The sequence below is a fragment of the Capricornis sumatraensis genome, chromosome 6, assembly GCF_032405125.1.
Source record: "Capricornis sumatraensis isolate serow.1 chromosome 6, serow.2, whole genome shotgun sequence".
Classification (NCBI taxonomy): Eukaryota; Metazoa; Chordata; class Mammalia; order Artiodactyla; family Bovidae; genus Capricornis; species Capricornis sumatraensis.
The window spans coordinates 37,338,086-37,482,264 of record NC_091074.1 but is presented as its reverse complement, the minus strand read 5'-3'; the positions used below and the strand labels follow the sequence as shown (position 1 = coordinate 37,482,264).

Below are 144,179 nucleotides of genomic sequence, written 5' to 3'. Positions count from 1 at the left end.
GGAATGTAGATTTCAAGGACAGGGGAGGGGATGAGGAGCCTCTGCTTTTGCAGGTCCCATGCTCTGGACAACCAGCGACCACACCCTGTCTTTACCTCCCCCAAAAATAGTTGATGTGACTTTTTTGACAGAGCCACGCCCCAGAAATACATCAATTCTAGACAGACCAGGCACATTCTGCTATACCAACAACATTCCGCAACTGTAAGACTCCCATCAGTGAATGCTATTAGTGTAATTACCAAGAGATCATATGTTCATAAGGAGAATATATTAATGACATTTTCCCCATCAAATCTCTCAGTAAAAGGAAGAGAATGGATTGCAGGCATGATGCAACTACCAAGGGGGAAATTATTCCTTTTCACTTGCTTCTTTTATTGTTTTAAAATTGGAGTACGATTGTTTTCCAGTATATGTTGACTTCTGCCATAGAACAACGTGAATCAGCCATAGTACACATATATCCCCTTCTTCTTGAGCTCCTTCCCACCCACCTCATCCTACCCTTCTAGGTCATCACAGAGCACCGAGCTGAGCTCCACGTGCTACATAGCAGCTTCCTACTAAGATTTCACTAAAAGCTTTCTTCTCCTTTCAAAAAAAAGTTTGAGGCAAAAATTACACATAAACAAAATAAGAATATTTAAATCAATATAATTTTTCATCCAGTGAGGGAAGTCGCTCAGTCTTGTCCGACTCTTTGTGACCCCACGGACAATAGCCTACCAGGCTCCTCTGTCCATGGGATTTTCCAGGCACGAGTACTGGAGTGGGCTTCCATTTCCTTCTCCCGGGGATCTTCCCAATCCAGGGATCTAACCCGGGTCTCCTGCATTGCAGACAGATGCTTTACCATCTGAGCCATAGAGATTAATATTAATGGGTGACTGCACATGTTTTCCATCTTTTTAATAAATGTGTAGTCTTAATGAAATGACTACAGACTTTTGGTCCTTGAGACACATAAATTATAAACAAGAAGGGGAATAAATTTCTAGAATGGCAATAAGAGGAGCTCCACAAACCACCCCAGCAAAGCAATCATAACTAGTAAAGATTATTTTTTGAAAAATTGTTTTACATTTCTGGAAATTTTCCTAAGGGCATATAACCCTGAGAGAACCTTTAGAGAAGTATTTATTCAAGAAAAACTACTAAATCTCAATAAGAACAACAAGCAAAGTGTTATTCGCTCAGTCGCATCCAACTCTTTGCCAGTCCACGGACTGTAGCCCACCAGGCTCCTCTGTCCTTGGAATTCTCCAGGCAAGAATACTGGAGTGGGTAGCTATTCCCTTCTCCAGGGGATCTTCTCTACCCAGGGATTGAACCCAGGGTTCCTGCATTGCATGCAGATTCTTTACTGTCTGAGTCACCAAGGAAGCCCCAAGAACAAAAAGAATTGGTGGCATTCCCGCCACCCCAGCTCAGCATGATGGAAGCACCAACCCAGGCTGCTAGAGCCAAGAACATAGGCCCCCTCCTCCCCCAGCTCTGGGTCTGGAACTGCATTATCTCCCCAGGAGGACCAGGTCACCAGCATTGTTCATCCTCTCAGCTTCAGGTTGCAAATGCTCTATTCAGGCATAACAGGCTGAGAATATTGGGGCTAAACCCCCTTGATCCCAGCTCACTTGTGGGCAGAGATTCCATGCCAGGAGAAGTAAGTTGAAAAGACCCCAGGCTATTCCCCGACTCAGCACACTGATTGTCAAGCAAGGGTATCATCCTGAGAAAAATAGACCAATGTCCCTAAGCTCTGGAGCAGTGGCGCACAGGTTCTGCCCAGGGAGAGAGACAAGCTATAAGAGCAGAGAGCTTTTAATCACTCAAAGAAATGATTTTATTCAGAGAAAGATGTGGGGAAATTTAAGCCCAAGGGCGCTGCTGAGAACAGTGGGCGTTTAGGCGGTTTCCATGCAGGTTATTGTCAATAGTGCTGCAGTGAACACTGGGGTATGTGTGTCCTTTTGAGTTAGGTTTTCTCAGGATATACGCCCAATAGTGGGATTTCTGGATTATATGGTAGTTCTATTTTTAGTTTTTTAAGGAACCTCCATACCGTTCTCCACAGTGGCTGTATCAATTTACATTCCTGCTAAGAGTGCATGAGGGTAAAGAAGGTGTATGACACATACACAATGGAATATTACTCAGTCTATAGGGGAACGGAATTGGGTTATTTGCAGAGATGTGGATGAACCTAGAGTGTGTACACTGAGAGAAGAAGTCAGAAAGAGAAAAGCAAGTATCATATATGAACACATATGTGTGAAATGTAGAAAAGCGGTACAGATTAACCTATTTCCAGGGCAGGAATAGAGACACAGACATAGAGAACAGACTTGGGACACAGTGGGGGAGAGGGAGGGTGGGACGAACAGAGAGAGAAGCATTGATACAGATCCATTACCGTGTGTAAAATAGCTGGTGAGAGCCTTCCAAAAAGCACAGCGAGCTCAGCTCAGTGCTCTGTGGTGTCTTAGATGGGTGGGATGGTGGGGTAGGGTGGGAGGGAGGTCCCAGAGGAGGGGGTGTATGTATACACACAGCTGATTCACTTCATTGTACAGCAGAGACTAACACAGCATTGTAATGTTACTATACTCCAATAAAATACATAAAAGAGAAAACAGTGGAGATGTTGATGTAAGCAAGTAAGAGGAGGCTGGTAGCCTTCTAAGACTGATAAGCTAAACTGTAGACCAGCGGAGGCTTAAAAGGGAGAACTATGGGGAAGATGGCTAAGAACAACCGCCCCTGGGGTCAAAACAAATCTCAAAGACTGGCCTCAAATGTTTTACTCCTCCAAAAGGATCGAAATTTAATTAGATAAAACGATAGAGCAATTTATATCCCAGAATATTGTTAAAAGCAATAGAACAAACAGCTGGAAATTTGTAGAGCCTGAAACCTGGGTGTGATACCCCCAGAGGTGAATAGCCTGATAGAACAGTTGGGGAAAAGACAATAAAAGCAAGCTCTGCAGAAGCCACAGTCATCACAGGGTGGTGTGGGCATGGCTGAAGGCTGCATGAGGCAGGCTGGTGGTACTTCCATTCAAGTTACTAAACAAATATAAAGGAGATGACATATATACAAATGACTCAGTAATTTGAATCTGCAAGGACCAAAAAAAAAAAAAATCAAAACAGAAAGAATAAATAAAGGTTAATATAATAAACACTATAAGTACAGGTAAAGCGTTAAAGGTCCTTCTCTATGAACACTGGCCCTTCAGTTAACAATTTAGCTCTGTCTTCTGGAGACCTGATAAAGGCGGCAAGGACACCTCTAATTTCTCTTTTTTATTACTATCCCAGTCAGTAAATCAGAGAAGGTGATGGCACCCCACTCCAGTACTCTTGCCTGGGAAACCCCATGGACAGAGGAGCCTGGTAGGCTGCAGTCCATGGGGTCACTAAGAGTCGGGCACGACTGAGCGACTTCACTTTCACTGTTCACTTTCATGCATTGGAGAAGGAAATGGCAACCCACTCCAGTATTCTTGCCTGGAGAATCCCAGGGACGGAGCCTGCTGGGCTGCCGCCTATGGGGTCGCACAGAGTCGGACATGACTGAAGCGACTTAGCAGCAGCAGCAGCAGCAGTCAGTAAATAAAGCCTGTTGTCTTAAACTGACCACCTAAACACCTGATTGCTCAACAAGGGTAATGTTAACTCTTGACAGTAAATGTCAGTCCATTCCGCTCTAACAAAGATACCATAGACTGAGCAGGTTATAAATAATAAAGACTTATTCCTCACAGTCCTGAAGGCTGGAAAGTCCAAGATCAAGCCTTTGGCGGAGTCGGTGTTGGGTGAGGGCTTGGTCCTAAACTACTCGCTGCTGTAACCTCATATGGAGGAAAGGGCAACAAACTTTCTCAGTCTTCTATTAATAGCACAAATTCCATGATTGACAGCTCTGGTTTCATGACCTAATCACCTTCTAAAGGCTCCGTCCTTTAATGCTATGACCTTGGGATTTATGACTGAATATTCAGTCTATAGCACTAAGCTATATTGCTTACTGATGAAGATGACTCTTGGTTGGTAAATTGCTTCTGGATTGGAAGAGACTGTAAAGGAGCTCCAGACACCAGCCCTGAGTGTGGTGACTCTTGTAACTGGATTTCCTTTTGGAGACCGTGGAAACAGATTGAGTTGTTTTAAGAAATATTTAGCTGCCATGAGGTCTGGGGCTTCCAAGCCATGGCAGATCTTGCCCTGCCTGGTGTGTTTCTCCTGTCCATGTGCCAGAGTTGTATTGCTGCAAAGACACCCGCTGAAAAGGAATGCCTGGTCCTGCCCCTGTGTGGCACCCTCACTGCAGCCTGGGCTCAGTGCATCCTCTGACGTGTTAGTCACTTCAGCCATGTCTGACTCTTTGTGACCCCGTGGACTGTGACCTGCCAAGCTCCTCTGTCCATGGGATTTTCCAGGCAAGAATACTGGAGCGGGTTGCCATGCCCTGCTCTGGGGAATCTTTCAGACCCAGGGATCGAACCCACTTCTCTTACATCTCCTGCATTGTGGTGGGTTCTTTACCGCCAGCACCACTTGGGAAGCCCCTAATAGCCTTGAGTCTTACTGTCCATTTGGCTCTAAGACTACGGGCAGACATTGCAGTCACACAAATGCATTTTTCTATTAGTTTACAAAATGCAAATCGTACCGTGAAGACTGCTTGGAAATTCATTTTTATCACTTAAAATAGACAGCCATCTTTCTGGTATTAAACATTCTGTATTATTTGTAATAACTGCATAAAGTCCATTGAATGAACTAAACCTGGTGTTGGACATAAAGATTTTTCCCAATTTTTTGCCATTTCAAACCTCACTTTAAGAAATATGTGTGATAGTAATAGTTTAATCTAGCCATGATTATTCTAAGAATATACACCCCAAGATGAGAAAGTCCAATATATTTTCCCTGGATTCAGGCTAGTTTTGAAATTTCTACAAAAACCTTTTATGACTATATTCATTGAAATGAGTGCTTTCTCAGCTTCTCAATTCACTAGGTAAAAGCCTTAGCCATACCCATTTTTCTCTTATCTAGTACCATACTTGCAATATTAAGTGGGTAATAAATACTATTTTCCAGAATTTTTCCACAGAATAAACCCACTTGATCAAGGCAAAGAAACTGCTTAATAGCTTTATAAATCTAACAGTCGTGGCTTTTTGGACAGAGTTAAGGAATAAAATGAGCTTATTGCCTATGCATTCCTTTTTTTCTTGCCAGTGGAACTGAAACAAGGAGAGGTTTCTTTGGTTCCTGAAGCATGTTTATAAACCTCTTCTAAAACTGGAAGTAATTTATGACTGAGTGTTCTGTACAATACAGCTATGTATCCATCTGGCCCCGGTGCTTTATTACCTGATATGTCTTATAGGGTACTTTTCTAAAAATTTCTTTTCATCCACAAAACTTATTTAATTTCTCTATGTGTCTGGCCTCAATAATTCTAAAACTCTATTTCATCCTCCTGGCAAACACACAAGATAAATCCCATAATCCTGCATGCTATCTTCCAAGGGTCATATTTATAAAGTCCATAAATCAAGGAGAAGCTTTGAAAAGGATTTTTCTTAAATTCTATTTAGAATTTATTCATCCTGTACACGAGCTAAGCTTTAACTGATATGGAACTTGGCTTTTGTCCCAAGTGGGATTATGCCTTTTTAGAATCACAGATCTATCTAGAAGGAAGTTGCTAACATCCCACAAAAATTTCTCCTCAAAGAGGAAACAGTTTCTAAAGAGTTACTCACAATATTTCAAGGAGCAAAATGTATAGGTCAATTCAATAAGCATTCATCAGGCTTTCTCTGACATTAGACCTAATGAAAGTAAACGTGTTAGTAACTCAGTCATGTCTGACTCTTTTTGACCCCATGGACTGTAGCTCACCAGGCTCCTCTGTCCATGGAATTCTCCAGGCAAGAATACTGGAGTGGGTGGCCATTCCCTTCTCCAGCAGATCTTCCCAACCCAGGGATCAAACTCGAGTCTCTCACATTGCAGGCAGATTCTTTAGTGTGTGAGCCACCAAGGAACAATAGGAAGAAAATAGTGATTGCCATTGGCTCCGATATGGCTAATATGGAGAGTCGTCTCCTGGAAAGACCAGGACTCATGAACCCTAGTTTCCAGGTGTGTGCTGTGGTTCATTAGCAGAGTGGACCAGTGTGGGAACCTTGATTCAGGCCCCTGGAAATTGTCTTTGGGGGCTTCACCCCCACACTGCTCTGTGTCTGAGACTTGAGAGCACAACCCTGAGAGAGGCAAGGGAGTGAAATTATTCTGAATGGCTTGTCTAAGTCGAAATGGAGAGAACCCCACATCTGCTATGAAGGTAAAAAGGCAGGATACTTGTGAAATGCCAGAACCCGGACATTGAACTCAGGCAAAACCGAAGAAAATAAGACTGAATGCCTTGGAGAGGTGGTGGACCCAAGTGGGAGAGTGAGAGAGTCTGTGATCTGGTTGGGTCACCTTACTGTCCATATCCCCCAAAGTGCAACCAAACCTCCTGATACATGGCAAATGAGTGGTCACTGTGATCTCCCCAAAAGCAGGCACATCGCCAGGGTTTAGGGAAGACGGGGTGAGGGTTAAGGAGTACTCCCTACAGCTGTGGAGCTCAATGTTGCATATTCAAGAGAATGTTGACTATAAGGTTGCTGTGGGCTAAGTCATTTCAGTGGTATCTGACTCTTTGTGACCCCATGGACTGTAGCCCACCAGGCTCCTCTGTCCATGGGATTCTCCTGGCAAGAATCTTGGAGTGGGTGTTCCTCCAGGGGATCCTCCCAATGCAGGAATCAAAACAGCATCTCTTATGTCCCCTACACTGGCAGGCAGGTTCTTTACGGCTAACACCACCTGGGAAGCTCCATTGAAAGTGAAAGTCAGTCAGTCGTATCTGATCATTGTGACCCCCATAGTCTGTAGTCTGTGGAATTCTCCAGGCCAGAATACTGGGGTCGGTAGCCTTTCCCTTCTCCAGGGAATCTTCCCAACTCAGGAACTGAACCCAGATCTCCTGCATTGCAGGCAGATTCTTTACCAGCTGAGCCACAAGTGAAGCCCCATTAGAAGCCACTTATTTGAAATTTGTTTTTAACTTTCTTATGCGATAAGGTAAAAAGACGTTTGAAAGGTCTAGATGAACTACGGTATTCTCTTTAACTCAAAACATTTAACCAAATAGCTAATAATGCCTACCATGATTAACCCAAGGTATACTCTATTCTAGGCATAGGCATCAGACATAGCAGAGTATGAAAAGAAAAAGACTATACAATTTGCTCACAGTTTTCCTTTGGAACAAGACTCATGTCTAATTTTTTTGCATCCTCTGGACAGCTCTGGGAATACAGGGGGCACCCAATAAATATTAAACTATATGATTTAAAGCTATAGATAATTCAAGAAGCAAAAATAAAAAAAGTAAGTCTTACAGATGTATCAGTAATTTAGTATTTATTTTTAGAAATGTAACTGACATCATAGAAAAGTGACATCCCTTATATATTATTCTACATGCTTTAAATAAAAAATCTCAGAATATAAAAATCAAAGCTCGAGCCTGTTTTAGAAGAGGGATTCAGTTTTGTTTCTTTGCTAAGACTGGATTTATAAAACTTTCCTGCAATGGGAATAGTCCCCAGAATATATTCTGCATACCACCGGTTCACCAGTTCTTTGCTGGAATACATATTGGAATCTTGACTGCCCTCTGTACAAGGTAAACCTTCCCAAAGATGCTATGAGCTATGGTATTTCTTGAATTAAATGTGCATAGAACTGCTTCTTCATGATACATCCTGAGGAGTGAAGTTCTACTGAACCCACTTTGGGAAACACTGGCCTAGGTCAGACCTGCCTCTCCACCAAGATCTCCCATGGTATTCTTTAGGTTCTTCCGTCCCAGTGGGTCATCCATTTCTAGTAGCTGGCAATCTTCTATTTGTGGTTGAGAATATTCGGAGAAGAGGGCAAGGGACAGGAAATCAGGTTCCAAAGTCTTAACTTCTTGAGCATCCACTGCTACAGAGGGAGCTAAGAAATGCCTTCAGCATCACTGGAAACTAAGGGCAAGGGGGAGAGGAGAATTGAGGCAAGGGAAGAGAAAAACGAAAAGACAACAACACATGGTGAGGAAAACCACAACACCTCCTCTACCACATTCCACAGTAATTTCAGAGTTAAATTGAAGCCAGCAGAGAGCTGCTAACCGGTGGCCTTTCCCCTGGGCCCTCAGCTTCTGGGCTTGTTCTCCTAAGCCAAGGGAAGTCAACCTTTGCCGCCACTGTGATATCGCCGTAATGTTTCTTACTCTTAGGGATTGTGCTATTTTGAAGGCAAAATATACCACTTACTAAAATGATTTGATCTTGACAAAAACAAAAGCACATAGAGGTTGGGCAGCAGGCAGAGACGATGCTATCTGGCTTTAGAATGACTCAGATATTCAGGTGTAAAGACCTTGGAGCCAACTTGTTTTGGTGATTCTGTTCTGCAAGTGGCCCACAGAGATGGGTGATTTTAATAAACATTGCTCTTCACCTGAGTATCATTAAAGGTAAACCACCACCATTCACTGTGGCTTCCCATCAGAAGGGACAGTCTAGATGATTTCTTGGGGCCTGTCAACTGTTAACTAAAATATTTGCACCACCGACCTTATCAGATGCAGGCTGGAGGATTTGGAATGCTACCTGCAATAGTGACATCTGGTGGCTTCTACATCTTACTGCACCTCCTTATGGCAGGAAATAAAGCCTGAATTTCATGGAGTATTTGCTAACAACATAAAGATATTACATGAGTACTGGAAAAGGCCCCCAGAAATGTTAAGATTTAACAACCTCTGCTTGAAGCTTATGCTGCTCATTTATATTAAAAATCATGACAAAAGAACTATTGTGATAGAAATCCTTGTTTCTACAGCGGTTGTAGCTAGGGAAATAACCAATTATCTTGATTGCAAGGGGTGTAGTGTGTCTCCAAGTGATGTTTTCAGTGAATTTACTGTCCATGGTCCTGTCTGCTGTGCCTGTTACCCACATACCTGACAAATGGATGGCAGTCAGGTAGCCCTGCCCGCACCCCCTGTATCTTTAAAACGAAATAGACAATAAGCATTCTCTCCTGAGAATTCTGGAAATCTGGGAGAATAAAACAATGTCATTTATCTGGAGAGCTGAAGGAGGAAGTAGCCTATGACATAAAAGGGCAGAGAAAATGGACCCTGTACCTGATAAAGTTTTGAGGAACTAGGGTCTATAAAGATACAGACAAAGCTGGCCAGGACAGAGAAGGGGATGAAATAAATGTCAGAAAAGGCCAAGAATTAGAAAATAAAGCTAGGGACGTCCAGGAGAGAGAAGAGGTCAGAGGCGACTACCTTTGGTTTCTGCCCTTCTGTGGGCCTAGCTGTTCTCTAATTTTTTTTATTGTATAAAAGTCACATGGTCTTCCCTAGCGGCTCAGCGTTCAAGAATCCGCCTGTCAATGCAGGAGACACCAACTTGATCCCTAGGTCAGGAAGATCCCCTGGAGGAGGAAATGACAACCCACACCAGTATTCTTGCCTGGGAAAGCCCATGGGCAGAGGAGCCTGGTGGGCTACAGTCCACGGTCTACAGTTCATGGGGTTGCAAAAGAATCAGATACACCGTGGGGACTGAACAACAAAAGTCACATAATATAAAACATTGTCTTTTAACCATATTTGACGGTGCAGTTCAGTGGCACTAAGTACATTCACATTGTTGTGCAGTTCTCACCATCATCCATGTCCCAAATTTTTCTCCTTCCTAAACTGAAACTCTGTCCAGATTGGGACTGACATATATATACACTACTATGTATAAAACAGATAGCTAATGAGAACCTACTGTATAGAACAGGGGGAAAAAATAGAAGGTACAATCTGTTTGTAGGACATATATTAAGTTAACCTTAAAAATGCCTTCCAATATATATTAGGTGCAGACAAATACTGTTTGATTCCACTTGTATGAGGTATATAGAACAGTCAAATTCATAGAGTCAGAAAGTACATGGGTAGATGCCAGGGGGCTGGGGGAGGGGTGGAGCGTGGTTAGAGGATGGGGAGTTAGTGTTTAATGTTCAAGACCCTGATGCTGGGAAAGATTGAGGGCAGAAGGAGAAGGGGATGATGGAGGATGAGATGTTGGACAATGTCACTGACTCAATGGACATGAGTTTGAGCAAATGCTGGGAGATAGTGAAGGACAGGGAAGCCTGGCATGCTGCAATCCACGAGGTCATAAAGAGTCAGACACAAAGCGACTGAACAATTTTTGAAAAATGTCAGAGATAACATGAGTGATTTCCTGGGCTCAAAAAGAATCTTGATATCAAGTCTTTCTTACAAAATCTGAATTGCTTATCATGCTGCTGTAGTTCCTAGTACTCTTGTTGGCTGTCTTTCCAACAGCCCTGATTGAGAGGGCTTCTTGCTTGGAACAACACAATACTGGACATTTTACTTCTATGTAGTTGCATTAAACACTCAGCCATCAGAGAAAAATATAATTGAGGAATTTCTTTATCTTTTACTCAGAAAGGCCCAATTCATTCTGCACGGGTACTGGAAAGTTTAGAGTCCACCTGAGCATGTTCCAGCCACTCACCCATCTTCCCCATTCCACGGGCCAGACCTGCTCTCCCCTGTACTGTGAACTTCCCTCCAGGAACCTAACCCAGAGAGTTGAGTCATTCTAGGTCCTTTCTCATGCCCCATATCAACCTGGTATCACCAAATCTCCTAAACTTAGACTTGCAGAAGCATAAATCTTAGTCACTAGTGTAGATGGAAAGTTTGTGCCCCACCCTCCAAATTCACTTATTGAAACCTAACCTCTAATATGATGGTATTTGGAAGCAGGACCATTGGGAAATACTTAGGTCATGAGAGCAGAGCCTTCACGAATGGGATTAGTGCCCTTATAAAAAATGCCCAGGGTTCCCTTGTCCCTTCTGCCATGTGAGGACGCAGCAAAAAGACACCATCTGTGAAACAAGAAGCAGGCTCTCCACATACTGAATTTGCCAGCACCTTGATCTTTGCCTTACCAACCTCCAGAATTATGAGAAATGACTTTCTGTTGTTTATAAGCCACCCAGTCTACATTCTGTTATAGCAATCTAAACAGGCTAAGGTAGCCACCAACTGGCTTTGTGTAGCTTGCTTACACTTTGCTTCATTCCTCTGGCCTAAAATAGAAATACTTCTCAGAGAGTTAACACATGAAATCTGATCGATTCTACCCCCATTGTTGATAATCAAGACTGATAGACATTTTTTACTATTGTAAATTGATATAAATCAAATTTGTTTTGGTCTTAAGTCAACATTTGTTTACCCAACAAATAATGTGACTAAATAATGTGTTAGGCACTCTGATGGGCATAAAGGAAAGATATAACTTATGATTCAAATAATTTGTGTTTTGAAGAGACATACTTCTAAATTAATAATTAAATGGCATTCATGCTATAATAAATGTCTGAATGAAAATAAGAGGAAATAGAGAAAAAAAACAACGAATTCTACCCAAGGAATAGAGACAAGAAAAAGATACAAATCTTTAGAATCAAATAGACATTACAAAAAATGTTAGGAATATCATTTATGTCTGTTGTTACAAAATAAGAAAAAAAATCACATCCTAATATGTGGTTTATGTATAAATGATATGACTGCATATAAAATGTAAATAAACATTGTTTCCAAGGTTTTCAGTACCACTCCCATAAAAACAAGAGCAGATTAGGGGAAGAGATTTGGTTTTCCCAAGAGGAGGGTGGTGAGACAGTTCTCAAAATTCTTCCATCAAGAGGACCAAGAAGTAGAGTGAATGGACCATGCATCAGATTATTCTGCAGGGCTGCACTCCGCTGGCCTGAGTCCACTCACATCAAAACATCCTTGGTGCTCATATGCCCTTCATAAGAATGGGCAGAGAGTCTGAAAACTTTGTGTGAAGAGAGAGCTTTGGCCAGGCAAAGTTTTGCACACTGGCCAAAGCAGAACAAATCACCTGAGAATCTTTCCAAGGGTCAGAACTGCAGGGGGCAAATAGCCACTGTGACACTGTATTTGGGGCCAGGTTTGTGGATACCATGGCGAAAGGACACAAATGTCACGTTTTGCACCAAAAGCATCATCTGAATGAAACAGACAATAGGCAGGGCTCCATATTCTCTCACCAAGTTCAAGGCCATCTCAATAGAAGGGTGGCCACAGTAATACCTGAATTATCCACCCTCTTCCCTAATCCAGTAGTATAGGTTCTTTACTCTTTCAAAGATCATGGTTCCCCAAACATCAAACTGGTAACTTAGAATCCTAAGAAGAAAACCCAGGAGATTAAAAGGAAAGAGTTATTTCAGAAACTGAATTGCACCTGAGGTGTATTAAGTAATTTTAACCTCACCTTTGGGAGTGTTATGTACCCCCATGTAGGGAAACCATCTTCCTCCTTCGGGATGGAAATGTAACAATTAACATAGTGATATGGAATTTGAATAGAAAATAAACTGTGCTGAATCTCACATATGGTGTCCTAAAAATGTCCAAAATGATGTCATCCAAAGGAGGGGGTGGGGTGGGAGACTGCAATTAGATGGATGAGGAAGAGGCAGTTGAGAAAACAGATTAATGATGCCTTTGACACAATCAGCCTGAGAGGAATACTGGTTTCCATGACAACCAAACCACTTAACCTAAATTAACAAAGCTGTTAAGAAAGAAAAACTTAAAAGATGGGGAGGGGGAAACCCAGTGGATCCTCTTTGGGGAAATTAAGTAGCCTCTCCCATCAGCACCCGTGAGAGGTGTGCATGTTAACTACATATCCGCAGGGTGTGTATTCTCTTACACTCTCTGGTTCCCAGTAATTAGTTTTCAGAAGCAGCCCAAGGACGTTAAGAAATTGCAACTAATTAGTGCAGTATTCTGATAGAACTGCCTTATTATCCTGATGCAGCCTTAGCTAGACAGCAAGGACAAGGAATAGACAAAAGGCTGCCTCTTGCTTTTCCCTAACTTGTGTTGATGTCGAAGATGTGCACGACATCTTCCCACAACCACTTTCTCAAGAGCGTGCAAATCGGACCGAATTCTGGAATTTTACTTGTAGCAGAGAATAGCGGTTTTTATAGTGAAATACAGAGGCCATTAACAATGAGACTATGTGAAAATCAAATAATAAGATGTTTACACATAATATAATGTCTCCTATGTAATAAAAGGGATCATTAGAAAATAAAAGGGATTGTATATTCCTGAGCTGCTTTCCATACAGTGTAGAACTAACTCCCAATTTTTCTGGGTCTGTGGCGAACTTGTCTGAATCACAGTACACATGACTGAAGGTAAGTCTAACAGAGACTGGAGAGTGTGGGGTAAGCAGTGTAGTTCATCTTTATAAGCTTGTACATTTATGGTACTCATTCCAACAGTACTCGCCCACTTCTACTGGAGCCTGAAGATGGCTAGAAAGAGGGGACTTCCGCTGGGCTGCCTCTTTGCTGTCTCCATTAAAAATATCCAGTATAGTCTAGTATGGACAGTCTACTGCCAACACAAGTGAGAAAGAAAAAATAGGAACTCTAAAAATATGAGAGCACTGTCAAGTTTTAGCATTTTGTATTGGTGATATCTGATTTCATGGGAAAAAATATATATATAAGTATTATAATCAATTTAAATCCTGGTTAACATATGTTAAATGTCATTTAAAAAACTAATACTACATTAGAGTTTTGAAAAACAAAATTCAAGCTTCTATCCATTTCAATTTTAATAATTAAATCTAAAAGAGAAATCATGTACACTGGAGATTTTCTTAAAAATAAAGATCATGGGATGTACCCACATAACATCCACACTGGTATTATCTCTTGTTTCATAACTTGGTTGCAAATTTTTCCTCACTTTTAGCCTCCAGTGCCAGAGATGCAAGAAATATCACTTTACCTGTAAAATAGAGATGCTGTTAATTTGGTAGAAGAAAAAAACACCTCATTGTTTAAATTTTACCTTTCATTTTTCAGATTACCTTTTCCTTCATTTATCACCTAGGTAGTTTTTTTCCTGCTAAGATCTTAGAATTTTTCTTATAACTATTACTGAGATGATAAAATATTGAGTATTAATATTTCTACCATATTTCTGAAAAATATCATTTCAGATTATTACTTTTTGATTTTGATGTCTTGACATACAGGTTTGTCATTTTGTATAGTAAAATCTAGTGATATTTTTCTTTGAAGTTTCACCTTTTATTTTTATAATTCTTAGAGCAGTTCAGTATTCACATATATTTAATGTAATGATTTAGTTCATCTAAGATTTATCTTCATGTATAGATTAACTGATATTATCTGTATAATCAGTTTCCCCAATACTTTTTAAATAGAGATATGATTTACATAAAATCCACCATTTTAAAGTGTACAATTTGGTGATTTTTAAATATATTCACAAAGCTGTACAACTATCACCACTTTCTAATTCCAAAATATGTTTAGCACCCCCAAAAGAAACCCTATATCTAATAGGAATCCCTCTTCCTCCAGCCCCTGGCAACCACTAAGCTACTGTCTGTTTATTCTGGACATTCCAAATTAATGGAATCATACAATCTGTGGCTTTTGTGTCTGGCCTCTTTAATGAGCACAACATTTTCAAGATTTGCCCGTGTTGTAGCATGTATCAATACTTCGTTCCTTTTTTGGCTGAGTAATATTCCATTGTATCAATATATACATTTATGTAGTTGATGGATATTTGTGTTATTTCTATTTTTGACTATTATGAATAAGGCTGCTGTAAATATTCATGTGCAAGTTTCTACATGGATATGTTTTTAATTCTTTTGGGCATATACCTAAAAGACCCCAGTATTTTTGTTTCATAATCTTCTGATTTTTGATTCCTTCTTTATGATATATTAAATTCCTATTTTTATAAGACTTGGTTTCAGGGTTCTTTAATCTTTTCCACAGTCCTGTCACTTCTTTTGCAAATACCAAACATTTTCCATTTTAGTAGCCGTATGTTTTATTAGCTCATAAGGTAAGTCACCTTTAATTTTTCTTTTTTTAATTTCTCAACTATTATTGCCTGCTTATTCTTCACTTTCAACCTCAGAATCATTTTGTCATGCTGCTGGTATTTTCCTTGGGGGTAGGAAATTAATTGGGGAAAATTAATTTGGAAAAACTGATATCCTTTGCAATATTTCATCTCACTATCCCAGAAACATGGTATATCTCTTCTTTAATTTAAATCGTCATATCTCCTGGCTCCCCTGGTGGCTCAGACAGTAAAGAATCCACCTGCAATACGAGAGACCTAGGATCGATCCCTGGATTGGGAAGATCTCCTGGAGGAGAGCATGGCAACTTACTTCAGTATTCTTGCCTGGAGAGTTCCATGGACAGAGGAGCCTGGTGGGCTACAGTCCATGGGGTTGCAAAGAGTCAGACACGACTGAGCTACTAAGCACGCACTGTATCTTCGACTATAGTGTCGACACTTTCTTCACATAGGACTCACCCACTCCTTGCTGAGACAACTAGATACTCTAGTTTTTGAGATGACAGTGGGACTCATGAGCTTAAGTTGGCTAAGCAAAGACCTGAGGGAAGATTATTCCCGGCAGAGCAAACGATGAGGGAAGGGCTCAAAGGTCAATTTATGTTGACCTACAAGAGGCACTGGGAGAGGGTGAGTGCTTCTGGGACACAGTGAGCAAGAAGGAGAAGGAGGGATTAAATTTGACTTAGCAGGATTCAGATCACATAGGACATGCGTGAGTGCATGCTCAGCTGCTTCAGTAGTGTCCGACTCTTTGAGACCCCCTGGACTGTAGCCTGCCAGGCTCCTCTGTCCATGGGTTCTTCTCCAGGCAAGAGTACTGGAGCAGGTTGCCATGCCTTCCTCCAGGGGATCTTTCCAACTCAGGGATCAAACCATCATCTCCTGTGTCTCCTGCATTGCAGGAAGATTTTTTACCCACTGAGCTACCTGGGAAGCCCAATCACATAGAGCTTAGTGGTCAAAAAAGAACCCTTGGACTTTTGACTCATGCAAATAGGAAGCCATGGGATGTTTTAAAACAGGCATCAGCACAATCTTGCATGAAGGTGGCTCCCCTGGTCCAACAAGGATACGACTCTTTCAGACTGTCACATAGCCTCCCCAAGGCCAGGGCCAATACTTAGTCTGAGGGGAACATTAGGGTGCTGGGAGAAGCCAGTCCATAAACACTCACCTTCTCTGTGTGGGCTCATCAGGACTACTAAAATCCCAAAACCTCCCACAGTTGACTCCCCACCACTCACACACTTATTTTGCTGACACCACCACCACCAGCAGAGGAAACTGCAGGTCCTAGAGGGACCCATTCCACCTTCCCCATCCTCCCACTCAAACACTGATGAAAAAGTCCACAGGATGACTCTCAGCATCAACAGTTCTGGAAAGAAGCCAGGCAGCAAATAGCCTCGTCCCACCTGCTTGCCATGCTTCTCCCTCAAAGCTGTGGATCAAGGAGGGTGGGGAACTCCAATACCAAGAAAGGTGCCAGAAGTCACTGAAACCACCCACCACCCTTAAGGGCTTTGTTGTACCTTCTTACTCACCCAGCTGGAAGCCGCTATCTTCATGGCCAAGCTGGCTTCAATCTTCATCTTTGCTGTAGTTCCAGCCATTCAGGCTGCCTGAGGGCATCTGCCCTGGTAATATCCAGTGAGCTCACACTCCTTCACCATGCCAGGGGAGCTGAAGCTGCTGACAGCTGTCTTTGGATATGTGCTGAATTCTTGACAACTGTTACTCAGAATCCATTCTAACTTCCTTCTAGAGAGTCTTCCTAAAGTGAAGAAGCTGGAAAGCTAAAAACTATATTTCACCAATTTTTTTCCTGCTATACATCTGGACATGAATTCAGTTAGATTTTCTAACAGGAGGTCTGAAGGCAGAAGTGAGGTCCATCTTCCTGCATCTTTGCATTGTTCACACTGGCAAGGAAGTTTTGGTAGACATGGGATTTTTCTATAATAGGGTCTGTGTTTCACACCTAGAGAGCAGGTGACTTCTTGATGCCAAGATTACAGCTACCCTGTATGTTTTCTGACTCAAGGTTAAATATGGTAGTTTCACCATTCTCTACCTTCCTGATTATATGCCCTGGTGAGTACTTCTTCCATGTTCTGGAATCATACCTGGAGGCCCAGACTAGAATCTACTTGTTCAATCCACCTGGTGATTTTGTAAGCACCTAGTTTCCTGTATTAAATCATTTGCATATTAAAGTACCTAGAATGGTTTCTACTGAATCTCAACTTTACTTACATCTATCTGATGAGCTGAGTTCTCTGAGTAAGGCTTGCTCAGAGAAGAAGCTCTGGAATGAAGAAGCAAACACCTAGGTCCACTGGCAACTGACAGGAAATATTACATAAGGGCCTTTCCTCAAAGCAGAGGATGCAGTGTCCACTGGATACTTTCTACTCTTTCCTCAATGTTTCACTTTTGGTATCTGGGTTTTCTTCTGTAAACAGCCATTTGCATTCTTTTGATTTTGCAGAAGGGCCTACAATTTAAAATGCATCTTAGTAGGTATCTGGTCATTCATACTCAACATTATTTGAATGATTTGGTATATAAAATAAAATATATAACAGAGAAGAAAAGCATACATTTGCTTAACAACAACAGCAATGGCACCACAGCAATCATCAACCATCTATACTAGACACAAACTGAGGTCATTCAGGAACTTGAGGATGGGATGAAATGCCTTAGAAAGTCCCCAGCTCTTCTTCTATTCACAGTCTGTAAAGACCAGAAACACAACTTGCCTTTGTAAATACGAGTGCCAGGTCAAGGTCTACTAGAATGTCTTGTAGTTCTTTGAAATCATGTTTTCCGGGGTCTTAATAAGTAAGTGTCTGAACTACAACCCAGAACAAAGAAGCACAACCTCAGTGACTGTTCCAAGAGACAGTGCAGAAGCCCAGCCTGAGGGCAATCACCAGCTCTAACAGTGAACTACATCTGTCATTCTGTAGCTAAGTGTAAGACAGAGACGGGAAAGAGGCAGCCTTAGCCTAATGCCAGGTCTTCTTCAAGGAAGGGGCTACTGTCAGAAGAGCTAAAGTGGCTGGAGAATCAGGGATTGCTTGCAACTTTCATGGAAGAACCACCAAAAGGCCGTAGCTTGAGGACAGTTGATAGCTAGAGGGCTGCTAGGGTTTTCTCTCAGCTGGAAGAGAAATCACTGGAATTGGAACAGGAGACATTTTGCTTTGAACTAAGCTTTACAAACCCTTCCTTCAGAGGGCAAAAGTTTACTCAAGTCAGCCAGAAACCAATTTTATGATGAAACAAGTGAGAAAGGAAAAGGTAAAATCAAATCAGTCATGCTTCTGAAGATTTGGGAAGACTTCCAGGAATCACTTTTAGGGGAATGAAAATTGAGGATCAAATGTTGATGGCAAAAGTACCATAGGGGATATGGAAAAAGTTCATCTGGAAGGAAAAATGAAAGAGTTTTCCTTTGGCTTGAACATTTAACAAGAGCCTTGAAAACAGATTCTAAGATAGAATCTTAGAATAAGATTAGAGTAAGAAAACAGAAAAAGAAAACGAAATAGAAAAAGAAACAATAGAAAAAGAAAATGTGTAGAATTCAATATGTGGAAATGTGATAGCCACTACACTGAACCGCACTGAGGCCGGTACTCCATACACAGATTGCTGAATATCTAAGGGACAGCTTCTAGTCCTGAAGGCAAGTGAACCAAGATGTCTACGAGAACATCACATCATTAACGATCTTTATTCTACAGATGGGCTGAACCTCTGCAAGTTTCCAAACAAGACTCCTTTTCAAGAGCCATGGTTTCACTGACAGAGAACATCTTACAGCTATTTTTAAAAGCAGCATTCATCTTTCTGATACCTAGTCAGTAAGTTACCTTTCAAGGCCAATTGGCCCTAGGAAGAACACCTGGTTGAGAAACAGTGGAAGAGGAATGTGTCCTGTTTTTACTGGAGAAGAGTTATGCATAAGCCTGTCATAAGGACTAAAAAAGTCAAATGCCCCAAGGACCAGAAATGTCATGAAATATACATATTTCCTACTAGATTAATGGGCATTATAAATATTTACATGATTCGCTGATGGAGCTAACTTGTATAGGGGATGTGGGGACCGTGGGAGAAGATAGACAAATTTTAAGTAAAACGAGATCTCCTAAATAATTATGCTGTCATCATTAAAAAAAAAAAAAAAAACTACTTTCCCTGGAATAAAGGATTCTCTTTTCAGAGAAACCATATTACAGACAAAAGACACTTTATTTCCATCTGTACACTGGTTCCATGTACACCATTCTTAACCTCCATGTTCACCCGGAGTTTGACATCTAGGTATTTTATCAAATCAAGATTTACTTATCTGATAATGGAGGGACTCAGAAAAGAGATGGTATATCAGGACTTTAAAAGATTACATACTTTCCATCCAAATTTTAGGAAACATTAGTACTCTAAACTTCAAACAGAAAAAAAGAAAAAGAAAATATTTCCTCTTGTAATAAAGAAAAATATAGTCTCCAAAATATTATTAAAATGACTTTGCTTTTAATAGCAATATAGAAATAGTTAAAACTATTAATAATTTTACTATTATAAACTATACTTTATAATATGTTTTACTAACATAAACCTTAAGTGAAAAAGAAAATTAAAAAGTGGAAAACTTTCACAGCTAGAATGAAGTCTTCTTTTTTTTTTCCATTTAATATTTGGGTAGGAACAATTCTTGGAAATGATCGCAAACGCAATAATTACCGGCTTAATTCTAACTAGATTTGCAGTCATTTCTTTCCGTATTATTTTTGGCATGCTGACTGTAGAAGTGGCATGCTGTAATGTTGATATAACCATTTTCTCAGAAAACAAGATTTGTGACAGTTTGCTGCATTCTGCTCCAGAGACAATCTGAGGCTTTCAAAGTGGGGCTAAAAATGCACACAAATCTTCCCCCACACAGCTGCTTCTTGTTTAACATTGTCAAATTTTTTTTAATTAAAATTTCAGATTTTATGCTAGGCTTTTTTTCCCCCTTTAAAGCTCAAATGACACTCTGCCTCTTTTAGATATTTGGGAGTCTGCAAAAAGCTTGATAAAGGCCCCAATTGTTCTATCAGAAGAGTTCATTTTTAACTCTTAATACTATTCATCTATATTACATTCTATTCAATCTAAACTCCAACAGGCTCGAGGCAGTTTTGAGAGTGAACAGAGCATATAATTCACCCCAATTCATAACTACAGGTGAAATACCACAGGCACTCCTTGAGTTCTCCCTGTAAAAATCTCCAGCCACATGGTTTTCAATGCCATCTGTATGCCAAGGACTCCCAATTTTTTATCTCAGCCCAAATTCCTCTCTCCCAAGGGGTTGTGGGCAGGAGGAGAAGAGGACGACCGAGGATGAGATGGCTGGATGGCATCACTGACTTGACGGACGTGAGTCTGAGTGAACTCCGGGAGATGGTGATGGACAGGGAGGCCTGGCGTGCTGCGATTCATGGGGTTGCAAAGAGTTGGACACGACTGAGCGACTGAACTGAACTGAACTGAAATTCCACAGTCATTTATCCAACTGCCGTCTCAATACTAAGACATCTTCTATCTAATAGATATTTCAAACTCACGATGCCCAAACCTGATTGCTCAGCAGCCCTCCATAATCTGCTCCATCTCTTTCTCCCTTCATCTCAGTTAATGAAACTGCATCCCTCCAAGTGGCCAGGACCAAACCCCAATACAGCACTCTGGTCTCTGCCGCCACTTTGTCTGTGTTCCTGCAATGGCCTCCTGTCTCTCTGTTCTGCCCTTGTCCACCTCACTCTACTCTCAGCATGACAGCCAAGGTAACCTTTTTAAAACATGTCACCTTGTGTCACTCCTTCAAGGAAAACTCTGCTATGGTTCCTTATTTCAGTCAGGGTAAAAGTCAAGCACTTGAAAGGGCTTGATTACTTCCCAAAGGTACCTTATAAACGTCTCACAGGGAAACAGTTCCTCATGGGTCTCTTGCTTCTCTGCACACCTCGCAAGAAGTGGCACGAACTTTGCTCTAGATCATCTTTTCAAAAATGTTTGAATAGCAAGCAGCTTTGCAAAATAGTGTCTCCTTCCAAAGCAGAGGGCAAGTGTACTTACTGTCCAGAGTGACAAACAATGTCTCCCTTTAGAGCAGAGGGCAGGCAGGTTGGCTTGTAATCCATTCTATGAGATTTGGGTTCCCTGAGCTCAGGGTTCTCAGCTGTGGTGCAAACCCACTGGGGTAGCAGTATCCACTTGGGTGCCTCACATCACTCCCATGGGGCTTGGAGGGAGAAAGGGACTGATGTAAATATGTTGGTGCTCATGCTGCTTGAGGTGCCATGAGTAATAAGGGGGTTTTGCCTCTGACTCAGGGATCTCATGTCTTCTGCCAGAACCCACAAAACCATGCAGGCTTAACTTGTTAGCTTGCAAAAAAAGAGCAAAATTGCAGACTCTCCACAGTTTTGAGACTCTCTGACCCACTTCCTACGGCAGTCCCCCTCGCTCACCCCTTCGGGTCAGCCATGTGGTCCTCTTGCTGTTCTTTGAAAGCATTTGGCACACTCCTTTCTTAATGCCTTTGCATTGATTTTGTTTTCTGCCTGAAATATTCTTCCCCTATATATCTAGTTAGCTCCTTCCCCTCTGTCAAGTCTTGGCTCTAGTCTCATCTTCTCAGTGAGACAGGCTTTAATCATCTCACTGCAAATCTCAAGAGACCCTCTTCCCTATCTCAACACTTCCAGTTCCCTTTTCTTGGCTGTTTTTTCTTTTTTCCATTGTATATATTCACTTTGTACATATTATACCAGGGTCAGCAAATGTTCTCTTAAAGGCCAGACAGTAAATATTTTAAGTGTGTGGGCCTTAAGGTCTCTGTGGCAGATTCAAATCTGCTACTGTGGTGGGAAAGCAGCCAGATAGTATGTAAGTAAATGGGTGTGGCTATTTGCTAGTAACACTTCATTTGCAAAAATGGGCAGCTGGCTTGTAGGCCTTAAATTGCCAACCCCTATACTATATAATTTATTTATCACATTACTATTTGCTCATCCCATTAGAATATAAGCTAGATGAAGGTGAAACTCTGTTTTATTCACTAATACTTCCCAAGTAGCTAGAACAGTATCTGAAAGAAATAGTAGGGCCTCAATACATTATTTGCTCAACAAAAGTACAATCAGGGAACTTATACATCAATTTTTAAGTAACTTAAATTAGAATTACATAAGACCCATAGACAATATTTGATTTAGTTAGATAAATATAACTTTATAATGATCCCTTCTCCTTAACTGTCCCACTCACCAGTCTATAGGGCCAAACTTTCAGCCACCATGTCTGTTCCAAATGACTATGTTTCCTTGATCACAATTGTGTGAGGGGACAGTCAGCACTCCTTCCAAGCTAGGCCAATAAAAACTCCCCCTGCACGACCTGGAACCTGGACTGAGAGAACCAGTCATCCATGTGGCTAGAACCATGACACGTAAACTTGGAATATGGACGCATGTGGTAGAACTGCACTTACCTGTCCTTCGAAGCTGGGCGAAACCACATGACTTGGTTAGACCAATAAAACATGAAGGGAAAGGGTATGTGTGAAAGTTCTGGGTGAAAGCTTTAAAAGCCAGTGTGCTTCAAACATAGAGCACCAAGGGAGGAAAGGGAGGGTGGGATAAACCGGGAGATTGGGATTGACATATATACACTACTATGTATAAAAGAGATAACTAATGAGAGCCTTTGGTATAGCATGGGGGGAAAAAGGTACAATCTGTTTGTAGGACATATATTAAGTAAACCTGAAAAATGTATTCCAATATACATTAGGTACAGACACCTATTGTGTTTTACATCTGTTAGACACCTATTCACTTATACAGGATACCTAGAATAGACAAATTCATAGAGTCAGAAAGTGCATTGGTAGATGCTAGGGGTCAGGGGTAGGAGGGGAATGGGGTTTTAGTGTTTTATGGGGACAGAGTTTCAGTTCAGGAAAGTGAAAACTTGAGAGACGGATGATGGTGAGAGTTTCACAACATTGTAATGTACTTAGGGCCACTGAACAGTATAGCTAAATATGATTAAAACAGTATGTTTTACATTATGTGACTTTTACCACCATAAAAAAAAAAAAGCCAGTGTGCTTTTCAACAAATGGTGCAAGGACAACTGAATATCCACGTGCAAAAGAATGAAGCTGAATCTCTATCTCATACAATACACAAAAATTAATTTCAAATGGGTCAAACACCTAAATGCAAGAGCCAAAACTATAAAATTCTTAGAAGAAAAAGTAAATCTCTGCAAACTTGGATTAGGCCATGATGTCTTAGCTATGACACCAAAATCATAAAGAACCAAAGGAAAAAAACCCAATAAATTAAACCTCATAAGAAGTAAACCTTTGTGTGTTGAAGGACACCATCAACAAAAGAAAAAGACAACTCATCAAATAGGAGAAAATATTTACTAATCATATATATATATCTGGTAAAAGTCTAGCATCCTTAATAAATAAAGAACTCTTACAACTAAAAAATGAAAAGGCAAATAACCAAATTTTTAAAGGGGTAAAAATATGAATAGATGTTTCCATCAAAGAAGATATACAAAGAGCCAATGAACATAAGAAAAAACACCCACCATCATGAGTCATTTGAGAAATGCATATCAAAAAAGTCACAATGAGATACCATTCCATCTCCACTAAGACAGCTATGACCAAAAGCTAGAAAATAAAAGGTGTTGGTGAAGATGCTAAGAAATTGGAACCCTCATATGCTGACTAAAGGAATGTAACATAATACAACTACTTTGGAAAACAGTTTGGCAGTTCCCCCAAAAGTTAAATTTAGACTTATTACCCATAAATTTTCCTTCAGTTGATTATACCTAGGAAAATTTAAACTCTTTGTCCACACAAAAATATCTACTTGCATGTTCATAGCACCATTATTCATAAAAGCCAAAAAGTGGAAACATCTCAAACGTCCCTCAACTAGTGAACAGAGGGGGAGAAATATGGTATATTTATGCAATGGAATACTACTCAGCCACAGAAATGAATGAAATACTATTACATGCTACAACATGAATGAAACTTGAAAACATGGTAAGCAAAAGAGCCAGACATCGAAGGTCACATATGATTCCATTAATATGAAATGGTCAGATTTTACAAATCCTTGCAGATAGAAATTAGATCAATGATTGCCAGAAGATGAGAGGAGAGAATTAGGACTGACTGATGGGTACAAAGTTTCTTTCTAGAGTGATAAAAATGTTCTAGAATTGATTGTGGGGATGGGTGTATAACAATGAATATATGAAAAAACACACTGAATTGTATACAGAAAATTGTGGACTTTGAGATAACGAATTCTATGGGAATTATTGCTCAAATTAAAAATATGTATCAAAACTATGAGACACCACTTCACACATATCAAAATGGTTAAAATTAAGAATGACATCATCAAGAAGTGTTGAGGATGTAAAGAAATGGGAACCTGCACACATTGTTGATAGGATGTAAAATGGTAAAGTACATTTGGAATATAGGCCGTTTACTAAAAAGTTAAGCATACACTTACATATAATCCAGGAAATCCATCCCAGGGCATCTGCCCAGGAAAATGAAAACTTATGTACACACACAGACTTGTACGTAAATGTTCATAGTGCTGTTGTTCCTGAAAGTCAAAACTAGAAGCAATCCAATGTCTACCAATGGGTGAATGGATAATTGACACATAGTAAATTCATACAATGGAAAACAATTCAACAATGGAAAGGAATAAAGCACAAATATATCCAACATGGGTGAATCTCAGAAACATAATGCTAAGTGAAAGAAACCAGAAACCAAAGACTATATTTTGTTTGATTCCAGCTAATGTCAAAGATAAAATTATAGAGACACATAGGTCAATGTTTCCCTGGGGCCAGAGGTTATAGGGGTAGGGATTGACAGCAAATAGGCAAGGGGAAAATTTCGAGGTGACAGAAATGTTCTAAAATCAGATTGTGGTGATACAAGACTGTACATTTACTAAATTTAGAATTGTGTATTTCAAAGGAGTAAACTGTATAGTATTTAAATTATAGCTCAATGAAGGTGTTAAAAAAAGTTGGTGTGTAATTTACCATAGTGATGAGTATCATTCTAGATGGTGAGGGTTCCAATGGCCTCTACAATAGTGAACAGGGTTCACTATTGACCTAAAATACACATACAGCATGAGCAAGAAATAAACTACTGTTATTTTAAGCGGCTGAGAATTGGTTAGTTGGTTGGCTGTTACTATGGCGTATCCAAGCCCATTCTGATGAATACAGAAATCAATTCCCAAGACGGTATTGACTCACATCAGTATTATTAATATGTTTAGTCAATTAAGTCAAGGGAGGTTGGATATGGAAATGAGAAAAATGTCTTAATATTTATTATTTGGCTGTGCTGGGTCTTGGTTGCAGCACACAGGATCGTGAGCTGTGGCATGCCCGATCTGGTTTCCTGACCAGGGATCAAACCTAGAACCCCTGCATTAGGCGTGTGGACTCTCAGCCCCTGGACCACCAGGGAAGTCCCTGAAAAGAATGTCTCAGAAATACTTTGGTGATGAGTCAAATAGATGAAAAGCACACTAAACTTTTGAGAGAATTGTACCGCCAAAGAATTACCTGCACTGAAAGAGACGTGACTTTTTGATAGAGTGATTCTTTGGTCCCAACGTGGGGCAGGAAAGGGTTGAGAAATTTTCTCAGTTCCTAGGAGGGCAATTTCCCTGATGGTCACTTCAGACGTGGCCAAAAAATTATGGACGATGATAATCTCTCAGAAGGTGAAGGCAGATGCCCCAGAGAACCATGGATGAGGGCCCTCCTCTCAGAAAATGGAATCAAGGTCTAATCAAGAAGCATCTCCATTCCCAAGGGAGGAGCCTCAAAGGACAGGATTTTAGAATTGCGACAGTGCTTGCTTTGTGTTTCCCACACTTCGCTTTTCATTTTCAGAATGGCAGTGTTTATTGCAATGATCCTGCCTCTATTCAACCAGGATATAAGTTGTGCTTAGAGGGCAAGTAAGTTTTTAGTTCATGGTCTCCAGAGGAGTCAGAGGCGCATCTGGATTTGAAAGAAAGAAACCACAGAGCACGTCATGAATATGCCTCAACTGGACGGGCTTATCTCCCTTGGGGCAGAAATGAGTTTGTGTGCAGGAAGGAGAGTGAACCAAGTATCTAGGCCACGGTGGTCACTACAACTATTTCTGATATTTCCCCTTCCAAGCACAGTACCAGACTGCACTTTCCCACCTGCTGAAGTTAGGTAAAGCTCTGTGATTTGCTTTGAACGTGGAATATGTTCAAAATTGCAGGTAGAGGCATTATTTTTTATTGAGGTAAAGATAGTACATAATATTATATTAATGTCAAGTGTACAAGATAACAATTCAATCTTTGTATACACTACAAAATGATCTCCACCTTAAGTCTAGATACCATCTGTCACCACACAACTGATGCCCTAGAACCAATTCTTCTTATATACCATGCTCTCTTCCTCTCTTATACCAGAAAGCAAAGATTCCAATAGCTCAGGGCCTTGGATGAGAACAATGTGGGGTGGATCCTTCACTGACCTGGAATAGAGATGGAGCACAAGGGAAAAATAATCCTTTGTTATGGACATCTCCCTCCCATCATGTAGCCTGGGAACCACAAACAGAAGTTCATCTTCTGAAAAGGAAGTGGATGACCAGGAAAGACAGAAAACAAAACAAAACAGACTCTAAAGCTATTCTAATTTGAATTCCAATACTTCCTGAGGATTTTCCATATTCCTTCCCCAAGGTTCCATGGGACCCCCTTTATCTGTCTAAATATATCTGTCTAGATATATTACATCTCAAGTTTTTGTTTTTACCCTAAGTAGCTTAAGCTGATTTCTTTACTTTCAACCCGAAGAGCTGTAACTAACGCATCCTCAAACCCATCAAACTGCTCACACCAAAAACCAAAAGACCGAAATGAAAGCAAGGACACACTGGGAAAACCATGGTGGACAAAGCCTAAACGGGGATGTGGCAGAGACAGGCTAACCGCTGCCCTCACACCACTTCCCCTTTTCTGTGAGCCCACAGCTAGACCACATTTCTCTGCCTCTCTTGTCATGAGGTAAGTCAAGGTGACTGAGCTCTAGCCAGTGGAATAAGAACATGCAGAAGATGATGTACACCAAGCCCTTCATACCACCCTCCATACTTCTTCCCCTTCGGCAGCTTGACGCTAAAGAAGAAAGCGACCGTGCATAGAAGACGGCCGAGCGACAAGACTGAAAGAACCTGGGTTATGGCAGGAAGAATCACCTGAATCATGGCAGGAAGAGCCACCCTCTGGCAGGAACACCTGGTTTGTGACAGAGTTTAGTTTGCTCTAACTCATCCAGGACTTCCCTGGCGGCTCAGATGGTAAAGCGTCTGCCTACAATGCTGGAGACCCATGTTCAATCCCTGGGTCAGGAAGATCTCCTGGAGAAGGAAATGGCAATCCACTCCAGTACTCTTGCCTGGAAAATCCCATGGACGGAGGAGCCTGGTAGGCTACAGTCCATGGGGTCACAAATTCACTCCCTAACTCATCCAGAGGAGGAGTAGAAGCAGCCATTTGATGCTGAATTAGCCCTGGTTCTCATCTACCTCCTCCTCTGATCCTCCCTAGAGCTGAATGAGGCAGTAAAATCAACCCCTTTTTACAGAGGTGTTAGGCAACTTTCAGAGAAGTTCAGTTGTTGGGGAGGAGATCACGTCACTTCCTAGATAAGTTCAGTCTCAAATACAGACCTGATTTCCAGAGACCAATATTTTTCTACTGTGAAACACAAATGCTAAAGATTCCTCCTTAAACTGGACATACTAGCAGCTGATCTAAATCTCTCAACTACAAAACAGATTATAAAAAGATGAACGAGAAGGCAATCCCCCCTTCAAGATAACTGTATCACCCATTTACTACTGCATGCTCAGTGCTCAGCCAAGAACACAGCACAATGAAGGGCTTTACATATGCCTGTAAAGGTTTTTTGAAAAAGTCTTACCAGGATGCTCAACACTGCTAGTCATCAGGGAAATGCAAATCAAAACCACAAAGAGATATCACATCACACCTGTCTGAATGACTATCATCAAAATGAACACAAATAAATGTTAGCAAGAATGTGGAGAAAAGCAAACCCTCCTACATTGTTGGTGGGAATGTAAATTGGTGTAGCCACTGTGGAAAACAGTTTGAAGATTCCTCAAAAAGCTAAAAATAAAACTACCATATGACCCAGTGACTACACTCCTGGGTATATATCCAAAGAAAATTAAAACACTAATTCAACAAGATACATGCACCCCAATGTTCATAGCAGCATTATTTACAACAATCAAGACATGGAAGCAAGTGTCCAAAAACTGATAAACGGATACAGAAGATGTGTACACACACACACACATACACACACACAAGATGGAATACTACTCATCCATAAGAAATGAAATCTTGCCATTTGCAACAACATGGATTGACTTGGAGAGTATTTTGCTTGATGAAATACGTCAGAAAGAGAAAGACAAATACTATATGATATTACTTATATATGGTTTCTAAAGAATACTATAAACTAGTGAATATAATAGTAAAGAAACAGATTCACAAATACAGAGAACAAACTAATAGTTACCAGTGGGGAAAAGGAAGAGGGCAGGGGCAAGATAGAGATAGGAGATTGAAAGATACAAACTACTATATATAAAATAAACTACAAGGATATATTATGCAGCACAAGGAATATAGCCAATATTTTATAATAACTATAAGTGGAGTATAACCTTTAAAATTCTGAATCACCTTGTTGTATACCTGAAACTAATGTAATACTATAAATCAGCTATAAATAAAAACATCTTACCAAGAAACAAACATTCAAGTGTGCCTCACACTACAATTAAATATCAGCAAAACAGGTGCTGTGTACATCTTTCACATGTAGACCAACCAGAAGACTTTAATTCTATCAAGTGTAATTTATTTAAATAACAATTCAATTGCACATTGTAGGTAATCCAGCAAAGCAATATGAAAATAAAGAATTCCAAGAGTATCCAGCAACTTAAACACACATCTAATAATGCAGAGTATTCTGTAATACTAAGGAATGAAAAATAAAACATGACTTTCAAGATAGGCTGATTTATTTGCACTTAAAAATACAGTTTCTAAGATGATATTTGTTTTCAAAAATGTCTTAATGTTAAAAATAGGCTACAGGAACTAATGTCTTCATGTTGAAAATTTATATCTCATATCAGCATGAGCTTACACATCATAGATGATAACATTACACAAAATCAGCAAATAAACACCCATTTTGGAACACAGCTTTGATATTAAAAAACATCGGAAGTTCACAGTTTTCTTCTTTCTTCTTGACTTATACTGATAAAATGCTTTTATACCTACAAGCCATTTCACTTTCTAGCACCAGATCCAATGCCTATTTGATCAGCAGATGGATGCTACTAAACACATTCCTCTTACTTAGAAGTCACATCTTCCATTTCTAAACATATTTTGCTCTGTAAAACTGTGACCACTGGGAATGGGGAAGACAGGATTTAAATTCAAATGTAATGAGAAGAGAAAAAGTGAGATAAAATGCTGAAAATGTTTACTAATAAAACATTAAATTTTAAAGTACATACAGGTAGGTTTGATGATTCAACAGGAAACCAACATTGATTTGCAAAAATGCTATGGCCTATAATTAAAATTTCCCTACATGTCAAGGTAACATGAAGGTTTTTTAGGTGACCAGATCTCTAGACAGATTTGTTTGTGCATTTTAAGTCAAAGCAAAATTTTCCAAGTGAAGTACCTACAAAATAAATTTGCTTAGGAAATAAGACTCAGTAATAAAATAATACTTCTCACTTATTAAATATATATTTTGCCTTTACATATGATTCAGCAACTTACATCAAAAAATTCAAAAGTTCTATAAACATCTGCAAATAAATATTTTAAAACACTAGTATACAAATGAATCTGCTGGTATTCATTCAGGTGTTCAGATGTTGGCAGTTAGCAAAGGAAGAAAATTTTAAAATAAACTACTTAGTTATAAAATTCTTCCCTAACATAACACAAGAATGCAATACACTGTTGAGAATTAAGTAATTTTTCTGGATAGCACATAACAGTGAAACACATGTGTTCTCCTTCCACAAATCTTAGTTACACAGAACCCAATGGTACTGTCTTTGGAAGCCATTAAATTAATAGCCTAAGATTTATAATGCTTACCATAATCTCTCTTTATGTGTAAATTACTTTCTTAAAGCACTGTATAAGAAACATTTGTCCACTATGAAGAAAAAAAACCACTTCAAGTAAAAAAGTGAACTAACAGAAACTATTTAAACTTTTTTACTATACCTAAAGTTGCCACCCGGACACTTGGCTCCAATAAAGACAAGAATGAATTAAAATGCACGACTCTAAAGCAGGGAGAGTCTTCCCTTAAAATGAAGAAGACCGTCCAGCACTTCAAAATAATGCAGTTCCTTTAAAACTGAAATAAGCAATATTCTTTAACACATTCATTTTATCCAGTTTCTCTGGTTTTCAGCTGTTACACTGCGACTAACCTTTTTTTCCCCTAAATGATGTATGTAACACAAACTAAAAACTTAAAACTAACTTACTAAAAAAAAAAAAAAATAAGTAGCAGTAAAACAAAAGCTCCCACTGGGATATACCAGCATCCCTTATATTCATCATTTAAATTATGTGCATCTAAGAACTACTGGATTAACATATCAGGTACATTATATATTAATATGCAACTAGGTTTTACTTAACGAAGGTATTAAAGTACCTTCAGTTTTCCTATGAGATATCTAATCTGTAGGCACTGGTATGCTCTCTTTATTAGCAAAATACAGTGAGGTGGCTGCTTTAATTTCTTCCATGCAGAGTCGTGTTACAGTATTACTACATTGACACATCTGTAAACTGGACAGAATGAAGGTTGGACTTCCTGTGAAGCTAGATCCACATTGTCCTATGGGATAGATCAGGCCAAGAACCTGCTCGGCCTTCTCAATCTACTACATAGCCCCTGTATCATTTCTTTTTGTGGTTACAAAATTATAAACAGACTGGAATGGACTTTAACATCAAGGTCAAACAGCAACCACTCAACACAGAAGTTATTGCTCCTCAAGCTAAATTCTGGTGTGTCCTTTTCATCACACTTCAACATTCTTAAGTAACTAAGTCTAAGGGATTGTTTAAAAGACAAAAGTACCAACAATGAGGGGCAGAAACAGGGTTTTATAACAAGCAATCTAATAATATAAAGAAAAAATATGTAAATAATTGATCTGGGGGAGGGAAAATGGGAGAAAACCCTGGAGTCCTTCTGAAAGAACAGTATAAAATGATATTATCTATTTAATATTTGTAAGCTGTTTTCTATCTATTTATGTATCTGACCAATAAATGTTTAGCTGCTAAGTCGTGTCTGACTCTTTGTGACCCCATGGACCGCAGCCTACCAGGCTCCTCTATCCATGGGATTTCCCAGGCAAGAATACTGGAGTGGGCTGCCATTTCCTTCTCCAGGGCACCTTCCCATTGGCAGGTGGATTCTTTGCCACTGAGTCACTAAGGAAGCCCCATAGGAATTGTCTAAAGAGCTTTACAATATGTCAGTTATATGTATGCATATCACTTAGGTGTCATACACACATTAAACATAATAAGCAGCAGAAGACAAACACACAACTTTAAATAAACTATTTGCCAAATTATTCTCTAAATGGGTAACTAGTATCTAAAATTTCTAAAGGAGAATATTGGCCTAGCTGAGTCAATGATGAAACACTAATAATCTAAGGAGATTGAAGTGGTCTCCCAAATCTTCAGAATAATGTTAATCCTAGAAAATATTTTAATCATATAATCTAACATCTTAAAAGTGAGAGTCTCTTTGTCTACAAACTAAGAGTTTGTGCTGTTACATCTCAAAAAGTAAGGAATGTCTATAAAGTCAGATTAAGCTAATAATCCTAAAAATAAAATCTCTCAGTCTAGTATATAAGGAACTGAGGAAGGGAGAGAATAATAATGTCAAACAGGCCAATGCTTGATGACCATCTGCAGAAGAAATATAATGAAAGAAAAGTTTATGGGAACTTAAATAGAAAAAGCAAACCTCACAGACACATATTTGAACCACGACAGGTGATTTAAGGTGATCACAGTAGGCAGCAGGTATAAGTCAGAACCTCAGGATGCATGACAGGGGAAGGCATGTATGAATGAATGCTCCTTGACTCTCAGCATCACTCCAACATGTGCCAAGTCCCAAGTGCTCTATGGCGACATGTGGCCAGTGGCTGCCATAACTGGGCAGAGCAGGACTGAAGGAGAAACAAGAGTGTTGAGAGGCTGGGGTGGATACATTCTCTGAGATCCATTCCATGGCCTATGAATCACAAAATCTTAGGGCATCAGAATAGTCACTGGAGTCTTCATTAGATTATTTTAACTAAATGTATTTGAATTTATGATTTACAAATATGGATTAAGAAAAAACACAAATACAAAAAATATTAATGAAGAATTAATCAGAATAATGACATAAATTTTTTCAGTTGACTATAAAGATCTTTTTGAAAATATTTTTAAAGTTCAAATGAAGAAAAATCTCTATTCAGAAACATCTACAGACTCGGTTTAAAGAATGGATGAGAAGTGAAATCATAATGAGAATTAACAGCAGCAATTATTAGTGCCTATCACAATGCCTCTAAAAGTAGCTTCAAAAGAGCAAACACTTTTCTTTGAAAGGCGGTAACTTTCTTCTTTTACACAATCCCACTGATTTGAATCTGAACAAAGACTCACAGTGACCTCAAAGCTCAAACCATAAGCTTCCAGGTCAGGTAGGAATGATCGTCACATAGCTCTGCTAAACTCACTCCTTTGCAAGAGATGGTTATACTCTTGTATTGTTTCAATGATTAATAATCTTCGACACTGATTAATCTGGAATTCGCCCACAGCTTCTACTCACTTGTAGTAGAGACAAAGAATCAATGAACCTCCTTTTCCTATATAATTTGAGACCTTATATCCAAAAGAAGCAAAGAAACATTAAAACATATGTTCATATAAGAGCTGATACAGTTGATCTTCCATTGTCAAGCAGAATTGTTATGCTTTGTCATGTCATACCATTGTCATGCTTTCCTTGTCATCAAAATTATAAAGGCTAATCTATCTAAGTCTTAAGTTTGTGTTAGTTGCTGAGTCATGTCTGACTCTTTGCGACCCCATGGACTATAGCCCCCCAGGTTCCTCTGTCCATGGAATTCTCTAGGCAAGGATACTGGAGTGGGTAGCCATTCCCTTCTCCAAGGGATCTTAAGTTTACTTAAAGCCAATCTCTGGCTTTTCATTTAAAAACACAAAAAAATTTAAGGCAATTATACCAAGAATTACACAAATTGCACCAACTGTCAGACACATTGGCAGCCCAACCTCCTTACAAATGACCCTTAAAACAGCAGATAAAACATTGTCACTTCAGGACTCATTCTTCACAGAACACCCTGAGTCACAAAATAACTCCATAAATGCAGTATTAGCAGAGGTCACAAGAAACTAGTACTGCCATGGTATCTTGAACATGGCAGGAAACAGATGAATATTTGTAGCATTAATGATACTACAACATTTAAAAATCCATTGGATAGGTTAGCAGACAGGAAATAAAAATACAAATATAATAAGAACAAATAACAAAGGAAAAATCTTAATGGGAGATATGAATTCTTTATATTTGTTCTGATAATGTTGAGTTAAAACAAAAATAACCTCCATTAACTTAAACCATTTCCATTTTACATTAGAAACAGCATTTTTTTTACTTACTTTTGCTCTGACTCACAGCTTCTCACAAAAGCAATGAGCTTTTTTTTTTTTTTTAATTAAAAAAAGAAATAATGCTACCAAAGCTCTTCTAAGGAATTTGGAAACTTTTTTCCCAAGTAATATTTAAAGAAATTGTTAAACAGATTTTCCACTACTAATTGTAATGGCAGTTAATTTATTTCCTCTTTTGTCTGGTCCTCACATAAAGTTTCATAATTCATATTAATAGCATGTGAGGAAATCTACCACCTATATTATCTGAAAGGGTGGTACTCCAACTAGAGTTGAATTCATCATTTTCCATTGGAAATACATCCTCCGTATTGGCCAAGAATTAGTACGGTGAAGAAAATAAGATCAAATACCTGCTGGATACAGGCTCTTAGGCGTGCGTGCATGTGTGCAAAGACATTTCTGTCATGTCCAATTCTTTGTGACCCTATGGACTGTAGCCCGCCAAGCTCCTCTATCCATGAGATTCTCCAGCCAAGAGATACTGGAGTGGGTTGCCAAGCCCTCCTCCAGGGATCTTCCCAACCCACAGATCGAACCCGTCTCTTATGTCTCCGGCATTGGCAGGTGGGTTCTTTAACCACTAGCGCCACCTGGGAAGCCCACAGGCTCTTACAATAGGAAATAAACATCAAGGCGCAAATTCACAATGTGAGCTCATGTCAGTGCTAAACACTGAATAAATCCAAACTTGTTTGAATCTCCACGTCTCTTTCCTTTTACATCAGAGACCACAGACTCAGCCAATACTTTAGTTTTGATACTGTAATCTGTACATAAAAATCATAACTATTACAACAACTCATATTCACACAGCCTTTCAATTTACCAAAAAAGCTATCACGCACGTTATTCCATTGAGCCCTCACAAACACCAGGCTCTGTGTTGCTATCTCCATTGGGGAAACTGAGTCTTAGAAAGGGTTGATGACTTGCTCCATGTTGAGGAACTATTAGCTAACAGAGCAGGGCTCCTGACTGCCAGTCAGGCGCTGTTTTTGTTCACCTGCGGAGGCTTCCGGGACCAGGTATTCTTCATAACAAAAATAAGACAATGTCCTGATTCATCGATTCGTAAATCGCGTTTTGCCGCTCTGTATGCAGTCTTGTCCTGAGCCACTGCATATACATACTGGAGAGCTGGGGTGGGGGTGCCGGGGTGGAGGCGGTGGTGATCGTAAAATAAAACGCACACTAAGTGGGAATGGTTTGGATTAAACATTTTAACATTGGTTGCTGAAAATAAATACCTAAGACACTGACCTACAATTATAAAGCTGAAAGAGACCTTGGAAGTCGTCTGTTCTTTTTCCATTTCACAGATGAGGAAAATACGGTGACGGAGAGAGCCCAAAACTCCCTAAGGGTCACCCTGGTAACTGCTGATAGCAGAGCCAGCACCATACAGAGTCAGGCTCTCTTCCACTCTCTGCCCTGATTGTGTCTGCAAATTAAAGGACTAAGCGCAGTCCAGATATTTACAAGGAAACATCACAGTGCTAGAAAGATTAGAAAACTAGACCTTACACACCAACATTATGAGTGTAAAAATTATTGATATCATTTAGAGCAGCAGGAACTTTATAAGAAAAATAATCAATGTATATTTTTTAGCTCTCATGGATAAGGTTGAGAATAATCTAAAATATAAATTTTCCCTTTAGATACATGGAGTTTTTTGAGTTTTGTTATAATAATGATAGACTTAAGTACATTCAAAAACAGGATAGTCTCTCAAAAATGTCACCGCCTTTAACTTATATGAAGAATAAAAAACAATAATAACATCTCATCTTTTCTAGATACAGGTCTTTCAACCAATTACCTACGTTACCTGTCCTGTATACACCCATTACTTGTCTTTTTCAGGAGTTTTCTGAAAATGATTAAGCTATTTTTGAATGTAGGTTTTTCTTATTTTCTTTCTGAAACGTAAATTCTAGGCAACAAACTATCTCTGAAGTTTAACACTCCAACAAATCTAAATATGGCTCAGGTTATAAGCCATTTACTACTTACATGATATTCATTTCCACATTTAAAAAAATAAATAATCTATTTAGACTTTATTGTACCTGTGAGTCCTTTAAAAGACTTCTTCACTCTCCAATTAAATTAATTTGAAATTCCTTTTGAAGATGCAAAATATAAGAGTTTTCAAGATATTACTGACCATCATTCCATAGAGAAAAAAAAAACACTTAAGTAGACCAAGAATAAACCACACAAATTATAGAAAATATTGACAGTAAAATTAGTTTTCTGTCTCTCATTCACAAGATCATTTTTCCACTTTAATATGAGGCCTAATCTATATCTATAGACGCCGGTACAAATTGAGAGAAAATTCCATCCTTCATGTTCTGATCAATCTGAAGACGATTTTTTCCAGAGGTGAAGAGCTGCCTGAATTCTGAAGTGTAGTCTGGACTCCAGCGAGTAATCTTTGTAGTTATTTCTAAAGACAGATAACAATAAAATTCTAATGTCAAAATTCCTTTATAAACCAGGGCACCACCACCCTCCTCCCCTTCCTCTCACCTTCATTCTTTATTTACTCTCAAACATCACTAAGCATAACAGTGGATTTTGTTAAAATGCAGATTCTGTTCCTGGGAGGAGAGGGGGAATGACAATATACTGTATTTCTAGAAGTTTCCAGGTGGTAGTCTAAAAATCCTACTTTGATTAGCAAGGTTTGTACTTCTCCCAAACAGCAAGAAGGTTATGCTGAGGGCTTAAAAAACTTTGTGAACTATTTTTAAATAGCTGACCTCCTTTTCTAAACTGGAAATTTTAGGCAACCTCGTATAAACAAGGTAAATAGGGTCATTCACCCCCTCAAAAAAAAAATTTAAGTTAAACATACACACACTCATGAAACAACAGTGACAACAAAGATAGTAGGATTATTTGGTAACAGCAAAATTACTTACTCCAGTTCTCACAGGCAAATATCAATGGTTTGGCCGATAATTATTACGTGACAATGTCAGGAGGGGAATTAGAAATCCACAGATTACTTTAAAACTTCACTTATATCATCCGTGTTGACGTCTCTTTGCTAGAACTGTTCAGACTCAGAAAAATGGAGTGGCTTGGATCTTGGGCTCTACTTTCACACACACCACCTTGGCCCATGGGAGAGCTATAACTTTCTCTGTAGTGGCATTCACTTCTTTCTACAGCCCTTTATGTTATACAGGTCTAAGGGTTACTTACTGGTAACCTTGCTAAGGGTTATTACTAATGAGCTAAGCCAACATCTTACTAGAATTTACTGAAGGATGTAATTGAGTATTTCCCTAATTAACCTCAGCAGCTTTGCAAAGCTCCTACTGTACAAGGAGAACCACAGATAATCAACAGTCTTGAAATTATTGGGAAGTTTGTCTATGTTGGCATCACTAGCACTGTCTTGAGTTAGTGTTGACTTTTTGATCACTGCTGGTCTTGCTTTTTCTCAGTGAATTACTAGTCTTTTATTTTCATTGCTATATATTTGCCTTATATATTACTTGAAAGTGAAAGTTGCTCAGTCTTGTCCAACTCTCTGCAACCCCATGGACTGTAGCCTGCCAGGCTCCTCTGTCCATGGAATTTTCCAGGCCAGAATCCTGGAGTGGGTAGCCATTTCCTTCTCCAGGAGATCTTCTGAACCCAGGTATCAAACCCCAGACTCCTGCACTGCATGTGGATTCTTTACCATTTGATAACACTAAATATGTCCACATGATAAATACTTGGAAACAGTACTTTTAGTCCCAAATTTTCCAATGGCTATATTTGAAGATACATGAACGTGAGCTGAAATGGCAGTCATACTCACTCTCAAGAAACTAACTTTAAAGGTGACTTTCTCATATCTCTAGCTTAATAAAACAAAAAAGTGGAATGGCTGACTCCCCTTTCTCACTTCACTTGTCCAAGTTGCTGATGATCTTCATGCTGCCAAATTCAGCAGCCACTTCTCTGGTCTCACCTTGCTTGACCTCTTGGCAACCATCTTCATAACTTCCCATCTTTCATAAAATGTTTCTTCTTTTGAAACATTTTGTTCACTTGGCTCTCGAGGATGTCATCCTAACTCATGGCCACTTCTTAATCTTACTATTTAATCTCTAAAATAACTGCATAGCTCAAGGCTCTGTGCTGGATCTCCTTCTCTAGCTATACAGCTTTCCCCAAATGACCCCACCACAGCTTTAAATATCACTGTCTCTGTCCTGCTGCTAAGTCACTTCAGTCGTGTCTGACTCTGTGCGACCCCATAGACAGCAGCCCACCATGCTCTCCCGTCCCTGGGATTCTCCAGGCAAGAACACTGGAGTGTCCTGGAGACATTCAAATATCTACAACTGGCCTTGACCTTTACACTGAACTACATGCTCATATAAATGACTGTCAACTCACCATCTCCACATGAATACCTATAGGCACCTCAAAATAACACAGTCCAAACAGAAATATGTTTTTTTTCCTCTCTTCAACCATGCTCCTCTAAGTAGTCCCCATTTCAGTAAAGCATCATTATCAACCTAGTATCTTGACACCCTCCCCCTCCTATCCCCAGCCAGGAATGCTCCTCATCCAGTCTTCTGGTGACAGATCTTCTCAGGACTGGCTTTAATTATGCTAATCTCAACTACATAGCACCTCCTCAAGGAAACCTTTCAGAATCAACTCAATCTAAAGTAACACCCAGGTACCTAGTATCATACCATAAATCTCAACGAAGGAAAAATCATTGCTATTTTTCTTATCTGTGTATTTACCAATACCCCACAGTTTAGAAAGCAGAAACATTGCCTGTTGATGCACAGTTGTTTGTCTAGAACCTTCTCTAGTGTCTGGCACATAATAGGTACTCAGTGAATACTTGCTAAATTTAAGGAAATGAACAAACCAATGAGTTATTAAGCTAGTTATGGCCTAGAGCTATCATGGCATTCTTTGTCCACTGCAAGTAGAGTTCAAAGCAAGCAGACCACAGGGTTTGTGTCCCCAATAAATGAACCATGATCACAGGAAATCTGAGCGCCATTGTCCACCAGGATTGATAAAGTGCTATGAAATTGCCACAATAGCCAGAAAGAAGAAAGAGTCAGGAAGATTCAAAGGGCTTCTTCAAATCAGAGGCTTTTTAATGAAATGAGAGAGATGGTGGAATATACCAAAAGTCAGCAAACTATAACCAAAATTATGGCCAACTCTGGGCACACCCGTTTATTTACATATTGTTGTCTATGGCCACTTTCAATACAATGGAGACCCTCTACTGAAAAGCCAAAAGTGTTAACTGCCCCTTTACAGAAAAAGCTTTCTCACCCCTGATACAGAAGAGAATAGGTCAGAAATCTGTCTTGTAGGTTCCCCCAAATCACAACATTTGTAAACAGTCATAGGGTCAGGCATTTAGAAGCTTGAAAATTGCACAATTCCAACAAAAGCCACAAGTAGAAATTAAGCATAAATTAGCAAAGGTAATAGAATGAATAATTTTTTACTAATATGTTCATTTTTAAGTATATCAAGTTATTGCTGTTGTAAAAATAGTATTGATATTCCTGACTCCATAGCAATCAAGCTGCGATTATCACTTACCTTGCAGTTTCTAGGAACTTGATGGCCTTGTCAATTTCTCCTTGGTTTTTATACAAAAATGCCAATTCAAACAGAGTAAATGGCACTAGGTAGTGGTCATACTTCAGTAGCTTTTCACTAAAAGAGTGAATGAAAAGTAATTAAATCTAAACAGAAGGAGGAACATATCATTCTTTTTCAACATATATATTTTTCCCCATTCTTATCAAAATAGGTACAGCACTAAGTCTATTACTAGAGGAAAGCTGTCATTATACAGTTAAAGAATACAATAAACCATGGCAATAAACAGTATGCTTTTAATATATTACTTTTTTTGGGGGGGGGGGGCTCACTGTATGGCATACAGGATCTTAGTTCCCCAATCAGGGATTGAACTCATGCCCTCTGCAGTGGAAGCACAAAGTCCTAACCACTGGAACACCAGGGATTTCCTCTATTATGCTTTTATTTTACTCCTTAGTCTAAATCCAGCACTGAACATTGTTTCCTCCCTTTCATATAGACAAAAACATGCAGATTTTTGAAGATTATCCTAGAAAGGACAAGACCATGAGCATGTTCAGAAATGACTCCATTTAGAAAATGACTCCACTTATTTTTCACTAAGGTTTAACTCTCTTTATACTGTTTGTCTTATAATGCTTCAAAATGTCAGGAAAGAAGGGGCCCACACTTCTGTTTACAGCAGTATTATGAAAATTATCTGATTTCCCAACATCTAGAAGCGCTGAAACAAATAAGAGCAACACCCTTTTAAAAGAAGAGCTCAGCTCACAAGAACATAAGGAAGACTCTGAAACTGAAAACAAAACCAGAACTCTAATTGCGTCGATGATGCCAAAGCACTCCTGGGTCTGTTTCAGCCAAGGCTTCGTGTCTCTCTGTCCACACAGGAGGTGAGACCTTGGGCCCACATAATACGTACAGCAGGGGCTGAGACCACTACAGAAAGCTGGGGCCCAGCTCCATCAGAGGAAGGGTAGAAGACGAGAACCCACTTATGGCACAGGAGGAAGCCAAGGGCAGTTGGCTCTGTGGCCTATACTCTGTGTGCTCAATTGCTTCAGTCGTGTCTGACTCTCCGCAACCCTATGGACTATAGCCCATCAGGCTCCTCCACTCATGGGATTCTCCAGGCAAGAATACTGGAGTGGGTTGTCGTGCCCTCCCCCAGGGGATCTTTCCGACCCAGGGATCAAACCCACATCTCTTATGTCTTCTGCCCTGGCAGGTGAGTTCTTAACCACTAGCTCCATCTGGGAAGACTGGCCTATTCTCTAGGTGGGAAGAAAAACCAAATCCCTTAAGAAATTAATAATCAATGGGTCTGTCCTCATCCGGGATTTGCAATTCAAATTTATGTGGCCTAAATGATCCAAGAAGCTCTAAGCAACAAAATTAACATGAACGTGGCCCAGGGTGAGAAAAGCCTCTGGGGCATCTGGCAGAAATAAAAGCACAGTGCTTAGAAAGAGACTCTTCCTCAGTCCTAGCCTCACTGGAGTCTCAAGATAAAACTCATTGAAGTTGAGTTCACAATCCAAAACTATAAGACACACCAGCAAACTATCCACTATGAGATTCAAAAGACACAACAAATAGCCCAAATAAGTCATCCTTTGGATCCTAATAAAAGTGGCAATAAAAGGGAGCTCAGTGGATACTTCTTTAATATATTTACTAAAGACAGCATATTATTAATTTGAGAAATAGACATCGAGTCTTTCTTCTTCTTTTAAGGACAGCAGCCCTCCTACATTCTCAGAAAACATGGTCAGAAGAAGAGGATCAGTAGTTATAGATGGGAAAGCACATGATACCGAACAGAAGACGTCAAGCAGAAGTCTGTGGCTGTGACTTATTTGGTATACAGAATGGTTTCCAAAAAATTGAGCCAAGGTTTAAAAATCAGAAGATGTTACATAAAATTCCGATTCCAGGCTTTCAATGATAAAGAGTAGGGATTATTACTAGTGGGCCCACACTGTCAAGAATAATAGTCAATTTGAGTTCAGGAGTGGCGGTACTCTTTAGAGAGACCACACAATCGCCCTGATCTGCAGTGCCTACTAATCCACATTCCCGCCAGCACTCAGAAAGGTTACCTGTCTGGCCCCTGTAGATAACTGCATCTGTGACTCCAGATGCAGAGAAGAGGGCCAGGCAACAGAACCTTGACTCAGCTCTCTAACTAGCAAAGGGGCAGGACCTCATCATCAGTGCTACTGAGGGGATAATACTCATTCATCCTAGAAAAATGCCCCTTGCCAAAAGAGCTGTTATAGCATTTATCACAGTTGTTCTTTCCTGCCAAATTATCATTACAATGATGGTTAGTCTGTTTATTCAACTCTGAAACCCTAGGATTCAGGATCACAGTTTCTGGCACATAGTGGGTACTCAAATATTGGTAGAATAAATGAATGACAGACAAATGCACAGATCAAAAAAAGTATCAGATGTTCAGTACGTTACTGCCAGAATTGAGACAGACACCTGTCAGCTTGGCTGTAAATATAGCTTTCGTGAGTCACCTCTAAACACCACGTGGAAAAGCATAAAGCCATGTTCACTTAGGTTATCATTTCTTTCTCAAAGAATAAAGAAAACATTACTGGATTCTCTTTCTGACAACACCAAGTGAAAAAAGGTTAGCAGCAGAGATAAAAGCATCACTTTCTCACAGCGATTCCCCAGAAACTGCAATTTGCACTCAAGCTGGTTTCATTGTCTGCTTTTACCTTTGGACAATATGATTGAAGCACAATTCTGCTTGCAAGGGCCGCTGTAAGTTCTTCAGGCAGCATCCTTTTAGCAGTTTCACTAGGCAGTCGTCATCTACAGAGTAGTCACTGGAGTCTTAAAGCAAAACACATACAGTTTACTCACAAAAACAAAAAATATCCTACTTAAGAGGCAGCACTAACAGCTGTTAGGTTTCAGAGGGATCATTTAAAAATTTAAAAATATGTCTGTTTAGCATATTTATGCCTCACTAAATTCAATGAAAATACTTCAAATGAAAAGAATATCAAGTTTAATACTTCAACACACCATTTGATTAAGGGGTTTATTCTTGCCTTTTTTCACTTTATCACTCTCGCCACTCAAAAAAATTTTTTTAGGTGCTCGCCTCTGAGTTAAGTGACCTTAGGTAAAAGTAAGCTTGAACTGTAAATAAAGTAAGAGCTTTATTAATTTAATGAAAAGTAAAGCAGTGAGGAGCAAGCAGGAGGCCTCTTCCTGTGGCTCCGGCCCCTAACTGGGCTGGCTTCATGTGGAAGAGGGTAATGCTTCCATGTGGAGAAGCAGATGGCCTTCTCCCCATTAAAAATTCAGGAAGGAGAACACCCTCCCCAGATCATTATGTTTACAGCTTACCAGTTCTCCCAGGTTAGTTCCTTTGGGGGATGAAATTATGTCATAAAATTAGACAAAATGATCCTGAAATACATGTAAAGCACCTAGAATCCCCACAAACTTCTAACTGCATGAGGCTAATATAGAGGATCTTCTTTCAAGACATTTTTCCTTTTGAAAATGACTCTGCCTTCTATAGCCCAAGGCTAATACATATTAACAGAAGGAACCATATCGTATATGACATCTATCTGACAAAGGTGGCTATTTCATATCTATACTGCTTTTGAATTTGGGTTTTTCTTTTCTGCAAGTTAAGTAGAAATAAGTCATTCCAAGACAGACTGATAATTTATACATTTCGGGCTGTGAACACAGGTGGGAAGGGACAAAAAAACAGAATGATACAGCTTTGAGAGTCCTTCATACTGAAATACTCTTGCTTTCAGTACAAATATCAGAAATCACCATTAACACATGCTGGCGTTTTAATCAGTAAACAGCTTGTCTATAGGAGGTTAAGGATGCTACTTAACCAAGTCAAAGAAGGTTGCTTTATTTCTAGGTGCTGAAGATAGCTGATAATCACCTCTCACTTCCAAGATCTGACAAGTTATTCACTATGAAAATCACAAATATCAATACCACATTACCTTCCCTATTAAAGACCACCCCCCCTCCTCCAAAAAAACAATCTATGTATGCTTCTAATCAACAAACCAGATTGGGGCTACATTTAGGATCTGCAGCTGATTGAATCAGCGAATGAGCAATCTGTGGATACAGAGGGCAGAGTATGGAACTTGAGCATCCAAAGACTGTGGTATCCACAGTGAGTCTTGGAATCAATTCCACGTGGAAAATAAGGGGCAACCGTATACAAAGGTGTTACTCCGTGGTGGTACGTATTAGTCTATACTACAAAGGATGGACATTCAAACATTAGAATTTATTCTATTGAACTAAAACCCTCATCTTTGTAGGAAAACAGATGCAAGCTAGCCTACTCCTTTGGAGGAAAAAATAGCCTACAAATGTTTTCACTTAAAAAAAAAAGGTTTTTCTTTACCTCCCATTTCTCACATATACACTTACTTTAAAACATATTCATTTTTTCATCTAATTTGCAAATATATAGCATTTAATCACAAATAATCCCCTTAATGACAGGGACAATGTTTTTTCTACTATCACAATGCTATACCTGGTATGAAAAATGAGTGTTCAAAGGAACAAATTAATGAAAAGTGGCCAAATTAGTTCCACAAATATAAATACCAGTAAATTTGTTCAAAAGCCTTAATAGATTTTACTGAATCGCAATTTTCTGAAACCGATTTTTTGAAGTAAATTTTTATGGAGTTTTACCTCAGTTAAATTTTAAAATGATGTGGCTTTACATTGAGTTTCCACTCAAATCAAAGTAAATATTTTTCCTGTTGAAATTATTCTATATAAAAAATTGTTTAAAAAAAATCTTACACCCATTAGCATGCCTACGACCAAAAAACAAACAAAACAGATTTAAAAAAAGGAAAGAAAATTACTAGCATTGTCAAGGATGTAGAGAAATTGAAACCTGTGTGTATTGTTGGTGGGAATACACAAAGGTGCAGCCACTAGAGAAAACAGTATGTCAGTTCCTAAAAAAATTAAAACTAGAAATGTTACATGATCCAGCAAATCCACCTTGAGGCATATATCTAAAAGAAATGAAAGCAGCATCTGAATGAAATATTTGCATATGCATGTTCATAGAAGTATTGTTCACAGTCAAAAGTGCAAGCAACCCAAATATACATTGATGGATGAATAGATAAACACAGTTTGGTATAAACACGGAACAGAGTATTATGCAGCCTTAAACATGAAGGAAATTCTGACACATGCTGCAACATGGACGTACCTGGAGGATATTAGGATAAGGGAAATAAGGCATCACAAGAAGAAAAAGACTGCACGATTCCACCTATATAGAGTCTCTAGAGTGTCAAATTCACAGTAATAAAGAGTAAAATGGTGATTGCCAACACTGTGAAGAGCGGGAAATGGGGAGCTACTGTTTAAAGGGTACAAAAAAATTCTCAAAACTGGCTGCAAAACTGGACCATACAGTTTAAAAACGGTTAATATGGCAAATTTTATAGTATGTGCATTTTCCTACAATTAAAAATGTAGAAGATAATATAAAAATGTAAAGAGGTTCATTTATCTATAATAGATAAAAACTTTATATAAAATTTTTATATCTAAATTATAATAATATAATAGATCTAAAATTTTTAAATCTATAATAACTATATATTAAGTTAATTAATAGATGCTTAATTAACTAATTGGGTTAATTAATAGGCACTTACTCCTTGGAAGAAAAGTTATGACCAACCTAGACAGCATGTTTAAAAGCAGAGACATTATGTTGCCAACAAAGGTCCGCCTAGTCAAGCCTATGGTTTTTCCAGTAGTCATGTATGGATGTGAGAGTCGGACTATAAAGAAAGCTGAGCACCGAAGAATTGATGCTTTTGAACTGTGGTGTTGGAGAAGACTCTTGAGAGTCCCTTGGACTGCAAGGAGATCCAGCCAGTCCATCCTAAGGGAGATCAGTCCTGTGTGTTCATTGGAAGGACTGCTGTTGAAGCCAAAACGCCAATATTTTGGCCACCTGATACGAAGAACTCAATCATTTGAAAAGACCCTGATGCTGGGAAAGATTGAGGGCAAGAGGAGAAGGGGATGACAGAGGATGAGATGGCTGGATGGCATCACTGACTCAATGGACATGAGTTTGGGTAAACTTCGGAAGTTGGTGATGGAGAGGAAGGCCTGGCATGCTGCAGTCCATGGGGTTGCAAAGAGTTGGACATGACTGAGTGACTGCACTATTGATGGGAATCTAAAGTTAGAATACTTTCAAATATGGAAAGCAGCCTAAATGCCCAATACTGAAAGAGTTGGTTAAATAATGATATATTATCTCCCTGGAATGCCAGGAAGCTCTTGAAATTACAAGGGTTACCTAGAAAGAATTAAAACATTTATGATAAACTACCATATGATCCAAATTTGCTGGCATATTGAGTGCAGCACTTTCACAGCATCATCTTTCAGGATTTGAAACAGCTCCACTGGAATTCCATCACCTCCACTAGCTTTGTTCATAGTGATGCTTTCTAAGGCCCACTTGACTTCACATTCCAAGATGTCTGGCTCTAGATTAGTGATCACATCATCATGTTTATCTGGGTCGTGAAGATCTTTTTTGTACAGTTTTTCCGTGTATTCTGGTCACCTCTTCTTAATATCTTCTGCTTCTGTTAGGACCATACCATTTCTGTCCCATTTCTGTCCCATTTACTGAGCCCATCTTCGCATGAAATGTTCCTTTGGTATCCCTAATTTTCTTAAACAGATCTCTAGTCTTTCCCATTCTGCCACAGGACTGGAAAAGGTCAGTTTTCATTCCAATTCCAAAAAAAGGCAATGCAAAAGAATGCTCAAACTACCGCACAATTGCACTCATCTCACATGCTAGTAAAGTAATGCTCAAAATTCTCCAAGCCAGGCTTCAGCAATACGTGAACCATGAACTTCCAGATGTTCAAGCTCGTTTTAGAAAAGGCAGAAGAACCAGAGATCAAATTGTCAACATCCGCTGGATCATGGAAAAAGCAAAAGAGTTCCAGAAAAACATCTATTTCTGCTTTATTGATTATGCCAAAGGCTTTGACTGTGTGGATCACAATCAACTGTGGAAAATTCTGAAAGAGATGGGAATACCAGACCACCTGACCTGCCTCTTGAGAAATCTGTATGCAGGTCAGGAAGCAACAGTTAGAACTGGACATGGAACAACACACTGGTTCCAAATAGGAAAAGGAGTACGTCAAGGCTGTATATTGTCACCCTGCTTATTTAACTTCTATGCAGAGTACATCATGAGAAACGCTGGACTGGAAGAAACACAAGCTGGAATCAAGATTGCTGGGAGGAATATCAATAACCTCAGATATGCAGATGACACCACCCTTATGGCAGAAAGTGAAGAGGAGCTAAAAATCCTCTTAATGAAAGTGAAAGAGGAGAGTAAAAAGTTGGCTTAAAGCTCAACATTCAGAAAACGAAGATCATGGCATCCAATCCCATCACTTCAAGGGAAATAGATGGGGAAACAGTGGAAACAGTGTCAGACTTTATTTTTGGGGGCTCCAAAATCACTGCAGATGGTGACTGCAGCCATGAAATTAAAAGACACTTGCTCCTTGGAAGAAAAGTTATGACCAACCTAGATAGTATATTCAAAAGCAGAGACATTACTTTGCCGACTAAGGTTCGTCTAGTCAAGGCTATGGTTTTCCCTGTGGTCATGTATGGATGTGAGAGTTGGACTGTGAAGAAGGCTGAGCACCAAAGAATTAATGCTTTTGAACTGTGGTGTTGGAGAAGACTCTTGAGAGTCCCTTGGACTGCAAGGAGATCCAACCAGTCCATTCTGAAGGAGATCAGCCCTGGGATTTCTTTGGAAGGAATGATGCTAAAGCTGAAGCTCCAGTACTTTGGCCACCTCATGCGAAGAGTTGACTTATTGGAAAAGACTCTGATGCTGGGAGGGATTGGGGGCAGGAGGAGAAGGGGAAGACCGAGGATGAGATGGCTGGATGGCATCATGGACTCGATGGATGTGAGTCTGAGTGAACTCCGGGAGATGGTGATGGACAGGGAGGCCTGGCGTGCTGCGATTCATGGGGTTGCCAAGAGTCGGACACGAGTGAGCGACTGAACTGAACTGAACTGAACCATATGATCCAGTAACCCCACCTTTGCATATTTATCTGAAAAAAAAATACTATCTCGAAAAGATATATGCATGCTCATGTTCACTGCATTATTTACAACAGACATGCATGGAAAAGATCTAAGTATCCATCAATGGATGAATGGATAAAGGAAATGTGAAATACATGTCTGTGTGTGTGTAAAATGGAACATTCAGCCATGAAAAAGAATCAAATTGTTCCATCTGCAACAACATGAAGGACCTTGAAGGTACTAATGCTAAGTGAACCAAAGTCAGACGAACATTCTATGTTCTCACTTCTACGTGAAACCTAAATAAATAAAAGCACATAGATATAGGGAATAGACAGGTTGTCAGGGGCAAGAGCTTGAGGAGTAGGAGGAATACGTGAAGAGGTCAGAATGCACAAACTCCCAGGTATAAGGCAAAGGAGAAAAGGAAAGATATACATATCTGAATGCAGTATTCCAAAGAATAACAAGGAGAGCTAAGAAAGTCTTCTTCAGTGATCAGTGTAACAATAGAATGGGAAAGGCTAAAGATCTCTTCAAGAAAATTAGAGATACCAAGGGAACATTTCATGCAAAGATGGGCATAATAAAGGACAGAATGGTATGGACCTGACAGAAGAAGATATTAAGAAGAGCTGGCAAGAATACATAGAAGAACTGTACAAAAAAATCTTCATGACCTAGATAACCATGATGGTGTGATCACTCAGCTAGAGTCAGACATCCTGAAATGCAAAGTGGCCTTAGGAAGCATCACTACAAACAAAGCTAGTGGAGGTGATGGAATCCCAGTTGAGCTATTTCAAATCCTAAAAGATGAGGCTGTGAAAGTGCTGCACTCAATATGCCAGCAAATTTGGAAGACTCAGCAGTGGCCACAGGACTGGGAAAGGTCAGTTTTCATACCAATCCCAAAGAAAGGCAATGCCAAAGAGTGTTCAAATTACTGCACAGCTGCACTCATCTCACACACTAGCAAAGTAATGCTTAAAATCTTCCAAGCCAGGCTTCAATCGTACACGAACCATTAATTTCCAGATGTTAAAGCTGGATTTAGATAAGGCAAAGGAACCAGAGATCAAATGCCAACATCCATTGGATCATCGAAAAAGCAAGAGTTCCAGAAAAACATCTACTTCTGCTTTATTGACTATGCCAAAGCCTTTGACTGTGTGGATCACAACAAATTACCTGCCTCTTGAGAAATCTGTATGGAGGTCAAGAAGCAACGGAAAAGGCAATGGGAACCCCCTCCAGGGCTCTTGCCTGGAAAATCCCATGGACGGAGGAGTCTGGTAGGCTGCAGTCCATGGAGTTGCGAAGAGTCAGACACGACTGAGCAACTTCACTTTCACTTTTCACTTTCATGCTTTGGAGAAGGAAATGGCAACCCACTCCAGTGTTCTTGCCTGGAGAATCCCAAGGATGGCGGAGCCTGGTGGGCCGCCATCTATGGGTTCGCACAGAGTCAGACACGACTGAAGCGACTTAGCAGCAGCAGCAGCAGCAAGAAGCAACAGAAAGAACTGGACATGGGACAACAGACTGGTTCCAAATCAGGAAAGGAGTACGTCAAGGCTGTATATCGTCACCCTGCTTATATAACTTATATGCAGAGTATATGATGCAAAATGCTGGGTGGGATGAAGCACAAGCTGGAATCAAGATTGCCAGGAGAAATATCAATAACCTGATCTGCAGATGACAGATGATATGGCAGAAAGCGAAGAAGAACTAAAGACCCTCTTGATGAAAGTGAAAGAGGAGAGTGAAAAAATTGGCTTAAAACTCAACATTCAAAAAACTATGATAATAGCATCCAGTCCCATTACTTCATGGCAAATAGATGGGGAAACAATGGAAACAGTGAAAGACTTTATTTTCTTGGGCTCCAAAATCACTGCAGATGGTGACTGCAGCCATGAAATTAAAAGACGCTTGCTCCTTGGAAGAAGAGCTATGACCAACCTAGACAGCATATTTAAAAGGAGAGACATTACTCTGCCAATAAAGGTCCATCTAGTTAATGCTATGGTTTTTCCAGTAGTCATGTATGGATGTGAGAGCTGGACTGTAAACAAACCCAAGCACCGAAGAATTGATGCTTTTGAACTGTGGTGTTGGAGAAGACTCTTGAGAGTCCCTTGGACTGCAAGGAGATCCAACCAGTCAATCCTAAAAGAAATTAGTCCTGTGTATTCATTGGAAGGACTGTTGCCGAAGCTGAAACTCCAGTACTTTGGCCACCTGATGTGAAGAACTGACTCATTGGAAAAGACCCTGATGCTGGGAAAGATTGAAGGCAGGAGGGGAAGGGGATGACAGGGGATGAGATGGTTGGATGGCATCACCAACTCAATGGACATGAGTTTGAGCAAACTCTGGGAGTTGGTGATGGACAGGGAAGCCTGGCATGCTGCAGTCCATGGAATTGCAGAGTTGGACACTGAACTGGACTGAGAGACTGAACTGGACTGAAGCCAGGTATAAAACAATTAAGTCATGGAGATGTCAAGTACAGATGGTGACTACAGGTAATACTATATTGCATATTTGAAAGTTGCTAAGAGAGTAGATTTTAAAAGTTCTCAACAAAAGAAAAAAATTTCTGTAATGATGTATGGTGACAGACATTTACTAGACTTACTATAGTGATTCTGCAATGCGTACAAATATCAAATCATTACACGGTACATCCAAAACTAATATAGTGTTATATCTCAGTTTTATCTCAATGAGAGAAAAGGTTATGATATAATAAATAAAAAAATATAGGCTAGAGTATGTCCAGATACACTATGATCATAACTATAAAAATAAATCTAAGTGGGCATAAACAGAAACTCTAAATTAATTGTGCATAGTAGGAAAAACAATGGTGACTTTTTTCACCTACGTTTTTCAAATGTAATGTTTAACTTTTTAAAGGTATTTGTAAAGAGAAATCTCATTAAACATTTCAGCCCCATGCTGTGCCCAAAGTAAAAAATGTTCTAAATGAGGAGCTCATCCCTGTAGTCACAGACAATGATTTAATCCTCCGTTATCACACACCCCCAGTTCTCCACCCTTTGGCAGCCACTAATCTGCTTTCCATCTTTATGGACTGATTTATCCTCGATATTTTATATAAACGGAATCACACACACTGTTGTCTTTTGCCTCTGGCTTCTTTCACGGAGCCTAACGTCCTCAAGGCTCATCCGTGCCCAGGCTCATCCGTGCCCAAGGCTCATCCGTGTTGTATCAGGTACCTTCCCTCCATCTTGACTGCAATCAACCAAATACCTGCGGCTCAAGGTCTTTGTCCTCATCACGCACACAGATCAACATGAGCAGATGTGCACGGGGAAAGGACGGGAGGGGGCAGCCGTAAAGATTTCCAGGCTCTCACTTTTCATACTTACTTTCACTTTGAAGAGCTGCCTCGGCCTTTTCAACAGTTACCAACAGGTTTTCAGAAAGGTCTTTTCTCTTGCTCACTAGTGGAAAACCATTCCAAACATACATCATTTCCTAATGAGGAAAAACGAGAAACCATTCACAATTACGTGAGGTCATTCGGTGTTCTTTACAACAACAAAGCCACGTGTGAATGTTTTGCCTCAGTTGCTAGTGATCTCAAGAGATCATTTTTCTTAGCTTTCTTCATTTGGAGTTTAGTGATTTAATCTCCCCATTTTCACTTTATTTAATGCTTTTAATGCTTTCTGGCTTTTATACTACAAAATAGTTCAGTATATATAGTTTATTGTGTCTTCACTGAAAAATTGATTTGCTCATTTATTTAACAAGTATTTACTAAGCACCTACTGGTATCCAATCCTCTTGGAAGATAATAGATTACAGATAGAAATAAATATAATATTTTAAAATGATATTATGAACAATTCAAACATAAATTCTTGTTACTCTTAAGTAAAGGGAAACATTTTTTCTACATCTGCCAATTGTTTACATAAAATGTTTCCAAGGACATCAGTGCAAATGAACATAGGAAATATTTCACCTGGCTCAGGTTCTTTTATACCATTAAAAACATGTGACAGTCCAGTAATGCAATCCAATATGCAGAAAATACATTCATTTAAAGGCCATATGGCAGAATGACAGCCCCTAAAAATGTAAACTAATGATTTCTCATTGCAAATTACATTTAATAGGCTAACAGATGAGAATTTTTCTTTTTTTTTTGGACCAAAAGCAAATGTGCTCTTGCTTGAAAATATTTTTCTAATCTTCCTGGTAGTTCAGTTCATATTTTGAAAGGTACAAAGTAAGCAGGATAATTAGAATCTCCTTGGAAATAAATAAATGGTAAAATATGTTAAGATTGTTTGAACAGCCTCTTACAGGGAAGCAGTAGAAACGAGGAAAATACACTGGAGTTGAGTGACAGCAAAGTCATCTTCACCTTTTGGGACTGAAAACTAAGATCACAGCACTCCTTTGTTTTACATCTAAATTTTCTTATTGCTAATCGTGTAAGAGTTCAATAACTTTTGGAATATTTATTTACACTGATGATGATTTTTTAAAATTTTGTTTTTATTGATGGAACATTTTATCAGAAAAAGAAAAGTATGTATGTGAACTGGTCATTTTATGAAATACAAGATTTTGGCAAAATTCCTAGTTACCACAAATTCAAGCCAATTCTACACACTGAGCCCTGGAGAAAGAAGTGCTCTGAGTTAACCTTCCTTAAGGCCCTTAGCAATCAGAGCAACATATACATCATATGTATACACAAGCATCTCAGTTTTAGGATGGAGAAAGGACTATGGTGCTCTAGAAAAATCCCAGGCAAGTTCTGTGACATGGAAAGAAAACAATCTCCCAGCATTAATCACGTGATAAAAATGAGGCAGGAATGGAGCTGAAAGGTGTCATGGGTAAAACAGTAGCAGGCTCCCATATTGGCTGGAAAAGGAGGGTGTTTGGTCATTTTTGTGATTTGCATTGTGTTCTTCTTTTTACCTGTGCTCAGATATGATTTACAGAGTGGCCATATTTTTATCTCATTGCATCACAGGCACAGACCAGGCACAACCTGGTCTGAGGGTGGTGTTCTCTGAGATTGCTTTTTTTAAGTAGGAAATACCCGGGCTGAGGTACTCGGTGCAGGCTAGCCCCCAACGGACACCTGTGAGGGGCTGCAGTTTACTTTCTCACAGAATAATATTTAAAGAACTCCTATAAGTCACTGCAGTTTCCCTGGTGGCTCAGCTGGTAAAGAATCCACCTGCAATGCAGGAGACCTGGGTTCGATCCCTAGGCTGGGAAGATCCCTGGAGAAGGAAACGGCTACCCACTCCAGTATTCTGGCCTAGAGAATTCCATGGGCTGTACAGTTCATGGGGTCACAAAGAGTCAGACATGGCTGAGTGACTTTCACTCACTTTGTAATTTATAAGTCGATGATAAAATAATAAATAACCTAATAAAAAAATTAGGGAAATAAGCGCATGAACAACAATTCATGAAATAAGAAGTAAAAATGAACAAGCACATGAAAAGCTCAATCACACATTAAAAAAATAAAACACTGTTGGTAGGAATTTAAATCAGTACAGCCCTTCTGGAGAGCAATCTGGCAATGTCCAAGTATTAAATGCATATGCCCTTCAACTTCGAATTCTACTTCTAAATATCTCTCCCACAGAATTATATGCCCATGTACAAAGACAGCTATAGAAGAATTTTCATTGTAGCCTGTTTGTGGTAATAAAAACTGGAAGCTAAGCAACTGTTAAAGGGGAAGAATTGAATATACTCTGGAATCAAAAGAAAAAAATCAGGAACCTCCAAAAAAGGACAGCGGACGTAGCTTGCACTAAACATTTTCTCTGTGTTACATGACTACTCACACAAACTAGACCCCAACTGCTGCTACTGCTAAGTCGCTTCAGTCGTGTCCGACTCTGTGTGACCCCATAGGCAGAAGCCTCCCAGGCTCTCCCGTCCCTGGGATTCTCCAGGCAAGAACACTGGAGTGGGTTGCCATTTCCTTCTCCAATGCATGAAAGTGAAGAGTGAAAGTGAAGTCACTCAGTCATGTCCAACTCTTAGCGACCCCGTAGACTGTAGCCCACCAGGCTCCTCCGTCCATGGGATTTTCCAGGCAAGAGTACTGGAGTGGGGTGCCATTGCTGTAATTTGATATATTCAGTACTTTCTAAAGAAATCTGCATTAAGACCATTTAACTTGAAATTATGCTTGTCATGAAGCCGAACCTAAATGGCACACTGATCAAGAATGGGAGCTCTAGTGTTAGGCTGCAACAGAAGCCACCAGCCACTTACGGCTCTGGAGCAATGTGGCTGGTTCAAACCGAGACACGCTCTAAGCATAAAACACGCACCAGACTTCAGTGGATGAGTACAATATAAAAGAAAGTGAAATCTCATTAATAAATCTTAGGGATTACACGCTCAAATGACAAAATTTTGCATGCGTGCAGGTGTGTTGTTCAGTGGTTTCTGACTCTTGGTGACCCCATGGACTGTAGCCTGCCAGGCTCCTCTGGCCATGGAAGGTTCCAGGCAAGAATACTGGAATGGTTGCCATTTCCTACTCCAAAAATTTCGCACAAACCGGGTTAAACCAATATTTTGAAAACGATTATCATGTGTCCTTCTACTTTTTAATTTTTTTACCTTTTGATTTTGAGGGTAGCAGCTAGAAAAGAGAGTTACATATGTGGCTTGCATTATAATTCAACTCAATTTCAAATAGGCCAACTCACCTCTCTCTGTCTGAATTTCCTTATTTGTCAAATGAGGCTACAAAGAAAAATTCCTCTCATAGAGTTACTGTAACACTTAAATGATATATTTTATAAAAAGCCTTTACCAAACATAATGATTTTCAACTTAGCAAACTTCACAACAAAAGTTAGATGTTCTCCCTGCCCCTGAAACTAGATAATGTATTTCTAGGATGCAAAGAATAAGTAAATAAAGGCAGATACCAGGGCAGGCAAAACGAGCTTCACGGGTGCTGGCAATGAGGGAGAGTAACGACGAGCCTTCCTCACAGCAAACTTCTCAGTAGGGATCGATTTCCCAGCAATTCTCTGCTTCAAGCCATCCACCTGTCTGTGAAGAGCCCCAGTTCCAGTGAAAAGTCATTAGAACACAGGCAATATTTATACCTGTCCCTGTTATGCTGCGCTCCCCAGAGTAGTGGATCAGCACCACCAGGAACCCTGTTCAAAATGCAAATTTAGGCTTCACCCCAGACCTAATAGTGGTTTCCCTGGTGGCTCAGATGGTGAAGAATCTACCTGCAATGTGGGAGACCTAGGTTTGATCCCCGGGTCAGGAAGATCTCCTGGAGAAGGGAATGGCTACCCAACCAGTATTCTTGCCTGGAGAATTCTGCGGACAAGAGGAATCTGGTGAGCTACAGTCCATGGCTTCTCTGATAAAAGTGGCTCAAAAAGAGTCATCAACTCATGCATAATTTGAGAAAATGTTTCCCAAGCGTAGGTGATTTTGAAAATAATCAGCTAAGAACATATAGCATGTTTACAATTTTCCTCTCAAAATTCTAAGAAATTCCAATCATAGAATTCACAAGCACAGAAAAGTGAGAATAGAGGCTACATATTTGTAGGGCACTTTCTCATACATAATCTTGTAAATGCACCAAACAGGTCACCAAGAAGGAATTTAGGGAAATATCTAATTACACCACTGAAAGAAAGAGGAAGATGCAATGAGAGAAAAAGCATTCCATATGAAGACAAGCTTGTGTTGTTATTTCTCAGCACAATCTTGAGATATGGGTTTTTTTAATTGAAGTATAATTGACATATAACATTACTTTTAGGTGTACAAACGGCTACGGTTTTAAATCAGAATGCCCATCATGAATGTTAATTAATATCAGCGGAAACAGCAGTGGACATACGAGGTGAGGGTTGAGGGAGAGGGTCAGAGGCGTGCAGAGGACATGAAACCTCCTGATTTAAGGATCACAGAGTCTGTAATGAAGAGAACATTTGGGGGGATTCTCCTCTCAGTATCTCAACAAGTTAGATGCTATCACACATATAGCAGACTTCAAGCTTTTGCCTGAAAATAACATTAGTTACATGTTTCACAGAAATTATTTTGATGCAGAGAAAATTTATTTTGGAGTGGAGGAAACTGAGATGAAAAAGATCCCAATATGTCTTCACATTCCATTCCATTTGTTGTCGTGTGTGTGAAACAAGGAAATGCATTTCACCAGTAGCAGCTGGCATCCCATGGCTCCCACTAATGTACATTCTACAGTCAGTATACACACGGTCCAGTTTCTAAAAAGCATGGCAAAGTTGTCCTGGTCCTACCTTCAAATCTGTCCTGGCAAGTCTGAGGGTGCAGACAAACCATTACTTCTCATAACGTGGCCACAGAATATAGTATTCCATTAAAAGTGTTTGTCATCAATTATGTTTAAAGAATGCAGTGGGGCTTCTCTGTTCCCCTCGCTGCCTCATCTCCAGAGGCCACGTCCTCCTTTCTACCACAGTCACCCACTCCTACAGTTGCATCTTAGGCCATTTCATCATCTGTAACTTTTCTACATCAGAGCACAAACTCAAGCACACCAACCATCCTCCTCATTATAACCTCGGCTGTTCTAATGAGACTTTCGGTCCTCTTGTCTTTCAACTTTCTCCCAACTCAGCAGTCTCCTTTCTCCCCATCCCTCCATACTCCTGCTTAGCCTGCCCTGCAGGCAAGCTTTACTGCTGCAGGCTCTAGCTTATTTCCTAGACTCCCTTGCCCGTGCCTAGTTGCTGCACTCATCTTCCTGCAATGAGAACAAGTTGGTATCACTGTACATTCAACACCAACCTCCAATGAGCCCTCGCACCGCCTGCCATTCCCCGTCCTGTACTTCTCTCTGTTTCACTCTCTGCAACAATGATTTCAAACATTCTCCATCCTCCTCAGACCTCCAGCCCACTCCTTTCTCTTTCGCTCTCAACAGACAGCCCTGCCTCGACACACGAGCTGGCATGCCTCTGAGCCTGCTCTGGACTTCTTCCTGCGTGATACAACAGAGGACCTGATCCTCCCTCTAAATAAAGCCGGTCCTGCCATCAGTGCTTTGGAGTCTATCTCCTCCTGACTTTTCAAGAGCCTTACAAAGGTCAGTTATCCCATTTCTCACTTGTATGTACAACTGTCTTTCTGAACTGGGTCCTCCCCAGTGGTTTTTGAGAATGCCCAGATCTCTCCCATTAATATATTCTTTGATATTACATCTCCCTCCAACTTTCTCTATCACTTAATGTATTTAGGCTTAACTCTGTTCATTTCTTTGTATCTCATTCACTCTTTAGCCAACCCCAGTCTGGTTTCCACCTCCATTCTATTACCTTATCATTTCCTGCATGGGATACTAATGATCTCTGTGTCACTAAAAGACATCTTGTCTTATTTTTTAAGCCTACAGTACATAGTATTCCCAGGCAGCCTCCCATCCAAGTACAAACCAGCCCCGACTATGCTTAGCTTCCAGGATTAGACAAGATCAGACGTGTTCAGGGTGGTATAGCCATAGACTTCGTCTTATTTTTTTTTTTAATTCTGTATTCTGTGAGACATATTTTGAGTAATCTCGGATATTCGTCTTACTTTGGCCTATATACAAAATGTAGCATTACGTCCTGCCAATATCAGCTTTGCTTTAGTTCGTTTAATGTGCAGTGCCCCTTCCTGCTGTTCCTTTGGTCTCAAACTGTATCAACACAACTCTCCACCTGCCTCTGCAGCTCCTTCAGACCTCATCTCAACTATTATTCCCCCTACGCTCTAATCTATACCTCTCCTCTCAATGGGGAACAGAGGGACTGGGTAGTGTTGGGGATACAAGTATTATGGGTTTTTGCCTTGCTACTAGCAGTTTCAATCATTGGGAGAGGAAAGAACATAGGTTTACTAGGGAGTTTTGAATGTTTTGACATACCTAAGTGAAGGTGGCAAATGGGAGCTGGGTATATAGGTCTGGAACTCATCACGAGCTTACCTGAATAAAGTTACCACATCCTCTTTCACTGCTACCACATCCTCTTCTGGAAGCATACTCAAAATTGCAGCTTTTAAGAACACATATGTTGCCTTGTGAAAAAGAAAAGCAGTAGTTAGAGAGCACCCTAGGTACATGATATTTCCACCTTGTAAATCATGAATGACCCACAGGACTGCCCTGGTGGTCCAGTGGCTAAGAATTCACTTGCCAATGCAGGGGACGTGGGTTTGATCCCTGGTCCGGGAATATCCCATACGCCATGGGGCAACTAAGGCTGAGCACCACAACTACTGAGCCCAACAGCCACAACTACCGAAGCCCCCATGCCCTAGAGCCCATGCTCCGCAGCAAGAGGAGCCACTGCAATGAGAAGTCCACACACTGCAACTAGATTAGCCCCGCTCACCACAATTAGAGAAAGCCCACATGCAGCAGCGAAGACCCTGTCAGCCAGGAACAAATAAATAAATAACAATTTTTAAAAAAGAATGAACTACAAGTCTGCCAGATATAGTATCTGAGGTATCAAAGACAAAAAAGGGAAATGAAGCCTCTTGCTACCTATCCCAAATAAGATCCACACTTTCCACCAAATTTTAGCCATTCTGCTATTATTCAACTTTAATGTTCATGGATGAGGAAGTGGACAAAACGAAAAAGAGATCATTATCTCATTCCTCCCAATTTCTCACAAATGGATCAGGTTTTTAGAACTTTTTAAAACTGAAGTTTCATTGATTTACAATACTATATGAGTTTCAAGTGTACAATATAGCAATTCAATATTTTTATAGTTTAAACTCCATTTAAAGTTGTTATAAAATATTGGCTATATTCCCTGTTTTTGCAACCTTGTTATCTTATTTATATCTATTACAGTGTACCTCAATCTCCTTTGCCTATCTTGCCACACCTGTTAGAATGGCTATCATCAGAAAGACAACAAATAACAAATATTGGCAAGGATGTAGAGAAAAGGGAACCTGGTATATTGTTGGTGGGAATGTAAATTGGTATAGCCATTACAGAAAACAGTATGAAGATTCTTCAGAAAATTAAAATAGAACTACCATATGATCCAGCAATCCACAAAAAGATATATACATCTCAATGCTCATAGCAACATTATTTACAAAAGCTAAGATACAAAAGCAACCTAAGTATCCATCAACAGATGAATGGATAAAGAATTAATTTTTATTATTATGAAAAGCTTCATTATCAGGACATCAAAAGTCTACAAAAAATTATCAAAACTTGATATTTAATCATTTTTATATATAACTGAAATTCATCTTCAGAAATAAAGCCTCTTTGTTGAAAAGGGCTGCTTAGATGGCTTTTAAAGCATATAGTGCTGAAGACGCTAGTTATAAACAGCAGGTACTTAACGCGTACTTCCTCCTTTGATGGGTCTCTATGTTGAGAAAACAGTGTTGATGTCATACTATTGAACAAACAATCCTAAGTGAAAATTATTCTGTACACTTATTTCTAAACAGATGACACTGATGAAAGTACTACACTTTACCTTGGACCATCTACTCTCTTTGCAAAGCAGATCTGAATAGTAATATGCCTCCTTCCAGTTTTGTTGGAATACAAAAATCCACATCAGCTCCCAGTAACAGAGATGGTGAAACTGTTTCCATTCTTCTTGAACTGAAATGCATTTTCGAAATATCTCTTGTGCCTATAAGTCAATTGCATAAAGCTGATCATCCAGATATTAGACAAGGAGATAATAACCTAATGGAAAAATACATAAAACACTTTGTACAAAAAGAGCAAAATCATGACTCATTAAACCACTCAATATGACACGCTCCTTTCCTTACATGCCAACAATGCAGTTAAATTCTGTCTCCTTATTTAACTTTGTGAGAGGGCCATGGAACTTTACAATGTGGGAGTAGCAAAATTCCTTCCTTAAGTAAGACATAAAATACAGAAGTCCTTTACTTAAACCAAGTTTAAGGCAATGGACAGACTAGGAGAAGATATTGCTATACACATAACTGGCAAAGAATGAACACTTATCATACAACAATTTTACTAAAAAAGAAATGACAATTTTACTTATCATAGAACAATTATCATATAACACTTATCATACAATTTTACTAAAATGGGAAAATTGTTAAAGATATAAATAGGAAATCAGAGAAAAAGATATATGAGTGACAAATAGACATATGATGGCTTTTTTATTGGAAAATATAAATTAAATTTAGATTATCATTTTTCAGCCATCATACTGGAAAAATAAAAGATAAATAATGACCAGAGTTGGCAAAGAGCATTGGAAACAAGTACTCTCATATCTTTGAGCGTCCCAGGTGGCTCAGTGGTAAAGAATTTGCCTGACAAGCAGGAGATGCAGGTTCAATCCCTGGGTCAGGAAGACTCCCCTGGAGAAGGAAGTGGTAACCCATTCCAGTACTCTTGTCTGGGAAATCCCACAGGATTTCCACCAGAGAAGGCTGGTGGGCTACAGTCATATCTTTATAGGAGTTTAAGTGGAGTAGCTTTAAGTAAGGAGGGCAATCTGTCTGAATTTATTAAAATACAAACATCTTTGACCTAGAAATCCTATCAGACTCTGTCTTATATAAATGTACCTTTGCACTGAGATGTACACATAATATTGTTTACAATAGCATTGTGTATAATAGCCAAATGTCTATCAATAGTGGGCCACTTTAATAGGTACAGTTTATCCATCTCACGGAATAAACCCAGCCATCAAAAAGAATGAGGAAGATTTAGATATACTGACCTGGAAAGAAATCCAAGATGTATTGTAAGTAGAAAACAATAAAATCAAGGAAAAATAAATATGTTTGTCCCCATTGTGTAGAAGAAAATTGTTTGTGAGTATATTTATATGAAAGGCTTTTCACTCTTTTTCTTCAAGGGATTTAGTGAATTATTCCTTTGATGGGGAGCACACATATAGTACAATGAAGTTACCTTTATGGAATGTCTAGATTCCAAAGTCAATATGTAATACCAAGATGGATAGCAGCCAAAGTTTTCTGAAAGTCCCTTAAATTGCCCACCTGTATTTCTATATCCAACCCTGAATTGCCTCAAATACCTCATACATAAACGCAGAGTATATTCTACTATACGTAGTAATACACATTATATTCTATAATCTACTATACATAGTAGAATGCACTCACAAAAATTAAAGTTTGGCTTTTTAATTCCATATTTCCCCTCTATTTTTGTCTAGCACATACAGCTGGATTTCCTCATGTGGAATGAGTTTGCTACGCAACTCCACTAAACAGACAGGCCCCCCAAACGACCCCCTCAAATAAGTTACCTCTTCCACATTCCCTTTTAGCAGCTCTATCCGGCCATGATAGAACACCACAAGGGAACCCTGCAGAGCAAGGAGAAACAGGCTGCTCAGTACTCAAGCCTGGTAGAATGCTTACGGCTGAAAACAGACACTTGAAATTCTAAGCATACATTTGGAAACTGCTGGAGGTAGGGCTCAAGGAGACTCTCTGCTTCCACAACATTCACTTCTCCCGTACCTAGAAATTTAACAGGAAAAGCCTCAGTCTTCATGAAACACAGTCGACATTTACAACTATTTCTCCAGATTACATTAAAACACACAGCAAAGACCTGTTCACGGAAAACATGAAAACTATTCACTTGAACACAAGTCTCATCTATGACTTTAGCTTAAGAAAGCTTTAGGGCAAATTCATAAGAGCAGATGTGGTTGCCTTCAATTCCTAATTGAAATTTCTGACTTGAATACCAATATGAACTATTTTTAACAAAACATTTAACTTTCTGCTAAAAGAGAAATGTAATATGCTAAAAATAGATCACCTTAAGCAAGTCTTATAGAATTTTTTTTAGCCAAGAACAGATTTTAAAAAATTCAATGAAAGAAACTCTCCACCCCTTCTGCTAAATGTCACCATGACAAAGTCACTATTTTCCATCTTTCTGAAAAAAAAAGTAAATATAGATTCCTATCTCTTACTGATTTTCCTAAATTTTTACTTACTCAGATGAAAGATAATCAACTTTCAATGATATAAAATGTAATGCAGTCCTTACCAAGTATCAGGGAGATGTAAGTATGAAAAGCTAGTATAGTTAAGCAGCATAGTGGAGACCGCATGCTTCTTCCTAAGGCACCTTCCCGTAACTGCAGGATGCCCAACTCCTGTGGGGATCAGATGCATTTTAGAATGAAAAGAGCATCATACAGAGATTTTAAAATGCTAGCTCATATATCCCCACCCTCCATGAAGGTGGGGTTTATTTTTCAAGAGCTTAGAAGAGCAGTAGTAACTAGATAGCATCACCAACTTAATGGACATGAACTTGAGCAAACTCTAGGACATTGGTGGAGGACAGAGGAGCCTGCTGTGCTTCAGTCCATGGGGTTGCAAAGAGTCAGAATGACTTAGCAACTGAACAACAATGAACAGCAACAACTAGAAACAAATTTTACATTTTAAATTGGCATAAGACAATCTCACATATTCTTACATTATGTGATCTTAGGGTGAAAAAAAAAAGGTAGCATTCATTTCATAGAAAATGCTGTTATTTCTCTTATATAAATATTAATTTAAGCATGAGGATCTAAGTATAAAATGCTATGGTGGGTATGAATATTTATGGTTCTGTTTCTTCAAGGATCTTGGCATCAAACAGGTCAGACAGTATTTGAACACATTTATTGGACCATGGTGAGGGCCTTAAGAAAGTTAAGTAAGTGATTCTGAAAGTTAGGAATGTTTGAGCCTTGTTGGGAGGGAATAAGGGAAAGCTATGTGGAATAGGTGACACTGATCTCAAACCTAATGGATTAAGAGGCTCTTAAGAGACCTGATTTGGGAGGATGCCAGCTGGGAAGGACATCTAAAACAGACATGACAAAATCAATACAATATTGTAAAGTAATTAACCTCCAATTAAAATAAATAAATTTAAAAATAAATAAATAAATAAATTTATATTGAGAATTAAAAAAATAATAAAATAAAACAGACACCAGCAAAAGCACAGAAACAGAAAAGCACAAGGTCTATTTGGAAAACAAGCAACTGCCCAGTTTAACAGAAACACTGGGGAAGCAAACAGGACAGGTAGTAAGACTAGAAACTTGGGCCCGAATCAGATAATAGAGCCCTTGAATCCATGCTATACTTTGGACTTTATTCAAGGGGCAATTTGGAGCCACTAAGCAAATAAAGTGGAAGATGAATGGTCAAGGGGAAGGGTAACCATGAAACACAGAGTCTTACTTGATAGACTATAAATACATTATAGCTTATGAAGACCATAAATAGATGATAAATATATTATAGTTTATGAAGAATCTGGACAGTGGGATAAAAGTAGATCGGGAATTTACAGTGTTTTGTACTTTTTCTCAAACAATTCTGGAAACCTGTTCTCTTGACTAAAAGGGCCAGTTTCTGCAATAAGGCAACAATGGTAATAGCATGTTGAACGTTATGATTGATAACTATTATATATTGCACAAAAAACCACACACAAATACAACAAACAAAACTGATGGAATATACACCACCATATGTAAAATAGATAGCCAGTGGGAATTTGCTGTATGACTCAGGGAACTCAAACCAGGGCTCTGTGACAACCTTGGGGTGGGAGGTGGGAGGGAGGTTTCAGAGGGAGGGGACATATGTATACCATGGCTGATTCATAGAATGATAGAAACCATTCAGTGTATGGTAAAAACCAACACAGCATTGTAAAGAAATTATCCTCCAATTAAAAATAGATACATTTTTTTTTTAAAGAAACTGATGGAAAACTAACTTCCTTGTTTAGCTCTATAGTGAAACTTGTAAAAACACAAGAAAACCCAAAATACTGCAACCATGCTTGACCTACACAAACCATAAAATGGTAGACATGGAAATCAAGCCTAATTTCTTGGTTTAGTGGGGGTTGCAAAAATGTTAAGGAAGCATATTTTAACCTCACATGAGTACTGAAGATCCAGCAAGCATCAACATTAGTCAAACATGAATTTTTAATCCCAGAATTTAGATAACATTGAGATAAAAAATTTTAACTTTCAGTAGAAAAACCATCCCCTAACTCCACCAAAATATGATTAAGACCCAAAGTCAGTTTATTGTTCTGCAAAGAAACTGCCAATAATTTTCACACTAATTATGAGGACATGTTATACTTCCCTCATACTCAATAAACATTTTTTAATCTTCTTTGTCAAAATTAAGAAAAAATTAATTTTGTACCCTATTTCCAGAAAATCCTATAAATTCTAGTAGTCTGATAATCCGTGCCGGTAAAAGGGACAGCATCTGTAAGAAAAAAAAAAACAACACACAAGTGTTGTACTATGTGTTAGTATACCTAACTAAATGCTAAATGCTAAAGGTAAATGCTAAACTCTAAAAACTTAAAATTTTAATGATTCAGTAACATGAAAAATTAGAACCAAGTTTAAACCACTAGACATCTCTCAATCACCATATACTGCACCTCCTATAATCATTACTTATGGCAATTTCATTTAGTTAAACTAAAAAATTAAAAACAGAACAAAGATTCTGGCCTTTTCAGGATGCTCTAAAGAATACTTCTTCCTTTGATGTGGAATGATAAAGGTGTTGAGAAAGTAACCCCTAGTGCCCACCTCCAAACAAGATTTATTTCAGCAATCTTTTCCAGGAAGCAAAAGTTGTTATATTCTTCACGATATGCAGGCAAAACCTAGAAGTGGAAGGCTATAGCACTACAGTTGCTCTCTGGGACATCTGAGTAGGATGAAGGGAAGTTCTCTCAGGGCAAAACTTCAAGCAGAGACCTGGTTGTTCACTTTGCTTGGAGAAGAAATGCCCATACATGCAATTATATACTGAGTCCATAAGCCAATGGTTTGATTGGATGGTCAGGGATTTAGAAAGAACATGATAGGAGGGAATTCCCTGGTGGTCCAGTGGTTAGGACTCCAAGCTTTCACTGCCAAGGGCCCAGGTTCAATCCCTGGTCAGGGAATTAAGATCCCACAAGCTGTGTGATGCAGCCAAAAAAGAGAGAGAACAAAGAACATGATGGGAAAATTGATGCCAAGGAACTCTGGGTAAGAAGTATATGGATATATCTCTTTGAATGGGAAAAAAAGTGAACATATTTGTGTCCCATATGAATGTTCACCAAAGGCTGTCCTCAGCAGAGGAAGATTTTAATAATCAAATGGGTAGGGTGATCCATTCCGTGGACAGCCGACAGCTGTCTCTTCAGCCACCTCTGTCATCAACCAATGGGTTCATAAACAAAGTAACCCTGGTTGTATATACCAATTCCAGTCAAACCTTAATAAAACATCAAAATCTCTAAATAATATTGCAATTGGATGGATATTTATTCAAACTCTTCATCTATCCCAGAGCATTATTACTATCCTTCAAGCTCTATTATTCCCTAACCTAGTTTCAATTCCAGAACCACCATTGCTATAGCAACAGTATTTCTGATGTGGGAATGGAACCGAATTTCAAGCTCCTTCTTACAAAAAAAAAAAAAAGTTACTAGTCTATTCAGAGGGCTGTATGCTGCCCTTATTATACAATCCAAAACTATCCTGAGCGTGTGCAGAACTTAATAGCATATTCTGACCAGAGCCTCCACTGGGTCACAACAGAATAAAGAGGATCCCACTCTAGCCACTTGTCAAACAAACCCAGGTGGAGGTTCAGGGTGAGGTTCAAATGCAATAGCAGAGGCACTGAAAACCTAAGGTTCTTTTATGAAAGATTCTGGTTACCTTTTGATTACTTACCAAATTAAACGCCCCTATTCCAAGCTTGACACCCCCTTCAAACTCGTAGAAGAATTGCTGCTCAACTTTGTTCTTCTGAATTACATGCAGGATTGAAAGACATTCTCTGGATTAAAGAAAACAGTTATACTATAAGTTTACTATGACACTGAAAATTAATGTCAAGTCAAATTTTGCATTTAAGTACCATAAGATAGAGGTCATTAGCCAAAACACTGGAGAATTTTTAAGAGGATGATGCTACGCTGAGTTTACTCTTAATGCTACCAGATAATCATCATTAAAGAAAAATGACACACTCATTTCTACATTGTTTATCAGGATCAATCTTTCTGCACTTAAAGCAAAAGAGGGTTCAAATACCAGCAGGCATGACTCAGGAGCTACAGAACCTCAGAACTGTGAGCTCCCAGTTTCTCAGCAAAGTGTTAGAGGAGATTTTCTAAGAATGCTCAGCCTCTCAGCTGCTGTGCACCCTTCAGCAACCTACATTCCACTGAGTAACTGAGGTGCTACTGACAAAAAAAGAGTTGAATTTCAGTGTGATTACTATGGCATCAAATAGACCAAATAAAGAACTTGGAACTAGGAAAGAATGAAAGAGGAAAGCAAAGTCCATCACAACTGCCTGCAACTTTCTTCTTAATTTTCTCTCCTCAACAAAGCCAATCTTTCTGATTTTTCACTTTAATTACTTTCTATTCATTTCTCCCTTTCCCTTCATATCTTGAATGCAGAGAGTATTTCATCTGTATTCATCAGAGAAATGCAGATGAAAACAATGATGTAAAAATTGGCAGCAACCAGAAATTGTTTATCAAACTGACAGATACATTTTTTAAAGTAGTAAGAAACAGCCAGATACTACATATCACCTGATGTGATGCAATTATAAAGAATGCAACTTCATTTATGATATATTCTAGCCAAATGCATCTAAGTTGAATCTAGTAAGCCTATATATCTAATTCCCAGTTTACAGGAAATACAAGGAGCTAGAGAAATGTTATCAACTGAATTATATTTCCCCCAACTCCATATGTTGAAGTTCTAACTGTGCCCCCCTCCCAAAGTGTGACTATATTTGGAAACGAGAGATTTTAGGAGGTAATTAAGATTAAATGAGGTCACTGTAACTGGAATCTCTCTCTCTCTGCTCTGTGAGGAAAGAGTGAGAAGGTGGCTGTCTGCAAGCCAAGAAGAGAGCCCTCACCAGAACCTGATATGCTTGTGCCCAGATCTTAGACTTCCAACCTGCAGAACTGTGAAGAAATAAGTTTCTGTTGCTTAAGTCATTCAGTGTATGGTACTCTATTATGGCAGTCAGAAATGACTAAGAGAAAACAAGCTAAACTAAAACTCAAGGAAGCCACCAAACAAAGCTGTGTGTATGCAACTACAGGACAACCGGATTGGGCTTTTCCACAACTGACATGAATACAGAAACTCTTGTATAATAGGATATATTTAGTGAACATGAACACTGACTGCACAAGACAGTCTTGGGTTGGACCAAGGTGTTGACATTCCAGAAGTAAAAGAGATCTGGGACCAACTGGCAAAATTTGAAGATGGGTTGAATATTTGAAGATGGATTGAATATTTGAAGATGGATTGAATATGAAATGAAGATTTGTTGACATGAAAAAGAAAAGATCATTACCTGCAACAGCAAGTTATAAAACTGTACATAAGAGTGATCTCATTTTGGTTTTAAATATATATATCTCTAGATTCATGTAGAAAATATTCTAGAAAAGTATATATTAAGGTATTAACAATCATAATTACTAGATGTTAAGTACATGCGGTATATTTATGTGTATTTGCTCATCCACATTTTCCTGTTTTCTAAAATATCTATCTTTTGTGATAAAAAGCATTATTTTAATTTTTTAAATGGAAAACCAGGGCTGGCAAAGGTAAGAACAAATAGACTCATTCATTTATTTATGATAAAATGGTATTTATAGTAAAGAGGTTGGCAAATACTGGAATGTAGCCACATCTATTTTTTAATAATGTGATTTTTTTTTTTATTCAATTTTATTTTTTGGTGACACTACACGCAGGATCCTAGTTCCCCGAACAGGGATCAAACCTGTGCCCCTTGCAGTAGAAGAACAGAGTCTTAATCACTGGACCACCAGGGAAGTCCTCACACCCATTTACTTATAGCCTATGGCTGCTTACACTCTGCAGTCAGCTACAGAGTTGAGTAGTTGGGACAGAGATCTTGTGGCCCACAAGCCTAAACATTTACTGTCTGGTATTTTTTAAAAAAGTCTGCCAACCCAATTATTCTTCAGGGTAATTTTGCAATATATATCAGAAATCTTATACACAACGGTATCTCTGAATCAATAAATCTAATTTTAGTCTAAGAAAATAGCATGGCTACACAAAACTTGACCTATAAGGTAAGATATTGTATTACCACCTACAATGAAAACTTACAAACAAATTAAAGCAGGCAACAACAGGAAATTAGTTAAGAAGACAGCTGAATGCATGCATACACTTATACACACACACGTGGCACATCCACACAATGGAACACTACTGAGCCATTAAAAGCCATGATGAATTAAAAATATTTAATAACCTAAAATTTTTTGATATTACGTGAAAAAGGAAATTTCAAAATGACAAAAGGCATACAATTTTATTATATAAAAAGATAATTATATATGCATGTATACTTGCATAAAAAACTCAAATGTCAAAATATCAACAGAATGGCAGGATACAAATATGATCCTCAAGAGTTTTTTATATGTAAATGATCTATTTGCTAAAAATATATGATTATTGCAAAAATGTTCAGATAATATGGAGACAGCCTAAGTATCCCTATACAACAATCCCACAGAGAAGTGGTCACTGTTAACAGCCTGGTACATCTAGTTGTTTTTATGCTTTACTAAGAATGGAATCTTTAAAACACACAAATGAGGACTTCCCTGGTGGTCCAGTGGTTAAGACTCTGTACTTCCACTGCAGGGGACATGCCTGATCAAAGAACTAAGATCCCATGTGCCATAGTCAAAAAAAAAAAAAAAAAAAAAAAGCCAGAATAAAAAATTACATGATTTTAAGTCTCAACTTTTACAAACCAAAGCTTGCTGTAAGATCAAGTTTTATATGCATTTTTTTATTCTTAAAGACTAAAACTTCTGTTTTAACTTTTTTTTTAAAGAATATACTAATCAGTTTCAGTCAGTAAAATATATTTTTAATTAAAAAAATCAGTCAGTAAAATATATTTTTAATTAAAAAATCACAAATGGGATCACATACTATGTACTATTTTATGGGTTATATTGACAATTTTCCATGAAAATGCATGAAAGTTATCTTATTCTATAACAAAATGTATTATTCCATTCCATGGAATGATTTAATTAACCAAACTCCTATTCTTAAATTTTCAAGTTGTTTCAAAATTTTCCATATTATAAACAATGCTGCTAAGAGTGTTCTTACACATTCATCAAATACTTTTCCTATATCAAGTACTAGAACTATAGTTATAGCATCCTAACTGTTCTTAGGATAACTTCTTAGAAAAAGAACTCCTGAGATAAAAAATGATACATATTCTTGAGTTTGATATATACTGCCAGAACATCCTCCATTAAAACTGTCAGTTTAGATTCCCACCAACTTATAAGTTTCTCACACTGTCATTTGCCCTGAGTCATTCATATCATATTCCCATTTATAATTTTTATTATGGAGTATTTTTGCCATGATGAAAATTTAAATGTTTATTTGGTCAAGTCAATCTTTTATATCACACTTTAAAAGACTTCTGAAATTGATGTCAGGTTTTTCCAGTAGTCATGTATGGATGTGAGAGCTGGACGGTAAAGAAGGCTGAACGCCGAAGAATTGATGCTTTTAAATTGTGGTGCTGGAAAAGACTCTTGAGAGTCCCTTGGACTGCAAGGAGATCAAACCAGTCAATCCTAAAGAAAATCAACCCTGAATATTCACTGGAAGGACTGATGCTGAAGCTCCAAGACTTTGGCCACCTGATGCAAAGAACTGACCCACTGGAAAAGACCCTGATGCTGGGAAAGATTGAAGGCAGGGGGAGAAAAGGGCGACAGAAGATGAGATGGTTGGATGGCATCACCAACTCAATGGACATGAGTTTGAGCAAACTCTGGGAGATAGTAAAACCAGACAGACAGGGAAACCTGGGGTACTGAAGTCCATGGGGTTGCAAAGAGTCGGACATAACTAAGCAACTGAACAAAAACATCTACTGCTACGAAGCAATGAGAAAGACACAACATTGCTTCTACAGTATTGTTGCCATAGATGTGATCGGAACTTAATCATGAAGCAACATTAGATAAGTCCACCTTGAGAGAAGGTCTTAAAAATAACGGCCAAGTATCCTTCAAAAATGTCAAGGTCTTAAAGACAAAGACCGAGGGGCTCTTTCAGATTAAAACAGACTAAGGAGATGTAACAGCTGAACGCAACATCCAGGATCCTGGACTGGATCCTGGACTGGATCCTGGACTGGATCCTGGACTGGAATAAGGACACGGGTGGGACAGTTAGAAAAACTTGAGTCAAGTCAATAAAGTAGTTAATAATATCGCACCAATGTTAGTTTCTGGATTTTAACAATTATACTGTGGTTCTATAAGATGCTAATAATATTTGTATATTAGAAGACTATATAAAAATTCAGAAATTATTTCCAAGTAATTTTTTAATAAAACAAAAATTTTATTAAAAACTTTTTAGAAACAAAAATTTAAAGGCCTCGTGCTTTAGGACTATAAACAGACTTTCCTATGTTTTTGCCTATATCCTTCTAAAAATATTTTAATACTAAATCTATATAATGTATCCTTTATATAGTCTTTTCTCCAAAATGAAGAGTCAATTTTCCCAAAACCATTTATTAAACTAATAAACCCATCTTTCCCTACTGTTTTTAAAGAGACTTATGCATATATAGGTTTTTTAGTAAGCTTTGAATTCCCAGATAAATCTGTGTGTGTATACACAGAAGTGCATGAACACACACAGAGTTTCAGTCTTATGTTTGGTTCCACTGATACATAATTTCTGAGCCATTACAAGAATATTTTAATTCCTTCGGATTTTAAGTTTTGATAACTGAAATAGCAAGCAACTCTTTAACATTCTTCTGTATCTTCTAAAATATATTTCAAAAGGAAAACTAAAAACAATATATCAGGTTCCCAAAGTTCACCTGCTTCCTCCAGGATTTCAAATGGGATATAATTATATGAAATCATTTCAGGTAAAAGCATCTCTTAAAATACTAAATCTTGGTTCTACTTCTAGTAATGGCAGAGTGCCTTAAATTAAATTAACCCTCCCACAGATAACGATTATAAATTCTTAACAAAATGCAAAACACGTGTTTAAAATATATTTGCAGACACTCAGTTCAGTTCAGGTCAGTCGCTCAGTCATGTCCAATTCTTTGCAACCCCATGAATTGCAGCACACCAGGCCTCCCTGTCCATCACCAACTCCTGGAGTTCACTCAAACTCACATCTATCAAGTCGGTGATGCCATCCAGCCATCTCATCCTCTGTCGTCCTCTTCTCCTTCTGCCCTCAATCCCTCCCTACATCAGAGTCTTTTCCAATGAGTCAGCTCTTCGCATGAGGTGGCCAAAGTACTGGAGTTTCAGCTTTAGCATCATTCCTTCCAAAGAACACCCAGGACTGATCTCCTTTAGAATGGACTGGCTGGATCTCCTTGCAGTCCAAGGGACTCTCAAGAGTCTTCTCCAACACCACAGTTCAAAAGCATCAATTCTTCGGCACTCAGCTTTCTTCACAGTCCAACTCTCACATCCATACATGACTACTGGAAAAACCATAGCCTTGACTAGATGGACCTTTGTTGGCAAAGTAATGTCTCTGCTTTTGAATATGCTATCTAGGTTGGTCATAACTTTCCTTCCAAGGAGCAAGTGTCTTTTAATTTCATGGGTGCAATCATCATCTGCAGTGATTTAGGAGCCCCCCAAAATAAAGTCTGACACTGTTTCCACTGTTTCCCCATCTATTTGCCATGAAGTGATGGGACCAGATGCCAAAAAAAAAAAAAAAAAGCTAGAGATGAGTTAAACTTTGAAAGAAGGGAACAACTTTTAAAGAGACTTTATGTTTATATGACTAGTCGCTTGAAAGTACTCCCCCATACACTCAGCATGGGGTGCCTAGGACTTACACAAAAAGCTACAGTCTTATTGGCTTAAAAAAGAATACTGAGTTCAAATCTGCCAGAACAGCTATAAGGTAATGGGGAAATTTTCAGATAGGGATGAACCACATAGGATGGAAATGCCAAAATCAGTGTTAAAACTCAACTCAAATTCTTCATTGACTCATGAACTATGTGAGAACTGGTGAAACTCCAAAGAAAGGCAGCAACAAGCGAAAAGAAATAATTGAATCACGATCTCAGATGTTGTCCACTAGCAGAGATTAAGAGTATGGACTCTAAGTCTAGTCAAGTTAAATGCTTCCCAGAACAAAAATCAGCATTCTTCTGAGAAAGATAAAAGAACCTAAAGTCTTGCAGACACTCAATGAATCACTATCTAGTATACAATCAAAAAATTACTAAATTGAAAACAGGAAAACACGACATATAGTCAAGAGAAAAAGCAGGCAGTAGATACTGGCCCCAAGACAACCCACATGCTGAGATAATATCTAATCTGAAAAAAAAGAATTTTCAGTAACCTATTGAACAAAATCAGGCTGACATGTAATTGCAATCTCAGAAGAAGAGTGAGAACGTAGCAGAGAAAAAATATTTGAAGAAATAATAGCTACATGGTTCCCCAAAGCCACACTTAAGCACATCAGTCAAAGATATGAGTCTTCAAAGCATCCAGAAGAAATGACACATTACAGACAGGGGAACAATTACAAAAAATAACAGCTGACTTATGATCAGAAACAATAGAGACCATCATATTGGGTTGACCTAAAAGTTAATTCAGCTTTCTCCATTAAGAAACCCATACAGAAAAAACCAAATGACCTTTTTTGGCCAACTGAATACAACAACTGATGGTTTTTAAGGAGTGAAAGAAGAAAAATTTTGTAACACAAAAATACTACACACAGCAAAAACAGCCTTCAAAAATGAAGGCAAAAGATAAAGGCATTTTCAGATAAATAAAATAGAGTCATTGAAAGTAGATATGAACTATAATATGAACTATAAGAAATTCTAAAAGAAATCCTTCATTCTGAAATAGACAGGAATGAATGAAGAACATCAAAAATGGTAAATATTGGATTAACAGTGGGGTCTATGATATAAAACTGTTTAAAGCAAAGGTTGGACACCACATTGTGGGGTTTATAACACACATAAATGTACTACCATAAGAACAGTATAAAAGACAAAAGGTGGTTAAGTAAAACTATACTTTTGTAAGTTTCTTCTATTTTATGCACAACAGTACACCATTAACTCTAACTTGACTATGACAAGTTAAGAAGGCTATGATAATCATTACAGCAAACACTTAAGAAAAATTAAAAGGGCTATAGCTAAGAAAATAATAGAGGGATTCTACTGGAATATATATATATATATATTTAATTAAAGCAAAAGAAGGCAGAAAAATAAGGAGGGGGGATAAATAAGGCAAAGAAAAAAAAAGCAAAATGGCAGTCACAAGCGCAAACATATTAACTGCTACAGTGAATAAGAAAGTAAGACCCCATTAAACATATTTACCAAAAAAACGTAATTTAAATATAAAAACAAAGGTAGATTTAAAGCAAAAGAACATATGCCACGCAAACACCAATTACAAAAAAGCATGAGTAGCTTTATTAATATCAGACAAAACAGATTCCAAGACAAGGAATATTATAAGGAGTTACATAGGAACATTTTATGATGATAAAAAGGTTAGTTTATTAGGAGATAAAACAATTTAAAACTATATAAGTCCAATAACAAAGGTTCTAAATACAAGCAAAGAGTGACAGAACTGAAGGGAGAAATGGATGACTCCAGAATCAAAGCTGAAGATTTTTAACACTGTTAATAAAAGACAGGACAACTAGATAAACACCGGTAAGGACACCGAAGACACGTGAATTGACACTAGGGTCCACTCTAAGTGACATCTGCATCACTGGAGAAATTTAATGGGACAGTATTGTTTCAGAGTCTGAACCAGAGACATTCCTATATATACCTTCCATTTTTAATTTACAAATTGTTTTTAGGAGAGAGAAACTAAGATTATCTAATCATAAATTATGTAAGTACTTTCCAGCTATTTTTCTCTTAAAACTGCATTTATTCTGTTGCCCTTTATCATTGAATACACACTCAGTAAGTCAAAATTCAAGTGCATTTTTACCAACATTAAATTTTAAAAATCTAGTCACACTTATTAAAAAACTTTAAAGTACAAAGTGGTATTTAATACAAGAATTATTTAAAAACCACAAGAAGGTGGTCATAAAGGTACAAACCTTGTCACAAGATTTTTCATCAATCTTAATTTTTAACTTACTTATATATTTGGTAACTTGTTCTAATTTTGAGTCCACCTTTGATGAAGTTGATCATATTTTCATCCTGAAAACAATTCAATTACATAATTAGATCATTTAGCAAATGATTCTTAGACTGTCCCCACAGCTGTGTAGCTGCATGATTAGAACAAAACACTATATCTTTTGAGGACATGATTTTTAAATTAAAATATTCTTCTTGCTTTACATATAAAATGCCTTTTTTGTAATCTTTCTTCCAACTTAGAGGACCAAAAAAGGAAACAATTTTTAAATCCTTGCGTAACTTTAAGGATGTAACGAAGAAAGTAATCCTTACCAATCAGGGGTCACAGAGTTAGTCCAAACCTACTTTGATAAACATCAACTACCAAGCAATTTTCTTTTAGGTTCAATGGAGTTCAAAATGGCTACTCCAAGGATTTTCCTGTCTGTCATACTCCAAGTAATGGGATTATGGTTCTTCATTAGGGGGTACTTTAGCAGGCCGTCTATTTAGAATTGTGAATTTCATTTGCATACATTTCCAGACCAAAAATAACTGACCTGGATTCTAAATTTGTTATCACTAGCATGAAATTTTGTTTGGGAATTTTGTTTGTTCTCTTTGCCTGATGGTCATCAACCATGCAACTGAAGCAATTGGCCTAAATGAATGACCTTTTTAGGGTGAGCATTCTAGGATTCTAAGAGTCTCTTAATAAAGTATATAAAATAACTGCTTTAAAGATGCTACTCTAATAGATGGTGCTAATGGAGAATGCTTTTCTAACCCCTTAATAACAGAAACACGCTCTGGTATTTATTTCCTGTGCACTTGAGCATCCTTCTGAAGCCAGAGAAAAACTGATTTTAGTTTGTTAATTTCATCACTTAAATACTTAATACTTAAATTATTAAAAGAATCAATAAATGTAAAATTCACTATGCAATTTAAAAGCCCATTTTCTGATTTCAAGGTAGCTTCCAGTTACACAAGTTCCAATAGTGTCCAGGAAAGAAGTTCTTAAACTGGAATAAAATCTGCTTCAAATAAGAATATTTAATGATTCACCAAACATTTTCTGAATGCCTATTTTACAGCAGGCACCTAATTGCAAAATGAGGCAAAAGCAAACACAATACGCTAAGGGACGGAGACGTGCACACACGGATGGAGACAGGCATAGGTTGCCACAACAGCACAAAGCGGGGCTGGGATGTGCAGAGGCCCAAAGAGCTTCCTGGAAGCATCAGTGCTTGAAGCGTTAAAAAAAAAAAGATTAGGAAATAGCCAGATGAAGGAAAAGAAGGCAGATATGAACTTTGCAAGCAAAAAGAAAAAAACCTTTCAGGGGAAAAGCAAGGAAGCATTAAAGATCATAGTGTGCTTGGCTAGGCCATCTGTGCTTATATAACACAGCACTGCTACAGAAATCCATTTCAAAGAAGGGAATGACTAAGGAGCAAGAACGCTGCTTGTACTTTCCCACTCAAGCACGCCACCAGCAGGCGAGGATGTCGCTAAGAGGGGCCTAGGGAACTGGGAGAGATGCCAGTTGAGTCTTAAAAAGCCTTCCCCATTTGTGACATTCTGACACAGAACCACTGCCATCGTCAGTGAGGGCTACTCAACGCTGAAGCCGAGACATGAGCAGGCGAGATGCTCCCCTTGGAGCGGGTGCACGACTGCACAATGGAGAGTGAGCTAGAGGGAAGGGAAACTACGGACCAAGGGTCCCTAGGTTGCCATGAAGTCTAGGGAGGCTGATGAGCCCCTCACTAGAACAATTATGGTCAGAATAAAGAAGAAGAGCTGGGGCTGATTAACCTTCAAAAGGTAAAACAGCACAATCATGAGGCTGACCGGACATGGAGGCATGAGGAAGAGGGAAGAGCCGTGGGTATCTCCCAGATGTTGAGTTACAAGCCCCTAAACATTTTTTTAAAAACCTTTTGAATCAAAGATTTTACTGTCAAATTCCCATTTGAAAAAAGCATTAAAAAAAAAAAACTGGGGGCCTCTGTGATTAGCCTTACGTATACTAAGGCAGTGAGACTGCTTCAGGCATCATAATACGTAGAGTTTTAGGAAACAGGGTCATAGATCAGATTGATTTTATTTTCCTTAACCAGACTCCAACCTATCAGGTCAGTCAACCTCCAGAAAAAGAGAAAAGCACTCTCAGTTCAATGTAAAGCATTGAAATCGAGGAAGACTTTCTCCATCTTACAGTTGAATTTCTGCCCCCTTACTATCTCCACCCCACCTCTACCCCACTGTATCCATCACTGACACCCGTGTGGCCACATGTTAAAATTCATATTTTTTTTTAGAAGAACTACACGTTACAATGACAGGCCAGGTACTGGTGATAAGAAATCCTAGAGGTGAAATTTAAATGCCCCTGAGAAAAACAGTCATTGTTTTGTTTAGTGACTTCTTTCAACTGCTCTTCCAAAAGAAGAAATAAAAGGGGATGAGAATACAAATAGCAGGGAAATAAAATCTGAGGTCTACATGCATAACTGAGCTTTGCTGAAGCATCTGGCACAAGAAGGGAACAGCCGAAGATGCTGAAGCCAGTCACCCCTGTGTGCAGCCCTCCACCATTAGCAAGCTCACAGAGGCATAACCTCACGATTCTCACACAGAGAAGCATCCTGAAATTAGGTGTGGTAGGTGCAAAACAGCTTCTTTAAAAGGCAGTGGTTCCCAACAGACTGAATTTCAAAACAGCATCTTTTAGGTGCATTTGAGTAGAAAAAAAAGATCCCCCAGAGTCTTCTTTCAGCCAAAGTTTACGAGCAATAACAAATAGCTTTCATTATAACTCTAAGTCGAAAGAACTGAAGTACTGACACAGAATGAGCCACATTTTTTCTTTGTCATACTTAGCAGGCTTCCCGGGTGACACTGATGCTAAGCCAAATGTCCGTTACCTGCACAAACGTGAGGGCTGCTTTCTGTAGGAGGCACTCGGCATAACAGATTTCAGCATGCATTTCCTCTATTAAAAACAAATAAAAGTATATTAAGGAAAATCCCATGCCCGCAGTAACTGCTCTGAGATATTCAGAAAAGACAGATAGATAAATGAGCCCAGAGGAGACATAAAAACCTAGGTTGTTTCGTGATTGCATAGAACTGGAATGATGACCTCAGTTCTCAAGGCCTCAGCAAGATTTTTCCAGAACGTGTGAAATGCTTTGGGGAAGTCATCTTTGGCTCAATTCACATATAACTGCCAAGAGTCAGGCCCTTGGTGTCAGAGATCCAAACTCAACTTACAGGAGGAAACCAAAATAGAAAAACACTTTTTGGGAAAAAAGAAAACCACTCGTTTTTTTAACTTAATGGGAAACTTCAAGTCTGCCACTGGGATGGATTGAAAAACTAACTTGAATATACTAATTCTAACATCAAAAATATTATGAAGGCATGATGACCACGACAATGGTTAGGCGCACTATTGACTTGAAGAGAAGGCAGTAACTTCTGAGGATTCTAGTAAAAAGAACTGCCCGGCATGTCCAACTCATGAGTCCTCATTCAGGGAAGACCTGATGTAAAAAATTTAGCACTAGCACAGTTTGGGGCTATTTGCTTTGTGCGTGTGTGCACGTGGGTTATGTGTATCTGTTTTCAGCTGTGCTGCACGTAGGGTCTTAGTTTGCCGACCAAGGATCGTACCCACACCCGCTGCATTGGAAGCATGGAGTCTTAACCACTGGGCCACCACAGAAGTCTCAGTTTGAGGCTACTTGGATCACTGAGATATCTAGTGCAGGAACAAGGCACTCACAAGAGGGCTACATAAAATTACGTCTGTATCCCCTGGACACATAAACGTGTGGCCTATCTTCCTGAATAGTTCATGATACCTGTAGAGACTGAGGAGGGAAGAATCTTTCCTTTTTTTTTGTATAAACAAAATTATCAATTTACTGTTTTATGCATAGGATACAAACTAGTGTGTTATTTAAGTAAATGAGCTTTGGGGTTGGGGTAATTAACAGCCTGGATTGTAGCAAAGGCCCTGCCACATACTAGTTACAGAACCTTGAGCAAGCTACCCTTCCTTCCTCTGCTGGGCTTCTCATTCTTTAAGTCCAGCTAATGAAATCTCTATTTCAAAGCTGAAGAATTCAAGTGCTGCCTGTGGAGTCACTGTGCAGAGTAAGCCCTCAATATGCATCAGCTACTTCCACTAAGATTATTCCCATTGGCCCATGTCATGCTTTTTGACAAAACTTCAAAAGTAGCACACTTTTAAGTGATGTGCTGCTGCTGCTAAGTCGCTTCAGTCGTGTCCGACTCTGTGCGACCCCATAGATGGCAGCCCATCAGGTTCCCCCATCCCTGGGATTCTCCAGGCAAGAACACTGGAGCGGGTTGCCATTTCTTTCTCCAATGCATGAAAGTGAAAAGTGAAAGTGAAGTCACTCAGTCGTGTCCGACTCCTAGCGACCCCATGGACTGTAGCCTACCAGGCTCCTCCGTCCATGGGATTTTCCAGGCAAGAGTACTGATGTAAGTAACAGAAAAACAGGATATTTCCATGTTGATGGAATGATGTTGAACCTAACTGGATAAGACCTAGTGCTTTATTTCTTTCACTTACACACACACAGGACACCTCCCCTCAACACACACACACACACACACACACACACACACACACACACACACACTTTGTTCTCACAAACTGATTCACCTTCCTGCCATGCTCGTGTTCCAAAGGTTGATTGACAAAGAAGCAACAATGCAATGAAGATCTTCCAACAGCACGTGTAAGAGGGAGCCAAACCCACAACAGGCCAAATCTGAGGAGCTGCAGTCAGCGCACATTCTGGCAGCATTAACAGCCAGGGTCTCCATCCTTCAGAACGCCTCACTTTAAAGGGTGCCCCCTGGATTTTCTCAGTGGGTTCAGTGGGAGAAAAACAGGTAACTTTTCAGAGTCATTTGAACATCCTCTTCCCAAGGAAACTTGTGACAAAGTAGGAACTTTCAGTAATTACTCCCTTTGGAAGCCTGCTCAGCAATCCAGATGGCTGGCTTGGGGCATGTGTTGAGGAGGTGGTGAAGTTGCCGCTGGGCGAGAACCAGCTCGGCAGAGAGGCCGAGCGCAGAGCCCCGGGGGGCGCGGCCGATAGCGCGGCTCAGCCAATGGCGCGCCTCCGGCTGAAGCACGGGGTGCGCACAGGGAGGCGTGGGCTATGAGCCTAGAAAGGAAGTCAGCCTAAATGATGGATGACCTTGGAAAGGAAGTTGGGCTAAATGATGGATGACCTTGAATATCCTCGTCTGGGCTTCATTCAGTAGCCAATGGTATTGCAGCAAAAACAGAAATGAGACCTTTCTTAAATAAAAACGAGACTTTTCTGATAAACAAGGAAAACAAGGAAACAATGAACAGGCTGGGGAAAAACCTAAACAGGCCTGAATGAGTTAAGCAATCTTGTTACTGTCTAGCTGCTACTACTAACAAACACTTGTGGCTAGACTGGTCCTTTTACAAAGCTAAATAAAGCTAATTACTCTCTGATTCCATATGTATTATGAATTATTCTCTGCACCTGGCATTCTTCCCCCGCTACACACCCTTGTAGCATTCTTCCTTTCAGAAAGGAGGTCACAGCCTTATAACTTCTGAAAAGACCAACCCCAGTTACTGAGTTACCTGATGCCAGCTGTGGCCATTTTGAAATTTTGCAAAAGAAAAAAAGCAAGACTTACTTAGGATATAAAACCTCTCCTTATTTCTGTGGAAATGGGGCACTGTTCTTAAGGCACTAGCCTACTATGTTTCCCCTTCGACTGGCAAGAATAAAGCTACTCTTTCTTTTTTTTCCTCCAAACTCTGTATTTCTATTTGGCATTGGTGGACAGGGAGCCAAGATTTTGGCATCAATGGTGAGCCCTTGCAGAGATCTGAGCAGAGGGGTGGATGGATCAGAGTTAAGCTAAAGATGGACAAATCAAAGAGAAACATAAAGGACATAACATGAAGGCAGAGATAAAAGGCAAGAAAGTTTGAACTGTATTTTCTATGTATAATGAATCTTTGAATTAAATCCCTTTTACATCCTAAGAACTGTATACAAACATGTGTTTTTAAAGACAATTTGAAAACCATTTAATATGCCAGCCATGAGAAGAATAGGTGTGCCTCATCTTCAATCCACAAAAAGTTTAATTAAATATCCTTACTCCTACAAACAACGAGCCACTCAAGGATAGAAATGGAAATTACCTATAGGGAAAACAAATTGCACACTAAATCTACAATGTTTTGACATGCTCCCTTGAACACAAAGTCTGTTTGGACTGCAGCGACAGCCAAAATCATTAGGAATAAATGCAACTTAATTTATAAAAGTCTTATCTCTTCACTCAGATTGATTTATATTGGGCAGCCCTTAGCTCTCAAAATTAGACATTTGGCATTTACAAGTAGGTACCTACCAGAACATCTCTTAATTATAAATTCCTTAGTTCACTGAAGGAAATATCTTCATTATGCAGTGAAGTGTTAGCTAAGCATGCTTTCAGACATAGAAGTCTAAATAAACCTTATTTCAGAATAGTTAAAGTCACAGGCTGATGTATTTTCATAACTTTTAAATTAGGATCTTATTTTTTTGAGCAGTTTTAAGTTCACAGGAAAATTGAGGGGACAGTAGAGAGATTTCCCATATATCCCTTGCTCCCTGGCTCCCCCCAACATGCACAAACTCACCTATGATCAGCATTGCTCTCCCAAGTGGCACGTTTGTTACAACTGGTGAACCTCCACTAACATATCATAATTCTGCCATAGTTTTCATTAGGGCTCACCCTTGGTGGTGTACATTCTATGGGTCTGGACAAATGTATAATGACATGTGTTTAATCATTATGTCACTGCCCTAAAAAACTCTCTGTGTTCCACCTAATCATTTCTCCGCCCCATTCCCTGGCAATGACTGATCTTTTTCCTGTCTCCACAGTTCAGCCTTTCCGAGAATCTTATATACTTAGAATCATACAGTAGGTAGCCTTTTTCAGATGGGTGTCTTTCACTTAGGAATATGCATGTAAGGTTCCCCCGAATCTTTTCATGGCTTGATAGCTCATTTCTTTGTAGCACTGAATAATATTTGACTGTCTAGATATACCATACTTCATCCATTCACCTAGTGAAGGTCAAGTTTTGGCAATTCTGAATAAAGCTGCCATAAATATTTCTTTGCAGATTTTTGTGTCAACACAAGTTTTCAGCTGTTAGTTTTATAAGGAAACTGTCACACTGTCTTCCAAAGTGGCTGTACTATTCTGCACTCTGACCAGCCACGAATGAGCGTTCCTGTCCCTCCACAACTTCACCAACATTTGTTGGCCTCTGTGTTCTGGATTTTGGACGCTGTGTTGCTGTTGTTGAGTCACTCAGTCGTGTTTGACTCTTTACGACCCCATAGACTGCAGCATGCCAGGTCTCCCTGTCTCTCACCAACTCCTGGACACTGTGTAGTGGTATCTTATTACTGTTCACTTTTTAATACTTCTAAATATGCCATGCCTAAAGACAGAATAAAGAGATAAGAACACAGTATCACCTATTTTTATGATGTCTAACACAGAAATAATTCAGCATTTCCCTCACCCACATGTGAAGACATTTCATGCCTGTTTCTTGCAGAACAGAGGAAGTTTCAGGAAACAGGAAACAACTAAACAATTAATAATTAATTATTAATTAATTAATTGGCTTAGGGAAAGGCAGGTCAGGTTTGACCACTGCTCTGCTAGGCTGGTAACCTTGGACCATTTGTCTAATCTCCCTGATCCTCAGTTTCTAGTCTATAGAAAGGAGGTTATCCAGGATGGGCCTCCCTGGTGGCTCAGCAGTAAACAATCCGCCTGCCAGTGCAGAAGACGCAGGAGACACGGGTTCGATCCCTGGGTCAGGAAGATCCCCTGCAGGAGGAAATGGCAACTAACTCCAGTATTCTTGCCTGGAGAATGCCAAGGACAGAGGAGCCTGGCAGGCTACAGTCCACTGGGTCACAAAGAGTTAGAGATGACTGAGCGACTGAGCGCGCGCACGTGTGCACACACACACACACGCACACGCGCACACACACACACACACACACACACACACAATGAGCCCAAGTTTTCCAAAGTCCATAGCAAGTTGATAATAATCTTCTAACAAAGCAAAGAAAACTTTACAGTGAAAGACTAAAAACTGTGTCTAGCACAGACTCGGCCACTAGGAACGATGGACACCATTATCCAGAATTGCTCTTGCCTTAACTGGCCACAGCTGCTTTGACAATTTCGTGTTACCTCCTCCAGAGAACTACTCTGAGTGCTTCTCAGATGACAGAGGCTTTGTTAGACACTGGCCACATTCGAAGGACATCTTCTCTGCTACAGGAGTATTGCGATGCTCCTTTCTTATAAACCACTCTGACTAGAGCATAATGCTAATATAACAGGACTCATCATGGAACTTCTGCCCTGATCTCTGTGGGAACGTCAAGGAAACAGCAAAAGGAGTCAGCTTCTCCCAGCCATCTGATCAACATGCTGAAGACATGTTGGATTCTAATAGTCCTATTCCTGAATTCTGCTGCTGCTGCTGCTGCTAAGTCGCTTCAGTCGTGTCCGACTCTGTGCGACCCCATAGATGGCAGCCCATCAGGCTCCCCCGTCCCTGGGGTTCTCCAGGCAAGAACACTGGAGTGGGTTGCCATTTCCTTCTCCAATGCATGAACGTGAAAAGTGAAAGTGAAGTCGCTCAGTCATGTCCGACTCTTTGTAACCCCATGGACTGCAGCCTACCAGGCTCCTCCATCCATGGGATTTTCCAGGCAAGAGTACTGGAGTGGGGTGCCATTGCCTTCTCCGTTCCTGAATTCTAGTAGTCCTAAATGTTTACAAACCAAACATTTTATATACTGTAAAATATCATCGTTATTCTAAAGGTATCAAAATTACTGACCTTGAGAAAAAAATTAATAGCTTTTAGAAAAACAGAAACTCTCACACATGGATGAGAAGACTATAAACTGACCTAATTCTTCAGAGAAAAACTGGTGATATCTATAAATGTTTTCTATTTTCAAACCCTCAGTCCCAGTAATTCCACTTTTAGCAATCTATCCTATGAAATACTAGCAAAAAGGTATGAAGTTATAGGTACAAGAATTTTAGGTCAGCATTATTCTTAACAGCAAAAAAAAAACAAAACAATATAACTGCCCTTCAATACAGAAAAACTAATTTATGGTATTTGTCCTAATGAATGCTACATGGCTATTAAGTAGAATGAAGTGCAATTTATACGTGTTGACCTGGAAAATGTCAATGCCAAAAATCACATTGTACCACATGTATCACGTGCTTCTCTACTTGCAAAAAATGAATAATGATGAATTACTACAAAAATCCTATGTATATGTTCTGCATATATTTGTATATGTACAGAGAAGAGTGTGCAAGGCATGAAAACCAACTGCTAATAGTGGTTACTTCTAGAGGGTGAGTAATGATGGGGAAGAGGAAAAGACATTCCATTTACTTATATTATTCACTTAAATGTTGAATTTTATGAGCATAACCATGCTTTAATTTTTCAAAGAAAGGAAAATACCCAATCTTTTAAATGCCCCTTACCTTCAGTCAGCTGTTCCAAAGATCCTCTTGAAAGAAGACTTGAGAAAGACTCTACAACTGTGCATTTCTTCCTGTATCTGCACAGAATACATAGAAGAGATGAGAAGTAGAAAGAAAAAAGGAATAAATCATGCTCATTTTCATTTCACAACCATTTCAGTTGTAATTACACCAAAGGGTCACCAGAAACTGAACTCTAAACCCTAAAGTCTGCAGGGCGGAGACCACCATTTTGAAACCTGCACACCCAGTTCCCAGCACTGGCACCCTGTGGGCATTAAATCCAAGCTCACTGAACATGTTTCTGTGTGTGGACAAACCTACATATAACAGTCAATACCGGGAGCTTTCCTGGTAGCTCAGTTGGTAAACTGCCTGCAGTGCAGGAGACCGAGGTTCAATCCCTGGGTCAGGAAGATCCCCTGGAGAAGGAAATGGCAACCCACTCCAGTATTCTTGCCTGGAGAACCCCATGCACAGAGGAGCCTGGCCAGGGTACAGTCCATGGGGTCGCAAGAGTCGGACACGACTTAGTGATTAAACCAAACCAACAGTCAATACTAACTCTGTCATGCCCCTTCCCTGATCTCTATGGCTAAAATCAGTGTTTTTGTGGGTAAGGGTTACTTCGCCACTGGTTAAAAATGGGGTTAGACTGCAGTGTTTGGAAACTCTCTTCATTTGAGGGGCTAGAAACATAATTACAAGAGGGCGTAACTTCAGTGTTAAAATTCACCAATGTTAATTAACAGCTTCTGCTAGAGGCTTCATATACACATAAAACTGAAACTCCATGTCATTTTCACCAAGTAAAACTGTTCAAATGTGGCCATTTAGGCAAATAAAAGACCCGCTTCTGCATTTACAGCATTTCCCACATAAAAAATGCTCCTTGGTTGGCCCGGAGTACCAGGCCAACATGTAGTACCTAATCTCTCCACTAGGGGGACCCCAAGAGATGCTTGCTGCTAAACCCACTGAAATCCTCAGCACTTTTCCATAGTTCAAATACCAAAAAGAAAACAGTACGGTATAGATGCCATGTGCTCAGCCACACCAGCATCATAGGATAATCCCTTAGGGGAAATATTTTTAATCTCTCATAAAAGTACAGGAGGCCAGGAAGCTTTGATGCTCTAAGTCCTTTTCTATAACCATGGCCAACTTCCACCAGAGCTCTCAGTGAAGCAAAGTACATCCATGTTGTCACACAGACAGAAAGGTTTTCAGGCGTATCTCAAGTCTTTAATTACTCAGCTCATACTTTTGGCAGGTTTGTAAGGCGTCCTTCATGGCAGAAATGCCGTTTTGGATGTCCTGTTGCTCGAAGGTCATGACGGCCTGCAACACCACAATGGTGCTGTAGCCCAAGGCATGGTACATGCTCTCCTTCGCCCTGGGGAGAACACGGAGAGCACTGCATTTCAGTTCAGCTGGAAAGCACTCAGGTCCCATCTGACAGTAACCACAAGAAATTCTAGTTCATCCAAGGCATGACTTTCACAGTGACGACTTTTACTCCTGCACCACAACCACTGGAATAACGTGGACTATGAAAGACGTGACCCAAAAAGCTCAAGCACTGGGGACTTTCCAGTTCAAGTCCAGGCTGCTGCTGCTGCTGCTGCTGCTAAGTCACTTCAGTCATGTCCCACTGTGTGACCCCAGAGACGGCAGCCCACCAGGCTCCCCGTCCCTGGGATTCTCCAGGCAAGAACACTGGAGTGGGTTGCCATTTCCTTCTCCAATGCATGAACGTGAAAAGTGAAAGTGAAGGCAGGAAGCAGGAAACTTGCCAGGTTGAAGGAGAAAGGGACGTATGCTTTTCCCTGTTTAAGCACAAGGGGGCAGCCTGCCGATTCATTTCTTAGAAAATGCTTCTCAGCAATCCTAATTTTTCCCAGTTGAACAAGAAGCAGTCCTTAGCTCTGAAGTAAGTGTAAAATAAAAGCCATTGAAAATATATTTTGTGACACAGAAATTATGAAAGATAAGGCTTGTTTAAAACCATCCTCTCCCTTCTCCCAGACAGAGGCCATGAGGAAGCAAGATTTAGGCAACCAGTCAGGTCAGCCACAAAGGGCCCAGATAAAAATTCATGGTAGACCTCTTACCAAATCTCACCTCATTATCTAGGAATCCTGACTAAAGTTCTTGATGATTCATATTATCAGTAAGAACTGCTTCAATTCTTAAGAACATTTAGTCTGAACGGATGGCACAACCCAGACTCTCAGGCTGTGAAAACCTCACTATCACTTTCCTCAAAACTTCTCAAGCTATGTTCATTTGTTAATTATAAGATTTACAATATTAATGTGTGGTTTTGTTTTTAATTCAAATACAATATACAAGAGCCTGCTGCTCTGCAAAACAAATACAATCCATGTTATTCCTTCCCCACCAGAAAGAGTCTAAACATCCTTTCAGAATCTGCAGTTAGTCTCAAACAGTGAGGGCACTGCTGATTCAAGAAAGCAAACAAACAATATGCCAGGAATAAGAGCAACCCAATGTAAATCAGTAATTGTGGTCTTTAAACGTCACCTTTAAAAAAAAAATTCTGTACTGAAGTATAGTTGATTTACAGGGCTCAGGGGTAAAGAATCCACAAGCAATGCAGGAGACACAGAAGACTTGGTTCGATCCCTGGGTTGGGAAGATCCCCTGGAGGAGGAAATGGCAATCTACTCCAGTATTCTTGCCTGGGAAATCCCATGGACAGAGGAGCCTGGTAGCTACAGTCCATGGGGTCGCAAAGAGTCAGACACGATAGAAAGGGCTTAGCATGCAGCACATATGCATAGCTGATTTACAATGCTGTGTAATTCGCACATTTCAGACCAAAAGCTCTTCCAAGAGGGAAAAAAAAAGTATTTGAGTGGGGGGAAAAAAAAACATGTTTAACAGTGAAACGTTCAGAAAGATCAGAGGATATAAAACTAGACTAAATATAAGATCGTGTTGTTTATTTCATTCCATATTATGACCAGCTGCGTGTCAGTGGAGGAGGAAAAAAGGAGACTTTTTGAATAAAAAACACAGGAGACAGGCAGGAAGAATAAGAGAGGGGACATAAGGAGAGAATGACTGGCAGAGAGAGGGAAGGAGGGAGAGAGGAAGACAGATGGAGAGAGAGACAGAAGATGATCTGAAGGACAGACAGAGATCTGAAGGACTAAAGAAGACGGAGGGGAAAGGGTAGCCACAGGCAAGGGAGAAAATGTGAGTGTTGGATGGAGACAGCACTGGGCAACTTCCTTAGGCCAGGGGCTTCACCATCTATTTTGTTGTCTGTTCCTAACCTCCGAAATGCTAACTGATTGCAGGTCATCTAAATCTCAGGATTACCATGGCCTCAGTAGGCACATTACTTTAAGTCCCCTACATACGAACCTTTCAGCTGAGAACTTTCAAAGATTCGAATGTGCGTTCTATCAACGTCAGGAATCAGTGAAATTTCAGCTTGCCCTCCATCTCCTATTTCTGATGCTCCTTTAGCTCTGTCCTTGCCTACCTCCTCTCCCTCCTCCGGTCGGTAACTCTTCTTGCCTGTTCACTGCATGCCGGCCCCTGGATGCCAGCTGTTGTACTGTACTACTGTACTTTTCAAGGTACTGTAGTGTAAAATTGAAAATGTTTTACTTTTTTTGGTTTTTCATATATTATTTGTGTAAAAACTATAAATGTATTACAGTACAGTATTATATAGAGAATTGTGCGAGTTGGGTACCTAGGCTAACTTTGTTGGACTTATGAACAAACTAGACTTATGAACACGCTCTCAGAATGGAATCTGTCTGTATGTAGGAGACTTACTGTAATTTCTAAGAATCAAAGTCAATGACCAGAGTCACATCACCCTCCCCACCCTACTGACTCCTCAAAGGAAAGAGTCCCATTCCTGCGCCCACAAGCTAACCATCTTGAAATTATTACAGGAGGTCTAAGTTTCATCCAGGTCAGTGACTGTGTTTGAAGGCACGAGGTAAGCTTATTCCTGTCAAGCTCTAGTCACACTGTCCAGATGGGCACTAGGGTCACAGTGAGGCCTAGGAACAAGGCTAAGCATAGGTTTTCCTGCCACATCATCAGAATTCATAGGTACTATTCAGTGAAATGGGACTTCCCAGGTAGCTCAGTGGTAAAGAATCTGACTGCTAAGGCAGGAGATGCAGGTTCGATCCACAGGGTTGGGAAGATCCCCTGGAGGAGGAAATGGTACCCCAGTCCAGTATTCCTGCCTAGGAAATCCCCTGGACAGAAGAGCCTCATGGGCTACAGTCCACGGGACTGCAAAGAGTCAGACACGACTGAGCCTGCACATGAGCGCTGTTAATTGAAATGAAACTGATTTATCACATAAATCAGGAGTCCCAAGAATATTTTCATTATCTTGAATTTCTTTTTAGCCTCCGAGATTAGCACATTTTAGTTCTTCCCAGGTCCATTTCAAAGGAAACTTTTCTCAACCATATTTAAGTTCAGAGGAATACTCATAAAAAAAATTTCACTGAAGAAACCCAAATGAAGCTCTACAAAACTAAGAAGATGACATTATTTGAACAAGTATAGAAAAAGACAGGAGAAAGAATCAGAAATGCTCTAATGATTAAAGTTGACAGGATAGGTTTGTTAACTGGATATCAAAACCAATCAAAAGAAGTCTCAACAAAATTAGCTTATAAATATTCAGATGGAAATGCAGAAAAATTAACTGAAAAGGATGACATCAGAGACAGAATCATCAAAAACATATGAAAAACATATTTTATACAAAAGAAAATTAATTACCATGGTCGAAGTAACTCTAAGGCATCTGTAAATTTGTTACTTAGAAATAAGTTCAATGCCATTGCACATTCTTCAAGGCCACTCCTAAGATCCACCTTAGTTGATAGCGACCTAAAGATCAAGAAAAAAAAAAAATACACAGAATTTTTACAGCTTTTACTTGTAGCAAGTTATCACAGGGAGTGTGTGGGTATGTATACTTTAGAGACAAAAAGACTAGAATTCTAACTCTGCCACTTACTAGTTGTGTCTTTAACCCTTGAAACTTGACTTTCTCATCTGTAAAATGGGAACACTACCACCTACTTCATGGGACTGTTTCAAGAATGGAACCAATTGACAATTAATACTCATAGCAGGCACTAAATAAATGATTACCCCATCACTCCAGAGCCCACAAGCATAGGCACTATCTCTATTCATGAGGGGAAGCAGAGGTATTGTTTTAGTTTGATTATGTAGGGGTAAGAGTGTGCTTCAGGCTTCCCAGGTGACGCAGTGGTAAAGAATCTACCTGCCAGTGCAGGAGACTCAGGTTCGGTCCCTGGATCAGGAGGACCCGCTGAAGAAGGCAATGGCAAGCCACCCCAGTATTCTTGCCTGGGAAGTCCCATGGACAGAGAAGTCTGCTGGGCTACAGTCCCTGGGTTCACAGCGTTGGACATGACTGAGCGACTGAGCATGCACGCACGCACTCAAGAATGTGGTTGGTGGAAACCTGCATTGTCCAAAACCTAGAGAAGACTCCACCAGATTATTTGTTTTTGCTTCCACAGGAGCTGTCTTACAGCTTTGTAAATTATATATAACTGATAGCAATGCAAAATAACTGTTGTCTACAGATCTGTGTTTAAAGAGAGACAACAGGCCCAAGATGGAGTCACTTAAATGCTAAGACTCACCAGGACCTAACCAGTTTCAATCTTCTCCAAGAATGTGACCTATAACCAGCTAACCTGGAATATCCTAAGCAGCACTAGGAAATCCGCTGAAACGCCCCTCCTACTCCCCCTGAGGAGAAACCTAGCCTAAAACAATACATTGTTGGCTAATAACTTCCTTCTTTCCCCTGTTTCCTCTCTGCCTTGAAAAACCTTTCCTTTCCCGCAGCCTGAAGGAGCTCCTTTCAACTGCTAGTTGGGATTCTGCCCAATTCACAAAGACTTTAATAAAGACAATCAGATCTTCAAATTTCCACCATTGAACTTGTTATTTAACACATGTAAATTCTGTCCCAGCCTTCAATTGACTTCCTGCCTCCACTAGGGAAGAAGCCAGTTTTGCCTGAATTTGCACATTCATTTCAACATTCCTTTCAGTTCAGTTCAGTCGCTCAGTCGTGTCTGAGTCTTTGCAACCCCATGAACCACAGCACGCCAGGCCTCCCTGTCCATCACCAACTCCCAGAGTCCACCCAAACTCATGTCCATTGCATCAGTAATGCCATCCAGCCATCTCATCCTCTGTCGTCCCCTTCTCCTCCTGCCCTCAATCTTTCCCAGCATCAGGGTCTTTTCAAATGAGTCAGCTCTTCACATCAGGTGGCCAAAGGATTGGAGTTTCAGCTTCAGCATCAGTCCTTCCAATGAACACCCAGGACTGATCTCCTTTGGGATGACTGATCTCCTTTGTATCTCCTTGCAGTCCAAGGGACTCTCAAGAGTCATCTCCAACACCACAGATCAAAAGCATCAATTCTTCGGCACTCATCTTTCTTTATGGTCCAACTCTCACATCCATACATGACCACTGGAAAAACCATAGCCTTGACTAGACGGACCTTTGTTGGCAAAGTAAAGTCTCTGCTTTTTAATATGCTGTCTAGGTTGGTTATAACTTTCCTTCCAAGGAGTAAGCGTCTTTTAATTTCAAGGCTGCAGTCATCATCTGCAGTGATTTTGGAGCCCAGAAAAATAAAATCAGCCACTGTTTCCACTGTTTCCCCATCATATTTCCCATGAAGTGACGGGACCGGATGCCATGATCTTAGTTTTCTGAATGTTGAGCTTTAAGCCAACTTTTACACTTTCCTCTTTCACCTTCATCAAGAGGTTCTTTAGTTCTTCTTCACTTTCTGCCATAAAGGTGGTGTCACCTGCATATCTGAGGTTATTGATATTTCTCCTGGCAATCTTGATTCCAGCTTGTGCTTCTTCCAGCCCAGAGTTTCTCATGATGTACTCTGCATAGAAGTTAAATAAGCAGGGTGACAATATACAGCCTTGACGTACTCCTTTTCCTATTTGGAACCAGTCTGTTGTTCCATGTCCAGTTCTAACTATTGCTTCCTGACCTGCATATAGGTTTCTCAAGAGGCCGGTCAGGTGGTCTAGTATTCCCATCTCTTTAGGAATTTCCCATAGTTTATTGTGATCCACACAGTCAAAGGCTTTGGCATAGTCAATAAAGCAGAAATAGATGTTTTTCTGGGACTCTCTTGCTTTTCCAATGATCCAGCGGACGTTGGCAATTTGGTCTCTGGTTCCTCTGCCTTTTCTAAAACCAGCTTGAACATCTGGAAGTTCACGGTTCACGTATTGCTGAAGCCTGGCTTGGAGAATTTCAAGCATTACGTTACTAGCATGTGAGATTGGTGCAATTGTGCGGTACTTTGAGCATTCTTTGGCATTGCCTTTCTTTAGGATTGGAATGAAACTGACCTTTTCCAGTCCTGCAGCCACTGCTGAGTTTTCCAAATTTGCTGGCATATTGAGTACAGCACTTTCACAGCATCATCTTTCAGGATTTGAAATAGCTCAACTGGAATTACATCACCTCCACTAGCTTTGTTCGTAGTGATGCTTCCTAAGGCCTACTTGACTTCATGTTCCAAGATGTCTGGCTCTAGGTGAGTGATCACAGCATCATGATTATGAACATTCCTTTACTCCATATAAATTTGTGCTGTTTTAATATCGCCTTTGACTCTGTTTTAACATCTGCTCAATTCCCTCCCTTATTAATGACTTAAGCAAAATTTTTAACATCTGTTCATGTCTACATCTGTGTGAGTCATAATTTTACCCTTTTTAGAAAATCATGTAAACTACTTATGATTGATAGAAAGTCTGCCCTTTAAAACAAGAGCCATCTCTGAAGTGTTGCAGAGAAGCCAATTCGGACTCCATGTTGGAAACTGTTTCTTTGACTTGCTTTTTCATTGTTTTTGTTATTATAATCATACATAGGAGCCTGCCTCAGAGGACCCTGCCCCTGTGCTTGACTGTAAACTAAAGAGCCTTTGTCCAGCTCACAGAGAGAGAATCTGACTCTGCCTACCTGTGAGCAGAAGGGATTAACACACTCCTTCCAAAGCCTGACCCTTCCAGTTTTGCAAACCTGAAGATTCTTTTTACTTGACTTCTTCACTGTCTCTCCCTCTACATTCTCTCCTTTGACTTTAGTTCCTCATATACTTCTCTCTTTTTCTCTCTCTTTCTCTCCCAGATTTAATTAAAAAGACCCTGGCATCTAGGCTCCAAAAAGATGGTTACTTTGAGACACTAATCTGCCATCTCCTCGGTCAGCTGGCTTTCCCAATAAAGTCATTCTTGCCTCAACACCTTGTCTCTCAGAGTCACTGGCCTGTCAGAGCAAGCAAAGTTAGCTTGGACTGGGTAACAAAATGTTTTGTGTAACAAAACAAGTATTTCTTAACAAGAAAATATCTCAGTAAGGAAACAAGCAGTACAATGTTTCATTTCAATGCGCCCAGAGTTGAACTTCTGAGAAACCAGCCCTCTCCATATTCATTGTTTAAGCAAGAAAACTAAATCCCAACTCAGTTACTCATCTTCCAGAAGCCAGTTCTGAAATTGCTACAGGGAACCACCCACTCTCTGCCCACAGGGCTTCTCGTGGCTGGTTCCCTCCTGTTGTTCAGATCTCAAGTCAAAGAGCAGGGAATCAGAGTGCCTTGTTGATCCCAGCCCATCTCATCTCCCTGTTCTGTTTGCTCCATACCACTCATTACCATCCAAAATATCTTGTGCCTGTATTTGTGGACCTGTTGTCTTTGGCTATCTTTTCTCTCTAGGACATAAATGCAAGGAGGTTGTTTTCATCGCTGCTACACCCCGAGGGCCTTTGCTTGTACCCAGAACACAGTAAATCTCAGTAAGTAAATGTTGTTGACTCAGCGAGTATCGTTCAGTGGACAGGTGAGGGGAACAGAAATGCTGCTCTGGGTAGAAACAAAATTCCTCATGCCTGGGACCTGAAAGCATCTCTCCTCCAGGGTGGTGCAGACAGGGGACAAGCTCTTGGAAAAGGAATGAGCTGCGGAGCTCAGAAACTGTGATGGTTAGTCTCATACATCAACTGGAATGAGTAAATGATGTCTAGATAGCTGGTCCAATGCTACTTCTGTGTCTGTGAGAGCGTTTCTGAAAGAGATTAGCCTTAGAATCGGTGAACCGAGTAAAGCACATGGGCTTCCCCAGCGTAGGTGGGCATCAGTCAATCTGCTGGGAGCCAAGACAGAACAAAAAAGGCAGCGGAAGGGTGAATTCGCCATCTCTTCCCTCTTGGAGCTGGGACGTCTATCTTCTGCTCTGTGCTCCTGGTTCCCAGCTCGTCGGGCTTGGACTGAATTGCACCACTGGCTTTCCTGGTTCTGAAGCTTGCAGACAGCAGATCCCAGGAGTTCTTGGCCTTGATAACCACATGAGCCAATTCCCATAATACATCAATCTCTTTCCCTCTCCCTCGATCTCTGTCTCTCTTGATATAGCTCTCCTATTGGTCTTGTTTCTCTGAGAAACCTAATACTAACAAACCTCTCAGGAGGATTCTTCACAAGTAAGTTGCTTAGCACCCCCCATATGAGTCCACCGTAGAGTTTTGTCAGTGTTACTTCCTCAGCATCTCTTAGATTCATCCTGCGACACCTCCACTATCCGCCAAGTGAGCAGTCATTTGCTGCCTAGGGTCGACAGACATATCTCTTCCCTCACTTTCTGCCCCTACCTTCCCTCCCTCCCAATTAAATCTCTACCTAAAATTCATTCAGCTAACATTGTAGAGTTCTAACTATGACCAGGCACTCTTCTAGGTTTTAGAATACAACACTGAGCAAGACCCACAGGATTCCTGACTGGAAGCACCGTCATTCTCCTGAGGAGGGACAGCAGACCGAAGGAGACCAGTAACTAAGATGACCTCAGCCTGCAATAAGTCATCTGGAAAAGAAACTGCTTGGGGAAGCAGGTGGGTGAGGCTCAACATTAGAGAGGATGGTCACGGAAAGCTCTCAAAGAGGGGATATCCGAGTGCTACGGAATGAAAGCAGATGTGGGAATAGCTAGGTTGAGGGGGAAAGAGAGATTCTAAACTGGGCATGTGGTGAGCATGGCAGACAGGGAGACAAAATGAGGATAGAAATCAGGCGTGAACCAGAAGCCACAGGGGCAGAGAAGATGGATTTTACTCTACAGCAAAAGGGAATTTTTAGCTCTGAAATCCCCACTCCCTTTCTCATCACCCCTTCCCTTCAGCCAGTAGGTTTTCCAGCGCACCTTTCACCTGTTCTCTTAATTCCACTCCCAACAGTTCTCTCAGTACAGCTCACCTTTTGTTACCAGGAAATGGGCTGGAAACAGATACTGGTCCCCGTGCCATACAAACTACCACCTGTGCACCTCAGCTGGTCACACTGGCCCCTGGGGGGATGTATTTGCAAGCCCAGCTCAGAGGGAGAAACAAACGCGGGAGTTCGGCACCTCCCAACACAATGAACTCCACCCTTCTTAGTGCTTTACTAACCTGTTCACATGAAACCAAGCCTCCTTCCGCTCCAGAATATCGGTCCTACCATATGTGCTACAAGGAATGACCAAGACAGCAAGTGTAACTTCGACTAGAACTTCTCAAAGACATCTCGGGGTCAGTGGTTCTGTCCATTTCTGCCGCCACCACATTAGCTGAGAGCTTCGTCACGTAAAGTCTGAATTCTGAAAGAGTCTCTAAAAATCCCCCCTGATTCTACTTTGCTTAGGTGGCTCTCAAACTTCAGTGTGCATTCCACTCACCTGGCACTACTGGTGAAGAACCCGCCTGCCAATGCAGGAGACCTAAGAGACGCGAGTTCAATCCCTGGGTCACGATGCCTGGGAGGAGGAAAAGGCAACCCATTCCAGGATTCTCGCCTGGTGACTCCCATGGACAGAGGAGCTTGGCAGGCTATAAGCCCAGGGGTTGCAAAGTCAGACATGACTGAAGTGACTTTATACACATACAGCTCACCAGAGGGCTTGTTAAGAGATACTGCCTCAGCCCCACCACCAGAGTTTCTGACTCAGTAGGCCTGTGGAGGGCCCAGCAAGTTCCCAGACAATACTGCTGCTGCTGCTGCTACTAAGTCACTTCAGTCGTGTCCGACTCTGTGCGACCCCATAGACGGCAGCCTGCCAGGCTCCCCCGTCCCTGGGATTCTCCAGGCAAGAACACTGGAGTGGGTTGCCATTTCCTTCTCCAATGCAGGAAAGTGAAAAGTGAAAGTCAAGTTGCTCAGTCGTGTTCGACTCTTAGCGACCCATGGACTGCAGCCTACCAGGCTCCTCTGTCCATGGGATTTTCCAGGCAAGAGTACTGGAGTGGGGTGCCATTGCCTTCTCTCCAGACAATACTATTCTGCTTTAATTCACCCAGGATACCACTCTCAGACTATTCTTCCTAAAACAGATGTTCAGTCATACTGCCCCCTTAGATTAAGGACCTCAAGCAGCTGCTCACACTTATCACATAAAGTTCAAACCCTTCTGCCCAGCCCACCACACCTGTCCAATCGGACTACAGTGACAACTACTGCTATTTAAAAACCGCCATGTGTCTCCAGCAAGCTCATGACCGTGGCATCCTCCACCTCAAGCCTGATGTGATGCAAAGAAAACCCCTGGGCTGGTGATCAGAAGTCATCATGGGCATTCTCAAGCTGTTAACTTTCAGAAAGTCACTTCATAACTGCTTCTGGGTGTCCAGAGATTTGAAGTGATGACCACAAAACTTAACAAATGTCAGAAACTTTTGTTACTGGTGCCCTTAAGGACACAGATTAATAACCCGAACTCAAAGAATTTCAGCGTGGCAAGCCGTTTCAGTTACCCATGTGCTCCCCTGAGCATCAGGATCCTTCTGCGGAAATCCTTCCTGGCTCTTTCAAAGTGCAGTATAATCAAAAGAAACCATGGTTGTCAATGCATTTTGTGAGACTAAACAAACGAGCAGAAATATAACCAGGGAGGCCAATGGGTTCATTAAAGATGCTCCGGTCAGGAAATGAGAAGACAGAGCACCAAGATACAATTCAACACTCCCTGGCTGTGGCACCTTGGGTACGTCATCGGTCATCCAGGACTGCTGGCTTGTGAAATAGAGATGAAACTCCCTCCTTGACTATCACATGGCTTGGTATGGAGGAGCAATACACTGGGTGTTGGTAGAACAAACAGTCACATGAGGATTAAGTACTACATGAGGTAAGGTACTATTATTTTCTAACAGGTCTAACTACCTACATACTTGCTCAATTTTGGAACACTGCTCAGCTTTGCAGATGTCCCTCTGGGCTGTTTCACAAAAAATTTACACGTACTTATTTTTACAAATGCATTAGAAACCCTGTTGATTAAAAGGCAGAGTAGGAGTTTTCATTAACTTTTTTAAAGAAAAATCTTAATTTTTAAATGAACCCTATGAATGCAATACTTGAACACACCTTTACTCTATTTCTTACATTTCCCTTCTGTTTCTTCCTTTATAGATCTTTAACTTCTTCCCCTCTGCCCCCTTTCCAACTCAGAAACATGAACAAACCTCAGTCATTTCTACTTAAAAATCAGCAAAAAAGATAACTTTCTCTTGATTTTGTTTTTCTCCTGAACCTCTCCCACTCTTTCTCTTCGTGGACAAGAGCTTCTAAAAGGAGCTGATTCTCACTTTCCCTACTTCCCTCCTCCCGTTCATCTTCAGCCACTACAGCCTTGCTCCCGCCGCAATTTCCGTGAAACCGTGGAAGCTAAAGGTCTCTGATGACCTAACTACAAACACAAAAGATGCTTTCCAGTCTGTATCCATATAGACCTCTTTGCAGTACCTGGCTCTGTTGACCTTATTCCAGAACTCACCTCTCCCCAACCCCCTACCCATACTGCAGCCACCCTCTCATGGCATCTTCCTGGCCCTCAAACCTCCACAGCTCAGCTACCATTCCATTAGCTGTTCTTTCATTGTCTGTATTCACGGGGCTCCCGTTTCCACTCTCATATATTTCACTCTCCTGGAAAGAGCACGTACAGTTCATGCCTTCAACAGCTACACGTATGGTGAAAATTCCCAGTCTACTGATCCAGCCCAGATCTCTATTATCTCTGACTGCTACATACACCCTTTATTCGTCACTGCTTTCAGTAATATTTTTTTAAAATTTATTTTATCTCAGCTTTCAAACTCAGCACTATAAACGTTGAAGCAGTGATTACCTAGGAAACTATTGGATCAGTTGGAGAACAATTATGAGGGAGGAATACATATTTCTGCAGATAGCTCAGATTTCCATGAACAGAGACATATGAAATAAAAAAGCAATGTGGAAAATAAACGCCTTCAGATCCTAAGAAGTAATTTTCAACTCCACCTCCATTCCTCAATCCTTAGAATATTGCACCCCTTCCTTATACTGTGGGGGTTGAGTCCTAAGAAAAACTGCCAAAACCACAAGTATTGTGAACACACTCAAAAATAGCTGAAATTTCAAATGGAAAATCTAAAATGCTGACGATGTGCTATATAATTTAAAGTTTAGTAAGCATGTAAGGACAGATGGAAAGCAGTTTTTCATGGTACTAAAGCCTTAAAAGAGTTGTCTTAATAACCAATAAAGGAGCAACTTACATATTCAAAACCAGACAGCTGACTAAAATAATTCTAAAATGGACAGGAAGGAACAGTACTTAACAATCAAATATGATATTACAAAACATATTCCGTGGAAAGGAAAAATGTCATGATATGCCTCAAAAAGGTAACCAAAGAGTAAAGTTAATATGATCCCAATTTAGAAAAAAATTATTAATAATATCTCTATATATGAAGAGAAAAAGAAAGAATCCACACCAAAAGAAGTTATGGTGATGGTAATACGTATTTTATCTCTTCTCTGTGCTTTTTTATATTTCCTGAATTTTCTCTGATAATTTCTTAAAATGCCCTTTTAAGTCAAAGTTACAAGAAGAATATAATAAGAAAAATAATGAAAATACACAATGAAAAACATGTGAAGTGAAGTCGCTCAGTCATGTCCAGCTCTTTGCGACCCCATGGGCTATAGCCTACCAGGCTCTTACGTCCATGGGATTTTCTAGGCAAGAAAATCGTGTGACCACACCTATATCCAGCAGCACATGGCTACTGGATATAGCAATGAAATACACCAAAATTCTAACAGTCTGTATTAAAGTGCTCATAATTCTTTCCTCCATCTTCCCCTCCACCTTCCCAGATGCCTGGCAATATGGTTCTATTATTTTACAATAAAATTAATAGTTAAACATTTTTAAGATAAAAAAGGCCCAAAAGGGATTTGTGACCCAAGAGGTAAATCTGGTTTTGTTTCAGCTTTTACATAATAGGGCCATCTACTCACTAAATGCCTTAGCATAGCTGTCCTCTTCCTTTTTGGCACCAGGGACAGGTTTCAGGGAAAACAATTTTTCCATGGATGACTGGGGGAGGTGTTGGAATGATTCTCACAAGGAGCCTGCAGCCTAGAGAGCTCGCAAGGGCAGTTCACGTAGGGTTCGTGCTCCTATGAGAATCTAATGCTGCTGATGAACTGACAGGAAGTGGAGCTCAGGCAGCAATGCAAGCTCCGGAGCATGGCTGTAAACCCAGATGAAGCTTCGCTCATTCACCCACTGCTCACCTCCTGCTATATGGCCTGGCTCCTAACAGGCCATGCAATGGTACCGGTCCGTGACCCCGCCGTTGGGGACCCCTGCCGGAGCAGCTCAGAGAAGCCTTCCCTAATTTGTAAATGAGCACTACACCTGCCCAGACCGCTCCCCACCTTGTGTGTGTGTGCTAAATCGCTTCAGTTGTGTCTGGCTCTTTGCAACACCATTCCTACTTTAACATCAACATCACAATTTACCAAGAGGCTGGAGGGCTCTCCCCAGTCCCCCAGGACACCCACATCCCCTTCTGACCTTTTCACATTAGATGTTCGGTGCTGTCCCGGTGCCTGTTTTGAATCAAATGATGAGAAGTGCTGGCTGCTTGTTGCCATATCTACACGAGAAGGCCTGTTGATAAAAAAGGCAGTGAGGTTTTCATTTCTTTGTCTTACAGGAAAAATGTACATATATTCAAGAACACAGCACAATCCCTTCAGTTATTTATAATATCTCACCTTCATTTCTTACCAATTTTGCAAATCAAATAGCAAAATCTACTCAGTTACAAAGTGAATATTTCTGAAATACAGCCCCTATAAAATAAACTTATTTTTCTTTTCATTCCAGTCCAACAAAAAAGAAATTCATGAAATCGCCCCCTCCCAAAACTCTCCACCCAAATGTAACATTGTAGCTTGTAACATTGTAAGCACTCAGATAAACCAGACTCCAGGGCAGTGACTGGCATCTCTGTTTACAAGCAAGGAAGGAGAAAAGACAGATTCGAAGGACTTTTGGACCGTTCTTGCCTATCTGTTCCCTTATAAGTTCATTCATAAGGGCTAGAAAAACATGTTCTTTAAAATGTACGTTAAAATGCCCCCTTGTTTATCATCTGCCTATCTTTAACGTTCTCCCAAATATTGAAATTTTTATTTAATCAAAACTAGTCATTTCCTTTTAATATTTCTGATTTTCAAGGCATACTTAGAAAAACTTTCCCTCCACAAAGATTATATAACATAATTTTCCATGCTGCTTACTTTCTAAATATTTAATGTGTTGAGCCATTCATAATTTAAGTATATGCTATAAGATAATGTGTGCATTTTTCTTATTCTTTTGCCATTTTTTCCAAGATAATTTTTAAAAGCCCATATTTTTACCCCAACGACTTGACATACTATAAATATACATATAAAACACTGAATTAATTAAGCCCTGTTAAAATCAAATCTGCTGTGCCAGGTAAAGGTTGCACATTTCAAAGCTATAATTATAGCATCTTTATCAAGCATGAAAACACTTGAATTTATCAGAACTTAGTAATTATTAAAAACAATACTAGGGTTTTTTTATTTTTCTGAGGTACAAGTTTAGTTTTTTATTCTTTTATATATATGTATATGAAGTCCCAGACATTCTACAGTATTTTAAAATTTATATTAATAGCACAATAAGTACATCATGCTACAGATTTTTTTAAACAATCATATTTAGATCTAATTCACTCATTTAAACTACTATCTAGTATTTTATCAAGAACCTATTTTTCCTTTTTTTATGAGAAATGCTTCAAATACATGGAGAAAATGGTTTAACATGCAGGTATATCTCAAATCTACTTGGTGTACAGTGTGATCTAAATTTAAGTATTTCCCCTATGAATAGGCAAGTATCCCAACAGTAATGAATAACTTGTCTTTCAGCTATTCATTAGATGCTAAATAATACAAAAGAAAGATTGCATGCATGCTCAATCAGGCATTGAGGTAGGCTCAATTTATGCCTACCATCTTAGAGCACAAATAGGCCCATCCAAGGAATATTTCATTTTATAAGGGATATACCTTTGTTTGGTTTGTTATTTTCTATACATTAGGGTCTATATTTTATAAAATAATATGTTAATTTGTAGATTTTTTTGGTTTGACACATATGCAAATACTTTTATAAGGTTATGGTCTTTTTGCCTTGAAGGAAATTAATCAGTTTTGTATGTCTGTACATAACAAATCTTACTCAAACATTCTTTCTTTAGTTCCCCCAAATGCTCTTGGAAAAATTTTAACCATCTTGCTGATTTTGTCATTGATCAGTAAACCTTTGACATGTGTTCATGCTATACTCATCACACTCCGACCTCCTGAATGACACTGCAATCTCTAACCCAGGGCAAGGTTTCATACATGCATAAAGCAGTTTCAGGCACTCTTTTGATCCTCTCACATATTTGCCTCTGTTGGCACCAGTCACACAATTTTCATTTTCATGGCTTTCTTATATATGCCAATGGGCAAATCCTCTACTACATTAAATGATCTTTGAGAGGGTGTTGGCCGGAGCAGCGGATCTCGGGCTGCTATTGCAATTTCATTCTTATTTATAAATTTCAGAATCAGTTATTGTAAAGTTACAAGAGAAGTCTGCTGAGTGTTGAGTGGGACATCATTACATTTTCAGAGATTTTACTGAGAACTGCTATCTTTACAACATTATATTTTCATACCTATACACATTTATCCAAGTCTTCTCTTATTTTCTTCAATAAGGGAAGGTAATATACATAAGACGCTGCACTAAGGTACATGCACCCTTGCAAAGATGCCACGCTAGATGCTCCTTATGTTGCTTCAGTTTTAGAATGTGTACCACCGAAGTAAGCACAGGTATTAAAAACTTGACTGAACAGAATGACTTGCCTGTTCCACTTTTGAGCAAAACCTAGATATTATGCTCAGATGTTAGAAAAAATGTATTTTCAGCTAAATAAAAATCTTGCTATTTGATTTATAGAGGTTAAGGAAAAATATCATATCATATTTCATTTATACTATTATTATGCTAGAAAATATGTCCTTATCTTGCCCTGATTTTACTGCTTTGTTTTTAAACAGCTTTATTGAGACATTAATCATAGACCACTCAATTCACTCATTTGAAGTATACAATCAATTATTTTTAATATTCATAGATATAATATCACTTTCATCATTATCTAATTTATATCTTGTCACCCAAAAGATACTCTATATATGTTAATAATCACTTCCAATTTCCCTATACCTCTAGTACTAAGAAACCACTAATTTACTTCCTACATGTTTAAATTTGCCTTTTCTGGACATTTTATATTAATGATATTAAGTAATATGGTCTTTCATGATTAGCTTTTTTCACACAGCATAAGGTTTTCAAGATTCATTTGTGTTGTTGTTATGTATCAATATGTCATTCTTTTTTATTGCCAAATAATAATCCATTGTTATAGATGTAACACACTTCATTTGTCATTTCATTAGTTGATAGGTATGTGGGTAAATTTCTACTTTTGGCCTATTATAAATAATGCTTCTATTAATATTCATGCATGAGTTCTTGTGTGGACATGTATTTCACTTCTCTTGGGTATATATATATATATATAATAGGGTGTATTATAGTGTTAGGTAGTTAGAAAAAGGAGTCCAAAATGGCAGTGACTAAAAGACAAAGGGAAAAGTCTGTGAAAAGGGAACAAAAGAAAAATCTGAGAACCTCAGGTGAAACAAACACGCCCTCTTCCTGGCTAGCCCTAATTTGCATAGGGCAGGCTTGCGGGGAGGAGACAAAACGTATAAAAAGAGCAAGCCAAGCCAGTTGGGGCCTCTTCTTTGGGGTCAACCTGCCTTCATGCCTCCTGCATGTAGTATCCTTTGTTGCCTAATAAAACCCTAAGCTGTAATAGAGCTGTAACACTTTGTTGCCCAAAGACAGAACTGAGGAAATTACACACTCTCCCAACAATAGAACCTTGTGGTTTTGACTTGTATTTGCCTAATGACTAATGATACTGAGTATCTGTCTGAGTACCTATTGACCTTTGGAGAAATGTCTATTCAGGTTCTTTGGCCACTTTTTAATTGGGTTATCTGTCTTTTTATTACTGAGCTTTATATTATTTTAATTTTTAATCTCTTGGTAGAACTAGTCTCAGATGAAAAGTGGTATGCTTACAACTTCATTGTTTATACTTTTTCTCTCATTCAAATCACAACAGTAGAATCAATTCAAAAATTTCCCCCAATAAATCCAACACAATGAGCTATGTTCCTGCACAATGAAATAAAAGCGAGTCCATTTTTAAAAGAAAAAATGAAATAAAATTTCAAAAGTTAATAAAATGACACAATATCCTTGAAGCTTTTTCATCATAGTTAAAATCTCTTTAGGGGATAAGAGGAATGAATGAAGAAAGACTAACAGATATGCTCTGGGAGGCACCATTTATATAATATAACCTACAGTCTGAATCCACTCCAGTATTCTTGCCTGGAGAACCCCCATGGACAGAAAAGCCTGGGAAGGTACAGTCCATGAGGTCACAAAGGAACACAACTGAGCCACTAAACACAACACAAGCACAGCCTGAATGGTACCCACTGGAGTTATGAACGCCGGACTCCAGTGGACACCACCACCAGATTTGCAGTTAATCTACTGCTTACTATTATTGACCATATAACCCCACTTATCTTAATAAAGAAAACTGCTCAGCAGACCAAATTCTGTCCTATGGATGATGTTTTCAAATAGCCATCCTCATGGCCAGTGATCAGAGCAAAAGGAGAGGCGCTACTTCTGCTTCTGGAAGAGAAAGAACAGCCCAGAAATTACCAGGCAATCCATTCCCCAAAATACATGTTACTGGCAACTTCACCCCCAACACTGTCACCAGCACTGTCAGAATCAAAGGAAAGAAATTTCAACTTTTGTTTTGCCATAGTAGTCCTGACCTTTAGAGGGAAGCCCTAAAACTCTAAAAAAGGCCAAAAAGAAAGCATCAACATAGAATATAATTATTCTAGTAGGTGAGAGACTAGTAGATTTATAAACTAGATAAACTACCCCTAACTAATACATGCTTAGACTTATTACAAAAGCTTCCTCAATCAAAATTGTAAACCTTCATATCATCTGAAGAACTTGGGTGGTTTTTACATTCTTTGTGCTTTTGCATAAAAGGAAGAGCTCAGGGAGCTTGACCTGGAAGAAAGAAGACTTAGAGGAGAGCAGAGAAGAAGAAAGAACACAAGGGCTATTTCCAGACACTTTCCTCCCTCGTTCAATCAGAAGGTTACAATTCATCCTTCTAGACCAGTGGTTCCAAACCTTTTTGGTGCCAGGGACCAGCTTCATGGAAGACAATTTTTACATGGACCTGGTGTGGGCGGATGGTGTCAGGACAATTCAAGCACTTATATTTATTGTGCACTTATATTTATTGTGCACTTACATTTATCAGGCACTTTATTTCTAACCTTGATGCCACCACTGATCTGACAGGAGGTGCCAGATCCAGGGCCAGGCAGTTGGGGACCTATGTTCTAGACCACCTTTTCTGGAGCTGTATCTTCCTCCCAAAGGATTCAGAAAAATACATAATAATGTGTATCCAGAGAGAGAATAAAACACAAATGTGGCAAAATGCTAAAAAAGAGATTCAGGGTGGACAGAAGTTCTCTGTATGATTCTCGTACCTTTTCTGAAAGTATGGAGATACTGCAAAATAAAGGTGTTTTTAAAAGACAGCTCTGGTGACAAAGGGCAGAGAACAGGGGTCAAATGGGAGTGGCCACTGGCCTCTGGCATCTGTGGACCAGCTAGCACCAGTGGAGAACGCCAAGCGCTCAGGGTCATGGGCGCACAGACAGGTCCAGCCATCACAGGTAACTCAGGGACAGGCACAACAAGGACAGAGGTCACTGCAAAGATGACCGATGAGACGCTCAACCAGAGAGCAACACCCAGACTGGGCTCCATCCCCGTGTCACTTCCCCCTGACCCCCTCCTGGCCATCTGGGAAGGAGGGGGAACCTTTGGGACAGGAAATGTCAGCCTGATGCAGAGTTTAAATTTTCATTTGCATGGGTATTTAGCTCCCCTACTCCATCAGGACGGAGAAGGCAATGGCACCCCACTCCAGTACTGTTGCCTGGAAAATCCCATGGACAGAGGAGCCTGGTGGGCTGCAGTCCATGGGGTCGCTAAGAGTCGGACACGACTGAGCTACTTCACTTTGACTTTTCACTTTCATGCGTTGCAGAAGGAAATGGCAACCCACTCCAGTATTCTTGCCTAGAGAATCCCAGGGATGGGGGAGCCTGGTGGGCTGCCGTCTATGGGGTCGCACAGAGTTGAACATGACTGAAGCGACTTAGCAGCAGCACCAGCAACTCCATCAGGAAAACATGAGCGTCTCCCAAAGAGGCTGTCTGAATGTTGAACACATGATGTCATCTTTAGTTGACAACTTAATGTTGTTGGTTTTTTTTCTCATCCTCAAAGGAGATGAGAGTTCCAAAGCAAAGTGAGGACAGTTGAAAAGAATGAAAATTTATTTTTAGATGAAAGATAAAGTGTGCCCAGATCCTACTCACTGAAAAAAATGGAAGGTGGGACTTACTATCTCTTTAGAAAATAGAAAGAACCCCAACAGATGCTGTTTTTCTCGCCCACAGTCACGGCAGATCACTGACAGAGCCGGAAACTAAAACCAGAGCCTGCCGTCTTTTCAACGTTATTTCCTCAGGCAAAGCAAACTGTACTCCTTCACTTTATTCAAAAAAAAAATAACAACAGGATGTTAGTTAGCAAGGGACATATACAGCTCCTATTTCATTTCGCTGGTTTTCTTTACTGATTTTTTTCAAACTCAAATGAAAATTCCTTCCCTACTGGAGGGTTCTCTTATTTCTAGTGGAAAACTTCTACCATCTGTTAGTGATCCTTCTTCAGTTCCCTACTGTAGTGTGATTTTGGAGAAAGCATGCTGGACACATGCAGAATGCTGGGTTCTGTCCTAGGTGTGCAAGCGATGAGATTTGGGGTCAGTTGCTCACCTCTGCCAGGGGCTGGGAGGGGCAGCCTGGGGAGAGCGAGGTGGAAGCAAGTGGGGTGGGTAGGCTACTATCTGATGTACATAGAGTTTCAGTTTTACAACATGAAAAGAGTTGCAGAGATGGACAGTGGTGATGGCTGAGCCACATTATGAACATACTTACTACTACTGAAGCAGTGGTTATGATGGAAAAGTGTATGTTACATGTATTTTACAACAATAAAAAAAAAAATGAGGAAAAAAACCTGCACATACACACAAAAGTCAGAAGTGGGCTAAAAATTCCTTTGTCCTGTTTACCTCACAGGGATAGTCCAAGGAAGTAATGCATTCCACTTTGCAAAATCACTTTTTAAATTGAAACATGACATAAACGTGGTCTGATGTTGTTAAAAGAGTTCAGTGACTGGGGCCAAGAACTCCCCATTAGACAGACCACTGGACTCCTGCTACTCGGCAGTTTGGGCTTCCCGCAGGGACAGCCAGAGGCCACTTAGCAGCACCCTGTCATTTTCATCAGTCCCTCCAAGCAGGGATGCAGACCGTCTCAGGACACAGAGCAAATGCAGATGTCCAGCATGACCCTGAACGAGGGTAACTTTATCATTTCTTTTAAAACATCACCTAAAACACAGAGAGAAGAAAAAAAAAAACCTTTCTAAAACACAAAGATGAAACAAGTTTGCCTTTCATTTGGCTTGTGATCCATGAGAGAAAGAAAACCCAACACTACCCAAAAGTACCCAGAAGTTTTCCAGGCTAGAGAATATGTCTCTCCTCTGGGTTTCATGGTCAAACTTTAAAACCCATCACAGTATGATGAGTGGTCTACTTTTCAGCTGTTGTGAGCTGTTGATGAGCTTTTTAAGGACAGGAATTCTCTTAGTCCAGAGAAGTTCAATAAATTTTGATTGAATGAATGACATTTGTATTGATTCTATATGTGTATTAGCACCCCTGTGCCAAATACAGTCTCAATTCTTGGTATTTTATGCCACATATGTAAATCATGGAAAGCACCCATGATTATATGATCATGGAGTCCTCATTCACAGCAAGCAACTATCAGTAAATATTAGGGTTCCCCCACATACATCTGGGCTTTCCTGATGGCTCAGCAGTGAAGAATCCACCTGCGATGCAGGAGATGCAGGAGACGTGGGTTCAATCCTTGGGTCAGGAAGATCCCCTGGAGGAGGAAATAGCAACCCACTCCAGTATTCTTGCCTGGAAAATCCCATGGACAGAGGAGCCTGGTGGGCTATCATCCATGGGGTCATAAAGAGTCAGACACGACTAAGCAAGTAAGCACGCACGCACGGTACCAAGTGGGCACATACAATGGTTTGTTATACAGGAATGCTACTGCCAAAACAAAAAACAAAAAAACTACACTAGTATTACAGAGGTGTGATGGCACATAAATGCTACGTATTAAGGCCTGATTTGCTGGCTCATGGAAAAGGCTCAAGTTCTGCCACATCCACCAACTAAGAAGATAATGACTATAGCCCCAAACCACAAGAGAAATTCAAATCTTGGTCCCATACTTCCCTGCTTTCTAAAATATAGCATCTGTGATGACCTGAAACAAGATATTCTATAACCCACTAATCTAAAACGATCGCCAAATAAATCCACTCATCCCACTTGAATGGTCATGAAAGACTTTCCACACCTGTGAACTGATGAAATAGCAAAAGAAAAACAAGCTCCATATGAAATCCATGCCAATCTCATGTCCACATAATTTGCCCGTAGGTGAGTCCTGCCCTTTCGAAAATAAGCCAAAGACGTAAGCATAAATTTAGTTGAAAGGTAGAAAGCAAGTCAAAACAACAGGAAAATCTCTGAGCCTGAGGTCAAAAAGCCTAAGCATTTTTCATGACACATGTCTGCAGAGTACACTGAAATTTCATTTACAAAAAGGGAGGGGGGCTGCCTAAATTCCCTCAATCAACCCAAGATCAAGAAACACAATAAAACAGATCTGCCTACTTTCAGCATGGTGGAGTCATGGTCAGCACCTTGAATGACTTGTGGACAACTGATCTAACCTATGCACCTCACTCTTCTCATCAGTAAAAGGGGAAATTAATTAACACAGTAGTTGTTTAAGATCCGAAACAGACTCACCATGGGTCCTGGGCCTGACACAGAAGGCATTTTAAGAACAATCTAGCCTATTTCTTTGCCATTTCTAGCTTATTTCTTTAAGATATGAACACAATGACACAGCAAACAACTGCTAAACCTCCCTCACTGCTTTGTTCAGGAAATCACAGAGTCTCAAAATGTCTTATCTCACGATAGGCCTCAGAGACTTCTGCTAGTCAAATGAGAGATGTGGTGTAAAAAAATGGGAGATGAAAACTATACACAAGTCACAAGTGAGTGATATGCTTATTCATAAGTTACTGGGTTAGAAATCAAAATATACTTCCATAAAAACAATGATTGATATATATCTATACCAATATATATCTCTATGCATTTGTGTTAAACATGTATATATATATACGTAAATATATGTATATATATATATATATATATAGCACCAATCTCTACATACATTCATACACACAGGCATACAAATACGTTAAATTCTCAACCTAAGCCTATTTAAGCCCTAAATTATTAACAACTGCCCAGAGTCTCAGAGCCAGGAGCAAGATGACTCCACTGCTCAAACTTTAGTGACACTTCAGTGGCTCATCACTGTCCTTGCCACCGCTTCTTGGCAACGTACCTTGGCACCTGTCTTTCACTAACCAGCCTATCCTCACTAGAACTGCAGGGCGCCCAAGCTTCTTGACAAACCCTGAAGAGATCATAGTGAAGGAGATCAGAGTATGTCACCCCAAAATGTCATTTTCACATAAAGAGTATTTCAAGTTGAAGGCAGTTAGCTCTCTGCTCCCCTCCTTTCTTTTGAAAATTAGGTCATCAATTTCTTTTTATTAAAGATGTTTCCCTCTCCCACACTAGGAAGAAAACTAGTCCAGAGATAACTCTTAACCACCTGAGAGGACTCTTCTCTGTGTGTCTGCCTCCATGCATACTAAGTCTCTTCAGTCACGTCCAGCTCTTTGTGACCCTACGGATTGCAGCCCATCAGGTTCCTCTGTCCATGAGATTCTCCAGGTAAGAATACTGGAGTGGGTTGCCATGCCCTCCTCCAGGGATCTTCCTGATCCAGGAATCGAACCCGTGTCTCTTAGGTCTCCTGAATTGGCAGGCAGGTTCTTTACCAGTAGTGCCACCTGGGAAACCCCTTGTCTGCATAAAAATCTTACTAAACAATTCTTATTCAGCATTCATTTTCTAATCATCTTCCCATAACTTACCCGCACCCAGTAGCCCCCCAAATCCTCTTCTTTTATTTAGCCTCTTCACACTTCATCATCCTTTGTTTAAATGATATGTTTCCAATTCCAACCACCTCCTTGAGGCACATTTCTTGGCAAACTTTCATATGTATGTATGCAGTTAAACTTGTTTTTCTCTTCTCTTCCTAATCTGTCTTTTGTCCATTTAATTTATAGGCCCCAATATCCCCAAGGGGATAAAGGAGAAGTTTCCTTTCTTGCAATGGTCTCTCATATCTCAGGGACTTGAGCATAATAAATCCTGCTGCTATACCTATTGCCACCAGTATCTAGCCACATCAGCCTCAATTCAGACATCGCCCTCCTCCAGAAAGCTCCCTGAACTCCTGCCATCGCCCAGACTTGAGTCAGTTGTCCCTCATCTTTACTCCCACAGAACACTGACCTTCTCCATACTATAAAATTTATCCCATTACATCCCAATTACAGAGCTCCTTGTCTGTATCCCCCAATAAACTGTAAGTGCCTAAGTGAATATTAATAAGTCAAAACATCTGTCTTATTTATTTACTTAAGTCCTGACTAGCTCACTCTCAAGTAATAACCCTCTGACAGAATAGGGAGACCTCTGAATCCAGGCTGGCAGGGATTCTTCTTCAGAGTCAAGGCCAGCCAAACCCTTAACAGGTTCAGGTTCTTACTGTTTTTATTTTTTGTTTTGTCAAGTTGTTTGGTTGGTTCCTGTCTGCTGTGTGCTCTTGATTCTGGTTTTGATTTCTTAGTATATGTCTTCCAAGACACTATAATGGAATGAATCGTGGCTAAGAAATCTAGCTACTGGCCCCATTTTAACTACGATATGATCTCTATCTTTGCTCCCCCATCTGTAAGCTGAGGGGATAGTCTAAGAGTGGTTCCTGAACCTCACTGCTCACAGTCCTGAGGGACGCCTGTAATAAACACTGTTCTCTGTCTAGCACAGGGAACTCTACTCAGGGCTCGGTGGTGACCTAAATCAGAAGGGAATCCAAAAACGAGGGGCTGTAGGTAGACATATAGCTGATTCACTTTGTTGTACAGCAGAAACTAAAACCGCATTGTAAAGCAACTAGACTCCAATAAAAAATAAATAAAAGTAAAAATAAACACTGTTCTCCCTCTAGAGCTCAGGTAACTCTGATGAGCAGCCAGGTTTGGGGACCACTGGAAGGGGCAGAGATTTGAAATCAAGTCACATCTGGGACCGAGTTCTAATTCCTCCACTCACTTCCTGTGTGACCTTTAGCAAATTACTTAACCTCATCTCCACTGACTTGCATGTCAGAGCACAGATAGTAAGTAGTTTACAGGACTGAAGGGAAGGAAGATTAAGGTACAAAAGAAGAGTACCAGTTCGTGGCTGGCCCACTGCAGATGCTCAGTAAATGGTAATGACACCCCTCCACGCCTCCTATGTATTCTCAAGGCATCCAATCATTTCTCTGTCATGGCCTCTAAGTTTCCAGAGAGCAAGGCACCTCTGTTTTATTCTCCACCCCATCCCCAGTGCCCAACACAGTGCCTATGACACTGCCCAATATTATTCAATAAATATTCATTCAATTAGTGAATCAGTAACATAGTAGAATATACTAACATAACTAATTTCCCTCCCTTTCTCAATAGACTAAACTGTGAGTGCCTCCAAAGCTGGAACTATTCCTTGTTTACTGATTTAAAACTCGGTACTTAATATAGTGCCTATTACATGCTTATTGAACTAATTATTTTCAAAGTCTCTTTCTAGGTCAAGTGTACCAAGGATCTATGGCTCCAGAAGATCTGAGACAGAATTAGTTGCAAGTGTTTGTATGTCTTTTATATATTTGGCTGCAAAGTACCAATACTTCTACAGTTGAAAAAGTAGCACACATATAATGAAATAATTATGCACTTTCTGAAGGTTCCCCTCACCTGCTACCAGTATCTGCTCAATGAGGGCAGATATAATACCTTGTTCAGCATCATGTCCCCAGAGCCTAATAAGAGCTTTGTGACAAATGTAAACATTTGTTGAATGAATGAATATAAGTTCTTTGCCAGTCTAGGTAAGGCAGAATTTCCTATTTTTAGGACTCTTCCCTCACTGAACTCAAAGTTGCTGCATTTAGGAATGACGAAATGTTCAAAAATAAGAACAGCAGATGTTTCATCTCTGGGTGGTAGAGAATTTCTTTTTTAAAATCCTTGATTTATTTTACACTGCAGAAAATCAACCAAAATACTAGCACCCAGAAAACTCACATAATAAATCACCTTAAGTCAAATATATTCTGCATCTACAAAGATGACTATTACCAGTTGGTATTTTAAAGTATTATGACTGTTGAGCTCTGAACTTAACTTTGAGAAATCACTAGCTAATGTGATTTTAAGATAAAAGAATGAGATCTGAAACCAAATGATATGAATCAGATCACTAAAATAATAAGACTTTCATGTAATAAAGATTAATCAAGAACATATGGGGGTTATTATGAAAATCAAAATTTTACCTCTGTCTTTACAAAAGATTCAAAATTGATTCAATAAAAATTCAGCAAAGATACAGTTCTAGTCTCCAGTGAATTCCAAAGAGGGAAAGTGGGACACAATGACTAAGGACAGATGTTTAGATTAAAGGGTCTGCGTCACCAGAAAAAAATGGCACCGATTCAAATGCACAATTAGAAAAGGGTGGTCAGGCAAAGGTCACTTTGGGGTAACTCCCATTTACTGTGATCTGCTACAAAGAGACTGAGGGAACCCCACACAGCACGGAGAGAGGTGAGGTCTATGACTATCTCCCGAGGCTATTCTGCCAGCATGCCACAGTACTTAATTTTTCTTTAAGATTTAAATCTCCCTAACAAAACAGAAACGCACCACGAAGCCAACAAAGGACATAGACAAACACAACGAATACAAAGTGAGCCGTCATCTTTCCATTGTTCCGCAGCCTCACGCACACCTTGCAAGAGCCGTAAACCAGCCAGAGCATCCTTCTCAGCAGCAGGATTCGCTATTTTCCCCCATCTCAGCACTCACTCTCAGGAACTTCAGAAAAAAAGACACAGGGGGTCCAGGCTGGGGAGCAGGGGGAGCCCTGGCAGGCTTGAGACGAAGGTTTTATTGAAGACAACATCAACTAACAAAAACTGCTAGTCTCCGGTGAAATTTCACTCAGATTTTTTTAAATCGGCATAGCTTTCCTTAAATTAAATCCCCACAGATCCAAAGATCATGCTGCAATCATACCCCCCAGGAACAGCTAAATAAATGCAACATACTCACAGGTTTAGAGCAGCTGTAACTTTGAAGAAATGAATATAGAAGCCTTTTCCTCTCTCCTACCAGATTTTTTTTTTAAGCCAATGGAAAGAAGAGACAGTTCTCAATTTAAAAGGCAAAAAAACCCTCAAATTCTGATTTATGTCTTGGTCTCCTCTGAGACTCTCAATTAATAAGCGTAAGAAAAGAAGTTGCCCCACTGCTGACAGCATCCCCGAGCTTCCCAGGGCAGAATTTAAGACATGTCAGTTAAAAGTGGCAGCTACACTCACTGCCGAAAGCTGACGCTCCTGCAGGAAAGGATGCCGGGAGATTTTTTTTTTCCCCAATCTCTGCTGCAGCCTAATTCTAATCCATCACTATTTAATTATCCTAGAGAAACAAGCAAGAAAAATACAAATGGCCTGGATTTATAAAATCTACAAGGTCTTTTAGTGACTTTTCACCTAATCCAGGGATTCACTGCTATCTAAAGAGGGTTAGCTGAAGAATAAAATGAGTTACCTCTCTTGTTTTAAGGAAAATGCAAAAGCAGGCTGATGCACCCATGTTAGACTTGGGTTTAATATCCTATTGACTATTTTAAAACACTAAATAAGGGAAAGTCAAGTTCTCTTAAGTTTTTAGTCTGATGAATTAAATGTGCAAAAGTTAAATTAGTGAAGTGAATGAAATATACATATGACCTAACAGTCACTCCAAAAGCCAATGGAGTGGGAGTGCACTTTAAAATCAATATTAGATAAAGAATATTCGAATTGGTTTTGTTGAAACTAAAAAAAATAAACAAACATAAAGTAAGCTTAGAGATGGTCAGTGACTTGGCAACGTGTCTTGCCTGATGGGCACTCACACATACTAGAACTGGACTGTTTCTGTGATGGGGCTTACAAGTCAATCTGATTATAAAAGTCTCAGGTAAAGTGTTTTGATATTTTCTGATTGTAAAATAAACTCCTTACAGAGAACTGGAAACAAAGAAGGAAATTAAAACCAGCAGTAATCTCGAACTAGACATAGCCAGTACTTTACTTCTAGTCTTCTTTCTCCATTTCTTTCTCTCTCTTTTTTTTATTAATATTGTTTTACATTTTGTATACTACCTTTTTCACAGAGCATTATGTTATGATTATTTACCTATCAATGTGACTCATTTCTGAAAGTGCTCAAGAAAGCTGACATACGCAGTGACAGACAGTCAACATGTATTTATGTGCCTATTATAGGCTGAGCATGGAAGAGAGAGAATCAAACGGAGCATGTGTGGTCCCTACTCCCTTGAAACTCTCAACCCAGCAAGGAAGCCATATATTCATCAAATAGTCACAAATATGATAGGTACTATACTTCAGAGGAGACCTACAGGACTCTTTAGAAATATGTAAGAGACCTGGTCTTGCAAAGCTAAGGATTTCTCAAGGAAGGGCAAGCCCAGATGCAAAATCATCAGTAAAGTGTATTTCACATTTATATTTTCCAATCTTTTATCTAATATTCTTTTCTTATTATATCAAAAGAAACTTTGAGTCCAACTATATTCTTGTGAATAATGTATAATATATGAGAATAACTAATATGACTTTGAGAAATTACAAAAGGTACCCCATCCTGCCTCCCTAAAAATGGTGAGTTCCCACCTACTGTATAGCACAGGAAACTATATTCAATAGCTTGTAATAACCTACAATGGAAAAGAATCTGAAAAAGAAGATATATGTATATCAGTTCAGTTCGGTTCAGTAGCTCAGTCGTGTCCAACTCTTTGTGACCCCATGAATCGCAGCATGCTAGGCCTCCCTGTCCATCACCAACTCTCAGAGTTTACTCAAACTCATGTCCATAGAGTTGGTGATGCCATCCAGCCATCTCATCCTTGGTTGTCCCCTTCTCCCCCTGCCCCCAATCCCTCCCAGCATCAGAGTCTTTTCCAATGAGTCAACTCTTCACATGAGGTAGCCAAAGTACTGGAGTTTCAGCTTTAGCATCAATCCTTCCAATGAACACCCAGGACTGATCTCCTTTAGAACGGACTGGTTGGATCTCCTTGCAGTCCAAGGGACTCTCAAGAGTCTTCTCCAATACCACAGTTCAAAAGCATCAATTCTACATCAGTTCAGTTCAGTTCAGTTGCTCAGTCGTGTCCGACTCTTTGCGACCCCGTGAATTGCAGCACGCCAGGCCTCCCTGTCCATCACCATCTCCCAGAGTTTACTCAGACTCACGTCAATCAAGTCAGTGATGCTATCCAGCCATCTCATCCTCTGTCGTCCCCTTCTCCTCCTGCCCCCAATCCCTCCCAGCATCAGAGTCTTTTCCAGTGAGTCAACTCTTTGCATGAGGTGGCCAAAGTACTGGAGTTTCAGCTTTAGTATCATTCCCTCCAAAGAAATACCAGGGCTGATCTCCTTCAGAATGGACTGGTTGGATCTCCTTGCTGTCCAAGGGACTCTCAAGAGTCTTTTCCAACACCATGGTTCAAAAGCAACAATTCTTCGGCAGTCAGCTTTCTTCACAGTCCAACTCTCACTTCCATACATCACCACTGGAAAAACCATAGCCTTGACCAGATGGACCTTTGTTGGCAAAGTAATGTCTCTGCTTTTGAATATGCTATCTAGGTCGGTCATAACTTTTCTTCCAAGGAGTAAGCGTCTTTTAATTTCAAGGCTGCAGTCACCATCTGCAGTGGTTTTGGAGCCCCCCAAAATAAAGTCTGACACTGTTTCCACTGTTTCCCCATCTATTTCCCATCAAGTGATGGGACCAGATGCCTTGATCTTCGTTTTTTGAATGTTGAGCTTTAAGCCAACTTTTTCACTCTCCTCTTTCACTTTCATCAAGAGGCTTTTTAGTTCCTCTTCACTTTCTACCATAAGGGTGGCGTCATCTGCATATCTGAGGTTATTGATATTTCTTCTGGCAATCTTGATTCCAGCTTGTGCTTCTTCCAGCTTAGCATTTCTCATGATGTTAAATAAGTTATATAAGTTAAATAAGCAGGGTGACAATATACAGCCTTGACATACTCCTTTTCCTATTTGGAACCAGTCTGTTGTTCCATGTCTAACTGTTGCTTCCTGACCTGCATATAGGTTTCTTAAGAGGCAGGTCAGTTGGTCTGGTATTCCCATCTCTTTCAGAATACATGTATGTAAAACTGAATAATTTTGCTGTACATCTGACACATTGTAAATCAACTATATATCAATTAAAAATTAAAATTAAAAAAGAAAAGAAATCTTCAAGCTAAAATTAACTCAGCCATGTTCTGAATCTCATAAAGGCTAAAAGATTACCTTCAGAATACTGGAAATAATTTGACATGGATTTTTTTTTTTAATTTAATGATATTGATGTAATCTAACAGAAAAAAAAACACCACTAAATATCCAAATAATTTGTGAAAATTCTCCACATGATCAAGGTCAACATCAACAGTGAACAGTGATAAATCATTCTGACTGAATATGATGTGATGAAAATGGTATTTTATATCTGTGGTCTTCCGCCCCAAATTCATAACTCCAGTCTTACCATGAGAAAAACACCAGACAAATTTCAGTATATGGACATCCTACAAAATATCTGCCTCAAATTCCTCAAAAGCATCAAGGTCATCAAAAAGAAGACACAGTCTGAGAAACTGACATAACCAATTAGGTAAAAACTTAGTAAATCTGAAAAAAGTATGGACTTTTGTTAGTGATGATGTATTAATGTTGGTTAATTAATAGCAATAAATTATGACACTAATGTAAGATGTTAATAATAGGGGAAACTGGGTATACAGTAGATGGGAACTCTCAACTTTTCTGTAAATCTAAAACTGTTCTAAAAAATAAATCCTACTTTTTAAAAGTCCCTTTCCCAAAATGAAAGTAACTTTATTTTTTTCTGGTCATTAATAAAATATATCCCATAAAAATATTTTGACAGTGCAAAAAGGTCATAAAGGGGATATTTTGAAATTATAAGTACTCTGTAATTCCACCACACAGAGATAACAAATTGCAAACACAATATGTATGCATGTATGTGTGTGTATATATATGCATATGTGTGTGTATATTTATATATACATATATATTCCACTATTTTTAGCCGTGGTTAGGCTGACTAGTAGTGAATGTAGTGAAAGTTGCTCAGTCAGTGTCTAACTCTTGCAACCCCACGGACTGTAGCCCACAAGGTTCCTCTGTCCATGGGATTCTCCAGGCAAGAATATTGGAGTGGGTTGCCATTTCACCCCAGAATTACCAAGTTTCAATCCATGGAATTAATGAATGTTACCTTAAACGAGCAAAGAGATTCATCATAAAATGGGGAGATTATCCTAGATTATTTGGTTTGGTTCCTAAATACAATCACAGGTATTCTTATAACAGGGAAATAGAAAGGCATTTTACACAAAAGGCACAAGGTGATGTGACCATAGAGACAGTGATTTGAAAAGACGATGCTGCTGGCTTTGAAGTTGGAAGAAGGGGCCGTGAGCCCAGGAATGCAACAAATCCAGTAGCCTTACTGACCTACATCTCTTCTCTTCGGTTTTGTTTTCTCCAATTTTTCCATCAAAGCATTCACTTTCCTGAACTTTTTTTTTTTATAAAGTCTTTTTTAAAAAATAACAATGCATGTTTATTTGTTTTTTTTTAAATTAACTTATTTTGATTCATGTCAGTGTATGGCAAAAACCACTACAATATTGTAAAGTAATTAAACTCTGTTTCTTTATGTTCAAGGTTTTTTCCAGCTAATTCTCTTTTAACTGAATATGAGGATTTTGTCAAAACGGTCAAAACTGTCATGTTTTTTCCTGCTGGTGTCAAGCTTAAAAAATAATTTCCAACCCAAAGAATATAGAATGATTTACCCTCATTTGGTTTTACTACTTAAACAATAAAATCTCCAATTTATTTTCTTTGTTATTAAGAACCATGCAAAGCCATAAATCCTCCAACCACTGTCCCTCCACCCATTCTCCCCTGGACCAGCATCAACATTGAGACTTGGCTGGAATCCAAGTGTTGAAGCAGGGAGACTGGAGACTTCCCAGAGACTTCCATCTGTTAGGGGAAGCACACTGCCTGAAACCACCCACCATGGCCAGGCACCACAGTAACCACGTGCATGAGTTCTTTTACCACAGGAGGTCCTGGTAAGGAACTAACCAGCCACCACCAACCGGGAGAGTTTGGGAAAAGTCAAAAGGAAATACCATGTGTCCTACCACCTCCCAGAATTATTCTTGCTGGAATCCATCTGGGCTGAGCAATGTGTGAGCCACCAGGCAGGACCCTGAATCAGAATAACTGGTCAAAGACAACGTGGAAACTAATCCTATCACCATAAAAGCTGAGACTGTGAGCCAAGTGGCAGAGCAGTCCTCCTAGGTTCCCTTACCCTCCCGTTCTTCACCTGGGTGCCCCTTCCCAGTAAAATCTCTTGCTTTGTCAGCGTATATATCTCCTCGGACAATTCATTTCCAGCTGTTAGACAAGAGCTCCCTTTTGGGTCCTGGAAAGGGTTCCCCTTCCTGCACCAACGCTCCCTTTGCAAAGTCTCTCCCCACAGACTAAATCAATGCCTGTTAAAGAAAAAGAGCTCAACAAACATTTGTTAAACCATGCAAAGGAGGATACTCACCCTGTCCCCAGTCTGATGAGGTTGGGTCTCAGGACAGGGAAATGGTCAAGGATCACAGTCACTCATGTCTCAAAAATTTCACAAAGTCTTTTCTGTTTTTCTCTGAATTTTTTTAAACATTTTATATCTTGAAGCAGTCATCCTAAGACTGCTAAGAAAATAGCCATAGCAAAGTTTCTTGTACTTTGTAAGGAATTGTGGTTTTAGAAAATGTTCCCTATACGACATTGTACATTAAGTAATTGGTATAAAAATTATATTACATTTGGTTTATTCTTTGCAGTTTTACAAAATGCTTTTAAACAAATTATTTCATGAGTGAAAAATACATATGAAAAATAATATTTTTACTTATACTGAATTATCTAAAAAGGCATCCTTATACTATTTTACTAAGTTCTACCGAGAATATAGGCTCCATCCATGGAGCTGAACGATAAAATACTACCAAACAATGAGAATGCCATTTCAAAATACATATGCTTTAAATAGGCAATCACAGAATTAACTTCCTGGTATCAACTACCATAGCATTATTTTAATCAAAGCAAACAACACATTGTTGGGAAAATTTCTTTTAAATTGGGGCCAGAAATTTTTAATGACAAAGAATCTCTTAAATTAGTAGGGAGATCTGACAGACAGAACTTTATACACACACACTTTTTTTTTAACTGCATAAAAGCTAAGACAAGGTGCCCTCACAGGAAATTTTCTTTACTGACAAAATAAATAGAAATTAAAAGCTTGTAACTGTATTGCCAGAGGGGAGACAAAAGCTATGCCTATACCCCTAAAAATGCTATTTTACCAGAACTACATGGAGCTTTAACACATTTTGAGATCATTCTCTGCTTATAGGTGATTAAAAAAAAAAATACTCCTTGCTGGCTTGAATACTTTCACTCTGCACAGTAAAAATAAAACAGATAACATGGAAATTACTTTATATGAAAATAAAAATCACACATAAATCCCCAAATAGGCCTTTAGATTTGTTAGTGGCTAAATCTTCAGACTGTTTATCAAATGTGTATGATACACAATACTGAACCACTCATGATTTACAAATGTGCTTAACGCAAACATCACTCCATCTCTGAAAAGTTCTAGATACAACGGTCTACAAACATGATGGCACAAAGGGGAGGGTAGGAAGAAGAGGAAAGAGGGAGAACCAGGGACAATGATAAATTTTCAAAACATAAACTGTGGAGGAATTTGACACATACAAAAGGCAAAGCTCCCTGCGTTTACAGTGTGTTATTACTTATTTTAGGTTGCTATTTTTACCAAGATGGATAAACATATCAGAAAACAGGGCAGATAAAAAATGACAGAAAGTGAACAAAGGCAGTGAAGCTCACTATATCCCCCTAGGAGTCTGACAGCTCATTTCCATAAACTTCAGGTGGAAATGCAGTCACCCCAGAGTTGAGAAACTGCAAGGGAGTCGCTGACAATCCTGTACAGTGCTCACTACGCCCAAACAACTGGACATTACCTAATCATGCATGGACGGGTTGATTAACACAACCAGCTGTAATAATCATTAAAAAGAAGGAAGAAAAAAACACATCCTAAAAGATCCTTTAACTCATTCTCCTTTTGAACAATCACAGCAATATTATTGTGCCTGATACTTCCTTTCTCAAAAAATGATGGCTGGATGTTTTTAAATGCATTGCAAATCCTTGCAGTTTACTTTGAATATTCATCTACGGTTTTTGATTAGTACATTAATTCAACAAACTTATTAATTTGACAAATATATATTGAGTTTCTGCTATAGACCAAGGATTGTGCTTGGGTACAGGATGCACAGTGATGGAACTTAAAGAGTTCAGAGAAACAGGTGGTCAGAAAACAAGTGAAAAAAAAAAGCTACAAAATATGAGAAATAGAGTGGGAGGAACAAACAGGTTGCCAGGACAGAGGAATGAAGGAGGAGTAACCTACTCAGGTGGAATCATTAGGCACAGTGGGAGGACAGAGCATCTGAGAGCTGAGGATGACCAGGAAGAAACTGGGAGGCGTGGCAGCAAGTTGCTCTGGTCAGAGACGTCAGAGATACAAATCTAGGGCAGCAAAGATCTAGCTTGAAAGAGGCTTCCGGCTCAAGGCAGAGAATGAGGGTGCAAGTTGACCAAGTGGAGGCAGTGTGGGGACCTGACCTTGATCTCAAGCCTTGTGGGCTACGGTAGACTGGGAATCTTCACCCTAAGAGACAAGCAAACTCACGCCCAGATTCTAAGCAGAAAAATGACATCATTCAATTGAATTTCTAAAAGGATCACTCTGTCCTGATTCAAACGAACCTGCTGTTAATAAATTATGAGACACTGGGGACATTTGAACACTGACAGGATATTTGATGAATGTCGTTAATTTATTTTAGGTATGACAACAGCCTTGCGATTTTTTTTAAAAAGACCTATCTTTTATATGCATACTAAAATACAGATACAACAATGCCATAAAAGGCTTATAGATTAGATAATAGTTCTGTTTCAGTGCAATTTCCTGACCTTGATACCTGAATGGTAATTAAGTAAGAGTACATCTTTGTTTTCAGGAAGTGCATACTGAAATATTTAGAGGTAGATTACAGATGAGATAAGATTGGCCTTGAGTTAACAACTGTTGAAGGTAAATGGTGAGTACATAAGAGCTCAGTTGACCATCCTCCCTATTTTTTACATATGTTTGAAATTTGTTGTATTAAAATTTTAAATCAGGAAACCTTGGCTGCTACATGGAGAATGAATGGGATACAGTTGGGAGGGCGTAAGACTAGAGAACAAAGGAAACAAGAAAACACATGGTTCGGGGCGGGGCTCTTTAAGTAACCCAGGCAAACCCGACAGTACCTCAAACTGTAACAGAGAAAAGAGAGAGAGAAGGTGAACAGATGGGAAATAAATGTGGGAGGTAGAAATCATCAGACCTGGTAGAAGGGAGTTAAAGAAAAGGGAAGGAATCGAAGCTGTCCGCCAGGCATCTGCTCTGAGCAAGTGAGTGGAGACATTTACAAAGATGGAGAAGACAGGGGGAAGAAAAGGTGTCTGAGGGATGAGGGAGGTGGCTGTCAAGAGTTCAGTTTGGAACACATAAATTAAGTGAAGTGAAGTGAAGTCGCTCAGTCGGGTCCCACTCTTTGTGACCCCGTGGACTGTAGCCTACCAGGCTCCTCCGTCAATGGGATTCTCCAGGCAAGAATACTGGAGCGGGTTGCCATTTCCTTAATTCCCTAATTCCCGACCCAGGGATAGAACCCGGGTCTCCCACATTGCAGGCAGACGCTTTAACCTCTGAGCTACCAGGGAAGCCCTAAATTAAGGTGTTTGTGAAATATCCAAGTGAGTGATCAAATAGGCAAGGATGGGGCCTATTTCCCATTCCAACTAATAAGAGAGTGCCTGACAGAGGCCAGAAGGTCACTGATGGAGGAGGTAAGGAAGTCAGTACTGGGAACAGGGCTTCTCTGACTTGCAGACGTATCTTGGGCGTCTACCTGGGGTTGAATGATAGAAGCTCCTGAGCCTGCAAAAGGGCAATCACAAGGACAAAGGCCCTGTTCATAAGGGTTCACAGGCCATTTTCCATTCATTTTGCCACCAGCACTGCCAAGTCTCCTACCTCTTCCCTGGGCCTCCTTGGTAAGATGAGACAACTGGCCCAAAGGATCACTAAGATTCCCTTTAAGCTAGGAAATCCTGTCACTCCTCCTTAGAGTGAAAAGGAGTATTCATACTGGATTGAACAAAAAGTTCATGGGCTTTTCCATAACAGACACAAAAGCCCAAACAAACTTTTTGGCCAACCCAATAGAATATACAAGCCTTAGCTTAAAATATGGACACAAACTCCCTCCCCTAGTAGCCTTATACAAAGAACTTCCTGTTTTGGAAGGTCCCAATACAAAAGCAAGCCACTAAAGAAGCCCTAATCGTATAAAAGAAAATACACAGAGATGCAGTTCAGTGCAGGAAAAAGACACCTGGGGATACTGCGCACTCTGGGCTTTTTAGTGAAATTTATTTCCATTTTCTATATTCCATTGACTTATAACACATGGTTTATGACCTGCTTGAAGGTGTTTGGGCCACACTGGTATCCAATATTCAGACTACAAACGAGCTTGTGACTGAAATTCTAAGAGTGTTGAAAAGATAAACACAGGCTTCCCATGCAGTCCATCAGCTCTACTCCTAGGTATGTGTACCAGAGAATTGCAAACAGGTGTCCAAACAACAAACCGGATACAGTTGTGCATAGCAGCGTTATTCATAACAGCCAAAACCTGGAAACAACCCAAATGTTTATCAACTTATGAATGGACAAACAAAATGTGGTATATCCACACAGTTGAGTATTATTCAGCCATAAAAGAGAATGAATGAAGTACTGATACCTGCTACAACATAGATAAACTTCAAACTTTTAGACACAAAGGAACAAATAGTGAATGATCCTATTTTTATGCAATATCTATAGAGACAAATCTATAAGCAGAGATTAGATTAGTGGTTGCCTAGGAGTGGGAGTAAGAAAGGCAAGTGACTCTAAAGGGGCACAGGGTTTCTTTTCTGGATGATGATTTTTTTTAATTAAATTGTAATGATGGTTGTACATAGTTCTACAAATATAATAAACTTCAATGAACTGTAAATATAAAAGATTTTATGGGATATAAATTTATAATGCAATAGAGCTATTTTTAAAAGTTCCAGGGCACAGAATCTCAAGAGAATTATTTTCCCCTCCTTACCTAGTACCAAGATTGAACTACACATATTTTCTTACTGTGTCTTCTTATATAACAATTTTATTTTTCCCTTCTCTTATGCAAGGTCACCTATAAAATTCTCCACTGTTTTTTCCTTCCTTAGTGGTATATACAATGTCAACGGCATTTTAGATCCAATAAAATAATTAAAGAACAACCTTGGTTAAGAAAAATCAGGTGAAGTGTGGGTAGGGAGGCCCCTCCAAACCTAAGCAACACTTGGATTATCTAGACAGGGAAGTTGGGTCAAAGAAAAGATCACAGAAAAATGAAAATAAATCTAACTCGGCCTGAAGTTATACTAGTTATAATTTAACCACTATGAAGAAAATATTAACTAAATGTTTTCCAACTATCATTCACCAAACTTCAACCTTTAATAACCTTAAAACAGACCAACATATTGCATCATTATTACCTGATCTAAACTGATGGAGCCCACCAGGTTGCCTTAAAAGCTTTATCTCATTCTAATTTACAATTTGTGATTCAAAAGAGAAGGTGTGTAGAAGGAGGAAGTCCCTGAGACATGCTAGGCTACAAAATATTTTTATTTCTATTGTAACCATTTTAGCACCTGGCTAAAAACATCTGCCTCTTTCAAATTCTAGAGGTAAGAGCAAATTCACCATAGCTGCTGCACGTGAACACATACATCCCACCACACTCACACTGCCTCCAGACTCAAAACACCTACAAATTCCTATATAAGGATAAAGTCAAAATTTTAACAAAGTGCTATGGAATATAAGAGAACACTGCTGAAAACATGTTAAACTTGCATCTGTTCTAACAGTCTTGGCACACAAATTTGATGTCTCTCTGACTTCTCTAAACTATGTAAGAAAATCTTGATTTTCTAGTACCCAACCAGTTCCTCCAATTAATTAGATTTTGGGGCCACTGCCAACTGCAGTTTACATAAGAAAGAGGTTAAACACTACCAAGTCACTTGAGTCCAGGTGGTTAGTCTACTCTCCCCACTCCATGGAGGCCAGGATCCTGGGTGACCCAATTCTGCTTATGTCCACAGGGCCCCAGGTAACCCTTGTAGCACTCAAAACTCAAAACCAATGCAAGTCGCTCCAACCTTCCAATCAGAAAACAGCTCTCTTTGGAACCCCTGGAACATTTTACTTACTCTTCACATGTCATACTGAGGCAGGAGGTAGATAGAACCTCCCCACCCCTGCCCAGAGTGAGCAACTGGAGTTCATTCCCTGTGAACAGGAACTTGAAAATATCAATATTTTTGTATATTCTCGATATTCAATGTCAATTCTCGAATGCAGGACAGAAGGCTGGGTTTACCCAGATAAGAGATAAGAGGCCACATATTTCTTATTCTCAAAGTCAAGGAGACCTAGAAAGCTCCTTGGAGGCCAAACGGAGAGTGATGCCAAGGCCACCCATAGGCCTCTTCGCTGGAATCCATCTTGACTGAGAGATGCATGTGCACATGGGAGGATCCTGAGATATACCAGATATGAACTCAGAACAAGGCAAAGCAAAATGACTGGCCAAAGAAAAGCTGGAAGAAATGCCCCATAAAAGTGATTCAAACTACCACGAGGACATGGCTCTCTCTGTCTGCCCGTGTGTCTATCCACACATACTGTAGTCTTTCCTCCTAATAAACACTTTACTTGTTTCACTCCTTTCCATCTTTGTGAGAATTCTTTTTACACAAAGCCAAAGGGGCAGAAGAGCCTTGTCTGCCATAAGCTGACCTCAATCTGGCCAGAAACAGAAACCCTGCTTCAAGCCACTGCAGGCTGAGGCCACCCAAAATCAATATCACAGTTAATTTATGAACAGACTTTACTTACACCCACCACTACATTGTCAGATACAGTAGTTGTCCTGGGCATGAAGAATACCCAGTCATCAGGGCACCAAGAAGCATACACCAGCGTGGAATCGTTAAATCAAGAAGCCAGAGGCTATGGCAGAGCTAACCTTCTAGCAAAATTCTATTGACCATTACATGGGACTAAAGTTCAGCTCCTCCCTAAGAGATGACCTCCTATGCAAATAAGTCAGAAACTTCATAAGCAATTTTAATCTTCAGAAAGGACATGTTCAATGTGCCACTGCTTTGTTTTTTTATATATATAATTTCCCTTCCAGTTCTAAATGTTAGAGATGTTTGTATGATCTACCAGCTATCAAATCTAACAACTTTCCAAAATAGTTAGCACGGCTGTTATTACAATTGTTACCACAAAGATCCAGAACTAGGAAAGACTACATCTGTGGTAGTGAATTAACTAAGCAGAAAAGGAGAGTAGGAGATAAGTTTTCTTTAGTGGAAACACCTGAAGCCCCTCCTCATCTGTTCACTTGCACCTTTTCATTACAAATTCAGAAGAAAATATTCACAGGAAGAAATTAATCACCAGGTTGGCAAGAGGACCACACTCTCCTACAGCGAGGCTGAAGCATTGCTATCTGCACATAAAACCAAAATATGTAGTTTGATCAGCATAAGGAAAAAGAGCTCTACCAAGTTTAGCAGCTAACAGATCACAAAAGAAAGGTCATGGCATATAAATTGAAGAGGGAATCAGAGATAAGTATTGGAAAACCCTAAAACTAGGACAAAATAAAAGTTCACATAAAAACCAGTTAAGAATTTTTTACAATTAACATATACTTGTAATCACAGAGAAAACATACAGAATAGGTTAAAAGAAAAATATAGAAAAACAGATTTCTTCAGTAATATTTTCAATTTCAGAAAGGGTCAATAACTCAGGAGAGATGGTACAGGAACATCACACTCTATGTTGTGGAATACAGAGAAACATCCAAGAGAGCTCTCCCTGTAAACAAAGCATGTGTGTGCTCAGTCCCTCAGTCTCCTGCGTCGCCTATGTCTTCTGCAGTGGCAGGCGGACTCTGTAACACTGAGCTACCTGGGAATCCGAAGTGAAAGTTAAAGTGTTACTCACTCGGTCGTGTCCAGCTCTTTGCAAAGCCCTGGACTGTAGCCTGCCAGATTCTTCTGTCCACGGGATTCTCCAGGCAAGAATACTGGATTGGGTTGCCATTCCCTCTTCCAGGGGATCTTCCCGACTCTGACTTGTGTATCCTTCCCTGGTGGCTCAGATGGCAAACCGTCTGTCTACAATGTGAGAGACCTGGGTTCGATCCCTGGGTTGGGAAGATATCCTGGAAAAGCAAACGGCAACTCACTCCAGTACTCGTGCCTTGAAAATCCCATGGACGGAGGAGCTTGGTGCAGGCTACTATCCATGGGGTTGCAAAGAGTTGGGCACGACTGACTGACTTCACCTTCCAGGGGATCTTCCCGACTCAGGGACTCACAAACTCACGTCTCCTGTGTTCCAGGCAAATTCTTTATAGTCTGAGCTACCAGGGAAGCCCAAAGTACAACCTACTGACTTTCAAATGTTATCTGGAAACATTTTTAGTCATTTTGAAATTTTCTTACATATATGACACAAGTTTCTATCCTCTTAAATAGAATATACTAGATATAATATAAGTTTTTCCAATGTCTCAGAGATAGATAGCATTATTAACATGACTTTCTCAATGGAGATTGACAGTGACCAGAGTCAGGGAGCAGTAAAGTGCTGATATTTACTGAGCACCTACTATTTGTTTATACCCATTATAATATTTAAATTGAATTTCATTTTATCTCCTCAATAAATCTGTGAGCACATGAAGAAACTGAGACTCAGTGAAACTGTCCCAACAGGTCCCCCAGGTAGTAAATGAAGCTGAAACTGGTAATCAAGTTCACTGTCAAGTCCAAGGGGTTGACTCTCCAGAAAGGTACACCTCAGCATGTGTACCTGAGCAATGTAAAACCACACTGCTGTGCTTTGGAGTTCTATGACTGTACATCATACTTACTTTCTTCTTTCTCTGCCATTTTTTGCTACTATCAACAAATAACTATATCTGTTATATATAGTAATAGTATGTTACTATCAATAAATATAAAATCACCTTCTCACCATACCTCCTAGAACTCCAGCAAAATTATACTAAAAAGCATAAGTCTATTCACATTCATTGTAAACAGACTCCAGATGGAAGTCTCTCCTATGAGGGCGAGATTTTTAGAGCACGGCCATGAAGATCTACTTTGGCTACCCTTTCTGGAATTGGACTCTACTTCAGATAGGGAAGGTTCTCTATTAGGCGAAATGTTACTATTATGTGTTGTTACACCAAGGTGAGAGAAGTGCGTACCAAGGACATTTTGGCAACACCAAAAAGGAAACACAAAACTGTTTAAGTAACAGTCTAAGGTGTCACAAGTAATAATGCACATCTGAAACCTGAAAGAACAAGGCAAGTTCTAGAACGGATAAGCCTTTGGGTTTGCTAAACTGAACAAGACTGGCTGACAGGGAAGTTAAATTTGGAAGTAAAAAGAATACTGGTATGGCAGAGAATGAATACATGTATATATATGGCTGTGTCTCTTCCCTGTTCACCTGAAACTATTGCATTGTTAAATGGCTACACCCCAATACAAAACTACAACAACAGCAAAAAATGCTGGCAACAGCTGAAGACAGGGTGAAAAAGGCAATGAATGGAAAAGAAAATGTTAGATAATCAGAAAGTGAGGTAGCATTAAAAAAGTATTGTTTTCAAGATGAGAGGGAAAAACATAATATATGGTTGACAGATAAAAGAACCTAAGACATACAAATTTTCCAAGAATTTCACATTTTCAGAGTTCACCGTGGGTTTCTGATAGTCACGAATCAAAAATATCTCTGTCACAGGAGTCATTTTTGGAGGCTATTCTCCTGAGAACCAGTCACACTAATATTGAAACATCTAAAGCAGATAGAATAGTTTTGTGCAAAAACAAAGACACATAGATCAAAGGACCAAAACAGAAAGCCCCCGGAAACAGAGAGTTATTAGTTTAATGAGCTTATTATTTGATAGAGGAGGCATCATACATATTCTTTTACTCACAGACTTAGCAAACAGTGTTGGAATAATGTGCTGGCAATGTAGGGGTTGACATGAGATAGGGATCTAAATTAACTTCAGTTGGGTTAAGTTCAGGGTTTTCTTTTCTTTAGTTCAGCTAAAATTTTCTGCCTGCTGGGTGTATTTCTGCAAAGGGGAGTTGAAGTCACCAATGATGGTAATGAAATCATCTATTTCTCCTTGTATAATAATTCTATTTTTGCTTCATGTAGTTTGATGCTCTGTTGCTAGGTATCTACACATTAAGAACTGTTATGCCTTCTTGGGAGATTGGCCTCTCTATCATTAGCTAATGCCTTTCTTTATTCCTGATAACTTTCCTTACTTTAAAGTCTGCTCTGTCCAAAATTAGTACAGCTACTCCTACTTTCTGATGATTACTGTTAGCATGGTATATTTTTTCTCAATTTACTGTTATTCTATATGTCTTTTATTTACAATGGGTTTTGTTGTAAACAACATATAGTTGGACCATACTTTTTGATCTACTCTAATGTCTTTTAATTGGTAAATTGAGACCACCGACATTCAAAGTGATTATTGATAAAGCTGGATTAACATCTACCATGTTCATCACTATTTTTATTTCTTGCCCTCACTTTTTGTTCCTATTCTTGTCTTCCACTCTTTTTCTGCCTTATATTGTTTTGATTGAACATTTCATATGCTCCATTTTCTCTCCTTTCTTAGCACATCAGCTTTACTTCTTTTTTTTTCCTTTTTTTTTTGGTGGTTGCCCTAGAGTTTGTGATACACATTTATATCTAATCTAAGTCTACATTCAAAAATACTGTACCACTTCACAGGTAGTGTGAGTACCTTATAATAACAAGACAATACTATCTTCCTTCCCATTCCTTGTATCACTGTTGTCATTCATCTCACTTAGATGTGAGCATATGCAAGCATATATATACATATCTTTTGTGTGTATATATATACATATAAACATAAGTATATATAACCAAATACACTGTTGGTATTATTTTCAACAAACTGCTGTTAGATCAATTAAGAATATGAAAAACTGTTTTATTTTCCTTTGACTTATTCCTTTTTTGATGTTCTTCTTTTCTTTATGTAGATCTGACATTCTACATATTATTTTCCCTCTCGATACAGAACTTCTTTTCATGTTTCTCAGGAGGCAGATCTATGAGTAACAAATGCTTTAATTTTTGTTCTCCTGAGAAAGCTTTTATTTCTCCTTTACTTTTGAAGATAATTTCACAGAGTACAGAATTCTACGTTAGTGGTTTTATTCTCTCAACACAAATATTTCACTCCACTTTCTTTCGCTTGCCTGGTTTCTGATGAGAAGTTAACTCTGCTCCTCTAGAGGTTGAGGTGTGTTTTTTATTTTAGGAATTTATCTTTGCTACTCTGTAGTTTGCAGGTGATAGATCTATCAAGAGGTCATTTTTTGGTGTTCATCCTATTCACCGTTCTCTCACCTTACTGGATTTACGGTTTGGCGTCTAACATTAATTGTGGAAATTATCAAACAGCATTGTTTCAACTATTCTTCTGCTCCTTTCTTTTCCTCCTAGTGTTCCCATACAACACCTGTTGTACTTGTCCTACAGTCCTTGCATATTCTGTTCTGTTTTTAATCAGTCTGTTCTCTTTGCCTTTCAGTTTTTGAGGATTCTATTCAGGATTATATTGCTCTGGCCTCTAGCTCAGAGACTCTTTTCTCAGCCATGTCCAGTCTAATAAGTCCATCAAAGGCAGCTTTCATTTCTGTTAGAGTGTTTTGATCTCTAGCATTTCTTTCTGGTTCTTGCTTATGACTTCCATCTTTCTGTTTACACTGCCTATCTGTTCCTGCAGGCAGGCTCTCTAATTCACCCATAGAGCCCACAGCATATTCACCATAGTAGTTTGAAACCCCCACATCCCTGCTATGTCTGGTTTAGATATTTACTCTGCCTCTTCAAACTGTGTTTTTTGCCTATTGGTCTGCCTTGTAATCTTTCTTGGTGGTTACATATGATGTACATAAAAGGAACTGCTGTAAATCAGCCTGCAGTCACATGGTGGTGAGGGGTTGGGGAGGGGAAACACCCTACACTCCTATGATTAGGTCACAGTCCTTACGGGAGCCTGTGCCTCTGGACTGGGAACTTCTCAAGTGTTTCTCGGTTTTTCTTCTCATGCAGATGGGACAGGATGGCCAGAGTGGGCTGGAGTTCCCAGGTCAGTTAGACTCTGGTTAACTACTCTCCCCTGAGGGTAGGCCTTGTTAAGAATAGTCAACTCTGGTATATTTCAGAATGGTTCCTTTTCTCCTTACCCTGCAGAATGCCCAAAGGGATTTTTCTCCTCTGTTTACTGTGGGAATCTGGCAGAGCTTCCAGAGGCAAATCTCACGTTAAGAGGGGAGGGGACTTCACATGAAGGGTTCCCCTGTGGTTCTTAACTCCCAGAGTGGTCCACACGAAGCCTCCACCAATTCATCCATCACAGCTGAGGTCTTCCAGTCTTGGCTTTGGCTCTGTACACCACACTCCCTGTATTTGCCCTTCTGACCCTCTAGTATTGGGGGTAGGGATCTGCCCTGTATCCTCCCCTTTCCTTTGGCTCCAAAATAAATTGTGGATTTTTCAAGTCTGTTAAGCTCTTAACTTGTTGTTAGGACAGAGTGGTGACTTCAAGCTCTTTACATGCAAAACCAGAAACCAGAAGTCAAGTTCAGAAGGTTTTTGTTTCCCTATAATTTGATTTTTTTAAAACTAGTCAGTGTTAGAAATTGCTGACAATGCCTTTCAAACCCAGAGGTAAAGCCGCTGCCAATTTAATGCAACCAGTGAAAATTCAAGGAAACGCAAGTTTTAATGTGTATTGCCCATCTGTCACATCCATTACGTCAGCCTGACCTGTTTTCATCTCTGAGACCTGAACCCCTTTCTGATGTGTGTCCAGTGTTCCAGTTTCTCACTGGGAACAGCAGAGCCTCCACTGTGAATGCCAGTCACCAGCCCCATAGTCAGACCCTTTTCTACCGCCTGGATTTCAGTCTACCAGGCACCTCAAGCTCAGTTCCTGCCAATGCTCAGAGCAGAGCAGCAGCAGCAGAGCGGATAAGATTTCTGGATGGCAAATAATGCACTCACCTTAACAGTAATTTTTAAAATTACAGAAGCCGATTATCTTCCAAAGAGTACAGCATGAAAAAGGAAGGGGAGGAAAAGTAACTTTACAGTGGCAAGACTTGACAAACACTATCTCAAGCCAAGTGATTAAGTTTAGCCTCAACAGGAGTAAGCCAGGTTGATAACATGTACATTTGATATAGTGTGATGAGAATGATACTTTACATCTGTGGTCTACCTCCCCAAAATACATGAACTCAGTCTAATCATAAGAAAAAAAAAAAAAAAAACAGATAAATCTCAATTGAGAGCTATTCCACAAAACAAATGAGTAGTCTCAAAACTGACAAGGTCATCAAAACCAAGGAAAGTCTGAGAAACTGTCACAGTCACGAGTAGGCTAAAGAGATAGGACAAATAATTATAATGTGGAGTCCTGAATGAGATCCCAGAACAGAAAAAGGATACTACCTAAAAACTAAAGATATCTGAACAAAGTATCAACTTTAGCCATAACAACACATCCATATTAGATTATTAACTGTGACAAATGTACCATTCTAATGTAAGAAATTAATCATAGAGAAAACCAGTGTGGGATGTATAGGACTTTCCAGACTATGTCCATAATAGTTCTGTAAATCTGAAACTATTGCACAGTAGCAAGGTTATTTTTTTTAAATCCTAATCACAATTAAGTTCTTTTTAATCACATATACATTCAGTGACAAACACTAAAAACTTTTGGACAATAAAAAATGTGCAACTCTAACATAAAATAGCAATTAAGGGAAAGTATCTGTAGCAAATAGAACCAAAGATGAAGGTGTATGTACATATGTAAGTTCATAAGTATATATGAGAAACAGTGAGAAAAAGTTAAATAGGCAAGAGAAGACCAGAATTCATACATAAGGGAATGCAATAGACTAAACAATGATTATAAGAAAAAAAAATTGGGAGTGGGAGGGGTACACCACATGGCTTGTGGGATCTCAGTTCCCCAAGCAGGGATTAATACCAGGCCATAGTAGTGAAGGCCTGGAATCCTAATCATTAGGTCACGAGAGAATGCCCAGAAAAACAAATTTTTTAACAAAACAATTAGGTATCACTAAGAGAAGGCGATGGCACCCCACTCCAGCACTCTTTCCTGGAAAATCCCATGGATGGAGGAGGCTGGTGGGCTGCCGTCCATGGGGTCGCTGGGAGTCAGACACGACTGAGCGACTTCACTTTCACTGTTCACTTTCATGTATTAGAGGAGGAAATGGCAACCCACTCCAGTGTTCTTGCCTGGAGAATCCCAGGGACAGGGGAGCCTGTTGGGCTGCACAGAGTCGGACACTATTGAAGCAACTTAGCAGCAGCAGCAGCAAAGTAGCAAAGGGCTTCCCTGATGGCTCAAACGGTAAAGAACCTGCAATGCAAGAGACCCAGGTTCAATCCCTGGGTCAGGAAGTTCCTATGGAGAATGGCTTCCCACTCCAATATTATTGCCTTGAGAATTCCATGGACAGAGGATGCTGGCGGGCTACAGTCCACAGGGTCGCAAAGAGTTGGACACAACTGAGCGACTAACACTTTTCACTTTTTAAGCAGCAAAATGGTTTCAAATAATACCTAGGGATGATGATGCTACACATACATATTGTTCATAGCTAAAATAAGATAAAATTCTTTTGAAAGTGCTGTGGACTGAATTCAGTTCAGTCGCTCAACCGTGTCCACCTCTTTGCGACCCCATGGACTACAGCACATCAGGCTTCCCTGTCTATCACTAACTCCTGAAGCTTGCTGAAGCTCATGTCCATCAAGTCGGTGATGCCATTTAACCATCTCAGAATTGTATTCCTCCAAAATTCACATATTGAAGCCCTGATTCCCCAGTGTGATGGCATTTGGAGATGAGGCCTTGGGGAGATAATTAGATTTAGATCAGATCCTGAGAGTGGGGTCCTCATGACCCTCTTCCCTTATAGGCAGAACCCCTAGAGACCTCTCTCTCTCTCTCTCTCTCTCTCTCTCTCTCTCTCTCTCCCTCTCTCTACCTCTGGAGACACAATGAGAAGGTGACCATCTGTAAACCAGGCAGAGAGCTCCCACCAGAACCAAACCACGCTAGCAACCTGATCTCTCACTTTCAGGCTCCAAAACTGTGAGAAAATTAATTTCTGTTGTTTAAGCTACCCAACCTATGTTATTTTGTTATGGCAGCCTGAGTTGACTAGTACAGAAAGGCAACTTGAGAAATATCACATAAAGCGCAATAAAAATAGTCATCCCTTTTATAGCCAATAATTCTACATTGGTGAAGTTAAACTTTCAGAGACAATTCAAAAATATAACAAAATTATACATATTAAAATATTCACCACTTAGTTTTACTAAATGTCTAAGAAAGGAGAAATGAATGAGTAAACTGTAGTGTTCCACTTGATCTAATATGACATCATATGAAAATTATATAGGCTTATAGGAAATGCTTATAATAAAACTAAGTACAAACCAAAAGCAAAAATCTACAACATGAGGCTAACCATGTAAAGAAATACGGGCAAGATATAAAAGGGTTAGCTATAAACAAAATTTAATTTGATGGAAAACATTTTTTCTTTTATTTTAGTTTAAGGTTACAAGAAATCTGACTCAAAAAATGTATTTGACAGTAACTTTGGATAGATCCTTTCCTAAGCTTAATCACATCCTAAATGTTAAATTATAGAGAATTGAGTTTTTCCAACAATAGTCACTATACTCAAAAAAATGAGAATGAAATATGTATCTTTTAAAAAAGAAAACCATCAATTTTCTCTACTACATAATTTTTTATTACGTTACTACTTACACAGAGAGGGTTTCCAAAGCATCTTCAAAGATGTCCTGGGGGAACAAAAAACACAATGAGTGTCTCAGGAATCAAGAACTTGAAATATAAAAGAGATTCGTGTGTGCGTGCGTGTGCATGTGCCCAAGCATATGTGTGCATGCCTCCCAGCAACCGAGTGGGGAGTCTGGGTGGGCTGCCGTAGAACTACTCCACTTATCGCTCACTAATGTAATTCCTTTCAGAGAAATCAAGCACATGAATGTAAGTGAGATTTAACCTAGGTACTTTTTCTTTTTTAATAAGACTAGTAAAATACTCAGCTAGCAATCAAACTGGGCTAATTTGAAGAAACTGTGACTCCTCTAAAGGACTCTTCAGTCTCATTCAACCCAGAAGCACAATGAAACAAGTAACAGGACTTGCCCAGTTCAGTCATGTCTTTCTCCCCGGCTGGCCACGTTAGCACCCCTGGGCCTTTGTGTCACATCCAACTCCACTACCCACCCAGCAAGTCTCCCTGCCGCCAGACTGTTCTCTACAGCATAGAGGCCAGCCTTTTCTTTATGCTGCTGGCCTGTTCAAAAGTTGCATCAGGAGAAAAACCACACACACACACAACACACACACACATGCACATTCACGTCTGCTTACAAATCTACACATGCACCCCACACTCATACATACTGACTCACACACTCACAAGCTCACCCGTAAACTCATAGACACACACACTTAGAAGCACACATACACTCACACACAAACTTACACATACACAAAGTTCCCTCATAGCCACAAAAATCAAATCCAAGCTCCTCATCCAGTTATCTGGGACCCACTATAACCTAGTCGAATCTTCAAAGCCTCCTTCCCTCACATTCCTTCCACTATTTCCACAGCCACACACAGGACCATCCTGGCCTCCCTGCTCTCACGCTTCACACCTGCCATTCAACTCTTCACATAACAGCTGAAGTTACTCTTATCTTTCTCTTCTTTAATAAGCTCACATCATACTACTGCTTTAGACCTCTTTAAAAGTTTTCCACTGCACATAGAATAAATCTAAACTTAATAAACATCCAAGACCTACTGTATAGTATAAGAAATATTCAATATTTTTTAATAACCTATAATGGAAAAGTTTCTGAAAAAGAATATATATACACTATATGTGTGTGTGTGTGTGTGTGTGTGTGTGTGTGTGTCTGTGTGTGTATATACATATGTGGGTGCTTAGTCACTCAGTCATGTCTGGCTCTTTGTGACCCTTTGGAATATAGCCCACCAGACTCCTCTGTCCATAGAATTTTTCAGGCAAGAATACTGGAGTGGGTTACCATTTCTTCCTCCATGGATCATCCTGATCAAACAACTGAACCCATGTTTCCTGTGTCTCCTGCACTGCAGGAAAATTCTTTACCCACTGAGCCATCAGGGGAGGCCTATATATATGTATGTATCACTGAATCACTTGGCTATAAACTTGTGTTGTGTGCTTAGTCCTGTTATTTGTTTCATTGTGCTTCTGGGTTGAATGAGACTGAAGAGTGTGTGCTTAGTTGCTCAGTTGTGTCCAACTCTTGAGACCCCATAGACTGTACCCTGCCAGGCTCCATGGAATTCTCCAGGCAAGAATATTGGAGTGGGTTGCCATTTCCTTCTCCAGGGGATCTTCCCAACCCAGGAATCAAACCCAGGTCTCCTGCATGGCATGCAGACTCTTTACCAACTGAGCTACAAGAGGAGCCTATATAATATAAACTTGAAACACTGTAAATCAACTATATTTCAATTTTTAAAAGACCAAGGTAGAGTCCTGAAAGAAAAATAAAATTCAAATTCCTCCTCAAAGATCTATGAAGCCCCTAAACAACCCTGACAGCCTCTGAGTATCCCTCTGCCCACTGGCCCCCTTACTCACTCCAATTCTGCCACAGGTCTGTCCTTCTGTTCCATGCACAAGCCAAACTCATCCCATGCCTCTCTGCATGTCTCTTTCCTAGAATGTTCTTCACTCAACTCTTCCTATGGCTGACTCACTCTCATCTTTCCATTTTCAAGTCCTCTGATAAACCAAATTAAAATTACTAAGAATAGCAGCATACTAATAGTTTCCCATCATCTGATTTCTTTCATTCTCAATACCATTCTTAATATCATAATCTCTAATCATCTCATTTGTTTACGTGGTTACAATCTGTCTCCATCAGGGCAGGTTCTCATTTATCATGTCTACATAGAAATCACCAGGGCTTGGCACAGAGTTGTTGCTCAAAAGATACATGTTGCTCAATGAATGAATTGAGCTTGGGCCATCAAGGCAGTGATCACATCACCTCATTTAGAACTATAACACAGAAATGAAGAAAGAGGACTCAAGAGCTTTTCTCTCATTTGATTATTAATACTGAACAATGTATACAGCATACTACGGCTTCCCTGGAGGCTCAGATGGTAAAGAATCCGCCTGCAATGCAGGAGACTAGGGCTCAATCCCTAGGTAGGTAAGATACCCTGGAGAATGGTTTGGCAACCCACTTCAGTATTCTTGCCTAGAGAATCCCATGGACAGAGGTGCCTGGTGGGCTACAGTCCATGGGGTTGCAAAAGACTCAGGCACAGCTGAGCGACCAGACACATACAACACACTGACTCTGCAGGCAGGCAGGAAACAAAATGTGTAAATACGACAAAGAAGAGACATTCTAAGTAGTGGCAGAACCGAGCTGCGAATTTGGGATCCCTGATCTATTTATCTACATTCATACCATACTCTGTAAGGGAGGTGGAGTCAAGGGCAATTCCATCTTATTCCTCATTCTCCAGAGACTAATGCCTGGAGCAAAATCAGAAGCTCATAAACCAGCCATGAAAGAAAAAGGAGCTGGCCCTCTAGCAAAAGAACCTAAGCCAATGTATACGTTTCTCTGGCCTATATAAAAATTTCTAAGAAAAGACTCCTTTCTCCAAATCAAAAGTCTGAAAAGGCTCTTGGCATCACCAACCTTGTCATTTTGAATCACAGTCCAGTTTACCATCTGAAGGATTGCAGAGAAGGTAAAAGACTAGGTTCTCCAGGAACCCAGTTCTAGCTGCGATGACCAATTAAATTTACCTGTGCCAGATACCAGCTCATGGTCCCTCCAGCATTCCTGTTAACCCCACCCAGGCCAACCTGTACCAGGAAGGTGGAATGCAGAGAGCATGCTCCCGAGAGCTTCTGTGCACCTGACCCCCTCCTCACAAACCTCAACCCAGAGCAGAGCACACAGCAGGCACAGAGACACTGAGTCGGCTTCAGGAAAGATAGCTCAAAAAGCCAGCTCTCCTTTTAAAAAGAAACAAGGCTAATATTTACACTTAAACAACTAATACCCCTATACCCATCTCAGTGTTACAGTTTTTCCATTCATCAGGTACTGATGTGAGAGATGGACCAGAAAGAAGGCTGAGCACTGAAGAATTGATGCCTTTGAACTGCGGTGCTGGAGAAGACTCTTGAAAGTTCCTTAGACAGCAAGGAGATCAAACTAGTCAATCCTTAAGGAAATCAACACTGAATATTCACTGGAAGGACTGATGCTGAAGCTCAATCTCTAGTACTTGGCCCACCTGATGCAAAGAGCTGACTCACTGGAACAGACCCCGATGCTGGGAAAGACTGAGGGCAAGAGGAGTAGGGGGCAACAAAGGATGAGATGGTTAGATGGCATCACTGACTCATGAGTTTCAGCAAATTCCAGGAGATAGTGAAGGAGGAAATATTGTCATGCTGCAGTTCATAAAGTCCCAAAGCGTCGGACACGACTTAGTGACTGAATAACAGCAACAATCCATCTCAAAACAAGAAACACTAAGTTATATCCAGTAAGAAATCATCTTCATTTGAGTGACACCACTCCCTTTATCATAAGCAGTATGTGCCTGAAGTGCTCAGTCACTGCAGTCATGTCCAACTGTTTGTGACCCTATGGACTGCAACCCATCAGGCTCCTCTGTCCTTGGGATTATACCCGCAAGAATACTAGAGTGGGTTGCAATGCCCTCCCCCAGGGGATCTTCCTGACCCAGGGATTGAACCCACGTCTCCCACATTGCCGGCAAATTCATTACCCCTGAGCCCTGGGGGAAGCCCCTATCATATGCAGCAGGTTCTCTAAATAAAACATACTGTACAACATGGAAACCACAGCTAACAATACTGCACTGCATATTTGAAAGTTGTTCAAAGAGCTGATATTGAAAATTTTTATCATACACACAAATTATGACTATGTAACATGATAGATGTGTTCAGTTCCATTCAGTTCAGTCGCTCAGCTGTGTCCAACTCTCTGCAACCCCATGAACTGCAGCACACCAGGCCTCCCTGTCCATCACCAACTCCCAGAGTCCACCAAAACCCATGTCCATTGAGTCAGTGATGCCATCCAACCATCTCATCCTCTGTCGTCCTCTTCTCCTCCTGCCCTCAATCCTTCCCAGCATCAGGGTCTTTTCAAATGAGTCAGTTCTTCACATCAGGTGGCCAAAGTATTGGAGTTTCAGTTTCAACATCAGTCCATCCAATCAACACCCAGGACTGATCTCCTTTGGGATGGCCTGGTTGGATCTCCTTGCAGTGCAAGGGACTCTCAAGAGTCTTCTCCAACACCACAGTTCAAAAGCATCAATTCTTCTGTGCTCAGCTTTCTTTATAGTCCAACTCTCACATCCATACATGACTACTGGAAAAACCACAGCCTTGACCAGACGGACCTTTGTTGGCAAAGTAATGTCTCTGCTTTTCAATATGCTGTCTAGGTTGGTCATAACTTTCCTTCCAAGGAGTAAGCATCTTTTAATTTCATGGCTGCAGTCACCATCTGCAGTGACTTTGGAGCCCCCAAAAATAAAGTCTGACACTGTTTCCACTGTTTCCCTATCCATTTGCCATGAAGTGATGGGACCGGATGCCATGATCTTAGTTTTCTGAATGTTGAGCTTTAAGCCAACTTTTTCACTCTCCTCTTTCACTTTCATCAAGACGCTCTTTAGTTCTTCACTTTCTGCCATAAGGGTGGTGTCATCTGCGTATCTGAGGTTATTGATATTTCTCCCGGCAACCTTGATTCCAGCTTGTGCTTCCTCCAGCCCAGCATTTTTCATGATGTGAGATGTGAGATGGATGTGTTAACTAACCTCATTATGGTAATCATTTCACAATACAGTCATATATCAAATCACTAAGTTGCACACCTAAAACCTACACGATGTTATAGGATAACTATAGCTCACAAAGCTGGGGGAAATTCTTTAATTAAAAAATAATGTTAAAATCAATTTTTTCCATTTAGATGAATAATAAAAATTTAATAGAATGCCTCCACATAACAGAGAAAATCTACCAGAGTTCTAGGATATTATTCTAATAAAGTAGAAATGAGAAAGAGAAATAGAAAAAAAGCAAGAGAGAATGATAAAAAGAAGAAGAAAACTTTGTCTCTAAAGACCAGAAAAAAGGTGATTTTTTTTTTCACTTAAAAACAAAAGGAGTTTCCCTGGTGACTCAGATGGCAGAGAATCTGCCTGCAGTGCGGGAGACCCAACTGGATCCCTGGGTTGGAAAGATCCCCTAGAGAAGAGAAGGCTACTACTCATTCTAGTATTCTTGCCTGGAGAACTCCATGAACAGAGGCTACAGCCCATGGGGTCACAAAGAGTTGGACACGACTGACACACAAAGAGAAGAACTAAGATTAATGAGTGTCTAACATGTGTCAGGTACTTTACAAAGCTCCTCCCAATGTGTAGCAAGTAAATTCAGTCACAGGTAACTACCTGAGCAATATTACACAGCTGGTAAGTGAAGGAACTGAGATTCGACTCCAGATTTAACTTCAAAGTATTTTTTTAATGTTAATTAAGAAAAACATCCAAAACTTGGAGCTAAGGCAATTGGGCAGGAGTGGAGAAGTGGAGGAGAGAAAGGGGCGTCATATCTCTGGAGGTAATACTGCAGACTGTCGCACAAATCCTCCCAAGGATTCTTGAATTCTCTCAGATGATGTCCTCGTGTTTGACTTTGCTATTTACTGTCAGATTAGAGCCAGAGCATTGCCTGTGGAGGTACAGGTACTTAGTTACCTGCCGCAGGGGTAGGGGGTCTGGATGCAGCAGACCTGGTATAGTATAAGCCCTCTTGGAGGAGGTCGCCATAAACACCACCAAAGAGCCGCCAGAACGTACACAGGACTAGGGGAACAGACTCTTAGAGGGCACAAACAAACTCCTCCTACACACGATGACACAGGAAAAAGGAGCAGTGACCCCACAAGAGACTGACCCACACTTCCCAGGGAGTGTCTAGGAGTCTCTGGCAGAGGCATGGGGCAGTGGTGGCCTGGTGCAGGGCTGGGGCACTTAGTGCAGCAGTGCAAGCACGGGACCTTTTGAAGGAGGCTGCCGTTCTCTTCCCTACCTCCACCACAGTTTGGCCTCAGGTCAAGTAACAGGGAGGGAACACAGCCCTGCCCATCAACAGAAAATTGGATTAGAGTATTACTGACCATCAGTTCAGCTCAGTCACTCAGTCCTGTCTGACTCTTTCCGACCTCGTGAATTGCAGCACACCAGGCCTCCCTGTCCATCACCAACTCCCACAGTTCACTCAAACTCACGTCCATCGAGTCGGTAATGCCATCCAGCCATTTCATCCTCTGTCGTGCCCTCTTCCTCCTGCCCCTAATCTTTCCCAGCATCAGAGTCTTTTCCAATGAGTCAACTCTTCATGTGTGGTGGCCAAAGTACTGGGACTTTCAGCTTTAGCATCATTCCTTCCAAAGAAACCCAGGACTGATCTCCTTTTAATGGACTGGTTGGATCCCCTTGCAGTCCAAGGGACTCTCAAAAGTCTTCTCCAACGCCACAATTCAAAAGCATCAATGCTTCAGCACTCAGCTTTCTTCACAGTCCAACTCTCACATCCATACATGACCACTGGAAAAAAAATAGCCTTGACTAGATGGACCTTTATTGGCAAAGTAATGTCTCTGCTTTTCAATATGCTATCTAGGTTGGTCATAACTTTTCTTCCAAGGAGTAAGTGTCTTTTAATTTCATGGCTGCAGTCACCATCTGCAGTGATTTTGGAGCCCCCAAAAATAAAGTCTGACACTGTTTCCACTGTTTCCCCATCTATTTGCCATGAAGTGATGGGACCAGATGCCATAATCTTCATTTTCTGAACGTTGAGCTTTAAGCCAACTTTTTCACTCTCCTCTTTCACTTTCATCAAGAGGCTTTTTAGTTCCTCTTCACTTTATGCCATAAGGGTGGTGTCACCTGCATATCTGAGGTTATTGATATTTCTCCCGGCAATCTTGATTCCATCTTGTGCTTCTTCCAGCCCAGAGTTTCTTACGGTGTACTCTGCATAGAAGTTAAATAAGCAGGGTGACAGTATACAGCCTTGACGTACTCCTTATCCTATTTGGAAACAGTCTGTTGTTCCATGTCCAGTTCTCACTGATGCTTCCTGACCTGCATATAGGTTTCTCAAGAGGCAGGTCAAGTGGTCTGGTATTCCCATCTCTCTCAGAATTTTCCACAGTTTATTGTGATCCACACAGTCAAAGGCTTTGGCATAGTCAATAAAGCAGAGATAGATGGTTTTCTGGAACTCTCTTGCTTTTTCCATGATCCAGCGGATGTTGGCAATTTGATCTCTGGTTCCTCTGCCTTTTCTAAAACCAGCTTGAACATCTAGAAGTTCACGGTTCACGTATTGCTGAAGCCTGGCTTGGAGAATTTTGAGCATTACTTTACTAGCATGTGAGATGAGTGCAATTGTGCGGTAGTTTAAGCATTCTTTGGCATTGCCTCTCTTAAGGACTGGAATGAAAACTGACCTTTTCCAGTCCTGTGGCCACTGCTGAGTTTTCCAAATTTGCTCGCATATTGAGTGCAGCACTTTCACAGCATCATCTTTCAGGATTTGAAATAGCTCCACTGGAATTCCATCACCTCCACTAGCTTTGTTCGTAGTGATGCTTTCTAAGGCCCACTTGACTTCACATTCCAGGATGTCTGGCTCCAGGTGAGTGATCACACCATCATGATTATCTTGGTCGTGAAGATCTTTTTTGTACAGTTCTTTTGTATATTCTTGCCATCTCTTCTTAATTACTGACCATAGCCCAGCCCATAGACCTAGTTTCCCCCTCACTCAGTCTCTCCCATTAGGAAGCTTCCATAAGCTTCTCATCCTTATCCATCAGAGGGCCAAGAGAATGAAAGCCACAATCACAGAAAACTAATTAAACTGGTCACATGGACCAAAGCCTTGTCTAACTCAATGAAACTATGAGCCATGCCGTGTAGGGCCACCCAAGACGGACAGGTCATGGTGGAGAACACAGACAAAATGTGGTCCACTGGAGAAGGGAATGGCAAACCACTTCAGTATTCTTGCCTTCAGAACCCCACGAACAGTACGAAAAGGCAAAAAGATAGGACACTGAAAGATGAACTCCCCAAGTCGGTAGGTGCCCAATATGCTACTGGAGATCAGTGGAGAAATAACTCCAGAAAGAATGAAGAGACGAAGCCAAAGCAAAAACAGCACCCAGTTGTGGATGAGACTGGTGATGGAAGTAAAGTCCGATGCTATAAAGAGCAATATTGCATAGGAACCTGAAATGTTAGTTCCGTGAATCAAAGCAAACTGGAAGCAGTCAAGGAGATGGCAAGAGTGAACACTGCCATTTTAGGAATCAGTGAACTAAAATGGACTGGAATGGGTAAATTTAACTCAGATGACCATTATATCTACTACTGTGGGCAAGAATCCCTTAGAAGAAATGGAGTAGCCATCATAATCTACAAAAGGGTCCAAAACACAGTAGGTGGATGCAATCTCAAAAATGACAGAATGATCTCTGTTCGTCTCCAAGGCAAACCATTCAATATCACAGTAATCCAAGTCTATGCCCTGACCAGTAATGCTGAAGAAGCTGAAGTTGAACAGTTCTATGAAGACCTACAAGACCTTCTAGAACTAACATGCAAAAATGATATCTTTTTCATTATAGGGGACTGGAATGCAAGAGTAAGAAGTCAAGAGATACGTGGAGTAACAGACAAATTTAGCCTTGGAGTACAGAATGAAGCAGATCAAAGGCTAACAAAGTTTTGCCAAGACTACGCACCACTCATAGCAAACACCCTCTTCCAACAACACAAGGGAAGACTTTACACATGGACATCACCAGATGGTTGATATCAAAATCAGATTATATTTTTTGCAGCCAAAGATGGCGAAGCTCTATACAGTCAGCAAAAACAAGACCGGGAGCTGACTGTGGCTCAGATCATGAACTCCTTATTGCCAAATTCTGACTGAAATTGAACAAAGTAGGGAAAACCACTAGACCATTCAGGTATGACCTAAACCAAATCCCTTCTGATTATACAGTGGAAGTGAGAAATAGATTCAAGGGATTAGATCTCATAGACAGAGTGCCAGACGAACTATGGACAGAGGTTCGTGATACTGTATAGGAGGCAGTGATCAAGACCATCCCCAAGAAAAAGAAATGTCAAAAGGCAAAATGGTTGTCTGAGGAGGTCTTATAAATAGCCGAGAAAAGAAGAGAAGCTAAAGGCAAAGGAGAAAAGGAAAGATATATACATTTGAATGCAGAGTTCCAAAGAAGAGCAAGGAGAGATAAGAAAGGCTTCCTAAGTGAACAATGGAAAGAAATAGAGGGGAACAATAGAATGGGAAAGACTAGAGATTTCTTCAAGAAAATCAGAGATACCAAGGGAACATTTCATGCAAAGATGGGCTCAATAAAGGACAGAAATGGTATGGACCTAACAGAAGCAGAAGATATTAAGAAGAGGTGGCAAGAATACACAAAGAACTATACAAAAAAGATCTTCATGACCCAGATATCCATGCTGGTGTGATCACTCACCTGGAGCCAGACATCCTGGAATGCGAAGTCAAGTGGGCCTTAGGAAGCATCACTACAAACAAAGCTAGCGGAGGTGATGGAATTCCAGTTGAGCTATTTCAAATCCTAAAAGAGGGTGATGTGAAAGTGTTGCACTCAATATGCCAGCAAATTTGGAAAACTCAGCAATGGCCACAGGACTACAAAAGGTCACTTTTCATTCCAATCCCAAAGAAAGGCAATGCCAAAGAATGCTCAAACTACCGCACAATTGCACTTATCTCACACGCTAGTAAAGTAATGCTCAAAATTCTCCAAGCCAGGCTTCAGCAATACGTGAACCGTGAACTTCCAGATGTTCAAGCTAGATTTAGAAAAGGCAGAGAAACCAGAGATCAAATCACCAATATCCGTTGGATCATCGAAAAAGCAGGAGAGTTTCAAAAAAACATGTATTTCTGCTTTATTGACTATACCAAAGCCTTTGACTGTGTGGATCACAATAAACTGGAAGATTCTGAAAGAGATTGGAATACCAGACCACCTGATCTGCCTCTTGAGAAACCTATATGCAGGTCAGGAAGCAACAGTTGGAACTGGACATGGAACAACAGACTGGTTCCAAATAGGAAAAGGAGTACGT

The 144,179-nt window shown here is 39.9% G+C and overlaps 1 protein-coding gene across 3 annotated transcripts; it reads right to left on the bottom strand.

The window, feature by feature from the left end:
- Nucleotides 1–36,536: 36,536 nt before the first annotated feature.
- TTC39B (tetratricopeptide repeat domain 39B) lies at nt 36,537–88,918 on the bottom strand. Of its 3 annotated transcripts, none has more exons than XM_068973874.1 (17): nt 88,839–88,918; nt 85,309–85,440; nt 84,045–84,121; nt 77,318–77,385; nt 74,395–74,459; nt 65,834–65,939; nt 64,287–64,352; nt 62,098–62,206; nt 61,489–61,556; nt 61,340–61,399; nt 59,537–59,698; nt 58,003–58,094; nt 54,947–55,073; nt 51,380–51,488; nt 42,545–42,662; nt 39,801–39,917; nt 36,537–36,654 (listed from the first exon to the last, which is right to left on the bottom strand). In XM_068973874.1, the coding sequence occupies exons 1-17, from the start codon at nt 88,898–88,900 to the stop codon at nt 36,564–36,566; spliced, it is 1,629 nt and encodes a 542-aa protein (XP_068829975.1). In that variant the 5' UTR covers nt 88,901–88,918; the 3' UTR covers nt 36,537–36,563. The 3 variants fall into 3 exon arrangements, with proteins under 3 accessions (XP_068829975.1, XP_068829977.1, XP_068829976.1); XM_068973876.1 differs by having other exon boundaries at nt 84,045–84,115; XM_068973875.1 differs by lacking the exon at nt 61,340–61,399 and having other exon boundaries at nt 61,465–61,556.
- Nucleotides 88,919–144,179: the final 55,261 nt, after the last annotated feature.

Bases quoted from the DNA above. Each gene is read 5' to 3' on its own strand.
- TTC39B (XM_068973874.1), bottom strand. From the start codon at position 88,900: ATGGCATTGAACTTATTTCTAAGTAACAAATTTACAGATGCCTTAGAG. The intron at 85,441-88,838 runs GTAATTAATTTT...TGTTCTCCCCAG, and splicing joins TTAGAGTTACTTCGACCATG to GGCGAAGGAGAGCATGTACC. The intron at 74,460-77,317 runs GTAACGGACATT...AATTGTTTTCAG, and splicing joins CAGCCCTCACGTTTGTGCAG to GATGAAAATATGATCAACTT.